Here is a 121,896-nt window from a genome sequence, read left to right as displayed (position 1 = left end):
GCGTTATTTTCAAGAACCATGTTCATGATCTCTCTTTCCTGTTCAGGAGACAGAAGACGGCCCCGTCCACCTCTTGTTGGTAATCTTTCAGTTCTGCAATACAAAGAGTGCAATACTGTAAATACTGTGTAGGACTACATTTCCCAAATACTCGAAACACAATGTCCTACAGAACAGTCCACAGGTAATACTGTACTACTGTACTCATTGAGTACTGTATTGATATGCAGTACTGCAGTTTTGTAGTGAGAGTAGACATGGTCAACCAAAGTGGCTCGGATCTCATCAGAAATGATTGTCCTTGGCCTTCCTCGTCCTCGTCCTCCCCATCATCCTCCTCTTACTCTCACTCCTCTGGCTCTGGCTCTGCCTCTGTTTACAACATTGGCCTCCATTGCTCCAAAACAGAAGAGCTCACCTGTTGCCCTTTTATGCTAAAGCTCTGATTGCTGATTGGAAACATGTGTGTTAGGTGTTTGCCCATGTGAGGAGTCAGTGTGCATAGTAGGGAAATTAACTTTAGAGTTTTGAATAACAGTGTGTTCCTTGTGAAAACAAAAGATTTTCTTTATGACAATTGTGTGTAGAGTTTTGGAAAAAGTGTGTTTTAGAACTGCAATTTGAGTGTAAAGCAGGAATTGTGCTTGTAGTTTAGCAGAATTGGTTCAGGGGGTTGGTGCATGAGTTACATTTTGTGGTCATTGTGTTTCAAGTACCAATATTTGTGTGTAAACAATCAAGAAAAACTGTAATATGGGAAAAAAGTCAGAATTTTGACTTTAATCTCAGAATTTTGGATCTTAATGTAGATGGGCACCATGAAGGAAGAAATGTGGGAGCACTCAGCTTCACTGACAAAAAATTCTTGGGAGGAACAGTAACTCACTGGTGGAAAATGGCGCAATTAGGCAACTTTTTACATGCCAGTAGGTTCCCAGGTGATGCTATTTCATTAATAGAAGAGCTGAAGGTGATTAAAACAAGAGAGCTAATCTCTAAAACAGACATGGCTATGGCTTGATGCTAACAGGCTTGTTAGCTGTCAGAAAAAAGTCAGAATTCTGAGATTAAAGTCAGAATTGTGAGAAAAATTAAGAATTCTCTGGTTAAAGTCGGAATTCTGAGATTAAAGTCAGAATTGTGAGAAAAAAGTCAGAATTGTGAAAAAAATAGTAAGAGTTATGCGATTAAAGGCAAAAAAGTGAGAAAAAAGTCAGCATTCGGAGAAAAAAATGTCAGAATTGTGAGATTAAAGTCAGAATTGTGAGAAAACAGTAAGAATTATGTGATTAGAATCAAAAAAGTGAGAAAAAAGTCAGCATTCGGAGAAAAAAATGTCAGAATTGTGAGATTAAAGTCAGAATTGTGAGAAAACAGTAAGAATTATGTGATTAGAGTCAAAAACGTGAGAAAAAAGTCAGCATTCTGAGAAAAAAAAATGTCAGAATTGAGATTAAACTCAGAATTAGAGATTAAACTCAGAATTCTGACTTTTTTGTTATTATACTCAAATGAAATTTAAAAATCAATAAACTTTTTTATTTTTTCAGTGGCCCCAATCCTATTCCGTAAGTTTCGCTTTGAGTTGTGTTTTCTAGTAACTCTTCTCGCTTATATTGAGGACTATAAACAAGGGGGAGGAGCTTTCTTCCAATATAGGAGCGGATCTGGTGACGTCACTCGGAGGCCAGCGCCCCTGCGTACCACACAAGTTGCAACACGCGCTCCTTAAGCCATCAGAGGAGGAGGGGGAAGCTACGACCGTTATGGCGCAGATGCGTTGAGCTGTCACTGGTTTACCGAGCAAAACCAAAACATTACCGGGGAGACTGCGAGCCTACGCGCCGTTTAAAAAACAACAACTAGTGAAGCGTATCTCTACACATTATGCTGAATTTTATCCATTTCTGCCACTTCTGAGAGCCGGAGTTCGCCGAAGGGGAGTGTCGGTATAGCGGAGTTGACAGTTAACGGCTGGGGCTCAGCTGACATTTTTTATTATTTCGTATTACTGCCGTTTGAGCACCGAATGACTGGAAACATCTGAAGCTAGCAGAGGCAGCCCGGTGGGAGCTACGCATCGATCCCTCCGCTATTTTTGGTGAACTGTCCGAGCAGACGGAGCTATTAATCAGTCGATAAGAGCTCAGCATGGATTCATGAACGGTATCTGCTTCTGAATTTCACATGCCCCGTTGGTTTGGTTGTTTGTAGTCGGATATATTCAACAAAAATAATGTCAGACAACCAAAGTTGGAACTCCTCCGGCTCTGAGGAGGATTTAGAGCCCAGAGAGGAGTATGGACACCCTGCTGGTGTTGTAGAGTTCAGTGGAGTACTCAGTAAGGTAAGCCATGTTTTAACCTAAACTTAAGCTAATCAGCCATGGATGGTTTAATTTTAACGGTTCAGGATGGAGTAGGTTCACATCAGTCATGAAGAGGTTTGACAAACCCTTTTTTTTTTATTGCAAAAACAAAAAAATAGCATACATGAATTACAATTACAAACCTATACAACAACAAAGGGCTTTACAGAACAGAACTGTTATGTTAAAATGTCAAAATCTAATCTATGCTCGATGGTTATAATTCTTTAAGGGCAGTTATAATTTGCATGGCTTTTAACTAAATTTTAAGGATTCTATATAGATATTAATAGAAGATAATACAATCTGGAAATTAGGTTTTTGTTGTAAATATTTGGAGGTGTGAACATATTTACCATAAATAATAATAAAAAAAAAATTATATCATATGAAAATCCTGTTTTGACAAGTTTACATTTCTATATCCCAAACAAAACACCCTTATCTGTTAAAGTAATGTTAAGATTTTTTTTGGATGAATAAAAATGGACATATCTCTCCAGAATATTTTGGTATAATTACAATAAATAAGTTTTTTTCATTATTCTATTACAAAAAAAGGTTTGACAAATGCTAGCATGCCTGTTTCTGGGCTGGGTTATCTCAGATGCAGGCTGGTAATCCCCATCTGATCCCAAAGCAGAACCCTAAAAGAAACACATGAGCTGTCTGTGTAATCCATACTTTACTGCTCTGCGTCTTCAGAAGAACACATCCAGCATCTTTTTTTTTTTTTTTTTTTTTTTTACCTTAAACCTGTTTCTCCGGGCTTTTAAGATCGATTTGGAAACATTTTATGGGACATGCTAAAAAAACAGAGTAAGAAATAAAGAAGTATGTGTGGATAATGGACAAATGGATGGGTGATGGTTATTACATGGATGGTTAGTCTTAATAAACATGAATGATGGACAGATGAATGTGTGGATGGTTGAGAAGGATAATGGATGAAGGAGGGATTTCTGATGGACAAACTGGATGAGTGTAAAGAAGAGAAAATCAGATGGATGTTGGATAGTATTAAATATTATGGAATAATAAACTGATGATGGATAGTTATAATGTTTAGAGTTAAGCTATGCTTTTCCAATCCTTTACAAAGTTTTTTAGCAGTTCAATATAAAAACTGCAGTGTCACAGATAGCAAACTGTTTGGACACAACAGATCTTAATTTAACTAAACTTGAGTATCATGTTTCCCTAGTCAAATTTATTCATACTTTGATGTAAAAACAAATTGTAACAACAAAAACCCACGCAGAAAAGACTAATTCTATATATGAATAGAGGGAGTGTCCAAACCTATGACTCAATCTTTTATATTTGCCAATCATGTGGTTTCTGTGCTGATTAACGGCTTATTTTGATATCTGTTGCACAACTGTGTCTCATGTCAGCTGTACATACATCTGAAATCAGTAAATGGCCTCATTGGTCACAAATAGATAGTTTGAAATGTTGCTTCTGCTCTGTTTTTTTGCACCATGCATTGTGGTAACCTCTTTTGCTGTTCCCTCCCTTGTTTTAGGCTACATTTTCTGCAGGGTAACCACAGTGTTTAGGTGATAAGCTGTTAGGAAGCTAATGTGGTATCCTTCTAAGTGCACACAGATGATCTCTAAACAGATTGCATGCTGACCCGCTAACCAAGCAAATTGTAAGATTAAACAAATCCACATTTAGTAAGGCTCACCTGTTTGCATTATACACGTCATGACTACAGAAAGGATTGATGATTGTGCACTGGCGTGACTTTTCTGCCCTGCCATGACTTTCTGAGAAACGGAGCCAACTCTCGTTCAAAAGCTTCAGTTGTTCTCGTCGCAAATGTAAAACATTACAAATCTGTTAAACTTTTTCTCATTTGGTCACAATAAATCAATATCATAAAGATTTCTTACTAGGCTTTTATGTTTTAAACCAATGAAATGGTGAAAAACCTTGAAGTGCAAGGAAATGGGTAGTTTGATTTCTTAAAAAAAAAAAACAGCAAACAAATCTGGTAAAGTCTGGGTTTTGGTTTACTTTAACAATCCCTTTTTTAATTAAGTTACTACTGCCAAATCTTTTTCGGTGTTTATGTGTATTTTTTGTACCCATCCTTGCACTTTTTCCTGATTAACGCTTTTTTAAAGCTGCTGAAGAAAGTAGGGAAGTCATATTTAAATGTCAAATCATTCTGGCTTAAACATGTATATAAATGTACTCTTTATAGGATTATATTTTCCCTAAATTTAGAAAATTTCTGTTTAAAAAAATCCTGTCTTAAAATCGTTTTTTTTTTTTTTTTTCATTAACTGATTCAGGCCAGTTAGTTATACATCAGCCTGTACACCTAAATTAGGCCGATCATATATCAATTTCCCATTGGGAATCTACTCGCACAAAGTTCTTAACTGGTTAGCAAGATGCTTCAGAGAAACCGGCCACAACCAAACATGCTTGTGAACCTTCCGCCACAACAACCCCGCCCTCTTGATAAACAACCAATCAAATTCACTTTATTCACTCGTGTAAAGTCATGCACTACTCGGGAGAATTCAGAAATGCAAGGGTTGGCACAGCTGCTGCCCTACGACTTTAAGCTCAATACTCCCATCACCATTTTCATGTGATTAAATCATGTATTTAAAGTGGTGCAATAACATTTTTGGATATTGCTATTAAAACGTTAAACTATTTATCATTTTCCTTCACTACTTCTCCCACCACCACTACTACTTTGTGTTTACTTTAACAAAACTATCAAAAATGTAACATATTAACCTTTAAAAAATAGGTCAGCCCTACCACCAGCCTTGGTTAGCTTGGCTGTGAGAGGTTCAGACACCAACTCCTTTCCCCTGTCTGTATCCCCCAGAATTCCATGCGGCTCTGGGTTAGAGTTAACAAACTTATAACATTTCCATTTGACATCATTTCTCTTTATAGAATTGTGTATCTATTGCCATATACATTGATATTGTTTTGTTGCCCAGTCTTAGGTTAAACTATTTTTCTAGTATAAAGTTGAACACAAGGGGTGTAAAATGCTGTAAAGAGTGCAGCTTCCAAATATGCTACAACGTACCAGTCGTGTGCTCTTAAGCTGCGCTCAGTGAACTAAAGAGTTTATTTTATATGTTTTTCTGCCTCGTTTTGAAAATTCAGCTGTATTATCTGTCAATATTTTTTCTTTTTTTTTTCTCAGTGGACAAACTACATCCATGGCTGGCAGGATCGTTGGGTTGTGCTGAAGAACAACACCCTGAGCTACTACAAGTCTCAGGATGAGACAGAGTACGGCTGTAGGGGTTCCCTCTGCCTGAGCAAAGCTGTGATTACGGTGAGTACTGAAGGGTTATAAAGGAAGCAGTGTGCTGGTAAAGATTCTCAGTCAGCCATAGTCATTCTAAAAAGTAAAAAAATAATCCACTAGACTTTGTTTTCCAAGTTTAAAGACGTTTCGCTTCCCATCCAGGAAGCTTTTTCAATGCATAATGTCTAAATTAGTGTTGAGTTCCAAGCTTTATAGAGTAGCCCAACAAAGCCTTGTTTTGGCTTAAAAACATATAAAGGAAGCAGTATTTTTCCATACTGTGCCTTTAGAATGCCTTGTCAGAATAGTGTAGAAAGTTAGGATTTTGATCCTAAACACCATAATTAATTTGGTTTGAGCAGGAATTCTGCTTCGTTTTTTTGGCCAGTTATACATCTTTTGCATTCTTAAAATCCATTTATGTTTAGATGTTGACCAATGTTGAATCCATCATATACAGTATATCATCGTGGCGTCCCTGTAGCCTTTTATCTGCCTCCCAAAAGCATAACCCTGCATTTTAAAAACAGGCAGTATGGGTCTGTTGTCTTTGTCTCATATCCTTTCAAAAATACAATCTAATCATCCAGAGTTATCAGGCTTTGGAAGGTCAGAACAGAAGCTAGTTCTATGGAGGGAGTTTTGTTCCATTATTATTGAGAGTAAAGAATATGTTTTGTTAATTTTAGATAAAAAAGAAAATTTTGAATTCTTTATATTTTCTTATTTTATTTTTCAAATTGTATTGTTTCAAGGGAAATTTTTACAAAAAGATTTAATATTTAGTAAATTAATTTCAATTTGTGTTTTTCAGATTGAGTTTACTAGTTGAATTTTTTTCCTTTTGAGTTTCACAGATTTTCTCCTTGCCTCTAGCCCAATATTGACCAATAAGATGTTGTTGTTAATGTCCATGCAGGCCAATAGAAATGGGTCTTCACTCCTCCCTCCAGAGAAAATTCCTCCCCCAGAAGTGAAGGGAATGGCTGTGCCCAAACATCCACCCTAATCATTATATAGGGAACTATGAAGTGGTTACACCATTTTAGATGAGTGTCTGAGCGTCTGTTGGATGAAAAAATAGAGGACTCGAAATTTACCACAATGCACCTGGTAAAGTAGTGATCATCCATGGTCACTAGACAAGCAGATAAATCCCATCATGCTTTGCGAGAACTCTCCTCGCCAAGCACCATGGAATTTGTTGTGGCAGTGAAAAATAAGAAAGATGGCGCAAGCACTGTGTGGGCAGGCGGAGTTAAAATGACCAACGCGGCACAGAAAGTAATGATCATCTGTCCGAACGGTCAGTTAACTTAGTTCACTATAAAGCTCACTAGGGATGCACGATATTGGGATTTTGGCCGATATCCGATATGCCGATATTTTAAAACTCATGTAGCCGATAATCGATATCGATACCGATGTTAAAGCTGGACAAAAATAAGTAGTCATTGAAAATAACAGTTTTGTTCTCCATTTCTGACACTTTAAAAAATAATATACTCAAATATATTTTCATATGCTGATATCGAATTGATTTTTAAAAACGCGGTATCGATCTATTTTACTTTCAAAATCTCGTGAAATTTCATCGTTCTGTTACAAACTCTCGTGATATTTTGCAAATTCTTGTAAGATTTTGTTAGTAAAATGGATTGATACCGCGTCAATATATCAACATATAAAAATATGGCAAAATTTCGTGAATTTTCGGGGAATTTCGTAGCATAACGATGACATATAGCAATATTTCATTAGTAAAAGAGATTGATATGGTGTTCTTAAATGGCAATATATCAGCATATGAAGATATTGTGATATTTTAATGTATCAATATTTTTTCCCTTGTCTTTAGAAGTTTTTAAGTCTGTAAAAAAAATACGTTTTTGAGGAAGAAGTAGTATTTATTTTTTTTTTTTTAGACTTTAGAAACTCAGAAGCTGATCAAATATCGGGTTAAATATCGGTGGGGTGGCCGATGTCCGATATTCAATTTTAAGGCCGATACAGGCCGATACCGATAGGGGGCCGAATTATATCGTGAATCCCTTAAGCTCACTATATCTTTTCCGCTCTAAATTTAGGGATTTAGGACGGACATTTGGACACAGCCAGTTGAAAAAAGTGAAAATACAAGATAAAAAAAAATACTTTGAAAGACAAATTTGAAACAAGAAATCTATGAAAACAGCCAATTTAGTCTCACATCAAAGTTCAATTTCCGGATTGCTTTTTTTAATTTTTTTATTCAAATTTCAATTGACCAACTGTGTTATTTCTATTTTATTTGATTACAACAATAATGGAAAAAATTCACCCCATAGTTTTCTGCTCTTGTGTTTTAATTCGATTTTCAAAATGCCATTAGTTTCAGTGACTACATACCAAGTCCTCCTGTTTTTTTATTTTTTGTGTTGCAGCTAAAGCTGACAGTCAGTTCAAATTTAAAAGCTGTATTGATTTTTATGTTTTGTTGTATTAGAATCACAAACTTCAAAGCGCTCTGATGGGATTTTACAGGCAGGACAACAATGCAGTGCAATAGATGGGGTCGGCCTTCTTTACTTGGATAAACTTCTACCAGTGCAGCCAGTTTCCCTTATTTGTTTCCAGTCTAATAAATCCACTAGCATGTGATTCTTCTCAGGACTAATCCTGTTTTTGTATGAAGGCCTCAGAGGTTTGTTAGAGATCATTAAGAATCGACTAATGAACTCGGCACACAGGTCAAAGAGAGATGTTGGGTTGGGTTATATATATATAGGGCTTTTTGTACATACAGGACCACCATTATATGTATTACACAAATCTAACCTGTATAGAGGAGTGTCATGAAAAAGAGTTCAAAAATCCATACTTAGCCATAATGTGTCAGTGTCGGTTTATAGCTTCAAATGCCAACAAAGTCTGTTTAAGTATGTAGTTGTAGATTTCTGGCCACTGTAGCCATCTTTGATTTTAAATGCAGTTATTTGAGGCTATGATGCCAACAGAGCTGCAGGATATATTTAATCAGTCATAATCTGTATTATGTATTTGTAATATTAATTTGCAGTATCATAAATGCAAAGGACTGCATCAACCCTACATGTTGCATATTAATATCAGTTATCTGGCCTCTAAATTTCTATACCTGAGGATCATTTTTACTAGTATATATCCTGGACAGTGTTAGGAATATTCTATACAGGTAAAGGACAGGGAATAATAATAAAGGATGTTTATTCCCAATCCGTTTCCCGTGTCATGCAGTCTTATGTTGTCATGGGGATTAAAAACTCCACTTGTTTGGATTTACAGAATTGGCTATTGATAAACCAGCCAAATTATGCACTGCAATAATCTGCTTTGTTGAATATTTTTTTCTTTCTGCTTTTCTAATGGCCTTCAGAATTTTTAAAAAGTGGCACCCGGCTTTTCTTCTGTTGCGGGGACGCTGCTCTTTCTGACTTTCATGGTAAAAAAAAAAAGTCTTGAATCTCAGATGAGAATTCTCTCAAATGGCAGATTATGACCTGCGTTTCTTCTACCAAGGAATCTTGCTGGTGTCAAAGAGTTCTGCTTGATGAGAGAGGCAGTGACTGTTTTAGCAACTAAACAGTTACTCATGTGGTAACATTTTGTTTGGAAACTGCACCCCCACCCCCATTTGTTGTGATACGGCATGAGATAAAGCTTGAATTATAGCAGCAGACTGTTAGATTGACGTAGCGATTGAGGCTAAGCCACACAAGCTTATCCTGTCATGGATTCTGTCCTACATTTCCAAGCATCCAGAAATGTACCTAAAACTAGTCATCAGTTTACTTCTGGCTGTTCCCTGACAGAAGCCCAGGATGTGTCTTTTTCCAAACAGTAATAAGTCACTTTTCCCAGGCATTGGAAAGCAGCCGGTGTTATTGGCTCTGTTTGTTCAGCTTTATCCATTCCCAGCATATGTAAATATTAACCCCCATGTGATGCTCTGCGGCCCTGACTTCTCCCTCCACTTGTTGTCGTTTAAAGATGTTTTTTTAATGTAAAAAGTGTTACGTTTTTTTTTGTGGTTTTAGCAAAGGAGGTTTAAAGCTTTTATGTGTGACTTTCCCATGTCAAGACCTCTTGCTTTGCAGAAATAGTAGAAATAGATTTTTAAATGAGGTCAGTACATTTCCAAACAAGACAGGGGTTCATGGGAGTTATTTAGGTCAGAGGTTAGTCACTTTGAGATTTAAGTTGGAACTCTAGAGCTGTGGAAAAAAAACAAAACAAAAACGGCTTAGTTGTTTCTTGTGCTTATTTGCAAGGCATTTTTTTTTAAAATTAAGAATAACTGCTTAATGATAACTAAGAATTCAAATGAACTGACTAGAAGCATCACAACCTGTTGGTAGGAAGGGCCTCCTTCCTGTGTAGGATTTCAGAGGTTGGTTTGTCCTTTTTCATTTTTTTCTTTGGTGTGATTGTGAGTTTTCCTACCAGCGCAAAAAAAAAAGCCCCAAAAAAGTGGGTTTCTAACTGCCACCTACAAAGCCTGACAACCACCGCTGCCATTTTTAGCTCCACAGCCAGTTAATAGGAGTACACTGGCCTACTTGTAACCCCCCCCCCCCCCTTTTCTGGAATTGGTGAGTAACACAGGCTGGATCCATCTTTAGCTGATTCGGCCTGGATTGTTTGGACTTTTCTGAGGCAGGATGTAAAAATCAGCCTTTTATCCTTGAACCATAAAACATGTCTGCATTGGTTAAATAGATCAAATGAGATCAAGCTGAAGTCAGATGGGGCATTTCAATGTTTTTCGGGACATTTGCAACATGTCTTCTGCCAGGAAATATGATTGTTCCTCATAGCACATGACTTCCCTCTCAACAGGGGTTATGAGGAGGGTCAAGATAAACAAACCTTAGTCTGAATGTTTGTGTATGTAGATTGCTCTGACATGGCCGTTCATCCTTACTGATGTAGCCTTCCCTTTACCCTTCTTTTTCTTTGACCTCTTGGTGACTCATTACTTCATTTCTGCACTGCTGTACTTATCCCGATTTTGTTTGCCCAAAGTCGGCAAAAATGCATTCCCGCTGCTCTGTCATTAGGAGAACTTTGAAAGATTAAGAATACAAAAATATACATACCATTCTCACTTACTCACATTTTCTCACATTACAGCCACAAACTCTGATATTCTAGGGGAAATTTCATATAATAAACCATCATTGAGTCAGAAAACTCGTACAGTCATAGGGAAATCATATTTAAAAAGTGTAAAGTTGCAACGTTTGGAAAAGCCATTTCCCTACGACTTTAAGAGGTTAACTATTTAGTAAATGAATTCTTCCTCTATGTTATTTAATCTCAGTATAAATGGACAGGACATGGACACTAACTCTAACAGCAGAGCCTTCAAAAAAGCAGGCTAATACAAGATTTCCAGATATAACATAAATTTGATCTAAAATCTGTGACAAAAACTCCACAAATGGTGCTCATTGATGCCCATCTAATCTAACTGGCGTAGAGATTTTATTATTTTCCAACAAACATGGGTAAACTCTCTATATTAAAGTATACTGTTACTGATACATCGGCCGGTAGGGTTGAACGATTTTGCCAAAAATTAAACTTACAATTGTTTTCAACCAATTTTATGTTTGCGATTTTATTGCAAATTTCCTTTGCACTAAGCACAGGCATGTAGACCATTGGTGCAGGACTCTACTTTAACCTTTGCACTAAAAAGTTCTTATTTCTATTATTGCATGGATCTGCTTTTCTCTCTTCAGTTCAGTGTGGCGGAAAACCCACTTTAAGGTCCATAATGCCCCCTTAAAGAGCTGGACTCAGAAATGTAGTGTCTTTTTTTTTTTTTCTTTAAATATAGCTGATATTTCGGGCCAATATTGGGGCTTTTGTTTCTTTTATCGGTATCTGCTGATAGGTGCATTAATTTGCCGATTCCTTAGCATGTTTCAGCAGCCAAGCCTTGAGGTAATACTCCTTCCATGTACTATCCATAGTTAAAGCTTACTTTTATATAGATGTTTCTTGTTTTTTGAACTACAACTTGTGTAACATTTATTATTGTGCAATTTTTTTTAATCTTGTAAATGGATAAAAAATGGCACTTGTATCGGTTAGGTTGATTGTAAAGTAATTAGTATCACTGTCGGCCTTAAAAATCCCTTATCAGTCGATCTCTAGTAGAGATATACCCTAAAAGATCTAATTTGACTATATAGTGTTTCAGACAATATTGAGTTAGAGGGCCTGGGTGCTTAATAACAGCACATTTCTTTGGATTGGTTTATGTCCCAAAAGTGTCAACCCCAAAATTACCCAAAACAGAAAACTGGTTTTCCATGAAATACAGTGAAATAAAGTATATGAAGGTTTGTCGTTTCAGTATGAGGAAAGAAATCATTGCTTTTAAGGCACTGCAATAGTTTTAATGGGTTCAACAGGAAAACAATTGGAAAGTTTAGCTTTGTTAATGAAACCATTTTATCCAGCCTTGCTTTTGTACATTTGTTTGTTCTCCAATGTATTTACTTTGGGATTTTGTGGCCGTAGACACGTAGTCTGCTTTGAGGCAGGTTGGAGGGGAGAAGACAGGAGGGGTTTCTTTTGAAGCCGAGAAGGAAGTTTATGTCTGAAGAAAACAGACTGCGTCAAGCTAACCCGCCTTCGTATTTCTGCATAATATCACGTCCTGCGCTGGAGACCCAAGTATCACTAATTCTAAGGGCTGCCAACTTATCTCCTAACCTTGCTCCCTCCTGTAAAATATCTAAGAGTTTGAAAACCTCTGATCCAGTGTTATGTTCTGTTAGCCCTATTAGATAGGGGCTGAAGCAGGGCAATGCAAACATTTAGTGACAGAAATAGTCTTCATTGAGGTTTTCTTCTCATGCAATGTCTTCTCCAATGTCCCAGTAAGGAAGAGTTTTTAATCTGTCTCACCCATGCTGGCACAATCCAAACTACCTTCCCTGTTGGTAGATATTTCTCTTTTTTCTTTTTCTTACAAAATTTGAGGACATACTGCATAATGATATTGTATAACAAGTCTGACATGGCGTTATAGCAGGTCACTTCCTGCTTCAGATCTGTTCCTCATTTCATTGTTTCCTTTTTAGTTAGGAACTTTTGTCAGTTCAGTCTGTCATATGCTTTTCTAAGCGTTAATAGAGTTTAATTTAACCTGTCATGTTTGACAGAGTTTATTTGGAGGTTCTCTTCTTAGCCTCTCATTTGGCCTTTTCAGCTCAAGACACAAGATTTGTTCTGGAATAGTTTCATTCGTGTGCAGGATTGTGGATCTGTCACCTCTTTCCTTCCTCGAATGTGCTTCCTGTTTTCTCTGTTAGGACTGGTGATCTGATGCTAGTTAATCAGACTCTTGCAGATGACATTCTTCTGTCACCACTGTTAAGTAGGATAGTATTAGTGTTTTCCTGATTATTTTACCCAGAGGTAAAGCTAACAATGATTAAACAGCCACTGCTCCTGTTCATTTTGAGCAGTAGTTGAGTTTCCATTAACCATCAACTACACAAGTTGTAATTACAAGAAAAAAAAGGCTAAATGGAAACATTGCAATTTAAACAAGTAAGAGAAAACTTGAAAGTTTCTAACACTTTGATTGAGTGGCTTTTCAGTCATTTCGAAATTCTTAGATTTTGCAAAACTGCAATTGAAACACTTAGAAATGAGTCACTTGATCTGCAGCTGGATCTTTACTGCCTTGCAGAAAAATGAAGAAGAAGTAGAAGTAGACTGGAAGTCCGGTAGTTGGAGGGTGATGGCGCAGCATGTTTGGATTCATGAGGAAACCATTTCTAACAGCTAGTTGGTGACGATGAGCACTAGAGCCGTGCCTGAAATATGGAAATATACTTATTGTGTCTGCCGTTGCCATGGTGTTTTCGAGAGTTATCGCATAAACAAATATATTCACAAGCAACTTTAGTTAAATTTATTATTTAATGGAAATACTGCAATTTTTTTTTTTTTCAAAATTAGCAGAATATCAACATTGTTTTTTGCACACATTTGTAATAGAAAGGCAGCTAGTGTTGCTGGTGAAGATTCCCAGTCGTCCAGGTCATAGTCATTCCAAAAGAGCTAAAAAACAAACCACTTCTAATCCAGAAAACTTTTTCAATTCAAAATGTCTGGATTACACTGCAAAAACAATCCAGAAATAAGTAAAAAATGGCTTAAATTAAGTATATTTAGCCCTAATTTGAGCAGGTAAATAAGATGATTTGCCAATGGAATGAGTATTTTCACTCTTAAAATAAGATAGTTAGATAATATTTACTTGAAATAAGACGATAAAATAGTTTTTTCTTATTTTAAAAGGAAATTGTCTTGTTCCATTGGCAAAGTGTCTGTTTTACCTCCTCAAATCAAGGAAAAACACACTTATTTTAAGAAAAAATAACTTATTGAGGTTTATATTTTTTGCAGTGTAGGGTTGAGTTCTATTCTACAGAATAGCTTAACAAAATGGCTTCAATACAGTGCAATTAGCAAGTTTTCTAAGCCATAACAAGGCATTTGTTAGACTACTCTATAAAACTTGGAACACAACGCTAATTCAGACATTTTGATATTAAAAAGCTTCCCGGATGGGAAGCGAAATGTCTTCAAGCTTGAAAAACAAGGTCCAGTGGTTTGTTTTCTTTAACTTTTTTAAAACTTTTTAGGAAGCAGCTAGTGTTCTGAGTGTCCTGGGCTTAACAATTAAATAAAACCTCACTTTATTAACCTTGATGCTGGTCTGATTTCAAATTTTGGCCCTATATGAAAGCCACCTTTTCTTTCTAAAATAATAAAAAAAGATGTTTCAACTCCTTTAGTTACAGGTTTCCGATTCTTTTAGTCCTAGCTTTCTAAAGCAGTGCTCTACGGAGGCTGCTTTAGTGAAAGTCTACAATGCTTTTTTAATGGCTGCGGATGAACAGAAGTGTTCAGTGCTGGTTTATACATGCATATCTTTAAACCTTGTTAATATGGCTTTGACTCCAGCTGTCTTTAACTAATTGTTCTGAAAATCCGGATGCTGTAAACGTTCAGTTTTCTGTTGGTAGGATGGGATTTTTGCCAGTGAATAGTTCACCTATTGCTGCAGTTCGTAGGCTGTTTGTGACGCATAGATTCCAGTTGTGTATAAAGGACTTTTTTTGTCTAGCTATATATATTTTTTCTCTCTTCATTTTGCTATAGTATTTATTTTTATTTTATTACTGTTTTTATCTCCTGTTTCTTTGTCCTTGTTTCACTCATATAGCAGCTTGTTCTGCTGCTTTCCTCTGACCTAGAGAGCTGTTTAACCTTGAGGCTATCTGTTAAAGTGTCCTTTCAAACATCCCTGGTTTTTATTTTTTCATTTTTTAAATGCTGAATGCATAAATGCTCTCCTATCCTCTCAAATACATCTGAGTTCTCAAACGGGTGCACAGAAAGAAAATGTGCTCTGCACTGTAAGATTCGCAGATAAGCTTTCCTAGGAATCTTTCCATTCCCGCCTCTGAGTGTTTGGATGATTTTTGTGCTTCCAGTTAAAGCCTTGTGAGAAACATTGATTGTTGCTCGATGCATTACAGATAATGTGGAGATTAGCAATTTTGCTTTGAAACCAGTCATTTTTTCTTGAAATAAGTATATTTTCCCTTGATTTAAGCAGGTAAGCAGGACAATTTGCCGACAATAAGATGTTTATGCTCAAAATAAGTAAAAACAAATCCATTATCTTATTTCAAGTGCATAATATCTACTTCTCCTATGTTAAAAGTCAAAAATACACTCTCTTTTTCCATATAATCTTATTGACCTGCTTCAATCAAGCGCAAAGTTTTACTTTTTTTAGATTAGTTTTAGCAGTGTGACCTTTAGGTAGCAGTTAGTATCAGTTCTCTGATCTCCTGAGTATGGAGGACAAAAAAGGAGTTGCTCCTGTAATTGCTCTGTAGCCTGAAAATGCATTTTGGGCCAATCGAAAACAAACATCACCGATTGAGTGGAATGCACAGAAGTGAAGCTCTTTACTCAATAAAATGCTAGAGCTGGCGAAAGGTAGCAGTGTGCTTTTTTGTGTTTTGGGGGGGAAGTTGATCTGCAGCAAACAGAAGGATGGGTGTGATGCATTTCAGCACAGTTTTATCATTCCTGTTTCTCTGAAAACATATAAAAAAACGGACAAGGCTCTTTGTTGTTTTTATCAGTCAGTAAATAAATCAGCAAGTCTTTATTTTTAGAGCACAAGGGTAACACAAAGTTCTTTACAAAAGGAGACAATGGGAACAAACGATAACATTTCAGGAAAATACCGAGTTAAATCGGGATAAGCATGGGAGGGAGAGAAAAGGCAAAACAAAGTGTACAAAAACATGAAGTTGGTTAGTTGGAAACAGATGACATAACAGTTGAGAAGATGATGATGATGATGATGATGATGATGATGATGATGACGAGACACTTAAGTATTTCTTAGTCCTAACTGTGTGCAGAAGTTAGGTTCTCAAAACCCATGAAAAAATATGTAAAATTAGTGAATAACAAAATTCAATATGGATCAAGTAAAAATGTAAAACACACTTGTAAACATCATATTTGCACTACATGGCTGATTTTTTTTTTCTTCATAATCCCTTTAAGTAGAACACAACTCAATGTTTCTACTGCATTTTTCACCACATGTATTTATTTGGACTGCACTGAACCTTTCCATATCAATGCCTTTTGCACCATGACTTTAAACTGTTTTTCCTTTTCTCCTACACTGTTTATATTCTGACCACTGCTGCACTTTATAAGTGGTACTGTTCATTTCACTGTTGTAAGCTGCTCATTTACTGTTGAAAAGTATGCATTGAAATTTGGTTTTGTATACACTATTGGTATACAAAATGACAATAAAGTTTGTCTAAGTCTAAGAAGAAACTAGAGGCATAATGATCTATATATAAGTTGGCCATAAGTCAAAATCAATGGTCTCTGCTGCCTTCTGCTCTTCAGCATGACTGATCCACAGATCAGGACTGAAGCATGACATAGAGTGACTCATCCCTGGGGGATGTGGATGGCTTATACCACTAAACCATCCTCACTAAGACCAGTTTAAAAACAGCTAGTCATGAAACATTACAGGTAGCTCATGCAGATACCTTAGAATATGAGTAATATGAACTAGAGCTGTTAAAAATAAAAATCCTTTCTCCTTAATTCCTGAAGATCAATTCATATAACCAAAGATGGATAAAAAAAAGCATTTTTCATTGTCCTTATATACGACGGAGTATTAGGGCCAGGCTTTTTCCTTCTATTTCAAGAATAAAGTCATAACATTACGAGAATAATGTTGTAATATTAAGAGAATGAAGTCATCATACAACAACCTGTTTCAGAAAGAAAGCTTCGAGCTCCGACCAGCATATGACGACCGACCAGCTCCACCAAACAGCAGCCTGAGTCCACTTTGACCTACTGCCCAATTTGATGCTGCTGCTAAAAGATTTCCTTATTTGTCAAACCAGAGCCAAAGTTTAACTTCACATAATGAATGACATTCCTCATTTTAGGGAAGAAAATGCTTCTTGTAAGAGTTGTCATAAAATACAATTTGTTTCATGTAATCTAAGGACTTTATTCTCGTAATTATATGACTATTCTCGTTGCGACTTTATTCTCGTAATTTTACGACTTTATTCTCATAATTTATGACTATTCTCGTTGCGACTTTATTCTCGTATTTTTACGACTTTATTCTCATAATTTTATGAGTATTCTCGTTGCGACTTTATTCTCGTAATTTTACGACTTTTTTCTCATAATTTTATGACTATTCTAGTTGCGACTTTATTCTCGTAATTTTACGACTTTATTCTCATAATTTTATGACTATTCTCGTTGCGACTTTATTCTCGTAATGTTACGACTTTATTCTCATAATTTTATGACTATTGTTGTTGCGACTTTATTCTCATAATTTTACGACTTTATTCTCATAATTTTATGACTATTCTCGTTGCGACTTTATTCTCATAATTTTACGAATTTATTCTCATAATTTTATGACTTTTCTCATTGCGACTTTATCTCATAAAATTATGAGAATAAAGTTGTAAAATTACGAGAATAAAGTTGCAACGAGAATAGTCATAAAATTACGAGAATAAAGTCGTAAAATTATGACTATTCTCGTTGCGACTTTATTCTCGTAATCTTACGACTTTACTCTCAAAATAGAAGAAAAATAAAATCTCTAGCCTGGCCCTAATACTCCGTTGCACTTATATCCTCCATTAGCTACCTTTTACCTTTTTAATGTGCTGTTGAATCTTACTATAATACTAGTATCAGTTGGCTGCATAGCCACAAACTCAAGTAATTTAGGTTACAGCTAAAAAAAAAAAAAGGATTTGAATATCAGTTATCTATTTGAGATTTGTCCAGATCAGATGGAAAATGATTGATTCTTGATATTTCAATCCATGTCCAGCCTTTATATGAGCAGTTCTTCTTGTTAGCATTTGTGCAGTTTGTATCAGTTTGACATACACCAAGCAGACATATTTCATATGTTTCACTTTCCTAGATTATTTATATACTACCAAAAACCTTCCTTTTAGAATTAGAGAGGCCAACGTTTCTGCAGAAAGACATGTCATTCATTAATAACATTTTAAGTAAGCATAACAGCTGGATAAAGTACTTCATGCTGTAATGACAAACATCCATGTAAATCGAACTAAATGACTCAGTAACTAAGTGCTTTTTGTTTTTTTGTTCTCTTTTTTGATTTGTGCCTCTTCTAGCCACATGAGTTTGATGAGTGCCGGCTGGATATCAGCGTAAACGACAGCGTGTGGTACCTGCGTGCCCAAGACCCAGAGCGCAGAAACAGATGGATCGAGTTCATCGAGCTGCACAGGGTGAGTCCCGCACAGCAGATGATGGTCTGAAAAGACACCAGAACCCAGTCACGTTCAGAGCTAATCAGTATCCTCTCAACCATGTTTGGATTCATAAATGTGGTGTTCATCGTGTGGTGTGTGTGTGTTTCTGTTAGAGTATCAGAGAAGGGAGGAGACAGAAGGGAGGAATCCAGGGAGCAGTAATCATCCCTCCATCACTGGTTTGTTTGTCGGGGGGTTCTCTAGGAGTCTTAAGCACCAAACACTTAGAGCATGTTTTCCTAATAACAAAGCAGCAAGTGCATATGCATGTGTTAGGATTGACCAGGTGAACCCTGCAGTTTGGACTGGAACAGACTGAAACCCACAATCAGCATGATTTTACACATTAATGCTCTGAAGGATCATTGTTAGTGTGAAAGATGAAAAGCTTGTAAAGAACAAAGGGAGGGAGGAGCCATTTCTGGTTCCTATTGTGGAAAAACTACTGTCAAAAACCCAAAAACAAACCTTTTTATAATAACTAAAATATTCTATCTTTATCTTTTCTGACACCTACCTAAGTATTCATTCAGTTGTGTGAAAGGAAAGCAAATGGTTTAAAGCAGTTTTTTGAAAATATGAAAAAAGAGTCATTACAACAGTTACAGAAGAAAGTCTTTCGGGGTTTGTCTCTACCAGCTTTGCACATCTTTGTGAAAAGATCCGAGCTCAGTCAGATCTGTCTGCAAGCATCAGTGGACATTAATGTTCAGTTCATGGATCCTCAAAGGGATTCTGGATTTTCTCCTTCTAATACATGGACATGTGTTCATCTGAACCGCTTTATCACAACTTTGACTGTAGAATATAAGACTTTTGCCTCCTCCAGTGTTTTCTCTATGGAGTGAATTTTGTTCCATTATTTTTGCCTGTAAAGATATTTTCTTCTTAATAAAAAAAGTTTTTAGAGTAACTTGCCGTTTTGCAAATTGTCCTTTATATGCACGTTTATATATTTTTTTTATGTTTTATATTTTCAATTCTTTTTCTTTTTAAGATCGAGTTATAGGTGTTCGAGGTATTCTTTTCACATAAGCATTTTCCAGATCACATTCTCTTCGCTTTTGGGGGCGGACTTTCCCCTGGAATCAGGAGTGAAGACGCATTTCTATTGGTCAAGAGCAAGCGTTGGTATCAGGGTTGAAGTGAAAAGAATGTGCTTCTGAAAACTCAATCAGAAAGAAAAAATAGAAAAAAAAATTGTGAAAATATAAAATAAAAACAATTACAATAAAAAAAAATCTTTGAAAAAATAAAAGCCAAGATAACATTGTAGTTACTCTAAATGCGTTTTTGGATTAAGAATTATTTCAAAATTAAGTTTCTGGATTGCATCTTTTTTTTTTCTATTTACAGAACATGTTCTTTGCTTGCAACAATAATGGTACAAAATACACCCCATAGATCTCCTGAATTCCCTGTTTTTAGCTCCATCTATCGTCCCATTAACACCAGCCAGCTTAGTTGATGAGCAGCGTTTAGTTTAATCTGACCTACATGTGTTTCCTAACACGTTTATTTTAACTTGGATGGTATCAGATTGAAGATGGGAGCTTTCTTGACTCTCTTTCAACAGTATTCTTATTTTCTCTCCTTTTCTAAGAGCTAAATTAGTGTCCTGAACTGACAGCTGTTCTCTTAAAATCTTTAATTGTCAAATCATTGTGGTTTAAACATGTATATAAATGTAATATTTATCAGATGATATTGTCCCAAAATTTAGAACATTTCTATTTAAAAAAAGAAATCCTATCTTAAAATCTTTGTTGTTTTTTTAATCTTATGCAGGCCAGTTAGTTATACATCAGCCTGACCACCTAAATTCGGCCAATCATATATCATCATATATCATCATATATCTTTCAATCAAATTTTTTCGGTCATATCATCGTGATTCATACGTTGCAGCTAATATACGCAACGATTGAAATAAGAATCATTTATTCTTTATTACTTTCCCATTGAGTTCCGTCCCAGTGTTCACGGGGATGGACGTCTGTGTCTTCAGCAGGCGTAGAGCTAACAGAACTGGCAGCGTTGCGAGGCAAGGGCTCAAACATGTACGGCTGGAAGCCTTCTACACCAAACCAAGCTTCTGCCGCCCTGGCGTCCTCTTCCACAACATCTTCATCCCCGTTTTCCTCCACTAAATAAAACGGAGGAGACTCATCCAGAACCTCCGACACAGAACTCTCCTCCTCTTGCATGTTTCCTCTGTCTGTAGCGTTCCTTGACAGTGTCGTTTCTAAGTCACCAATTTCCCTACTACTTTGACAAATTCTCCCAGCTGATTCTTAGATCTCTGCCGCTCTCTCTCAGACCTGCCATTGGCCTTTTGCTGTTAGTTTCCCTAACGACTTTTTTGTTCAGGCTTTGGGGATCGTGTGATCAGTGTGACGTGAAGTTTTAGTTACTAAAACTTCTCAACAGAGCACATTTTCCCCCATTTATTTTGTCCCCTGCTCTTCCAGGATTCGTTTTCTTTTCACTAACTCTTCCATAAAGGTGACATGTTTCTAAAGCATCAGTGGTTGTGTTGGCATCTTCTTCCACCTGAGCTCTGGAACCCTGCAGCTGCTCCTCCGTTATAAAGACCTCTAGGCTGTTTATCTTGGCATGTATTCACACTGCTGTTCCTGGAACAGTTAGGTCTTCCATCCTATTAATGCTCTCCTTGCTTGGTTTGTCGTTCGACATGGATGGATGGGTATTTAGTCCATTTTCTTTCCCCATTTGGATGAGAGATTCATAAACAGCGTGATTTGTAGATCTTTATTTGTTGAAAATCAATTATTATAACACAATTAAACTGCTCGAAAGGAATGTCTTTCAGGCACTGCTCATTATTTCGTACCAACAATCCAAACATTAGTGGAAATCATGCAGCTCAGATACGGTCCTTGGTTTGGGGAAATCCCTTTCTAGCAGCAGTGACTCATCAGTGGCAGAGAATCCTCTGCACATTCATTTCAGCCATCATGAGTCACCACTGAAAACTCTTCTCTCCAGCGAGACCCTTTTCACTTTTCAGCCACCATTACTCACAGGAGCCAGGGTCGCCAGGGAGACACAAAACACTTGATCTGTCACAACAAAACATCAGAAAGACCTGCTACATCTAAACAGGAAATAATACTTGTTCCCTAGAGACAAGAATAATCAGATCAGCATTTAATTATAGATCTGTTATGAAATACCTGAAAATTATATTTTGCAGAAAATTCATTCCTTTATATTTCCTTTTTTATGATAATCATGTTTTTGATTAGTTATAAAGAGCATATTTCTATATTCCTTATATAGGCCTGATTTAAAAAAAATATATCATTATCTTATCTTTTAAAGGTTATCATTATCTAAAATGTGATTGTTCTTTTAAAACGTTCATAATTTGTGTTAAAAATGCGTCTAATGCATGTTTGCATGTGTTACTGCAGTTTGATGCGCATGTGATGAATGTTATTTTTAGTCATGCATTGTTTATTTTCTATTTTTCATGTTAAATAGTTGAGGGATTCTCCATGCATGCAGTTAATCAGCTTCTGGGTAGTGGCAGATTAGGCCGAGCGGCTCTGACTGACATCCATGTGAGCACAGGCAGTGTTACGTTTGGTCATTGACCGATAGTTACCTCTGTCTGCTTTCAATCCCAGTCTGGCGTGTTTTCATATTATGCCCCCTGGTGGCAGAAGTTGTAAAGGTCTCTCTAAGAGGCTGTGTGTAGCTGAGCCTTTCCTCTCTGTCAGAGGGCTGCTGATGTGAAAGCCTGGCTCTTATATAACAGGGAGGCTAATTGCAGGGCTTTACAGGGAAGCTGGAGCAGTTGTTCACCTGTGATCAGGGATTATTTTATGCGATATCTTTGATTAGCCTTGTCTCTTTTTTTGGTAACAATTTAATAGTTAATTCTATATTTTTGTTTTCTAAAAGGAAATTAATTTAGAAATGTGGTTTAAATCTGTTACCTGAACAATGGTCTCTTAAAATACTGGAGACGTAAACGTCTTTACTTAAATTTGAGCTATAAAAATGTGAATTTAAATGATATAATCTGAATTTCTTTGTTTCCATGTTCATCATTTCCATGTTTGACGCCCGTCTGCCTTTCCTCAGGCTGATTCCGGATACGGCTCAGAGTCCAGTTTGCCGAGACATGGCTCCATGCTTTCTCTCACTTCAGCTGCTAGTGGCTACTCTGCCACCTCCACGTCTTCCTTCAAGGTGAGTAACTCTGTTCTGAGGCCAGTAACAGGCCTCCAGCTTGTTACATGCTCTACCAGAGCTTATTTCCTTTCTATCACAGCTGAGGTCATTTTCTTCTAGCAGCCCTGTCTTGGGGCTTCTTGCTGCTTGTTCTATAGCTGCTTTGTGATTGGTCAGGATTTGGAATGGATGTTGTTGGAGAGAAAGAGCTGAGATGACCCCCCTTCCATTTCAGTTGCAGAGCTCTTTACAGTGAATTAATCTGTGCCCAACTAATGAAAAACTCAAAATCAAACGTCTTCCCAGTAATTGCATGAATCATTGTGACCCTAACTAGTTTACTATCAGAATAGATGACACAGCGTGAAGTTTGGAAAGGGGTCATTCTGTGTGCATCCCCACTATTTGCAGACTCTTTAGAAAAACTGAGCTAGTTTATTCCTCCACTCAAACTGAAAAGCCTGTATAGAGCTACAAAAAGAATGAACAAATAACCTCTGGCTTTTCTCCCTTTTAACCTTTCAGAAGGGTCACAGTCTACGGGAGAAGCTGGCGGAGATGGAGACGTTCCGAGACATCTTGTGCAGACAGGTGGACACGCTTCAGAAGTACTTTGATAGCTGTGCTGATGTTTCCAAGGATGAGCTGCAGAGAGACAAAAGTAAGTAGAAAGAGTATTCTTCTCCTAGCATTTAAATGTTCATAGCAGAATTCAGTGGCGCTCAGTCAGTAAGGTAGACTCCTGCACTAAACCTACACTTTTACACTTTTTTTTTTTTATAAAAGGTTGGAAAGTATTAGTCTACATTTCTTTTGTAATTTTTTTTTCCTAAACCTTTACTCTTTTATTTTCAAAAATATCTATGTTCAAATGCTATTATGTTTTTTTTTCTTCAGTTAAATCAAGTTTAACTTGAGATTCCAAATTATTTTAAATCTGCTAAAAAAAATGTTTGATTTTAAAACAACAATGATAAAGATAAACCGATGCATTGGTTTATGTTCTTAAAAAAAACCTTTTCAAATTGTTTTCAACGTTTTTTTGCAGATTTTTTTTTTTTTTTTTCCTTTTACAGATTGAGTTTTATGAATTACATTCTTTTCAAATTGTGTTCTTTATGAATTCACTTCTGGAGGCGGGCCTGAAGATGAATCTCTATTGGCCTGCTGGATGTTAGCAACATTTTTATTGGTCAACAGCGAGCGTTCGTATCGGGCTTGAAGTGAAGAGAATATAATCTGTGAAAACTCCATCTGAAAAACAGACATTTGAAGGAACAAAAATGTAAATATAAAATCATTAAAAAATGGAAAACTACAGAATAAATGTGAAATATAAAATCTCTAAGGATATGTTTTAAAAAAATGAAATAAAAAAAATAAATATGAAAAATATATTGGAAACAGACAATTATTCCAAATAAGAAAATCTCAAAAAACAAAGTTAAATTAAGATGTTTTTTTAGAATTTCTAGATTGCTTTTTCTTTTTATTATCAAATTTCAATTAAAAAAAAAAAAAAAAAATGTTTCATTTTTGTTTATAAAATAGGTTCATTGCTTGCATCAATAATCCATTGTTAATGTTTTAATTGACTTGTAATTAAATGTTCCTTTTTATATGAATATAGGCTTCTGTTTAGATATTTGTTATTAAAATTGTGATGGTTTTATTTTTATTATGTAAATGGAGGAAAAGTAAGCAACATAAACCTATAGAATACGCTCTTAAAAATATTGGCAGCACATATCGGGAATCGGTTAGACCGATGTCCAAACATTCGTTATCAGTGTCAGCTTTCAAACATCTGCATCGGACTATCTAATAATAATAGAAGTATTGATAACAGCAAATATTTTAACAGAATCTTTCTCCATTATCTATTAACTGTTTGTTGACTGTTAGATGAAAACTAGACGATAATCTAAGAGTTTGTTGGCTAAACTTTTAATTGAACATGTTTTCTCAAGTTTCTTCTAATAAAGTCCAGAAGTCAAGGTGAAGAGTTGTTGTTCCTTAGCTTTAGAACCTGTGAAGGTTCATTATTTACAGGAAGCAAACATGCGATAAATCTTGTAAAGACTGTTGTGTGACTCAGACAGCAGTGATACCAGAAACCTCCTTTCTGCATCTTGGCTGGCTTTGCACTTGGAGCAACACAATGAATGAAACCCTGCTTTTGTTCTGCTGACCTCCCTCCCTGTCTTCCTTCTCCAACTCGCTGCACTCTGAGGATGAAACCAGACCATTGTCATGTTGGGATCTGTTGATCTTCTGTGCTCCTCAGTCTCTAGGCGGGACCCTGTCTAGAGACGCTGACCTTAAGGAAGCTTTTAAAAGAAAGACTTCAATGTAGTAATTACACCTTTTGGTGGTTTTTACCTCCACGCTGAACCCTTCGTTCTTTTTTTTCAGTTGTAGAAGACGATGAAGACGACTTTCCCAACACCCGCACAGACGGAGAGTTTCTACACAACAACAACGGAAGCAAAGAGAAATGTGAGTAAATCCTCTGCATCACTGTTTTATTCAGTTGTTCTGTTTTAATGACAGATTAAACATAAAAGCACAGTTAGAAGGCTGTTATTTTACTGTTTTAGTTTGACCAAAGGTGGACGTGTGGAGCTACCTATAGCTTAGCCTCTTCAGAGTCTTGGAGTTGAGTTAAACCGCTCAGTGTGGGTGAAATAAATCCAGTTTTCATGGAGTAAATTGATCCAAGCCTCAGATTTAAGCAGATTCTGTCTGAATTAATGTTTTTACTCTGTTTCAAACAGCTGTTTACTTTGCCTCTAACTTCTGTGGTTGCTGGTCAGTATGCTCCTGTGAGTCTGCAGGTTTATTCCCAAACAATTGAATCATCAGGACAGCTGCTTTTTACAGGACTAACTTGGCAGCTAGCCAAACAGTCAAAGAGAGACTTTCACTCTGAGTCGACATCTTAAAGGGACAGTGTGTCAGATTTACCTCCATCTAGTGGTCTCTGATATGAATTACAAACAATGGACTGGTGCTTCCCTCTTTAAAAGTGAGAGACAGACTTGGGAGGCCTTGGAGTGACATTTGACATTTCTTCCAAATCACTCAAGATTAAGGGTAAAAATGAAACATTTCTATGAAAACAGGACTGAAGGAATCCAAGGCTCCTTATATGACGTGTGAAAATAACAGCAGCAGATGACCGCTGCATTAGAGCTCATCCAGCGTAGGCTAACAAACGAACTTGCTGTCTGTGCCGGGCCTGCTGGGTTTCACTGCCCTGCTTCTAACATAACACCAACATAAATTAATGTACCCTACCCTTCAGCAGAAAGACTGAACTCTGTGCCTGGTAAAAGCCACGCCCATTTAGACTCGTTTTCTCTTGGTTATTACTTCTAGATGTTTTGGTTTCTTTCTTATGCCTCAGAGTGTACAGATGGTTCCCTGTTGCAACAGAGAGTAGAAGAAAGAATAGTCCGTGCTTGTTTTTCTTGTTTTAAACTCCTTTGCCAACAACAACCGATTTAAAATACAAGTTTGTTCCATTCAAGTGATGTGATGGAAGTGGAGATGCAACATGGCGTCTGCCACTGGCTGCACCGCCCCCTATGTATGTTTTTATAAACTGAGTCTAATTTTTGGGTGGGAGGTTTCCGAAAAAAGTCATGTGATCTTTAGTTGTCATTTAGTATAGTAGCAGTTCATTTGGCTATGATTTCTTAACCTTTAATCATCATTATGTCCAATATGGCAGCTATTTACACTGAACTTTTTGGTTTCTCTTTAGCTTTGGATGCTTGATTATAATTATTCTGACCACAAATCTGGTCTTTGTTATCCATAGCATTTATTGTCTTCTTTTCTATTCTTTTTCTTCAGTATTCCAGTCCTTGAATACAAAGGGAATCAATGGAATAGACTTTAAGGGAGAGGCCATCACATTCAAGGCCACCACAGCTGGGATCTTAGCCACCCTGTCCCACTGCATCGATCTGATGGTGAAGAGAGAGGACAGCTGGCAGAAGAGACTGGACAAGGTCTGGGAGATCTGGACTGCTGTTTAGCTCTAAATTAACCATCTTTCCAAGCTTGTTTACTGAAACTGTGGTTTCATTTCCATGTAGGAAATGGAAAAGAGACGAAGGATAGAGGAAAGCTATAAATCAGCCCTCAATGACTTGAAGAAGAAGTCTCACTTTGGGGGTCCCGATTATGAGGTAAATTCCTCCGTTATGCATAGAAACCATCATGATGATGAACGAGTTAATGCTTGTCTCTTTTATAGGAAGGTCCAAACAGTCTGATCAACGAGGACGAGTTCTTCGATGCGGTGGAAGCTGCTCTGGACAGACAGGATAAAATTGAAGAGCAGGTGATGCTGACGCTTTTCCTATCAGCTCAGGCTGCACTTCCTGTTCCCGCAATGATTCCAACTCCACGTCCCAATGCTGTTTTTTTTTATTTAGTCTCAGGCTGAGAAGACGAGGATAGAGCGATCCAGCCCTCCTCCCCCCGGAGACGTCTACTCCACCTCCGGTTCCCACAGATTCTCCGATAAGGTTGGAGTTCCGCCATCTTTCTGTCTCCCATTTCTCTCCTTGTTGATCTTTCCATCATAGTCGATAGATTCCAATTGTTGCATCATCTGCCGTTTGTCGAAACCTGTCCTGTTTTGAAACACAGAATCACTTTCTGAATCTCAGTCCAACTAAATGCAATGTTTTTATTGTGCATGTAATACTTATATGGTAATTACGGAAGAGGATTAGGGCCAGTGGGAAAAAAAAAAGAGTCCCTGATTTTTACATTTTATTTCAGTTTAACATGGGAAAAAGTCAGAATTCTGACTTTTTTCTCAGAATTCTGACTTTTTTCTCAGAATTCTGACTTTTTTTATTGTCAGGATTCTGAGAAAAATGTCAGAATTCTGACTTTTTCTCATGTTAAACTGAAATAAAATTTAAAAATCAGTAACAGTGGCCCTAATCCTCTTCCGTAGGTAATTGGAAAGAAAAATGTTACAAAACGTTTCATGACCCCAAAAACGATTCGCTTTTTTGTTCAGTATTTACTATTTTAGTATTCATCTGTCATCTACTTTAGTTTATAAGATACAGCTTTGCAAATCTCTACATATCTTTAGTAATAATTTAGTTAAACAATGTCAAACTGATTTTAACAGAACCAGAAAAGAAATCAAGTAAAAGTTTTGTTTATAGAATGAAAATGGAGAAGTTATGAAACATCAATATCTAACTGCAAAAAAAAAAAAAAAAAAAATGAAAAAGATTTTGCTTTTAAAGGATATGACATTATAAAAAGTACGTTTGTTGATGCAATCAACAAATTTTGTTGAGCAAAATGTTTAATAACATGATCTTTTGATGAGGTTATATTACTTTAGATGTAAAAAAAAATGGATTTATTGTTGTTTGGCTTTTTAGATAAGCCTGTTTTGGTTTCTACTGCACACTTTCACATCGGCTTATTTTCTTACAACGTAATCTTTTGTTTTAATTGTAACTAACAGCTTTAAAGTGTAACAAGTAATTTATTTTGTTACCCATAAATAAAAGCAGTCTGTAACTCCTTTGATCTGAAAAGTAAACACTAGCCTGGTGTTGTAGGTGGAGGAGATGGTGCAGAACCACATGACGTACTCGCTGCAGGATGTCGGTGGAGATGCTAATTGGCAGCTGGTGGTAGAAGAGGGAGAAATGAAGGTAAGAGCTGAGATAAAGAAAATATTTGCTTTTTTTATGGATAGCTTCTACATTTCCATGTAGTCAAATCAAAGTTTGGTCGAAGGGTTAAAACGGTTTCCAATTCCACAGGTTTACCGGAGAGAGGTGGAGGAAAACGGGATCGTATTGGATCCATTAAAGGCCACCCACTCAGTGAAGGGGGTCACAGGCCATGAAGTCTGCCACTACTTTTGGGACACAACGTACCGCAACGACTGGGAAAGTAGGTGTTTGAATGAAGCCCATGATCAGGCAGCCGCTTCCTGGATCCCAATAACGATCGTTTTCTTCTTCTTCTGCAGCTACTATTGAAAACTTTAATGTTGTGGAGAGACTTTCAGACAACGCAGCAATCATCTACCAAGCACACAAGGTAAGAGCCGGAGGTGACTCCTGTAGGGACCTGCAGCTGGTAGACAAACGGCATCCTGAATGGATCTGTGTTTCAGCGGGTGTGGCCTGCGTCTCAGAGGGATGTGCTCTACCTTTCTGCCATGAGGAAGATTTTGGCCAACAACGAGAACGATCCCGACACCTGGCTGGTGTGTAACTTCTCTGTGGATCACGATGAAGCGCAGGTGAGAACTCAGATCCTCTGTTTTTAAAAAAAATCTACCTGTTTGTTCTTCCTGTAACCCTATTGTTTGTTTTTTTACTCAGACAAGCAGCAGATGCGTGCGCGCCAAAATCAACATCGCCATGATCTGTCAGACCCTGGTCAGTCCACCAGAGGGAGACAAAGAGATCAGCAGGGACAACATCCTGTGTAAAATCACCTATGTTGCCAACGGTGTGTGCTCATAGTTTGTTTGCTTTCTCTATAAACAGCTATATTTTTAAATGTGCAAAATAGAACAATAAAATAAGGGGGAAAAAACACAATTTATTAAATACATTTTAAGTTAAATATGTAACTAATATTTCTTTAGCTTAAAAAAAGTTATTGATTTATTTAGTGCCTGTACTGGTTGGGAATTAATTTCATTTGTCTCACCCATCAAAGTCATCAAGCTTAATGAATGCTGTTCTAACCGAGATAATTAGTGCAAAGTAGATGTTGGAGCGTTAGTTAGGCCTGCTAACAGCAGAAAGCTGACATAGGAAATAAAAAAATGCCAATTCAATTCCCTTTATTTATCTATCCCCAATGGGCTCTATGCACAGCTCCACTACTTCCTGAATTTAAAGCAGCTCCTTTGTTTCCTGTCTTTCATTACTGGACGAACTGATTAATCCAGGTGTGTCTGGCCAGTTACTTAGGTCATACACACCTGGATTAATCAGTGCATCCAATCATGAAAGACAGGAAACAAAGGGGCTGCTTTAAATTCAGGAAGTAGTGGAGCTGTGCATAGAGCCTATTCACAACACATGTCATCTCACGGCACTTTACAGTTCGCCATATCATACTCAAAGTTTTCTATCTAAGGAAAAGCAGTTGGTGGCATCGACTCATTGACTCGAAGGCAATCCCTCACACTAAGCATGCTTGTAGCGACAGTGGAGAGGAAAAACTCCCTTTTAACTGGTAGAAACCTCCAGCAGAACCAGGCTCAGTGTGAGCGGCCATCTGCTGAGGCCGACTGGGGTTCAAGGAGACAGAAGCAGAGACACAAAAAGCAGCTGTAAAAGGCAGAAACACACAGCCAGGCAGACGAGCTCCGAGCCAACTCCCACATCAGCGGACGAAGAGAGCACCTCCAGTTAATCACAGTCAGAGAAACAGGGCTACACTGGAAAACAGGCCGATCTCCAACATTTATAAACAAATGTGTTGATGGTTGATGAAGAAATCATAAATAAATGCAACATTGAGCCTTTCCTTATTTAATGTCATTCATTTTAATTTCTAAGCTTTAATATGTTTCTTCTGTACCTCATACTTTTCATTCATTATTATATTTAATGCTCAATATAATGAGGTAAACAAATTTAACAGTAATAAATCAGTAGGTGACACCAGAATGTAAACAGACCCTCCATACTGTAAGCTTCTAGGACGTAATCAAATGTTTAGAAAAGATAGTTGTTTAGCTAAGCTAACAAATACATACTTTAAAAATAAAACAAAATGTGTAAACAGCAAACCTATGGAAGATGGATGATAAATCAGCCCGTAATTAGAAAATAGACCGATTTGTTCCTAAATCTGTTTGTTTGGTCTTTGTTTTCAGACATAGTTTAGATGTTAATGTTTGTCGTGTGTTTGCAGTGAATCCAGGGGGCTGGGCTCCTGCCTCCGTGCTCAGGGCCGTAGCTAAGAGGGAGTACCCCAAGTTCCTCAAGCGCTTCACCACCTACGTGCAAGAAAAAACTACTGGCAAGCCCATTTTATTCTGAGACCCACAGGTAGGGAGAGTTTCCCTCTGTCAGAAAATGTTTGGTCAAATACGCACTGAAGAATAAATCAATCAATCAGTGCTCTGTTTGTTTTTAAGGGAAGACTTCTAAGGCCTGATCTGCATCAGAAGGTGGGAAGGACGCTCAATCTGCAAAACAACAATCCCTCTGATTAAAGATTCAAACCCCTGTTTGAGGCTAAAATGTAGTGTGTGTTTGTGTGTGTGTGTGCATGTAAAACCAAATGACAAATGGTTAGACGTTTAAATGAGCAGTAAATCCCCCAGATATGGTCATGTATGTTCCTCCACATCAGGAAGCTAACTGAACCGAAGTGGAGGGGAAATTTGGCCTCAAAAGACGAACGGCACTAATTCCAGGGTGGATGTTCATAAGAATGATTTAAACATAAAATTATAAAAAAGAAAACCAGAGAATTTTAAGAGATTTGAGGATTACATGTTAAAAAAAATGTTTGCAGAGAAGACTCCTCCCCCATCAGGGGGGGAATGGTCTTCCTGCCTTTTTCTTTAGGGCAGATATATTTAAATGTATAGAAAGTCTGTAAGAAGTTTGTAAAAAAAAAAGAAAAATTAAAATCTTAGCTTTTAGATCGAAGTAACTATTTTTGTGCGGATAAATTCATATTTTTAGGTTGCGCGCTCTATATGAAGAAACGAAAGGAGACGGTTTTCATGTGGTCTCCAGAGGGCCGTCCGTTCCACACGCAGCCCTGTGGCAAAAGCTTTAGTTTCTCTGGTGAAACCACCGACACACTGGTGCTTGAAGGAGGAACGACATATTAGCTGGCTGCAGAATTAGCGAGAGCGTCATCCACCATGCTTCTATCTTAAATGTCGCGTTAATTGTAAATAGTTTTTTCCTGAAGATTTGAGCTGACGGTTTGCAAAGCTTTGACCTGAGCCCAGATGCCTTAGCGTTACAGAGAAATGTAGCTTCAGACGGGGGTAAACGTTGCTCTTAGAGAAGTGCCTCTTGGCTGCATTCGACCCACATTTCATCTTTCAGTATTTTGAATAAACGAACCCATTGAGGAGTGTTTTCTTTTTTCAAAGCTCTATAAATGATGCGTCAGAGTCACTTTAGTTGATCCACTGCCTGCTCCTGTTAGTATTCCGGTTTTTTTTCACACAAAGGTCTGCACCGACATCTGCTGGACCAAAAGTATTTGAATAGGTTCTTTCTAGAAGTGTTGAAGGTTGTTCTAGAGTTGGTTTTTCTTCAGTAGCATTTTTTTCTTTGGAAGAATGTAAAGATAACAGATTTCTGTTTACATTACTGATTTTTAACCATCACCTTCATGTATTTTGTAAAGCCTCTCTTCTATCACATCCTCAGCTGTTCCGCTACCTTTTAAATGTTTTTAGGGCTTCGTCGGCCGTTTATTCTTCAGCTTTTGAGTTCAGACGTTCCTGCTGAACGAAGCGATTGAGAAGTTCGGCCTTGCTGCTTTTAGGCTTAAGATCTGTTTTTCTTAAAAGCAAATCTTTTTTGCATAAGCTAAGTTTTTTTTTGTGTTTTGTTCAAACTGAATGTACTTGGACTTTTTGTAAAGTTGTTCATACTAACGCTTTGAGATCTACCTGTAAATGTACTGTGATGTGGCATCTCTTCAGCCCTGTTTTGAAAGTGAAATAAATAAGTTTATCCCCTATTTTCTTTCCAAATTTTGACTCATTTATTTACAGTTCTGCATAAAAATAAAGAGTTACCCAAAACCATTAATCATGTTTATTTCCAAATCATTTCATAGTAGGTCTAGTAGATTAACAGCAAACCAACAGTCTTGCTTGATCTATGTAACTTAATAATTTTAAAGCTGTGTGTTCGAAAATAACTGCAGCGGAAAGTCAAATCAGCGAGGTTATCCATCCTGTCATCAAACAGGAAATGAACTGTAGGAAATGTAAGCAGAAGGCACAAAGATAAAAACTGATAATTCCCTTTTATACTGGTTTAAAATCCTTCAGAAACAGAAACATAGTGTCAGAGGTTTTATTTATCCCAGTAGGCCTGTTTAAAGCAGTATATATTTTCTTGGAACTCAAATACAGTTTATGGTGAAGCAGGCTAGGTTACTTTACATTAGTTTCTGAGGCAGACACCCTGGACACTTTCAATGCAGGTTTAAAACTAACATATTTGATTAAGCTCATGGTTAGAGAGGCTTAAATTATCCTGCACTATAGTTATGCTGCTATAGGCTTAGACTGCTGGAGGACATGCGGTTCACTTTACTTTTTCTGCAGGGTTAGTTCAGAGACTAACTTTATGTTCTCTCTGCTTTTTCTCTGGTTGTGTTTAGCTGTGATCGTAGAGGGAATTATCAGCTGGGCTGTTGTCATTAACACCTACAGTTATAGAATAGGGCCTGTTTATTTGTGTTTAGTCCTGTTTCTCTCCTAGACAAGCTCTGAGTTCAGCTTGTACTCTTAATAACTATGTGCTCTTTCATCCCTTTGACATGAAAACTGACTCAGAGCCCATCTGCTTCTTTTCTAGACGGACTTTACCTGTAGAGCTATTAGCTATTACCTTTTCTAACAAAGCTTTTATGGATCAGTGCTTCTCTCTCCTTGAACCTCACTGGGCCTCGGCAGTAAACCGCTCACAGAGCCTGGTTCTGCTGGAGGTTTCTTCCTGTCGCTACACACATGCTCAGTGTAAGGAGTTGCTGAGACAAAATAGAAGCGAATAAACTCGACTGGTTTTCCTTAGAAAACTTTGGAACACATCTGACTGTATGATCTGATATTGACATGTGAATTGGCGCTATATAAATAAACTGAATTCTATTACTAATTACTGAGAAAATGATCTTCAAATGGGTGTGTCAACAACAAAATAATAAAAAAAAACTGAACAGCATCTACTGAGCTGGAGCTACAAATCAAACCTCAAACAGGTAACCAAAAAAAGGTGAGAGGGACAACCCTCTCAGGGACACTCACCAAGAACTGCAGAGGAAGAAGGAAAACCGGTCCAATCATTACAGCTAACAAGCATCAGCTTTAAAACTTAATACTGGCTCAATGGTTCCAACTTTTTAAACCATTCAGTTTAAACATGTTTACCTCCTAAAGAATGTAGGAAATATTCTAAACATCCTAATCCTTTAATTCTCTCTAGATTAAATAATTCTGACTAATTTCCATGTTTAGATGTGTACAACATGCAGACATTAAATCTAAACTGATAAAGATGAGCTTTAGTCACTAAAACATAAAAACAATGAAAAGATGAGCACACAAAGTAGAAAGGTAGTGTTTATTTTGATGACTAGATTACACGTGTAAGAGATTTCTCTGAATTGGATATTCTACCTAAAGCACGGTCAAGTTCCACTTGTAATACATAAGGCAACTTCTGAGGATGACGATAGAACCGGATCTATTAATCACTGAGACACTACAGCCATTCTGTAACATTCACCGCCCCAAGAAATCTAATACTCAGAAAACACTAAAAAATAAATATAGTTTGCCTCCAAACAGACCCACCAGTAACAGCTAGTTAGTGGATCAGGGTGAGAACCAAACATGGCTGCTACTCGGTATACACAGTATACAGCAGCGCTTTAATCAGGCAGAGAAACACTGACGGTAAAACAGACATTCAGGGTTTTAAATAGACACAAATCACCTCACATCAGCAGGGATGTTTCCAAAAAGCTTTTTTTTGGGAGATAAACTCAGACTGATTTGACGTTTACAAACCGTGCTGATAATTACCCAGAAGTCATTGTTTGGCCTTTATCAAGAGGCACCAGAATCATTTTCATCAGTTCAAACATTTCAGAGATTCAGTCTGTTGATTGATTGATCCGGCTAAATATGGCAGATGTAGATAAATGGCACATTAGTAACGGTAACAGAAATTTGCAGTCAGGTGGGCGGAGCTCGAAGCAGGACGATGACGGCCGTGTTTTCAGCGGCTTAATGACCTCCAATCAAAAGCTTCAGCGTTTGGGGACCGTCGTTTCAGGCTTTGGAAAAGCCATCTCTGATAGGTTGGTTTTAGATCTAATGGGGAGAAACATGACGTCAGAAAGGAGTGGAAAAAGGAATTAACTTGCAACAAAAAGTAAATAAACCGACCTGTTGTGAGTCATGTGACTTTTGACGAGATGTCCGGCGGCCAGAGCGGCCATCAGAGAGAGCTCCCCCGCCAGGACGGTGGCGCAGACGACACGCGCCAGCTGGCAGGCGTTCTCACCCGGCTGCTTGGGGCTCGTAACGCCGAGCATCTGCAGAGATTTTTAGGTGATGTCACAGCAGGAGGGAAAACAAAGCTTTGATGTTGGAAGATTACAGCTTCCTCTGGTTTTCAGCGAGTAAAGGCAGACATACCTGCAGACAGGCCTGCTGCGGCGGCAGGATGGTGCCTCCTCCCACGGTGCCCAGCTCTATGGAGGGCATGGTGCAGCTGATGTACAGGTCCTCGCCACTCGGACCGGCGGCCTCCATCTGAGTGATACAGCTGGAGCTTCCCACAGTCTGAGCTGGATCCTGGAGCACAGCAGCGGGTAACCATGGTGATTTACAAACCAAAGTAGGGTGGAATGATTCTACAGAATATATATATTATCTAAAATATTATGATTCCCGTAGACATTTCACTCCAGGTGACATTTAAACAGGGATGTGCATTTAACGTTTATCGTGATACAGATCTCGCCATAGGAATGTATATTTATCATCCAAATTAAAAAATAAATAAATAAAGGTTTATAACAATTGGTGATTATATTTTCGTTTAATTTTTTTCCATTGGGTCATTAATAAATTCAAAGAATATGATTAAATGTGGTCGGTGTGGGATGTTTAGAGATATAAAAACACTCTTCTTTATTAAACCAGTGAAGAGACCATTTCACGTGTGTCGTTTTTTAGCACCACTATTAGTGGAGCTACGGTTTATCTGGCATGCAGTCGCAGGAATACTGTTACCTGAGAAAGGTTGTTAAAAAGAAATAAGGTTTTCATCCTCGTTTTTAATCGTCATCATGACGGAACCACAAAATATGGCGGTTTCAGACTTTAAGTCACTGTCGCCCAGTACTGCACTAAGAGCTTGCTCCTCCAGAATCCACCTGCATGGATCCGTCTTCTACCTGCAGGTCTCAATCATTCTATTAACAGTTTCCTGTTTAAACCCGGGAACAATGAGCTTTTAGTAGCCGTGGGAACGGCTCACTGACACGGGTCAAACGACTCAGTAAACGACCTGTGGTAAAAATCCACTCGAATCTGATCGGTATGCTGTGGAAACACCAGACCCAGGTTGATCCGTTAAATAACGTGATGCCATTGAACGCAACATACAGACGTACCGAACCACGCAGGTCGCTTCTGACTTAACAAGCTGAAACAGAGTTTATACAGGAATGAGTAACTCTAATTTAAGGCTTTCTAATGCTCTTAGAAATATAGAATATATATATATATATATATATGGTGCAAAATCCTTGGTCATCTTTACCGTCGACAGGCTGCAGCCATGTTCCTCGTTTTTCATCCATGTTCGTTGAAATTAGCATTTTCCCAATTCTCTAGCTTTTTCTCCGCCTCTAGCTTCTTTTCCGAACATACGGCTTTACGATCAACCAGAAGCGGTTCCACACAATTATATTGCCATATTTTTGACAAAAGTGTTTTAGTAAACTTTTTTTTTTTTTTTTTAATAAAGCATTTCAAATGCCACTATAATCGCATTTGATGAATTTTAATGGCAATTAACTTAATTTAAAAGTAATAATAATTTAGTGACATCGAATGATTTAAATTGACCTGCGGAAAACCTATAAAACAATAAAACATGAAGCAGCTCTGGTGACATCATCAATGCTAACCCAGCGCGGTGCCGTCATTGCGGGGGGACAGACGCCACACAGGGGTTAGATCCAGCTTTCTTTTCCAGTGGGAATGGAGGCAAATGCTGAGTGTTAAAAGGTCGACCCATGTTTGAAAAACATGCATAAACCAAGTATTTTCTGTGGGAAAGAGGCAGCTAGCCAACTTGAAATGCATTACCGCTACCTAAAGGGCTTTTGTTAAAGGTAATGTGACCAAAACTGGGTTAGAGATTACATTAAAAATATAACGAACTGTTCAGAGCGGAACCAACTTTGTGTGGTTACAAGTTTCATGCTCTGAAACGAGCATAAAGGCTAAAGAAAACAGCTGGTGTTTAAAAGTCAGCAGCTGTTTGGTATGGAAAAAGGAGAGATTAAGAGAAAGGAATGATGAAGAGGAAGATATAAAGAGAATAAAGGAAAGACCTGGAAAAATGTATTTTGTTTTTTCCAACCAAGTTCCCCTGATACATTTTAGCTTCTTGCAGAAATAACATTCTGCCTTGACCTTTATCTTTAGTGTCTTATCATGTTATGTTGCAAAACCTCCAGCAGAAGGATCAATCTTATCAGGGCAGCCTGCAGGCGGAGCTTTACCTGTCCACAGGCGATGTAGATGGCAGCTACGATGTTTGCAGCGTGAGCGTTGAAGCCTCCAATGCTCCCGGCCATGGCTGAGCCCACCAGGTTCTTACTGATGTTCAGATCCACCAGAGCCGCCGTGCTGCTCTTCAACACCTAACAAAACATTTAAAGCAGCTATTAGGACAACATCTGGACAGAGCATTGGCTGAAATGAGCTTTGCTTCCTGTTTGATCTGATCCATAGGTGGACTCTTTACCTCCTTGACTACTTTGGCAGGGATGGTGGCTTCACACACTGCAGACTTCCCCCGGCCTAAGATCCAGTTAATAGCAGCAGACTTCTTGTCGGTGCAATAGTTACCGCTGACGGACAGAACCTCAATGTCTGGAAAGTGCTGCTTTAATCGAGACAGAGCCTGCTCCGTCCCCTGATGAAAACAGAGCAAACAGACACGTCTTCATTTAGGAACCACAGCATACAAAAACAATCCCGGTTCAATACCTTTGGTTGTCTATACACTACACATCAATCTGAACACACACTGCTGCAAAGACTGGGAGAATGAGGTGGAGGTTTGGAGTAAGGCTGGTTTATGCTCTAAGGAACCAGGTCGTCTGAATGTGTGTCGCAGTTAAAGCAGAAAGGCCCCGCCCCTTCTGCAGACACTCTGCTGCACCTCAAAAAATTGACTGCATACAGTCGGCTTGTTTTGTTTGTATGACCGCCATTGTGGAAAACGACTTGCTAGAAGAGCGAGGTGTGCGAGAAGGCTGGGACCCTTTTTTCCGCCTGGATCCCCGCTCTTCCCCGCCCTCATGTCCCTCTGTTGTCGCACAAACTCGCCCCACTTCCTCACCGCCTCGGCCGTATCTAGACCAACAGCTAGTTCCTGGTTGTCCCTCTTGCGTTGTAGCGTGGATTAACATAGCGCAGACAATTCTTCAATATTGGGCATAAATCAGAAATATCTGGGACAAGCTCACTGCGACACACTGCTGCGGGGAGGATAACCAGCCCTGTAGGCCGCCATTCGGCTGGCGTTTGACTGGGAAGGGCGACTTTTAATGGCTGCTGCTGTATCGCTAACAGAGCTACAAGTAGAACCAGCAATGTTTGCATGGTTTTTCTTTCCATTAAAGTTGACTGGATTCTTTCCACCTTAACAGAAAAATACTTCAGACAACCTTAAGATGTTGTGTGATTTGTTTGGCTCATTTGTTTTGCATTATTAAACAAGCATTGTGTGATTCTGTTGAGAAGCATGTTGAGACGGATAAAAATAGCTTTTATGTCTTAAATGTTCATGTTTTTATCCCAATAGTCTTGGAAAGGGTTTCAAGTTTGAAATGCTAGCATCAATCATCCCTCTGCAACTGAGACGATCTTCTCTTCTTAGTTTCCATGTTTGCAGGGTGTTGAAAATCCCAAATGTTGTGTTTTGGTAAACCTAGGATCTGTGTTACGATTGGCTGAGAAATCGGGATGCAACAGTTCCCGACCGTACCTCTAGGTGCAGAAGGAGAAAAGCTTGACTGCGGCACTGAAAAATGATTTTAGACCATTTTACAGTAAATCTCTCACTTTTTTTCTCCTTTTAAGTAAAAAAAAACCATATTCACATATGAATAAAAAACCTTAAAAGTGCTGTTGAAAAGTTCAGAGGGGGTGAACACTTAAATAATGGACTGTTGTGAGGTAGTGATGCTAAAGCAGAGGCTCAGCCATGCTGAGTGTTTGGGTTTACCTTAGACAGCATGTTCATGCCCATGGCGTCCCCCGTCTGAGACTGGAAGCGAACATAAAGGTTTCTTCCAGCCACAGACACCAACAGTTTCTCCAGACGAGCAAACCTGCAAAGAGCAAACATTTATTTTCAGATGAAAGAAACTCAATTCCTCCATTTTTTTTTTCTTGGTCCTGCTGCTTCCATCTCTCTTTCTCACCTGCTGGTCTCATCGAAGGCTTCTTTGACCATGCTGAATCCATCCGAGGTCTCCAGCCAGATTTTGACCTCTGCAGCCCGGCATGCAGAGGGCAGCCTCACCACAGGACCCCTGGTCATGCTGTCGGCCAGGATCCTGCTGTTGCAGCCTCCGCTCAGCTGCACAGGAAGGACGCTACTGTCAGCACACGCCTCACACTCACAACCAGGGTTTGTTTCACCAGGGAGGGGTCCTGCTTACCCAGATCGCCCTGCAGCCTCTGTTTGTGCTGGCCACCAGGCAGCCCTCGGTGGTCGCCATGGGGACGTGGAACTGCTGCTTGTCCAAAAGCAGAGGGCCAGCCACTCCCACTGGCACCGGCATGTAGCCGATGACATTCTCACAGCAGGCGCCCATCACCTACAGAACAAGGACGCACAATGATACACGGAGCGGCAGCTGAGGAAACATTTTATATGCCGAGATAGAAACACAGGAGGTAGATTAGATCCGATACTGAAGAGGAAAGTTACTTTGAGTACGAGGTCATCCAAAAATACCTTTGAATAGTCGTAGTCTTTGTAGGGGAGATAAGCCAGAGCAGAGCTGACGGGCAGTTTAGTCGACAACATTTCCCGCCTAATGGCCACGCCCCTTTCTGGAGTCTCCAGGACTCCTTCCAGTTTGTAGTTCTGGATCTTAGACAAGCTCACCAGGTTCATCACCTCGGCATCCGTCAGCATTTTAGGACCTCTCTGGAAAATTCATCATACAAAAAAATTTTCTGTCATCAAACAGATTCATTAGAAAAACAGGATTAAAGTCATTAAAGTCGTCGTTCCAACCGTTGCAGTCCCGAATTCTCCTGAGTGGTGCACAACTTTTAACGAGTGACTAAAGTGAATGTGATTGGTCGTTTATCCAGAGGGCGGGATTGTTGTGGTGGAAGGTTCACAAGCAAGTTTGATTGTGGCCGGTTTCTTGGAAACATCTTGATAACTAGTTAGCAGCTTAGTGCTAGTAGGTTCCCAATGGGAAATTCCATTGGGACCAAGTAGCACTGAATTGGTGACTTAGAAACGACACTGTCAAGGAACGCTATGGACAGCGGAAACATGCAAGAGGAAGAGAATTTAGTGTTGGAGGTCGTAGATGAGTCTCCTCTGTCATACATTTTTTATTTAGAGGAGGAAAGCGGGCACAAAGTTGTTGTGGAAGAGGACGCCAGGGCGGCAGAAGCTTGGTTTGGTGTAGAAGGCTTACAGCCGTACATGTTTGAGCCCTTGCCTGCAACGCTGCCAGTTCTGTTAGCTCTACGCCTGCTGAAGACACAGACGTCCATCCCCGTGAACACTGGGACGGAACTCAATGGGAAAGTAAATGATTCTTATTTGAATGGTTTCGTATATTAGCTGCAACATATGAATCGAGATGCTATGACCCAAAAAATGTGATTGACAGATGACTGTTGATATAATTGGCTGAATTAGGTGAACAAGCTGACGTATAACTAACTGGCCTGCATAAGATAATAAAAAAAAACAAAATAAAACACACATTTTAAGACAGGATTTTTTTTTTTTACATACATTTTCTAACTTTTGGGACAATAACATCTGATAAAAAGTACATTTATAAACATGTTTAAGCGAGAATGATTTGAAATTTAAATATGACTTCCCTATGACTTTAAAGTACGATGTGGTAAATCACCTGAGGATCTGAGAGGATGGCCAAACATTCCTCCACTGAGCGCAGTTCTGGTCCACAGCTTGGAGGAGCACTGCCTGCCTGATCAGAGCTCTCCTCCAAAAAGTCGCAGTGTTTCTCTTCCATTGATTTTGTTACGTCTGCAGAAGAGAAACCAGTTAGATGAAGGTTGATTTTAATCAGACATCAACTGGGATCAAAGGGAGTTACAGTATTCGTACAAATGGATGCACTGGTTGCAAAATGTTTCACATGTCAACAGGAATTGGAAACAAATGAACTTTGGCCAAAAAACTATAGATTTGGATAATAAAAACACTACAGCGCCTGGAGTCTGAATCACTCTGCGATTAACACCCATAAAGGACATTCTGATGATCATGTTTCATTTGTTGTTTTAATGAGGTCTGATGAGGATCAGGTAGAAAACTCAGAAAAAAAGAAAAGAAAACTTTGATCATTTCCACACGGCTGAAGCTTCATATTAAGCTGATGTGGTTTATTTCAGAAATAAAGGTCCCATGTTATTTTGACACAAATAGACGGCTGTAAATCAGCAAATCTATCTAAATGATCAAATATCATGATTACAATTATATCAACTCACAGAAAGTTATTTATTTCTATGCTGTTTAAAATCAACAGCTTTGTAATTGTGGAAAAATAATAATTGATCACCTGTTCTATGGTCTTCTGCCCTGTGAATTTCAAAATAAAATCGATGGATGGCTGCATTACACCAAGTAGTTTCTACTCTGTACTGGGGCTGGATAATATGGACTACAAGTAACATCTCAACATTTTTAAACTGATATAAATAATACATATCTTTAATATATTGGTTTATAAAGAGTCGCCTCTGGATTAGCCTATCTAGGAACTCTGGACAGGCTTAATGGTGTCCCGTCTAAATGGACATTTATTATGTCCTAGAAGGGCTGTTTATATATATCAAAAATAAAAACAGTCTTTTCTTTCTTTAAAAGGAGGTTTTTATATCACATCTGTCGTTATCCGATTGGTTCTAACCAGGGCTGCAACTACCGATAATTTTGCAAATTAATTAATCTGTCGATATTTGATTTTTAATGACATTAAACAGGTGAAGCTAAACTTTTCCTCTTGAGATCTGGATAGAGCATACTGACAGATGAAAAATAATTTTTTTACCCAAATGCAATATTATTCTATATTTTTTTTTACTGTTTTCATATAATTACTGCTCTAAGTGGTTTGCTCTGTCAGCTAAGTGCATGTTTTAGAGTTTCTATACTCCAGTTAGCGATTAATCGATTGCAAAATTAGCCGACGATTATTTTAATCATCAATTAATCACGATTATTCCAATTGTTTCAGCTCTAGTTCTAACCAACTTCCTCTGACTCTAAGTGAATCAGGCTTTACCGGCTCCTTTCCAGACCAACAAGGTGTAAATTAGTCTGACCAGTCAGGCTACCTATAAATCTAAATATGTTCTATCAAACAGCTGTAAATAAACATGATTCTGTCTAAAAGGGCTGAAAAAGAACCTACTGGCATTCATAAAGGTAGAGTTATATCACAACAAAAGCCATCTTTATATAAACCGTCAATTTATCGTCCATTTCTTTTGTAATCTTTTTTTTTTTTTTTTTTTACAAATATATATATATATATATATATATATATATATATATATATATATATATATATATATATGTATATATATATAGCCCAGCCGTACTAGGTACGCCTCACCCGTCTCATCCTAAAGCTACAAATCCTACAACTTACATCTAGAGCAGATTTTAAACAAAAATATCTTTAACCTTCATATCTCCCAAGTTTTCTACAGATGCACTGATTCTATGTGTACATAGTTATTAATAAGCACTTTAATTTAGGTATAAAACAAAATATTATTCCAATTCAAAAACCTTAAATTCCTCATTCAAGTATTTTAGTATTTTATATGTTATGATTTAATACCAAACAGCAGCCTGCTGCAATGTTTCATTCCGAGAGTCGCCTCAGGTGTTGGAAGTGAATAAAAACAAACGAAAATCAGAAAAAATTAAAATCACAGAAATTCTAAAAGTAGGTTTGGGTGTTAAGCACTACAACAAAGTAACAACAGAAAAAAAAAACCCCACCTGAGGAACAAGCACTGGTTGCTAAGACGTCGGTTGAGCTTCTCTGGGGTTTGGGAGCCGACTGGTCCCTCCTGCAGCAGTCCTCTGCAGCGCGGGGCTTCTGGATCTGGGAGGCGGCGTTGATTGGACCCCTGAGAGACAGGGAGGACTCTGTGTCCGCTTGCTCAAAGAAGACGTATTTAACAGCCAGAAGAAGCGCCAGACTGAGGGTTATCACGTGCTCCAGTTCCACGCTGGTAGGAGGAGACAAAGCGGACATCACAGCATATGTCAGACATGAATAAATACCTCATAAATCAACATTCGGTTCGTTTTTTTGTTTTGTTGTTTTTTTACCTCGTGACTTTCTGAGGCCACACGGTACCGGCTGATTCCAGCCTCTCCATCGGCCCCTCTACTGTACGATTGTGAGCTGCGTGCTCGGCTGTTAAGCGAGTGAGGCCGTGGACCAAGGCCAAACCAAGAGACTGAAAGATGCAACGTAAAATGGACACGATAAGACTGCAAAGTTTGTAGAGAAAGTAACAAAACCTAATTTTAGGCAGAGCTGGATGTAGAGAAATGACACAGAAATGACACAGTCACAGTCTGAAATAGTTTTTCCTTTGGTACCAGGACTGAAAGCAGTGGATCGCTTTTAGACAACAGGTGACCGATACAGCGCTTTTTCTAACTGACTGACGGGATACAATGTGTTTATAAAATTATCTTAAAGCAAGGTCCATCTGCTAAAAATTTTTTTTTAAAAATCTCTGATCTTTGCGCTTCATCGTCAAAATGATGAAAAATTACGGAGCAGACTCAAGGTTTCAGCCGTTTGGGATCATTTTGATTTTATATTTGTTTTAAATGTCCTCATTGCGTCATCCTGTTCCTCTCAGTTATCTCTCAAATCATCTGAACTTAAGTTATTTCAAATTGTCTCTTAGTTTATCGTTTTCTGTAGTTATTATTTTAAATATATATTTTTAATCCTAGTCAACAACCATCCTCATTCACAGGTTCACATTAATTATTGGCTGCATCTAATAACATCAGAGATATTTTCAGTTTAAACGTAGATATGAAATACTACAACAACTTTAATTATATTACTGTTCTAGGTCATCAGATCAATTTAGTTTAGTCTGTAAAACAGGCTGCCTGTAGTGTCGTTAAAAGTCCAGCAGGTGTCAGTATTCTGCAACACAGCTTAGCAATGTGTCAAAAAGCTTCACGAGGCCTCATCACCCCATCACTAGTTCTCACCATAATGATTTTAACCCTTTGGGTGACAGGATTGGGCTTGTTATCTTCTTCCTCAGCCAGAACATGAGCCAGGTGGCTCATCTGCCAGATGGGCCGGCCTTCACGACTCTCCCTTGATAGCTTTAAAGCAGAAGGAGGAACAGTTAGACGATTTCTCTCATTCTCATTGTTAGATGAACATTTATTTCTGAAGGAACCTTTAGGCAGACGCTCACCTCCAGCACTAGAGAGACACACGCTGGGAAGAAGGTCATAAAGACAAAGTAGTTGGCCAGAACAGACATGCAGCCGAAACAGCACATGATCTCCAACTGAGGAACGCCTGGAAAAAAATAAAATAAAATAAGAAAAGAAGGGTTTAATAGTTCAAAAAGGAAACAGCTTTTTAGGTAAAAAAAAAAAAAAAAGAATAAATAAAAAAACAAACAAATCTTACCTGACATGGTACCAACTCCTATAACCAGACATTCAACAAGTGCATCCAGGGTGAATGTGGGGCCTAGGATAGCCATGCCTTTAGATATGTTCTCCCTCACCTCCTCCTATGCAGAAAAAAAACAAACAAAAACATATAAGACCGGATTTTTATAGCTGAATTAACGTTAGCTGTAATAAATGAAGTTAGCATTCAGAAACAGCAACAGATTTAAAGCACTACCTGAGAGTTGGAGCTGAGGGCAAATTTAGCCAATGTGCATGCTTTGGAAAGGTCGATGAGCAGGAGAAAGAAGGGCAGAGCTTCACTGCAGGGAAAGAAGGAGCAAAGCTCAGTCCAGGATGAATAGAACAGGCTGAAGTTTGCTTTTAAAATCTGTTAAGTTCTTCAACAATTACAATGAAATACACTCGAATCTCTGATGAATTGTATTCCAATACGTCTCATTTCCTAATGCTACGATCACACCAGACACGCTTTGAGCAGCAAAAAAGCGCCTGCTGCTTTGTTTTTGATGCTTGTATATATTAAGATCAGACGTGCCTCAAGAGCATCTTTGCTGCTCCTGAAGCCTCATCCAGTAAATTGTGTCCAGATGCATTTGATGATCATCTGTTCAATGACAGAGAGCGGCTTTGCTATATTTGCTGTTATAAGCTGGTAAAATGTAGTTTAATGTATTTTTATGTGAGAAAGTCCAAATCAAGACATTGTCTGTGCAGTCAGTTCATCAAGATTACAATCATGTATTAAAGTATTAATTTGCAGTTCATGCAGCTCAGACCCCCACATAGCGGTGGTGCACTGTCACTGGGAATCCCCAGCAGCAGCTGCCTCAGGCCAGGTTTCATCAGGAAGTAGATGTTAGCCTTTTTTCATGTATGTGGTAAAAAATGCTCACACCAGAATAATAAAAGTGAATACATTTTGCCAGCAGGTTTCGACATTTTAAGTTAATTTAGGCCTTAATAAACTGTTTCAGGAAAGTTGGCGTTATTTCTGGTTGACGGGCATCAAGGTGCAGCAAAGGGCCTCGCAGCACGTTTAAAGCAGCAGGAGCAGTGCGTCATGAGCTTCTGACACACTGCAAATGGAGCAGCTGCTGGAGTTGGAAAAATTGGGCTTCTGCTGCTCAACGCACCACATCAACCAATCAGACAAGCTGATCTGGGAGCTGACAGGGACACAGACACATTGCTGATGATACAGATCACTACAATCACTCCTCTGAAACAGTTTATTAATGCTTAAATTAACTTGCAATCTGCTGGCAAAACATCTTCACTTTTGTTATCCTGGTGCCTGCAGTTTGGATTACGTACATGAAAACCGCTTTCCAGCTGCCGCGGCAAATCGCGAATAGGCGACCAGGCCAGAGGCTGCTGTTGAATGGGATTCCTACTGACAGCACACAGCTGGTATGTGTGGATCTGAGCGGCTCCGACGGAAACAATATTTGAAGGGAGGATGGTAATCTGGATGAACTGACAACACTGACCATGTTTTCAGGCGGACTTTCTCACCTCAAAATAGATTCAAACGACTTTTTACCCACCAATCACAGCGAATATAGCTGCCATTGTTACAGGCAAAGAAAGTATAGAGTAGCTCCGCCCAACATGCATCATACCCACTTTCCACAGCGCAGCTGGAGCAGCAAAGATGCTTCAGCCATGCGTCAGAACTAAACTTGTAAAAGCATCAAAAATGAAGCAGCACGTGCATTTTTGCTGCTCTTGCTGCTTGCGATCTGAACGTAGCATAAGGCCTCCATATATGGGTCGTGTGCACCCACCACTGTGCCACCGAAGCACGCCCAAAATATGAGCATTTTAAAGCCATTTTGTCATTTACAATTTTTTTTTCTGCTTTTGTTGATCTACCAGATAACATTCCTCTAATGCAGACTTATATTTTTGCCTACCATATGCCTAAGTTTATAACCATTCAAAGGTAATAACACTTTTCTAACTCACTGAACATGTAATTAAAAGGTACACTTACTTCAGACCTGTCAGCTCTTTCCCAAAGAAGTGGATAACCACTGTACTAAAAACAAAGCTAGAAAATACTGTAAACAATCCGGCAATACCTGCAAATACAAGAGGAAAAAAATATATATATCACTTTAATGTTAACCAAAACAGTGTGTGATTGATTTAAACAGGAGTTAGGTTATGCAACCGGCAGCAGTCGGTTATTTTGACAACCTGTCATCATACTGACCCAGAATATATTTGGATCCCAGCTGTAAGAGGTTCTTAAACTGGAAGTAGATATAAATAATGGCCATGCAGCGAGTGATGGTCAAACTGATGATATCACTACTGGGGACTTCCTGAAAGAAAAACACACAAGCTTTGATGTTAGAGTTATGGAAACAAGGTATGATCTTCCAAACATTACAATCACACCTGTCTCACCTCTTTCACCTTGGGGCAGTTATCCCAGCTGCACATCTGACTGCTGGTGGAGAAGCTGTTCATGTTCATGAGGCAGATGGTGACGGCCAGGGTCCCCACGATCACCTCCCACGGGTGGGAGGCCACCAGCAGGCCGTGGAGCCGAAAAAGACGGGCCAGCATGATGCTCTTAAGGGTGTCTGCTTGTTAAAGCTCACTGCTTCATCTGTGACGTTAAAATATCACTTCAAAACAAACTGACGGGGTCTAGATAAATGTTAAAAAAAAGTTCTATGCCAAAATATAGCAGCTGACGCAGCTAACATAAATGTACATAGAAAACCAACTGAATTTACACTTTAAATCAGACACAGAGCTACTGTTAGCATTAGCAATATTAGCTGTCACACCCGGGACGTCTAAAAAACCTCTTACAAGGTTAAAGCTTATTTAACACCCTTCAATCGTCATGCTCGGCGCCATTATGACTTCTACATAACTCAACGGGGATTTCTTACCGTGGTCAGAGGGTTCTTCTCATAATAGTGACAGCTCTGTCACTGGACTGATGTAACGGCACACCAAACCAACATGGCGACCCGGAAGTGCTGATCGCATATCTGTGTCGTCATTGCTGGGACGTGACGGGGCGGGGCTAAAAGCAAAATAAATTACGCATTTTTTTTTATTTCTAAGCAATTTTCTCTGTAAAATTATAAAGGAAATACATATCGAAATTCATTTTTTATTTACTTTCTTTTTTTTTAGGAAAAGCCAATTTCCACGCCACCTGCGCCTCGGCATTACTACCGTACGTAGTAAAATTTCTACTGCCGTCTATAAAAATCATCATTGTATGTTTGTTTTAATTAAAAATTTCATGTTACACTGCTTACAAATCTATGAGTGTTCTGTATTATGACTGTAGGACGCAATATTACTTAAACTGTAGCGTGTTATTTTCACTTAAAAATAAAGAAAAAGATAAAAATCTATTAAAATCTGTGACTAATTTGATAAAATGATAATAGCTAAAAAATTTAATTTTTGAACTTTCAGAATCAAAAGTTTTAAGAATTAATATACGATTAAAGCCAAATAAAAAACTGTTTTTCCAAGGTTTGGAACAGTAAAAGAGGGGGGGAAAATTATTTAACTTTAATGTATGAAACTGGCCTTTGGAAAATGAATATTCAGGAACTTCTATTTAAAAAAAATGAGGGGGAAAGCTTCTAAAGAATCAAAAAAAAAAAAAAAAGAAAAGAAAAAAAAAAAAAAAAAAGAATCGGTAGCAACTGAGCCCAACTGGGACCCCAGAAAAGGTTGCTTCAATAGCTGTACATCATTACAGGTGGTTTAACCTCACAGTAAATGCAAAACTAGACTTTTCAGACTATATTCACACATTCTGTTTGTAACTGTATGCTAATAATACGCATAAATAAAGTAAATAAAATGTGTACTTGCAAAAAAAACTTAGGTGCATTTTTATGAACTGCTTTGTTTAAGTTTCACAAATTCTTAAATACTATTGAAATGTATTCTGAAAGAAAGAAAACTCTATTTCAGCAAGGTGTATCAGGTTATTTATTGGTAAGTGCTGCTGAAGAAAGGTAGAGCAAGACATTCCCTAAATCTAAAAGGACTCAAATATCAAATTGCATACAAAAGAAAATAAGAGAAATGCCTGTTTTTATATGTTTCTTACATTTTTGTAATCATGAATGTATCTTAGCATTTAATGACATGTAGTATTTTGGCCACTAGAGGGTTCAAAGTTCCTCTGCTGCTCACTTTCAAGCTCTTCACAATCAGTAGATGGGATCTTAAAAAAGAAACAATAATAATGTTGTGTGCTGTAAACAGGACTAAGACACCTGTATTGAAATCTAACTCCTTTGTCCAGTTCCTAATCTTAAACTCTTATTTTATTTATACTGCATGGAAAAGAATTCAACCTTCCAATTTTCCCACAGTCAGCCCTCCTGCAGTGAAACCTGATGGTGGCAGCATCACACTGTGCGTAGTGGTCAGAGGTTATAGGAAGATTTTAGCAATTGTTAGAAGCTGGAGATTTTCACCATTGGCTAAAGTTTCACATTGTTAGGATTATTTTTATTCATATGTGTGCCTCTGTTAAACCCTAATATTGCCTGCCTGTGTACAGTTATTATGTTCATTATGTACATAACATAATGTTGAAAACCCCAAAGACAGAGGGGCAAAATAACTGTCATATACTAAAAAGTTTTGGTTTGACTCTACATGACAGCCAACACACATACATGGAAATATTATAGACCTGCTCATTATCAAAGATGAAAATATTTCTAATATTTCTGTAAGTAACTCACGTTGTACTATAAGACGATTTTTCTCTTTACTTTGAAACCATTGTCCCACGGATCCAATTACCAAAAGAAATGTTATAGGAAACCCAGTTATCATGGACAGTGCAATTAATAACGTCACCCAGGCTTACCCTTCTGCTTCTACTGTACACTGTAACTCAGCAGATGAGTTGCTTGATAGTTTCCATTCTAAAGTTGCAGACATCATTGGTTCTATTGCTCCAGTTAAGGTTAAAGGGAGCGCCGAAAAGCCGAACAAAGGTTGCGAAAGAATGGATTCCAAGTTCACTATGAAATCTTTAATAAGAAACTTCACAGACATAATTCACAGATAAAAGATGCAAGAGAATCTTAGTTCTCTGATGTTATCAACGAAAACATTAAACAATGCTTGCGGCACAGTTGACAAATTAACAACCCCTCCTATCTCTGCTGCTGATGAACTGCACACTTAAAAGGCCTGCAATGACTTTGCAAATTCTTTACTGAGAAAATACAGGGTATTAGAAAAGCAGCTGCGCATCAACACCAACTCCAGTACCAATACTGTCTCAAGTTAAAATAAACTCTGTTAAAATGCCCCGATTCTTCCCACTGAATTGCAAAAGTTTAGAAGATGTTATTAAAGGAATAGTACACCCAAAACATGATTAGCCTTCATTTTCTACTCACCCCCATGCTGAACAACACTCTGGAGTACATGCGCGCTCCCGACGCTACGGAAGCCGGCAGACCAAACCAGCGCATTCAGCTCGGCAAAGAACTCATGCTCTTCCTCAACACTGAAGTCCTCAGACATTTTTCTTTCGTTGTTTCTTTCTTTGCACAGGTAAACAGCACATTTCTTCTTCTACGCTTGCATTATCGGCAGAGCAGACGCTGAATGCGCACTTTCTTCCGGTTTGGTCTGCCGGCTTCCGTAGAATCGTGAGCGCGCATGGGGGCGCTATTAGGAAATCCTATACACTACTGTTTATGCTCTAAAAACATTCTAAATGACTTTGTTTCGAGTAAATTCTGGATGCTACCAACTCAGGACACTTGGATTACATTGGACGAGCAGTATGGAGGAATATTGACACGTTTTTGTGGACCTTTCTGTCTCGGGCACCATAGACCTCCATTATTTGAATGTCAGCAGACAGCAAGAAGCCTCCCAGATCTCCAGATGCATTTGAGATATCAAAAAAGTACTCCAGAGTTTTGTTCAGCATGGGGGTGAGTAGAAAATGAAGGCTAATCATGTTTTGGGTGTACTATTCCTTTAAAAAGGTTTCACCTGTTTTAGAGTCTGATTTGATTCAAATGATAAGCACGTTCCTTATGTTGGACTTATTATACTTGCTGAAAAAGGCACTTTAAAATAAACATTAGATAATGATCTTAATGTTTTCTAGCAATTAGTCTAATATGAGTTGTTTTAAACAAAAAAGTACTGCAGTGTAGCAAGTAACAAGGTAACAGGGTTGGATTAACGATAACAGTTAAATGATTTTGAATTTTCTTTAAATCTTTAAACAAATAAGATGGAAGGAAACACAAAAATACTAGATATGTCATATTTAGGAATTGTGTCCAAATAACGTCACAGATTAAAACGGATCTGTTTGATGAATTTAAATCTCATGGGTTTGAATCAGCGCTGGACTTGGACAAGCTTTTGGCCTTTTGAGCAGAGGCAGGCTTACCAGGTTTGGATAAAAACACAGTAAAACCTACAAATGGAAACAAAACTTTCTTGTGAGGAGTACATGAACATGTCATGACGGTTTTAAGAGATCTGACCCACATGCAGAAAACCACTCAGAGAAACCAGAGAAAAGTTTAACAGGTTTATTGAGGAGTTCAAAGGGTTGGATTCCGGGGAACCCAGAGAGCTGGTAAACCGGAAAAGGAAGTGAGAAGGGAAGTTCACTGAGGTTGGTTCAGGGTCCGTGGGAACAATGAACAACGTCTTGCAAAAACAGAGATAAACGGGACTCACGATTGCAGAGAAAGGTTTCTTCCCTGAATCCAGTTGCTGCGGGTTTTTCCTGAGACAGGGGCTCGTTGGAGGGCGGACAGGTTTTTGGTTCTGTTGGTTCATGAGGAGCAATGGAGCGGACTGCCACTTAGATTTCCTGGAGAACTTGAACGGGACGTGTGGAGATGGATCCCCTGCTCAGTGTGAAGCTCAAACAATCCTTCCACGGGGAGAAGGCCAAACATCTAGTATGCAGGATGACTTCCTACCGAAAGGTAAAGACAAAAATCATGTTGGACTCAGAAACAAAGACTCAGTTAGACTCAGCTAAACTCAGCTAAACTCAGCTTGGCTAGAGTACCCAAAACTGGCAAACACTCTGGCGTCAAAGTAGTGGCAGTCCACTGCTTAAGAAGTACCCAGTAATGAGCCAACCAGCCACAGGTGTAAGGGAGGACCAACGAGAACAGGGCGCCCCCTGGTGGTGGAGGGGGAAAAACACAAAAACACAACCCACACAGACTGGATTCCTAACAGATCAATGTTTTTTTTTTGAGTTTTGGTTTAAAAGTTAGACCCCCCCAGTCCTGTTATCTTATGAAAGCTGCTTGTTCTGGCTTACTAAGAAATAAAATATATTTATTTATGACTGTTCCGTTAAAGGAAAGCTCTGTGTTTAAACCTTGAAGCTTTCTTTCTCCGGTTCTGTTTCCAGAAAAGAGATCATTCTGGACAAACTCTTTAAATAACTTTTCATAATGTATATGCATTAAATAACCATGAGATCAGGAGAAGTTGCTTTGGGTTACACAAGGCAGCTGCTTACCATTCAGTCTCACTTCTCATTGAAGTGACCCCAATAAACAGTTAGAGAAGCATTTTATACAATTCCAGTCTGCCACATCATCACATCATTACATCATGCACGTTAGCAGATGAGGAGACATCCATGGCTCCAGCCTTATCCAAATATTACACTTGGTTCTTAGCTGAAGGACACCGCTCTCATTCCATTCCCAAATATTTGCCACATACTAAATGAAGATTATAACTGTATATTTGGACAGAGGAATTGTCTCAATTAGATAAACTACTGGGAAAAACATCAGTTCTGACACACAACATGCAGCTAATATTAGGGTGTATTAAGCTCCCACATCATCAATGATAATTATCAGTTCAATGGTTTAATATCAAATGATATTACGATGATATGGCATTAATAATTGAGGTAAAAGGGCTGCCAGACAACATGGTGACAAACAATACTAATTTACAGAATGGTCATATTACAATTATGTAAGAAAAAAACAACCTAGGTAAATGAGAAACGAGTGTAATATAGGTTGTTAGCATAAAATTATTAACCATTATTATTAAATGGTTCAATTAAATGGTAACATGTTCACTTTAAACATTTTAATGGACAAAAATAGTTGACGTTGTACACAACTGGGGGACGTCATTAAAATAGTGTTTTTCTAATTAATGTATTTTTCTCTATATCTTTATTAATAGATCAAAATATACTGGTGGGTGTTTAGATTAGCAGACGTAACTTGAGGTTACTGGTTTTTATTACTTTAGTCAGTAAGAGCATCATTAATTGGCTAGAAAACAAAGTTTTAAAGACTAATTTAAGATATACATATTTGTTTTTCATATTACGTGAATATATGGATATCAATTTGTGTTTTTTTTAAATGCTTTTTGATTTTTACTTTATGGGTACTCTGAGGTGAGCCTGTTTGGCCTGGGGGGCGGCGGGTTCGGCGGGGACCATGAAGCATTTTTGCGCTGTTGTTGGTTCTGAAGTGAGCTGAGGTTGCACATTTAAAGACAGACAAATTGCTTGGAGTGGATTTTCACAAATGTGTGGATTAAATGATGATTAGAGATGAGTGCACTAATTTTTTCACCATGGCTGAAAGTCTGGAGTTCTGTCAGAACAGTATATGCTGTCCATATCCATAGTTTTATGTAAATTGAATGAATTCTGAGTCACAATATAAAACACAGCTAATGTTTTTAATGATTTTAAACATGAAAAGAAAATGTTTTCAAATTTAAAATCCCACTCACATGTTTATTTTACCACTAAAGGAACTTGTTTTAAATTAATATTGACTACGGTAATATGGTTTTCTCAACATCCAGGAAACTTCAGTCATTTCTGGCCGTTTCTACATCCATGAAATAACAGTATAATCAAAGCTGATTTTATTTTATTTTTTTTTAAGTTAAAATAGATATGTTTTTGCTGGTCTGTACAGCTGATCAGATTGAACTGGTATTCTGTCAGAACTGACTAAATATAGTCTTTTTTTGTTAAATAATACAAAAAGCATTTGGTCCTCTGCATATGCATATATTTGATATCTGTTGACATCCTTCTTTAATATTTGGGGCAAAAGAAAATTTTTAGTAAACTTTCTCTTAACATTTCCCTCGAGGACTGTAACAAATCAACATTTCCAAATCTTATCCACCTGCAGCCCTGGAAGTGAGCGGCTCATCCAAACCACACAGCTTGACTCCAAAGGAGAGGTCTCACTTTAACATAAATTGTACGTGTGCGTGTCTCTATGGTGCATTTTGTCCGAAAAATTGCTTTTTATACAATGAAGTTACTCTAGTAGGGTAGAGTAGCAATACAATTTGTTTAAAAAAGTTAAAAGCAACTGAGTAAATGTGACTGGTTACCACCCATCTGTAGTATTTACACAATTTAGTTTGAGCTCCGAAACAGAGCATGTTTGCATTCTGAAGGCCATGACTTTTGCTCTCTTTTGATCTGTTCAGTACACACCTAAATGAACACACAAATACCTTTAAAGGGTTTTTTTTTAGTGCTTGCAGTGTTTGCATGTGCAGAAACTGGCCTGCTACATGTATTTACAGGTGACCAATTAGATTGCGGTGCAGGCCTAAGTTCACCCTATTGTACAGGTTGTGAAGATAAAAATTTATTACATTCTGATTATGAGGTCCTTTCTGCTGCATTGTACAACTTTTTATATGAATGAATTAATCTTTGGCTTTAGAGAACTTTAGAATGACACCAGCTTCTTTTCTTTGAAGGTGAACCCCCCCCCCCCGAAATGAACTGGATAAAAGCAAAACTTAACAGTTCAATAAATCATATTTAGTTTTATGTTGTGATGGAGTAGTATTTCAATGATTTTTTTTATTTTATGTATTTACTGATACTAATAACTAAATAAGAAACACAGAACATTTCTCAGGACAAAGCAGGCCTTCAAAGATCATTTCAAAGGACACGTTTGGTTAGTCTTTACATACATGGGACATTCCCTCCCTTATAAACCACTTCCTTGTATAATTCTTTCACTTTAACCACACTGTTTTTTGGGGTTTTTTTTAAACACGAACAGCCTGTGAAAGGTTATATATTAGTATTTCAGTCTAGTCTTATCTCTACCCTCATTTTCTAATTTTTAGCCTGTTACAGGTGGACTTATTGGAGCACTTTAGATTATTTTCTTTCTTCTGCTTTATTAAGTAAAGATTTATTTTGAGTTTGCACCTAAAATATAAATGTACCATATCAGAGAAAATAAGGAAAACCAAAGTATTTTAAATCTTTAACATTATTATAATGAGTTGTTATCAGAGATGTACTCACTTTCCGTACTTGAGTAAAAGTACAGATACTTGTGTTAAAAAATACTCTGGTAAAAGTGGAAGTACTGATTAAACTTCTTTACTCAAGTAAAAGTAACAAAGTACAGGCTTGTAAATTTACTTAAAGTATAAAAGTAAAAGTAGAAACCACTTTTTTCATGCCATTGCCTACATTTTAAATGGATGTCTACCAATAGGGCTAGATCTCCGTTGTGTTCATTTTCAATCATCTCGTCGTCCATACTACTATGCTAACGCCACCGCCACCAAGCTGCAATGATTTGCCGCGAATGAATACCGCCGAATCTGTCGATTCATCTTGTAGTGGTGCAACAAATGCAACGTAGATTCCCATCCAATTAGATTGAATTTGGTATTGATGACGTGAAAAATAATAACGGTAACTCCATTGAAATGATTCAAAACTAAAGTAACGAGCCAATATTTTTAAAATGTAAGGAGTAGAAAGTACAGATATTTGTGTAAAAATGTAAGGAGTAGAAGTAAAAAGTCGCCATAAAAATAAGTAGTAAAGTAAAGTAAAAACATCAGAAAAATCTACTTGAGTACAGTAACGAAGTATTTGTACTTCGTTACTTCCCATCTCTGGTTGTTATTAATCTAAGCTGAGGGTCATGTAATGGATGAAAGTTGTGGAAAGTTTTGTAATTTTGTTGTGAAATGTGGGAAAACCAATCTTTGGAGTTGAGTTTTGAGTTAGAGGCTGTTCTTGTAATGTTTAATTTAAGTAATTAACATTTTGTTGTATTTTCTATATGACAGAATAAAGTTTCTTGTTACTTATTGAAGTTACCATGACTCATAGTTTATGTATGATGCTAGTCAGGATTTAATTAGATTGTGGCCAAGTGAATAGAAAGCAGGAGATTTGTGCCCAAAAGAGGCTGAAATGGTTGCTAGTTTAAAACTCAGAGTATCACTCTGTACTGCTGCCTCTTGGCCAGGTCTCCCTCGAAAAAGAGATTTTATCTCAAGGGACTTTCTGGTAAAAAAAAAAGGTTAGATAAAAAATAAATAAAAATAAACTCTGGGTCCCTGAACAAGACCATTAACCCCAGATTCCTCTTTGTGCATTACTCATGCTCTCTGGGTAAAAAAACAAAACAAAAACATATGGGTTATAAATGCATAGGGCACATTTTTCCCCTAAAGAAAGAATGAAACAAAAAAATATAGAAAAAAGAATTTTAAAGTAAGAAATTTCAGATATCTAGTTGGTACAACATTAGCTACTTTCATCTGAACTGGAAAAAGAATTAATAAAGTCTAAATTTCAAAGTTTAAGAGACACGTAATGGTCACGGTGTTAACAGTGAGTTTAAAAATGAATTGCTTGTGTCTAATTTAGCTATTATAGATTTGATTTAATACTGGCTTTGTTCTTTTTAATTTATAATTAAACTAGATCTGTATAAAATATTGCCCTGCTATATACAGTATTTGTATATTTAGGGAAATATCTGCCCTTTCCACTTTTCCAATAAAGCACAAGGTGACAAGATTTGTGACGTTAAATATAAGGACATTTTTATCTTGAAGATAAAAAATAAGGAAGTGCTTTAACTAAGAAATAAAAAAAACAGTGATGATTTTTTTGTCAAATTTACATTTAAGCATTAAAATGACGTGTAACAGCAGGGATGGGTGTCTTTCGACTGAATATAGATATTCTACTTTGGAAAACTTAAAAGCAAGACTTAAAAAGGTTTAAAACTCTGCAAACATTTCTATTTCTACAGTAGAGGTGCACATTCTCCTCCAGGATTTCCTAATAAAGAGCAGACATGGTTTATTATGGTGAGTAATCCTGCTCATAAAGCAACAAAACAATTCTAACCATGTCTGGCAACACAAAGTCTTTCTACTGAGATGTCACATCAAATAACTGCTTTGTCAAATAATATGTTAATCTTTGTTCTGATATTAAACACATTTTGATAATTGAGACAAAGTAGTGTGACAAAAGCATCTTAGCACGACACTTTGGAACTATTGGAAAAATAAACATGGTGTCAAAACAGGAGTTAGCAACATTCAGTAAACTCAGCGTTGCAGTTTCACACAACACCATAACCATTGCATATCTCTAAATAAGGGGAGTCTGGCACACAGAAGAAGCCTTTTGTTTTATTAAAACTGAGTTCTGAATTTGGTCAGAGCCCCTAACATGTGGAGCTGTTTAGCCATCGCTTTTAACTGTTGTTTTGACGTCAATAGCTGATTGTTTAACTGGACCCAAATGTTTCTGTTGTGCAGCTGAATGTAACCTGCAGCTCATCCTGCATTCAGTGTTTTAGTTGATGTTAATGCTTCACCGTGGAGTCTAGGATAATAAATAGGTTCCATGTCGAGGGAAATATATATTTTCTCTCTGCGTGAAAAGAATGATACAAAAAGTAAGCAACTGACAGATTTTTTAGATCGTTTAAAAAATCCACCGAAGAACAAGTTCACCGGCTGTGAAAACGAATGCAGAAAATCATCTGTTCAGAGGTTATAACTGGGTTTTTATAAAGGTAAGCCGCATTAAGGAACAAAGAAATGAAAGAACAGCTGTGAGGCTAGAGGTGAAATCTCCACGTTCTCCCTCTGTGTACATATACACTATATTGCCAAAAGTATTTGCTCACCCATCCAAATTATTGGAATCAGGTGTTCCAATCACTTCCATGGCCACAGGTGTATAAATTCAAGCACCTAGGCATGCAGACTGTTTTTACAAACATTTGTGAAAGAATGGGTCGCTCTCAGGAGCTCAGTGAATTCCAGCGTGGAACTGTGATAGGATGCCACCTGTGCAACAAATCCAGTCGTGAAATTTCCTCGCTCCTAAATATTCCACAGTCAACTGTCAGCTGTATTATAAGAAAATGGAAGTGTTTGGGAACGACAGCAACTCAGCCACGAAGTGGTAGGCCACGTAAACTGACGGAGCGGGGTCAGCGGATGCTGACGCGCATAGTGCGAAGAGGTCGCCAACTTTCTGCAGAGTCAATCACTACAGACCTCCAAACTTCATGTGGCCTTCAGATTAGCTCAAGAACAGTGCGCAGAGAGCTTCATGGAATGGGTTTCCATGGTCGAGCAGCTGCATCCAAGCCATACATCACCAAGTGCAATGCAAAGCGTCGGATGCGGTGGTGTAAAGCACGCCGCCACTGGACTCTAGAGCAGTGGAGACGCGTTCTCTGGAGTGACGAATCGCGCTTCTCCATCTGGCAATCTGATGGACGGGTCTGGGTTTGGCGGTTGCCAGGAGAACGGTACTTGTCTGACTGCATTGTGCCAAGTGTAAAGTTTGGTGGAGGGGGGATTATGGTGTGAGGTTGTTTTTCAGGAGCTGGGCTTGGCCCCTTAGTTCCAGTGAAAGGAACTCTGAATGCTTCAGCATACCAAGACATTTTGGACAATTCCATGCTCCCAACTTTGTGGGAACAGTTTGGAGCTGGCCCCTTCCTCTTCCAACATGACTGTGCACCAGTGCACAAAGCAAGGTCCATAAAGACATGGATGACAGAGTCTGGTGTGGATGAACTTGACTGGCCTGCACAGAGTCCTGACCTCAACCCGATAGAACACCTTTGGAATGAATTAGAGCGGAGACTGAGAGCCAGGCCTTCTCGTCCAACATCAGTGTGCGACCTCACAAATGCGCTTCTGGAAGAATGGTCAAAAATTCCCATAAACACACTCCTAAACCTTGTGGACAGCCTTCCCAGAAGAGTTGAAGGTGTTCTAGCTGCAAAGGGTGGACCGACGTCATATTGAACCCTATGGATTAGGAACGGGATGTCACTTAAGCTCATATGTGAGTCAAGGCAGGTGAGCAAATACTTTTGGCAATATAGTGTATGTTCTCCTTTTTCTGTTTTACTGTTTCATTTACAGCATAAGTGCTGTCTATTAATAGTTAACTGGTTGTAAATAAATGATAATAAGCTTGCTTTGGGGACTTTCTGATCTATTAGGAATTCGCATTGCCGGTTGCTTTTAATGTTTTTTTTTCATTTGTGAGTTTCTCTAAACACCTGATTTTTCTTAATTATGGAATTTTTTTTCTTTTTCTTTTTTGTTTTACAAAGGTTTAAACTGTGTTCTGTAGCTCCTTTTAGTTCATGTCTAAAAGGTTGATCAAGTTACACCTGGGTTAAGAATGTTTTACTTTATAGTAATAAAAAATGATTTATTCATTGTGAAGCTTTAACACAGATAACATGTTAATGAATGGATGTTGTTGCAACCGGAGTGCAGTTTAGTTTTTTTGTTTTCAAGAGAGAACCCAAACAAAAGTTTGATTAAACAGTTTATTTTGGACATGTTACAGTATAACAAATGGGATATTGGACTCTGGGCTGCATGGAAAGCCCTGAATTCAGAGTCAGAATCATAACTTCTGGAAACATTATTGTTGCATTCCATGTGGGAACTTGTCAAAATTCAACCCTTGAAGGAGAAAGACAGCTTTAGCATCAATGTCAGTGAAGTATGGTTTGTGTGGGTAAGAAGTAGAGGTGGGCAGAGAACTCAAATTAGAAATAGTTATTTGTATTTTAACTAAAGTAAAAGTAAAAAGTGACCATCCATGAAATTAATCAAAAAAAGCAGACTAATTTTGTTAACTTGCTATTCAAGTATTGATCTACTTTCTACTAATTATTTAAACATCCTTCCATCCATCTTCTGCCATTCATCTCACACACTTACACTTCAGGCCAAGTTAGAAAGATTAATTAAACTAACGGTCATGTTTTCAGACAATGTGAAGCAGCTTGAGTACCTGGAGAGAACTCATGCATGCGCGGGGAAATGATGCAAACTCTATGCAAAAACACCCTAGGCTGGGAATAGAACTGAGGACCTTTATGCTGCAAAACAACCACGCATCATAACATCAATTATGAATTATGTAAAGTTAAATAACATAAAAAAAAACTTTAAATCATATTTAAGTGTTATGTTTACATTTGAATTCTTGAGAGCTGTTCTTAACGAAATTTAATTTTGTATACACTGTGCGTACAAAATGACAATAAAGATAGTCTAAGTCTAAATACCTATGTCCAAATTTAGGTGTTTGAATGAATGGGATACAAAGATACTAAATATATAACACCGTAATTACGCAATAAAACTTTCAGGTCTATTTTGAATCTTTTTAATTAAACTTACAGCTTACATTGGGTTATGTAAGCTACAAGAAACAAGATACAGTAAACTGTTTTTATTTGTCTTTTACATGACCCAGCAGGATAAGCAGACAGAAACTAACATTAAAACAGTGAAGCTTTGGAAGAAAACTCTAACTGCAATAAACTGTAGGTTAAAGTCTATCTGATGCATTTAAAACATGCTTGTTCTTTACTGTGCAAAGTTACTTATGATCGGTACCGTAGCCGGAATCTTTATTCCAGTAGGAGTATTGATACTTCTAATCATTTCATTACTAAAATAGAATTAGATCTTCAATTCAGTTGAATTCTGTTTATTTATATAGAGCCAAAACACAAGTCATCTCAAAACACTTCTGCCTTTTTGTCATTGGTTCTTCTGCAATCCCTCACACCAAGCATGCATGCAGTGACGGTGGAGAGGAAAAACTCCCTTTTTAAAGGAAAAAACCTCCAGCAGAACCAGTGTTAGCGACAGAAGCAGAAAGACAAAAGGAAAAAAGAAGCACTAAAGCGTAAAAAAATTCTGTTAGAAAAGGTATTAGGTATTAGAGTATTAGGGCCAGGCTAAAGATTTGTTTTATTTTATGAATAAAGTCTTAACATTACGAGAATAAAGCTGTAATACTACTAGAATGAAGTCATCATACAACCCGTTTCAGAAAGAAAGCTTGGAGCTCCGACCAGCTCCACCAAACAGCAGCCTGACTCAACTTTGACCTACTGCCCGATTTGATGCTGGTGCTAAAAGATTTCCTTATTTGTCAAACCAGAGCCAAAGTTTAACTTCACATAATGCTCGCATCCCTCATTTTAGTGAAGAAGGTGCTTCTTGTAAGAGTTGCCATAAAATAAAACTTGTTTCTAGTAATTTTAGGACTTTATTCTCTTAATATTATGACTATATTCTTCAAATTTTTACAACTTTACTCTTATAATTTAGGACTTTATTCTCATATTTCACGGCTTTATTCTCGTAACGCTACAAATTTATTCTTGTAATTTTATGACTTTATTCTCCCAATTTTATGACTATTCTTGTTGCGACTTTATTCTTGTTATTTTATGACTTTATTCTCTGAATTTTACGACTTTATTCTCATATTTCACGGTTTTATTCTCGTAATGTTACAAATTCATTCTTGTAATTTTACAACTTTATTTTATCACAATTTTATGAATATTCCCGGGACTTTTTTCTTGTAATATTATGGCTTTATTCTAACAATTTTTCTGACTTTATTCTCATAATTTTACAACATTATTCTCGAAATAGAAGAAAAAAAAAATCTCTATCCTGGCCCTAATACTCTGCCGTATAAACTATATCCACATGTGGTTCTGTCAATGAAAGAAACTATCAGATCAGCTCTGAATCGGTTTTCATGCCAGGGGAATAAAATAAAGCACATACCTGTTAAAGATAGGCTCTGTGTGTCTACACCTTGGAGCTTTCTCTCTCCATTTCTTTTCCCAGAAAAGAGATAACTCGGGACAAACTCTTTAAGTAACACTTCATAACTTATATGTATTCAATAACCAGGAGACATGACAACAGATTCTGATAGCAATTTTAATTTTACTCCGATCAGAGAAGTTGCTTAGATTTACAGAAGGCAGCTGTAGAAATTGGCCCAGATAAACAGTTAAAGACATATTTTATACATCTCCAGTCTGCCACATTATCACTTTGTTACATTAAACACGTTAGCAGATGAGGAGACATCCATGGCTCCAGTCTTATCAAAATATTACACTTTATCTTAGCTGAAGGACGCCGCTCTCATTCCATTCCCAAATCTTTGCCACATACAAAATGAAGATTATAACTGTGTTTTAGGCCAGAGAAACTGTCTTAATCAGATAAACTATTGTGGAAAACATCAGTTCTAACACGCAGCAGGCAGCTAATATTAAGGTGTAATAAACTCACACATCATCAATGAAAATTTTCCTAACATACTGTTAGTCACATTGAAAGCTGAGCCCATGGCTATGCGTAGGAGAGAAACAGGACCAAGCACAGAAAAATAGGCCAATACAGAAGTGCACTGCAGCAAAACTTAAAAAAATAATTAAATAACTGGGTAAATATATTCAGTTACCTCCCACCTCTGGATTAGAAGCTTACAAATTCAATGTATCCCTTAAAAAAATTTTTATGTAAGACTTTCTCACAGATACGACAGATGGTTTGTGAAGAGTGAATCTAACCCCAAACTTTCTATTTTATCAATATGCATGAAGAGGTATTATGTTCTGAAGGGGCGACTCTCCACCACAGTGAAAACTGATCCTGACTCTCCAATCCAATCAGCTCCCCGAATGTCTCCTTCAATATTAGCTTCCTTTGAGATCTGCTCTGAGGGTAACCTGTTAGTGTCACATCGTGTGAAAAATGCTACGATTGATATATTCTATTCAATTTCCATTGAAAAACAATTTATTAAACTATAAACTAAAATAATTGCACAATGTTGCTTTGTTATTGTTTTATCTTATTTCCATCAGGTTGTTATCACAGTATTTCTGCTGCTCTAGTTTTGTTATTTTAATCAGGCGAATTAACACCTGCATTTAGGCATACTATGTATAAGTGTTTAGTTCAGCAAAGCCACTTAGGTTACTGATGTATGGGTTTCAGTTCTTTGCCAGTACTTTATATTTAAGTCAGATGATGTAGTTTAATTTCCTTTGCAACAAGTTTGAACTAATTTCCCCCTCTAAAGCAGCTCCTATTAGATTTGACTGAATCCTGTGACTGTTATTTTCAAGCACAAAGATCTGAACTGTTTGCTTGCAAACAGAGCGTGCATTAGCTAAGCAGTATGTCTCTTCATTATAAGATTAAATTGTAAGCATGTCTTGGGGAGACATGACTTGGATACTTTATTTTTACTTTATTACCCCCAAGATTAAACAATAATCAATGTTTTACAAAAAGTTTGTCTGATGAAGTTGTGCCCTTCACCTCACTTCCATTTCTGTTTTCTGTGTTTCTTCCTTGTTTCAAGTTAATTTACGGTAGTATCTCAAGTAGATTGAGGTTTTGGCTTATTCGGTCATTAGGGAATTTAAGTATGGAGTGAGATTTGTTTCATAATTGTTGCAAGCAAGAAAAAAAAAATACATTTTGTAAATGAAAATTAAAAAAATTAACCCAGAAATGAAACTTTGAAAAATGTTTTAATAAAAAGAGGTTTTGATCATAACTTTGCTGTTTTCTTCGTTTTTTTCTTCAAACTTGATTTTTTTAAATTTCTTTTTAACATATATATATATATATTAGTGCTGTCAAAATTATCGCGTTAATGCAAGGCCATTTTAACGGCGATAATTTTTTTAACGTGAGATTAACGCTATGTGGTTTTATGGTACAATTTTCCAAGTACATCCCGCTGCAGCCTGCGGGAAGGCGGGGCTATTTTCCCCCAGTCTATGCATTTCTCATAGGCTTCGAGAGCGGAGCTCCTCAAGGAAAAAAGACGCTCATACACTGGGTGGCGCTAGTGCCTTTTCTTTAAGCCCCACCACCAACAAACAAGTTGAGTGTCTGGTGGCTAGTAGCAACCTGAAATACGCTGAGAAAACAGATTACTGAGGTGAAATGGAATCTGCTACGGCACTCTTGCTGTCTGTGTACGCCACAGGTCGGTATCGTGTGTGTGTGTGTGTGTGTGTGTGGGTGGGTGGGTGTGTCTGTGTGTGGGTGGGTGGGTGGGTGTGTCTGTGTGTGGGTGGGTGGGTGGGTGTGTCTGTGTGTGGGTGAGTGGGTGTGTGTGTGTTCTCATTTTTGTTAAGAGGCTGAAAAGTAACTTTCTAGAGCATAGACTACCTCCATCTAGCGATGTCGGTCTATTGATTTTGATGTATTGATTGAAAATTGTTCATTATTACCTTGGTTAATTAACATCTAATGTTAACTGTACTACATTTTATAGCAGTAGGGTAAAATGCTTGTCTTTGTTCAAAAGACTGTATTAACTGTAAAGACTGTCTTTTACATCAGCCTGTTTTCAGGGCCTTTTTTTGCCTACATATTTGTTATTTTTTGCTACATGCCTCCCCATCTTCTTGCCATATGTTTCTATGGCATAAATCAGTATCTGTGACCTGTTTTCATTTTAAAAAAAGAACATTGGCACAAACCTAGCCTGTATGTATTTTTTGTATGTCATCGAGAGTATTTCAATGATTTTCAATCATAAAAAAAATTTGCGATTAAAATGCGATTTTTAAAAGATAATTATACAAATTTTATACTTCTGAAATTCTTTATTTCCAAATTTTTGCACTTCAGATTGCATTTTGCATCATTTTAAAACTTATTTCATAGATCACATGCTTTCCACTTTAAGCCTGATACAAATATTTGCTTTTGACATGCATATTGTACACTACACTTTAGCTGGAACATCCATGCAAACTGAGAGAAATACACCTTTGCTTCTGACTCCAAAAGAAAGGTGGTCCTTAAGCTCCCTGTCACAATTTTTTTTTGTTCTTATTTTTTGTTATTAGTTGTTTATTTTTGTTTGTTGTCATGTGTACGACTCAAACAAATTGCCCCCAGCGGGATTATTGAAAGGGTCTAAGTCTAAGCCCCCAGAAGTGAAGAAAATGTGATCCTGGTGTGACACTTTACTTAAAAAGAATGCAATTTGAAAAACAGATATAAAAATCTGCCTTTTACAAAATCAAAATTTCAAAACTAAAGTTTGAAAATACTATATATATATATATATATATATATATATATATATATATATATATATATATATATATATATATATATATATATATATATATATATATATATATATGAGTTACTCTCATAATTTTCTTTTGATCAAAAGACATATTTCAAAGTTTAATTTCTGGAAATCATTTTTTATTATTTACCTTTATTTAAAAATGTGTTTGTTTTTTCAAATTATCTTTATAAAAATTTTTTTTCCCTGCAACAATAATGAAACAAAGTTCACTCCATATATAAGCCTTTATATGTGAACTCTGTAAAGGTGAACTGGTAAGTCCCTCCTGTAGCTAAACATCCCCATACCAGGACACTTCCAGCTTAATAATTCACAACTATGATGTTATTTCTCTGTAATGCTGTTTTAATCCTGATATCAATAAATAAATAGAAAAAAGAAATAAAAAAAAGGCTTCTGTTCAATAAAATCGACTCCCCAGAGGTTCTGTTTTCTTTAGAAAATGGTCTGACATATGTTTGGTCCAAACAGTAGTTTCAATGTAGAGCGTTTAGTTTTGTGATTGAACCAGGAAACAGCACTCGTTCATTCCACTCTGCGTGGAATGAGTGGGTGTTTACTTTATGAGTTGAATTGCTGCATAAACTACTTTTATAGAATGTTATAATCTACTAAGGTGCGTCTGTAAGATCATGTGTAAGATAATACTGCCAATAATTAAATACCTTTCTGTATGTCCTTAAGTTTCCAGCCCCCCCCCCCTCAGACAAAGACCCATAAAGGATGCGCTTATTTTAAGCAGAAACAATGAAAACATTGGAAGCGGACGTTTCCCTTCATTTGTTGATCCTGTTTCCTTTGCCTACACCGATCAATGGATTTATCAGCGCTTTTTCTCTCACTATATCAGCCCCTTTATGCTTCCCACCATGGCCCCTCCCACCCCTGCTGAAAAACTTATTCCTGCATCTCAGAAGATCTGGATGCTTTTGATGACTTCTGGAGGTGGGATCTCTTTCACCTCCATATAATCATCCCAAACTCCGCTTAAACCTGCTCTTCGGCTCATTTATTCATCCTTTTAGACTCATAAAAGTCGGATTTGTTCATACAGTCGATGTGGGCAAAGGAAACGCATCTTCTCTGAAACGCGCTTTTATGGATCATCTAACCCCTCCCTCTTTCCGGGTTACAGTAACACATTTCTTCTCATCTCATGGCAAACACGCCGTCATTTCTTATAAATAGTCCCCTTCAATCCTTCCTTCGTTATCCTTTAAAGTAAAACTGATGAGAAGTAAGCGCAGAGATGACGCCGCGGTTTAACTTTAGTGCGCGTAAAAAAGAAGGGGCGCAGGGAGCGAAGATGTCCACTTTTGGTGTTTTCTTCTCGCCGTTGCTGAATTTGAGACCTTGGATCTGATTTTTGGGTGTTTGGCCACCAGGCAGCAAACAACTGGAGCTGATCTGGTTTAAAACTTAAAGGATGACTTGATGAGACGGTTTGCAAAGAGCCAAATATACCAAAGCAAGGTGAGTGTTTGATTTACTGAAAAAAAAATAAAAAAAAATTCACAAGAGTTCTAGGTAAATAGATATAAAAGTTCAACAGTTATTTTTCGTTTGTTAAAAAGCAAAAAATATATTTTTTATTGATCCAATGAAAAAGTGCCATCATTTTGACACTTTTTCAAAATGATGGCAAGGTCAATATGATGGCATTGTATTGTACTGACCTTTTTATTTATAATGTCACTGACTTGATTGATAAGTTTGATGTGCCAGGAAATAGGTAAAAACACACCTATTTATAAGAATAATCTGTATGAAACCATCCTAAGAGACTGAATCATCCATTGGGACTGTGTTAATCTCATGAGTACACTGAACAAACAGTTCAGTGTACTAATGAGTTCAATGTACCAATGAGATAAGCAACAGGCGTCTTATAAAGACTAGCCATACTATTAATTTTTCCCCTTATGTTTTAGCCAAAAACCTAGAAGATCATTCATAAAGTAGAATGAAACGAATGCATGATGTAAATAAAAATCTCAAACATGTGCCCTCCATTTACGTTCAGCCCACTTCTTAGTGTATGCCTGAACACTAGAAATTGAAATGTTGCCTTTTCTTTGTAAAATAATTAAAAGTTCTGTCTGTTAGATGGAGTTTATGAAGAGCAGTTTTTATGTCTGAGTTTCAGTTCAATCTCACTCTGGACTTAAAGTCTTGTAAATAAATTACCATATTTGATCTAACCAAGGTAATAATGGCTCTGATTAGTACAGTAGGGCCAAATTTGTCTCTATATCACAAATAACTATTTAAAATATATAAATGTATAAACAAGATTGAAAAACAATACACTATTTCAAAGAGGAGAGACTTGACTTAGAACAGTGGTTCCCCATCCGCCTCCTCTAGTACCAGTATACCACTGGCCCGCATGTTTTATGTGTCCCTGCTTGCTCACATCTGACCAGTGGCGGCTGGTGGAGTTCTCTCCTGGGGGGTGCTATAAATTCAAAATAGACGTACAACAAAAACCAATCAAACGTATACCAAGTTATCACAACAGTATATTTATATGAATGCCAACAACAAAAAACGTTGTAAAAACACGCTATATAACAAAACATTTCACGTACAAGTTTATTTTTGGTACATAAATGTTGCCCTTCTGAGGTTTTATGAAAGCAAATCTGTGTTTTACATGGGCGAATATTGTGTCACAAAAAATAATGTAACAGTTTAATAATGGAGAAGCCAGAGGAAGGGAAAGCAGAATAGAGCATTAGCCTCACTGCATGCAGTTAGCCAAGCCCTCTTGCTAAATCAGGTCCTGGAAAAGGACTTTCTTGCACCATTCTCTCTTTCTCTCTCCAATGGGTCTTCATCTCCTGCGACTCGACCTGTCAATCACCCGCAAAATGTCTGCACTGTGGCGGGAGGTGGTGAGCAATACACTTCCTGTCACCTCAGGTCGCTGCTTACTGTAGCTGCGCCCTGAGCTCTCCTATATCTTTGTATTGTAGAGGAGCTACTATGCATGTACAACTTTTAACAACAGTCAATGAGCAAACATTTTTGCACCCTCAGAGTCAATGGGTAGTTGGGGTGGCGCCCTAGCTCCCTCTATTGACCAGCTGCCACTGCACCTGACACGAATATATGAGTGATTGACAGGCTGCAGCAGCACTAGGCAGCAGAAGAGGTGATCATTTCAATCAATTGTGCTGAAACAGATGTGAAAAAATGAAGGTGATTGTGGAATAGGGTTTGGAGTCACTGGCTTGGACAGTTTTTATTTCACTTTAGTGAACTTGATTACTCTCTTACTCCTTCTCTAAAGGATCATCCTCCTTTATACCATGTCTTTGAAGCATACTTTTGATTAAAAAGTATAAAGGCTGGGTCACACCGCCTTCATCCATTGGACTCTGCAAGCTCCAAAGCATTTTGTTTTCTTGTCACACTGGCTGCAGCCCATATACTGTAGAGTTTCCTACTAAGCAAACAGGGAGCAGATGTCCCGATCAGTGAAATAGAACTGATAAATGATTTTAATAAATACAAAATATAATGTTTGAAGGAAAAAAATGCATGAGGCCAGGTGATTGTCAGGGAGCTTTTTGTGAAGTTTGCTGCTAAGTTTTTTTTTATATTGATAAAGAGGGGTTAAACCACTATTGGACCTCACAGGCATCCTTGTTGTTCCACTTTTGTTTTTGTTTTTTTAAGCTCAAAGAAGGTCGCTATTTGACTTGATCTTTTTTGTGTTTTCCTGATCTCCTACCATAGCTAAGAAAAAAAAAAAAAGTTTATTATAACGCTTTGTTGACTTTGTATGAAGTAAGAATTCTTCCAAAAGTGCACACATGTAATAGATACTCATAAGAGCATTTTTATGTAAAACTTATGCACATAAACTACTCTACACAGATTTTGAACAGTTATTTGTGCAAATCTAATACAATGAGACCCCCAATAGATCAACAGCATAGGTATATTCTCTCCTACTCCCCTGTGGAGCTGTTTCCGTGCATTCATGTCAACTTATGTCATATGTAGGGTGGAACCAACTTAGAAAACTGTCAATGATTGGCTACTTTTCAGGAAACCCAGCCCAAGAGACATTACTGTTTTCTTCCTAGTGAAGGCTAGTAATGTAATAACCCTTATTTATAGACATAAAAAAGACATGAGTCAAATAGATGTAATCATGGGCTATCATAAAACCTGCATTTACTACATCTATGAGATACAATCTTTTTTTTTCTCCAATTTTCTCTGAGAGATACATTTAAAAAAAGTTCCCCTGCACCTGGTGGCTGCAATTGAAGACAGCTGGGAAGAGCATGGCATTGATTAGCCTAATGAGTACCCCAGCTTACATTGCTGGCCAGCTATAAGTAAAACCCTAAGTTTAAAAAGTTAGATTATTTAACATCTATTTTTTTTGCCAACCTACAGTACATCTGGTCAGAGTTGCTTTATAATGACAAAATCAATTTAAATTAACAACTAAAATTGGTTATATACACTTGATGAGGTTAATCTCATACCTAAAGCACAAATGGGAATTATCTTAAATGTCATATATCAAAGTTAGTCCCCATTTTCCAGGACATTATATTTAACTTTATAAATAAAAGGATATATATAAAGTAAAAGCTGGAGACAGTGGAATTATGATGTAAGGACTTCAAAACAGATCTGCAGAAGCTGACAGACAGCATTAAGCTCTTTATCTCTCCTCTTCTATCCCTGTTTGCATAGAGCCATAAAAAAATGATATACATATAAAGGGGTTAATATTCTCTAAATTAGGTCTTCATGAAAAGTCAGCCTAAGATTACATATGTTTCTTGTTTGTACAAGAATCATACATTCTACAGCAAAAGTAAACTTGCTCCATTAGATCATCTCCATTGAAATTATTTCATTAAACAGTGGCAAAACATTTTTAATTTTATACCTACATTACCTAAAATGTCAAATCTTTCCAGCTGAACAAATTAAATTTTATTTGTTAAGCATGTGGTTTTCACCACATTCCTCTTGAATAATTCATATTACCTGTTATTTGCTACAAAAGGACACAAGGCACCAGGAAATCCCCAAGCCTGACCATCTTTGACAGGTCATTGTTGGGATTCCTATTGCTCCGGTTAGCTTGGCAACCCAGCAGCCAGACTGGCCTGTCAGTGACCCTAAGAACAATGTTCAAAAGTATGATTGTAGTCTTGATGAACCAACTACATAGACCACAATAGGAACATAATTTTCACATTTTGAACCAAGAAGACAGGTGGTTTGAAAGGGGTTTGAAGTAAGCCATTTATGTTCAGTAAAAAAAACAACCTTAAAGAGAGGGGGTGGACTCAGGTTTCAGCTCTCAAAAACCTACACTACTATGGGATAATTATCCTGCCATAATGCAAGAGCACATAATTTCAAATATTTTCTCTTCTCTCTCAAATCTTTCTTTCTTCTCTCAGATTTAATGCTTCTTGCACAGATATTTTCTCCTCTCGCTTGCCTCCTTCTCTTCGCGCACAAACCGCGCTCTGCTCGAGTCTCAGTTACAGTTTTTTTTTGCTCTCTCTCAGATTGGATCGGATCGTCGCCTAGCAACCTTTCCAGCCAATAGAACGACAGCCTCGGAAAGGGTGCGCTTGTCTAACTCTACTGAGTGTGCCTGTGATAAACCTTACGGACAATAAATTGTGAAATAATAAAGGGCGATTCAAGAATCACCAATGAAAAGTCACTTAATTTCTGCTCGAGGCAGAATTAGCATCTGCCCCGACTAGCAAACTTTTTCTTTTTCTTTTTTTGACGAGCAACTCTGAGGCAGGAGTTTTCTGTTCACATCACATCACGTCTGAAAATGGATAGCTTTTAAATTAAAAAGCCATTTTATTGTTGGTAAGGTTTATCACAGGCACACTCAGTAGAGTTAGACAAGCGCACCCTTTCCGAGGCTGTCGTTCTATTGGCTGGAAAGGTTGCTAGGCGACGATCCGATCCAATCTGAGAAAGAGCAAAAAAAATCTGCAAGCAGAGCCTACAGGTTTGCGAGTGGAACTGAGACCTGAGCAGAGTGCGGTTTGTGCGCGAAGAGAAGGAGGCAAACGAGAGGAGAAAATATCTGTGCAAGAAGCATTAAATCTGAGAGAAGAAAGAAAGATTTGAGAGAGAAGAGAAAATATTTGAGAGAGAGCGCATGTTTTCAGTGTGAGCATTATAAGTTTTGAGTGCAAGAAGATGAAATTCTTTTCTCAAATTGAAATTATGTGCTCTTGCATTATGGCAGGATCATTCTCCCATACACTACCGTTCAAAAGTTTGGGGTAACATTGAAATGTCCTTATTGTTTATGGAAAAGCACTGTACTTTTCAATGAAGATAGCTTTAAACTAGTCTTAACTTTAAAGAAATACACTCTATACATTGCTAATGTGGTAAATTACTATTCTAGCTGCAAATGTCTGGTTTTTGGTGCAATATCTACATAGGTGTATAGAGGCCTATTTCCAGCAAATATCACTCCAGTATTCTAACTCTAACTCTAATTGATGATTAGAAACCTTGTGCAATCAAGTTCACACATCTAAAAAACAGTTTAGCTCGTTACAGAAGCTACAAAACTGACCTTCCTTTTGAGCAGATTGAGTTTCTGGAGCATCACATTTGTGGGGTCAATTAAATGCTCAAAATGGCCAGAAAAAGAGAACTTTCATCTGAAACTCGACAGTCTGTTCTAGTTATTAGAAATGAAGGCTATTCCATGCGAGCACAAAATAAAGTTGTCCAACCCCAGATCTACAATAGTAGTAATTCAAGATTTCCCCACTTTCTTTGATGGTCCCTTGCCTGGTACCCCACAATTTCTTTTTAAACATCAATCTTTGTACTAAAATATTCTTTCTGTCATGATTTGTGGACATTAAAATCTAAAGAGAAGCGTCATTTCCTGGTCAGACCTTTTAATTCAGTGAAAGGTTGGAGTCTGAGTAAAATAAAATGCTAGAGGGGGTCACTCAAGTGGCTGTAAGTTGGAGGGGATTTTGCTAGGAGTTGGAAGGAAGAAGGCTTCTATTCGGCTGGCATTCGGCTGGGAAGGGACATTTTAAATGGCTGCTACTGCATGTCTGCATTTGCCTTCAAATCCCAGACTCAAAGGCACACTTCTCAGTTGGGGTTGCAGATCTCTGCATCTCCTCCTTTGTTTCCGTGGGCCTCTTGGTTGTGTCCCTTATAAATATTCTTCTGGTTTAGCAAGTTAGATTGAACTAACAACTTCGTCTTGGTAGGTTTGTGTTTTTTGATAATCTTGTCACTGACTGAACCATGCTTTGTCAGGGCATGAAGCTTAGGGTATTGTTAAGTAACTATTAAGGACTTGTTAAGTCCTGTTTGAAGCTGCACCGCAAACATTATCTCTCACTTATCTTCTGTTTTCTGTTGTCTTCGTGATGTTTATTCTTAAAAAAATCTTAAGAGGTTTGTTTGAAGTAAACCTGCTGTGATAAACAGTACATCAGTTATTGCATGATGGATTAAATGAGCTTTATAGTCTCTGTTTGCATGCTTGACTATTTCCTTGTGTGTCCTCCTCTTTCTAACCAAGAAACTGGATGAGCCAAGGTTTCATTGTGGTGAAATAGTCTCCTCTCACCCCTCCCGTTTTTGTTTCCTTAAGTAAACAGGAGTGAATTCTTATGTCAGGGACTTGCCAGGGGCATAGTCTTGTTATGTTCCTCAGAATGTAATGCACAAGCTCAGAAGAGCATCAAAGAGAAGCAACCCAGGGATTTGGAAAAACAGAAATGGAATTGGTTGCCAAGCTGAATGGGACAGATGCAGTGGGAGCACTTTGGATTCAAACCAAATAACCTTGGCGAAGCACCCAACCTGTGTGAGATGCTTTGTCAGACTTATCGATTCAGCCGTCTCCCTCTTCCCAACAGTCTATGATCAATGGAGTGTTTAATCCACAAAGATAATACAAAAAGGGCAGAGCAAAATTATTCAACTTATGGAGCAGAGTAGTTTGATTATTCTTTGAAGCAAAGGTAGTTCCAGACGAGGGGATGCCAGTTTTTTTAGTTATTTATTTTTTTTATCAAACATAAAAACTACCAACCATTCCGTAGCTGCAGGATATAGACACCTGCAATAGCAGATGATAACTAAAATTATCTCTCAATATGGCTGAAGCTAAAAGTGTAACTTTTACATTTTGAAACCACTGTTAAGGTAAAACTATAAAGGTGAGGAATAAAATTGGACAAAGGATCCATGTGGTTACAGATTCGTTGCCAGCGCATATCTTCATAAGGTATTGATTCTGTAATATGTCTTTAATAACGGGGTTTTAAGGGATCGTCATCAGCTTAACGGGGACCCTAGCCCCTCTCAGCCCCCCTCTAGAACAACCCATGTTTTGAAAAGATGTTTTAAAGATGTCTTTAATCTAGTTGAAAAAGACTTTTAAGAAAACTGTCCATTTTGTCTGTTTTCCCTAATAATGATTAATATTCTTTTAAGGGTTTACAGAGACTTTATAAACAATTTTATTTATTGTTTTGGTAGTGATTGGTTTTTATTTAATTTTCTGTATTCGTTTGTTTTTTGTTGAAATAAACTTTTCTGGTGCCGAGACATCTTATCTATTTGGGAAATGTCAACAAATGTCCTCCAGTTCGAGTGTTATTTAGTTTCTTTATTATGATGCCATACAAAAATTTGTATTGGTGAAAAAGCCAAGTTAAAAAATGCCTTATTCTGTTTTATAAGCTATAAATTTGATTTTACCACAGTTGTTTTCTATTCTATCATATGATGTTGAGGTTTTACATACACACACAAACATAACACATACACACATATAATATATATGTCTCTGTGTATATAATGAGATATATATAAGGAGAAAGTATTAAAGTAATATTAACCTTGACTTGACGGCCTGAGACACCTAAGTGTAACAGAAGGCATTTCAACCAGGAGAGACTCACACAGAGAAAAGTAGCAATTAGAAAATATTTAATTTATTTGTAAAAGTAACACAATCATATTCTTCAAGATATTACTATCTAAGGAAAACCAGCTAATTGTGAGGACTCATTGAGTCTCTGCGATGCCTCGCACTGAGTATGCATGTGGCGACAGTGGAGAGGAAAATTCCCTTTTAACAGGAAGAAGCTCCAGCTGAACCGCACTCAGAGTGAGCGGCCATCTGCCGAGGCCGACTTGGGTTTAAGGAGACAGAAGCAGATGAAGACATAAATTAAATAAGTTCTTTGGCACTCGGGCCCTTGCATAAGACTTTGATGCTGTGAATAAACATACACTTGGATGAGAAACCCAGAAAAGGATTAGAGTAGCCTTCCCCTGGGGCCCAGATACTGGTGGTGGAATAAAGCAGAGGTTCAGTGGGTTCAGTGAGAATGAGGGAGGAGGTTGGGTGGAGGGGGTTGAAAGTTTGTTTTTGCGTGGGAGAGAGAAGCTGGGCCAAGTGCAGGGCTGTACACAGGGCCCAAGAAATACTGACGTCAAGAGTCAGAACTTCAGGTTCAGCTGCGTGATCCCCAAGAGATGTTTTTAATTCCATTATTCAAATCTGGCAGTTTTCAGAGTATGAAGGAGGAAAAACATCATTGTGACTTTTGAAAAGGCTCGGTTGTGAATTTCTCCTCTCCTGTCTCCAATGACAGACGTTTCAGACATTATAAACCTGATTTTTATGTCATCTTTCTTTTGAAGCTTCTGTCTACAACTGGTTAAAAATGTGTTACAATAGACATTCCAGTTTAATAGAAATAAGTTGGTTGATGATGATGGTTGCTAATATATCCATCCATCTATTTCCTGTCACGCTTATCCCGCGTGGGGTGCTGGTTCCCATCTCCAGCTTTCTACAGGTGATAGGCGGGGTACACCCTGAACATGTCGGGAGTCCATCGCAGGGTACTGATATAACATATTTCTATTATAATCTTACAAAATACTTCAGTAATCATTAATTAAACAACCCAACTTTAAAAAAGTTCAGGCTCACTATCTTCCTTTTCTACTCCCTGCTCTCTCTTTATCTCTCTCCTCACTGCTCCTCTTTCTTTTTGGCCCAAAAAGGAGCTCGGTTTGACTCGGCCTTTTTCTCCCTATCCTGTTTTCCCTGATAGAAATTAAACAATATGCATTTCAACATCATGTTTCAATAAGTTTTATTTGTCATTTAAACATGTTAACATGAAATGAAACTAACCCCTGTCACACCTGGACGATTTAGACCAGCGTAAGCCTGATGTTGAAAAACCTGGCTAAAACGCTGGCATACGTTGGATAAGTGATGTGTACGTTTTGTTTCAGTACTGAACACGCCGAGGCAATCTGAAACACGCCGACATACGGCGAGTACGTCACATATGCCAGCCTATGTGGCTGCTACTCATGTGATCGTTGACATGAGTAACTTGTGCACAACTAATGCATAACTTATCAATTACTTATCTTCAACGCATATCAATATCATCATTTCATGTGCATTACGCTGCCTATCGTGATGCATAAGTTAGGCTGTCATTGGTCATAGGTTCTGGACTCGTTATGAATACGCTATGTATAGGCCCAAAATTAAAAATTTACATAAAAAGTACATTTTTATGTACATTTTTCTGAGACGTCGGCCATACGCTTGCTAAATCGACAAAGTGTGACAGGGCCCTAAAACCTGGTTTCAGAGTGGCCCAGTTGAAAGAATTACATAGTGAAACTAAACATACTAGATAAATATGATGATTTAATCGCATATGTAAGATAAATATAAGTCTACAACATTGCAGCAGTTGTAGATACAAATGGGGCATTCTAAGAGTTTTTGAAGAGCCATGGGGACTCTTGAAATAAGGGCCAGTTACCACAGAAAATTATTTATTATTCTGAAAATTAACCGGATGTTATATTTTGTTTTTGTGCACGACTTCCTGTCCCACATGATCTGTTCCATGCCCTATTGCTGACTACGTTGAGTTCCGCCAGAAATAGGAAACAATACCAACATCTATCACTGGGAAACCAGCGGTGAATAAAGGTTTCATTTTCAGCCGAAGACATTGCTAACACATCAATCGCTTAATGGATGTTGTTTCAGTTGGTGGAAATAGGCTGACGACCCGGGACCGACGGAGTTAAATCAGCTTTGGTCTGATGTTCCCTTGCTGTCTGAGCAGCTCGTTAAGCTGAAATCTTTCCTTATTAAAAATAATTTTTTTTCTCACTGTCATCAACATCTTAAACTGCTCTCCACCTGCATTAGTAGCTGGATGTGTTCTTCTTCCAGGGACTGACAGACTCACGAGGCAATAGCTTGTGTGTGGCAGTTACCATACTGACAATACGTGTTTACTTGCTACTTATTTATGAGATAGTTGAGCTATTTTTCGCTCTTCAAATATAAAACACTTCAGTTTATTGTGAGACCAACATTATTGTCCTACAGTCAGTTTCACTGAAATGTTTTTTAGTTTATATCACAATTCAGTCAATGGATTAAATAATAAAATACAGAGAACATGACCTTGTGTCCTCAATGGTAGTTACGGCCCTGGCCAAGAGCTAAATAAAGGGAATCTTGCAAGATGATTTGCTTCGGAAAAGGTTCAGCCCCCAAGTTGATTGACTGGAGCTGAACAAGGGATATTGCAGTTAGTTTAAGTGATAAGAATTTTCTAGATTGAATTTACGCTTAAACTTCATTAACTTTTTTATACTAACTGTATTTTTACTACATTTCCCATTTTCATTTTAAACCCATTTTGAGTACTGCAATGACATCAGTATAATTTACTGATATACTGAATAACTGCACAGGGAGAGCTTAAATATAAAAAAATGGAAAATAAACCAAAGCTCAGCAAAACAGAATCACTTAGATACTGAAAACTAAAAGCTCAAAGTCCCTAAAGGGAAGAATCATAACAGCATTGTGTTTGAAATTTTAATGTCTTTACCACCTGTAACCCAGCCATCTGTTTGTCTCTCATTTGCAGATTACATTTGTCAAGAGATTGCCATAGTATTGTGCAGTGGTGTAAACGAGTGGGATCAGTTAGGCCATGCACATCTGAACACAGCTACCAAGTGTCATTGTGTTTCTTTTATTAGTCCAGGCGCACTGAGTCCAGGTGGTTAGTGGGTTAGTGTAGACAAATGCATAAAAAACAATTGAATTCGCTCCCAGGAAGTGTTGTGAAAGGGTTTCACCCTGTTTTTAACTCGGGTGTGTCATTCAATCTTTTTAGAAGTGCCTTCTGCTTAAATTTCTTTCACCCTTTCATCTCAGTAATCTTTAATTTAATCTCCTCAAAAGCTGGAACTGTAAGACATACTGCTGGATAGTTCTGACACATTTATGAGCAGATGACCTCAGGTAGTTGTAGTGAGACGGAACTATGCTCGGGACCATAATGAATGAGGATGAACTGCTCTGAATGCTAAATTATGTTATTTACTTACTTATTTATTTACTTACTAATTACAATTGTCAGGAACACCTAAGAGTAACCCATTTCCTCATTTTTCTTTACCAAAACAGCAGAGATGTTTAGGCCTAGAAATAACCAAACTATTTACTCCCTGCATACACCCATGCTACTGGGAATGGAGAAAAAGAAAATAAAACTGGCTTGGTTTTAGAGGAAGTTAGCTTAGACCACAGAACTGAAATATGAAGGGTGTCATTTGCACCATAGGCCTGGTATTACACAACACTTCAGAGAAAGGACAATGCATTGCAATGGGTGCACAGAAAAAAACTGATTTTAATTTGTGTTTTTTTATACAGTTGTAGTTGAAAATGTATATAGGCTTCCATTAAACACAGCTGGCAGTAAAATAAATAAAAATTGACAGAAGTAGTAATTAGTGTTGCACTGATACCGATACCAGTAACGGCGGGGCCTCGATACAACACTAAAATGTTGGTTTCGGTATCGGCGAGTACCATTTTGAGAGCCAAAAGTTTATTCAACTATTGTTACTGATTCCGGGTAGGCAATAAAAAGTTCCTCTGGATTCACTTTGTATTAGTCTGCTCCACAAGGTAAGAAGCAGCTTGACAAATCCATGATGGCAATTATTTTACATCCAAGTAGTATGCAGTTTTTCATATATACACACACATCAATTTCAAACAGATGGTATCAGACGGTATAAAAAAAAAAATGTTTCCTCACCCCTCGTGGGGTGGTATGTGTCATCCTTAAGCTCGGGTCCTCTACCAGAGGCCTGGGAGTTTGAGGGTTCTGCGCAGTATCTTAGCTGTTCCTAGGACTGCGCTCTTCTGGACAGAGACCTCTGATGTTTTACCTGGAATCTGCTGTAGCCACTCTCCCAGTTTGGGGGTCACAGCCCCTAGTGCCCCAATTACCACTGGCACCACTGCTGCTCTTACTTTCCACATCTTTTCTAGCTCCTCCTTCAGTCCTTGGTATTTCTCAAGCTTCTCATGTTCTTTCTTCTTGATGTTGCTGTCGCTTGGGATTGCCACATCTATCACTACTGCCTTCTTCTGCTGTTTGTCGATCAACACGATGTCTGGTTGGTTAGCCATCACCTGTTTGTCAGTCTGGATCTTGAAGTCCCATAGGATCTTAGCTCGGTCATTCTCAACTACCTTAGGAGGTGTCTTCCATTTTGACCTTGGGACTTCCAGCCCATACTCATGGCAGATGTTCCTGTACACTATGACAGCTACCTGGTTGTGGCGTTCCATGTATGCACTTCCTGCCTGCATTTTACACCCCGCTGTTATGTGCTGTATTGTTTCAGGGGCATCTTTGCACAGTCTGCATCGGGGGTCCTGCCTGGAGTGGTAGACCCTGGCCTCTATTGATCTTGTACTGAGTGCCTGTTCTTGTGCTGCCATGATTAGTGCCTCTGTGCTGTCCTTCAGTCCAGCCTTTTCCAGCCACTGGTAGGATTTTTTGATGTCAGCCACTTCTTCTATTTGTCTGTGGTATACGCCGTGCAGCGGCTTGTCCCTCCATGATGGTTCTCCTTCCTCTTTCTTGTCCTCACTTTCGGTTTTCTCCTGCCTGAGGTACTCACCAAGCCATTTGTCTTTGGGGGCCATCTTTCTGATGTACTCCTGGATCTTAGTTGTTTCATCCTGGACAGTGGTCTTGACACTCACTAGCCCTCGGCCTCCCTCGCTACGCTTGGTGTACAGTCTCAGAGTGCTGGATTTGGGGTGGAACCCTCCATGCATTGTGAGGAGCTTTCTCGTCTTGATGTCAGTAGCCTCTATCTTCTCCTTTGGCCAGTTTATTATGCCAGCGGGGTATCTGATGACTGGTAGGGCATATGTGTTGATGGCTTGGATCTTGTTTTTCCCATTCAGCTGACTTTTCAGGACCTGCCTTACTCTTTGTAGGTATTTAGCTGAGGCAGTCTTTCTTGCCATCTCCTCGTGGTTTCCGTTAGCCTGTGGCACCCCAAGGTATTTGTAGCTGTCCTGAACATCTGTTATGTGGCCTTCTGGTAGTTCAACCCCCTCGGTTCTGATCATCTTCCCTCTCTTTGAGACCATGCGACCGCACTTGTCCAGTCCGAATGACATCCCAATGTCGTTGCTGTAGATCCTGGTAGTGTGGATCAGTGAGTCGATGTCTCGCTCACTCCTGGCATACAGCTTGATGTCATCCATGTAGAGGAGGTGACTGATGATTGTTCCGCTTCGGAATTGGTATCCGTAGCCAGTCTTTGTGATGATCTGGCCTATGCAGAACAGCAGCGGGGATAGTGCATCGCCTTGGTATATGCCGCACTTGATGGTGACTTATGCTATTGGCTTTGCATTGGCTTCCAGACTTGTTTTCCACAGCTTCATTGAGTTCTTGATGAAGGCTATTAGAGTCCTGTTGATCTTGTACATTTCCAGGCATTCCAGTATCCATGTATGTGGCATTGAGTCATAGGCTTTCTTATAGTCAATCCAGGCAGTGCACAGATTTGTCTGCCTGGTCTTACAGTCTCGGGTGACTGCTCTATCCACTAGTAGCTGGTGCTTGGCTCCTCTGGTGTTGCTTCCTATTCCCTTCTGGGCAGGGTGCATGTATTGAGCCATGTGCCTATTCATCTTAGCCGCTATGATGCCTGACAGGAGCTTCCATGTTGTACATAGGCAAGTTATTGGCCGGTAGTTGGATGGGGTTGTTCCCTTCTGCGGATCCTTCATGATCAGGATTGTCCGTCCTTGGGTTAGCCATTCTGGGTGGGTCCCATCCATCAGCAGTTGGTTCATTTGTGCTGCGAGGCGTGCATGAAGTGCGGTTAGTTTTTTCAGCCAGTAGGTGTGGATCATGTCGGGGCCTGGTGCTGTCCAGCTTTTCATACCTGCCGCTCTTTCTTGGACATCTGCCGTTGTAATGGTTACTGGTTCTTGTTCTGGGAGATTGCTGTGATCTGTTCTTAGATCTTCAAGCCACTGAGCATTGGTGTTGTGGGATGCCTCCTTCTCCCATATGTTTCTCCAGTACTGTTCAGTCTCAGCCCTGGGTGGATCTGATCTTGAATTACCCTGCCACTGTGAGTACAAGTGTATATATATATATATATATATAATATTATGGGGTTCCACATGGGTCCGTTTTGGGTCCTCTGTTGTTTACTTTTTATATTCTTCCTTTAGTGTATGTTATTAAATCTTTTAATTATATTCGATATCGTTTTACAGATCTCATATAACTGTATACGTCATTTGAGTCTCACCAGCTGTCAAGCTGTTCACCCTTGTCCACTGTTTATCCAAGATCTGTAATTGGCTTTCCATTATAGTGCCTCCTGCTCTATGATCAAAAATCAGTCAGGCTCTTGCTTTAATTGATCAAACTCCAAAGCCCTGTATATTAAATCTAGGTGTAATTTATTAGTTCTTCTTTGGGCCTTGTCTAACGTTCTGTTTTTATGTATAAATAACATCTAAACTCCCACACATGGTCTCCCCAGCTGTATTAAAAAAATAGATTATCAATGCATTTTATTCATTGAGCTTAGATTATTGTAACACTCTATTTCAGAGGTCTACAACCCAAACTGCTCAAAAAGCCACACTGGACCAAAAAAACAAAAAACAAATCTGTCTGGAGCCACAAAAATGTAAAAGTCTTACATAAGCCTTGTATGGCAACACAGGCTTTAAGTGTATTAGCCCACTATAGAAAAGGACCATGTGGGCTTAAATATATATAATAAGCTTTCTTGATTAAAGCTTTATCCTGGAGCAATTGTCACATAGCAGCATAAGGTGAGGGAGGAGCAGTGAACGCTCTCACCACGTGGAATTCATCATCCTTCAACGCACGGCTTAGGTTTTGTTACATTGATGAAATTATAGAAACACGATTAAGGAATCTTTTCACGTGTTTCTGTTGGGAGGAATTGATTGAGTCATGAGGAACCAAGCATGAACTGACATCCATCAGGTCAGAGCTCTCTAACCCCCGAAATCTCACATCCTCCATCACCAGCGTTCCTTGGTGATATTTATATTTTGAGGATTTGGGAAAAAATTTATGAAAACTCACATATCTGCATAAGAGAACTAGCTGTTAGATCTGTGGGCGGTTTTCCATGCTTGCATCAAAACTAGCAGCAGTAGTGGAGTTTTGAGATGCAGTCCATGTCCTAAATCTATCTTTGCTCTCCACTAATTTATCCAGAAGTTCTGCAACAACATTATTTCTCTCATTCCCTTCTTCATTGGTTGGCTGCATATTTAGCCTGCCATCCCTGGAAATGCCTTTCCGACTTACTCTTTTAAATTATTACAAAGCAAAAATGCAGGTAATCCTTCCACATTGATAATGAAAGCAAATGAATCGGTCCATTCTTCTTTGAATCCTCTTTCCTCATCAGCTATCTTACTTTATTTCCCTTTAGGATCCATGGTCCGACACACACTGCGCCGTGCTGAAACGTGTTGCAGGCTTTGAGTGCTCTCTGAGGCTATGATGCAAATTTTCGTTGAAAGAAATGTTTACAGTTATTGTTTAAATTTACTTATTATACAAATATTTCCAACATTGGAAAACATAATGAATGTTTTTCTTGACCTCCTGCACGCCATATTAACATAAAAAAAAAAACAAAATTTATCCACCTGGATTTTTCCACTTCCTCACTGCCCTGGCCGTATCTAGATCTAGACACAGCTAGTTCCTGATTGTCCCTCTTCCGTTGTGGAATAACATAGCGCACACCACGCTTCAAAATTGGGCATAAATCAAAAATATCTGCAACAAGCTCATTGCGACACACTGTTGCGGGGAGTACAACCAGCTCTTAAAGGAATAGTACACCCAAAACATGATTAGCCTTCATTTTCTACTCACCCCCATGCTGAACAACACTCTGGAGTACTTTTTTGATATCTCAAATGCATCTGGAGATCTGGGAGGCTTCTTGCTGTCTGCTGACATTCAAATAATGGAGGTCTATGGCGCCCGAGGCAGAAAGGTCCATAAAAGTCCACAAAAAACGTGTCAATATTCCTCCATACTGCTCGTCCAATGTATTCCAAGTGTCCTGAGTGGGTAGCATCCAGAATTTACTCGAAACGAAGTCATTTAGAATGTTTTTAGAGCATAAACAGTAGTGTATAGGATTTCCTGAAAGCGTGCACATGCACGTTCACGACGCTACGGAAGCCGGCAGACCAAACCAGATGAAAGTGCGCATTCAGCGTCTGTTCTGCCAATAACGCAAGCGTAGAAGAAGAAATGTGCTGTTTACCTGTGCAAAGAAAGAAACAACGAAAGAAAAATGTCTGAGGACTTCAGTGTTGAGGAAGAGCATGAGTTCTTTGCCGAGCTGAATGCGCTGGTTTGGTCTGCCGGCTTCCGTAACGTCGTGAACGCGCATGTGCGCGCTTTCAGGAAATCCTATACACTACTGTTTATGCTCTAAAAACATTCTAAATGACTTCGTTTCGAGTAAATTCTGGATGCTACCCACTCAGGACACTTGGAATACATTGGACGAGCAGTATGGAGGAATATTGACACGTTTTTTGTGGACTTTTATGGACCTTTCTGCCTCGGGCACCATAGACCTCCATTATTTGAATGTCAGCAGACAGCAAGAAGCCTCCCAGATCTCCAGATGCATTTGAGATATCAAAAAAGTACTCCAGGGTGTTGTTCAGCATGGGGGTGAGTAGAAAATGAAGGCTAATCATGTTTTGGGTGTACTATTCCTTTAAGTCTCCACTCTCATGCATCCACTCTGTACAAAATCCTGCAGCCAGACTCTTGACCTGAAGCCAAATCACATAACTCCCATTTTAAATTCCTTACACTGTCCACTAATATAATTCAGGATCCTCTTTAAAAACCTCACATTAACATATCGAGCAATAAACAACCAGGCCACATATTATTTATGTAATCTTCTTTCAGTCCATGACACCAATGCTGAGGAACAGTCTACCTCTGCAGCTAGGTTTAGTTGACTATGTGGACTTTTTTACTTTTTATGATGGCCATATTTGTAACTATTAGCTATTTTTGCAAAACTCCAGCCACAAATAAGAAAGCCTTCCAGCAAATCAGCAAAACATTGTAGCTCTCTTCCAAAAGCTAATAAACCTTGCCTAACTCTTCAAATCTTCATACAAATTGTATTTTTGTTCAAAATGTGAAGACAAGCCATCATATTATTAGGCACTCAATGTAGGAACTACACCCTAATGGTATAAATAGAAAACACATCTGGCTTCCTTCTGCTTTCTCTGTGCAGAAGGAAGCCTGTGTCAGACTTTTGTCATGGTTCTGTAAACATAAAGGGATCCAAACTTCACATATTGGTGTTTATCTACACACATCAAAACAAACACAAGTGATTTTTTTCCAAGTCAAAACACAAAATCACTGAGAGTGGCATTGTGTTGGCATTGTGTTGTATGGGAGGAGGTTGATTGCAGTGAAGTGATCTGTAAAGCAGTTGCTGATCAAAGCAGCCCTATGGAAGGCAAGGCAATTTTATTTGTGTAAGACAAATTAGTATATGCCGGGGCAACAGTGGCGTTGGATGTAGGAGTTTGCCCAGAAATCGAAGGATTGACGGTTCAAGTCCCGGCTCCGACTTTCAGTGTCATTGTGTCCTTGGGCAAGACACTTCACCTGCATTGTCTACTGATGGTGGTCAAAGGGCCCGGTGGGGCCAGTGTGCGGCAGCACCGCTTCTGTCAATGAACCCCAGGGCAGCTGTGGCTACAATGTAGCTTGCCACCATCAATGTGTGAGTGAATGGGTGAATGACTAAATGTAGTGTAAAATGCTTTGGTCAAGTCTCCTGACTTGAAAAAGCTCTATATAAGTACAGGCCATTTACCATATGGACAATTCCAGGATTTACATGAATTAGATAATGAAACAAATACAAAAAAGCAAAATAAAAGTAAGTAAAAATAACATTGCCCCATATGATGAATTATCTGGTCTCCTCTTTCTTCATGTTCTCTTCCTCGGTCTCCAGTAATTCTTATTCTCCTTGCTCCCTCTGTTTTACTCCTTGCCGACAGCTCACCTGTGGTTTATTTATAGTGCTTAGGCTGATTGCAAAGTGAACTAATCTTCTAAAACAGTTTTAACATCTTACAGTGTGCCAGACAGTTGGCATAACAGTGTAAATAATAGCCATGAATGTGTATAGTTTTGCTAGGAGTGTGTTGATCATTTGCAAATTGAGTGTAAAGCAATGATTTGTGTTTATAGTTCTGCAAAGAGTGCTAATCAGTGGATTGTACCAACGTTGAAAGTGTGTGTTACTGAGTGCAAAGCAGTGTGTGTGCTTTACCTTTTGCAAACCCAGTGAGTGGATTTGTTATAAGTATTTATAGTTTAAGAAAATGTGCTATAAAAAAACGACGGTTAGGCTTTATATATTCAGAAAAAATATAAGACGCAATTTAACATTGTTTTCATTTGAATTTTGTGTTGTGATTTTATTGCCATTTTATCTTTTTGTTTTTATTTTAGGTGGTATTTTCTTGGTTTTCTGTTTAGAGCTTCATGATTGTTTTACCTGTGAAAGGCTCTCGATAAATATACTTTACTTACTTTCTTGTTTTAGTAGAGGAATTTTATTTTGTCCCAGTGTTTTCAGCCAGGGCGTCTTTATTTGCTCACTGTGTCAACACAAATAATTTGTTCCTTTTTTGTTTAAAAATAAGACTCATGGTTGTTGAACAATCTTCCTTCTCTAGGCTACACTTCCTTTCTTTAACAGACATGCTGACAGAAGCCAGATAGTGGATCACAAGACTGCACTTTTGTAATAATTATAGGGGCATTAAAATTTATACTTGTCTATGCAACAGACAGTCTGTGTTAAACAACTTAACTACAAGACAAATGGCATCAGATGCATTAACACGTCATACGGATAATTACAATTTTATCCCTTTGAAAAATTAAATGTTTAATTTCAATATTGAACAAACCAGCCAGCTGTAATCTACTGTTAATTCTAACTACAGACATTAAACATGTGCAACCTAAAATGCTCGCCCTGAAGTCTTTTGAGGAAATGACTCTCCCTATCTTAGCTATGCAGAAATAAAATTATTTCCCGCCTGATTGAGACACAACGAAATTAAATGTGGTTCAAAGTATGCCTCTGTCAGTGCCACAATAATGATGAGGGAACAGAAACAGAATTCAACAATTTTTTTAACAAATCCAAAGGTTCAAAATGGACATGCAAAAAAAAAAAAAGAAAAAAACCTATAATTGTCTGGTTTTAGATCCTTGTTCTGCTCTCAGTCACACTAGAAGGGTTTTAAGTTTGTGTTTCAGGTCCTCAAATGTTTCTTTTTGTTTCCTCACAGAATGACTTCAAGACGTTTCCTGCTGAAGCTTGGAAAAACGTTTCTCACCTCTTTCCTCTCCGCTCTGGCATTAGCTTTCCTGCTGGTCAGCATCAAGTATATCTACATTCCCGCATCTCCTTCACAAGACCCGATCATAGAGCCATTTGTCAAGCACAACATCAGCTGTGAGGGTATTTACAACATGGACCCGGTTGAAGTTGGGAAATCCCTCATCATCAGAAGGAAAACGATAGAGGAAGGTAGTGATGAAAGTCTGATCAAAACCACGGAAGACTGTCCCTTCTTCATGAAGCACAGAGGTTACGGGAATATGTGCATTTCTGAGGAGGAGAAAGATTTTCCTATTGCATACTCTTTGGTTGTACATAAAAATGCTTGGATGGTAGAGAAACTCCTCAGGGCAGTGTACTCTCCCAGTAATATCTACTGTATCCACTATGATCAGAAGTCATCGGCTCAGTTCATGGCTGCCATGGAGGGTTTGGCCCGTTGTCTGCCTAACGTTTTCATCTCCAGCAAACGCGAGGCCGTCTACTATGCAAGTATCAGCCGGTTGAAGGCCGACCTCAACTGCCTGTCTGATCTTCTGGTATCAGAGGTCAAGTGGAAGTATGTCATCAACCTTTGTGGCCAAGATTTCCCGCTAAAATCCAACATGGAGCTGGTGTCAGAGCTCAAGTTATTAAAGGGCTCCAATATGTTGGAGACGAGCAAACCCAGCGACCTCAAGAAGGAGAGGTTCCTTTACCATCATGAGCTGCAGGAGGCCAGTTTTGAGTATAAAAAACTTCCAGTAAAAACACAACAGGAAAAGACACAACCGCCACATGGCATAAAGATGTTTATTGGGAACGCCTACTTTGTGTTGTCACGTGAATTTGTTGAGTTCACAAATTCATCGGCTGTGGTGAAGGATTTCCTGGCCTGGTCAGAGGACACTTACTCTCCGGATGAACACTTCTGGGCCACACTTGTACGACTTCCAGGTGTTCCAGGGGGGTTGCCCAGATCCCATCCTGATGTCACAGACCTGATGAGCAAAACGAGGCTTGTAAAATGGCATTACTTGGAAGAGAACCTTTATCCGCCGTGTTCTGGGACACACGTGCGCAGTGTTTGTATTTTCGGTGCAGCCGAACTGTATTGGTTGCTGAACTATGGCCACTGGTTTGCCAACAAGTTTGATCCCAAAGTGGATCCTGTTCTGATTCAGTGCCTAGAAGAGAAACTGATTGAGAAACAGAAATTATTACAAAAACAGACTACTTTGATTTGTCCAAAAGGTTAGCTAAGGAGCTAAAAATCAATCTTTTAACTTTGTTAATAAACCAAAACATTTATGCAGATGTGTGATTGTATAATTTAAATGTCTTCCCATTTATATATTTGACTGGTTTAGTTCCACTTTCTTTGTTTTGGAAAGACTTTGTGCCTTCTCTAAATGATATTTTCTTTCTGTAATTGGTCAGAAATCGGAATCTCAGGTAATATCCCAGGTATTATATACTGGTTAATAAAGACAAGAAAGACTGTGACTACAAGTAAGGATATTCAGACACTTCAAGTAACAGCTTTGCCAGCTTGTCACCTAATTGTGGATTTTTTAACTTTTGATATAAGATGATTCTAAACAGTGATTAAAAAACCTTAACAATAGATTTTCTGATTAAACCCTTTTGGAAATGTTGAACTATCCATGACCTTGAATACAGAATAAGGAATCTGAAAATAAAGTCTCTTACCATAAGTTATATCTGCAGTGTTTCTGTCATTGTTTGATGTTTGAAGGAATATTACAATTAGATCATCCAAATTTAGTATTTAAACCAAAATATATACTTATATGACCCCATAGAGACACACAACTACTTAACATAATGTCTAAAAGGAAAGAGCAAGGTAAACTGTGTGAACAAATGCTGTGGTTGACTGTGGTTGGAAGAAGGGCCTTAGAGCAGGATAAGGCACGCTAGTTCTTGGAATCACATGAAACCAGTGAGACTTTATTGGACATTAGAACCCTATAGCTCTAAAAATAAAAAATAAAATCTGCAACATCTCTCATCTTTAGTTTACAGTGGTTACAGGACTGATGAGAGGACACCAACAAAGGACACACCTGTTAGAGTTATAATTATGAAATTATTGTGTGGGCATATGAAACATTGAATAAATAAGATGCTACATTTCTGTCCTGTGATTCAATCAGGAGGGTCATAAACTTTTATGACCTGCATCCAGTAGGTCATGAGGCAGAGTCACGCTGTTGTGTGACTTCCATCCAGCCAGATGGTCATTTTACAATGTCTTATGATCTGCATCCTGCCAGATAATCATTACAGGGTTTTCTGTTTAAGACCCACCCATTTGTTTCTGCTCTGTGAATAAAAGACTCTGCTGTTCTGTTGGGGGTCAGATTGTTGCTGGGATGTGAGCAGCAGCCTTTCTCATTCCTGCAGGAAAAGCTCTATTTCAAAAATCCTTTGTGTGCTTCAGATTCATTTTTGTCATATATGAAATATGAACTCACAATATTTTGAATCTAACACCTACTGAGCCAAGCTCGAATTTTCTGAACTTTGGAGATGCCTCAACTTCCTAATGGAGATCAACAGAGATTACACATCTGGCAAAGAAGGGAAAGAGTTTCCAGCTAAACAATTAGTCTAAAAATAAGCTCATAAAGACCTAAGTGGTAGTTCATTAAAAGCTGACATGTTTTAATTTATGATGATTGGGATTTTTCTCTTGCCAAATGAGTTCATGCATTTGTATTCAGTATCTAAATTTATTCTTTTATTATGTGTATCTACTTTTGGGCCTTAATCCAATAAAGATTTGCTTGTATAGGAACCTGCAAGTTTGATTGCATGCAAAACTGTTTTAAAAGCAAATGATGATTATCAGAACATGCAAAATACTGGGAGGATATGAAAATGTGCAAACTTAAGACCCAAGTCTAAAAGATATTCCAGGTCTGGGTTGTGGATCAGTACTTACCAAATTTGAAAGTCGGTTGCAAACTTGTGAGCAACATTTCGGTGGTTGTTGTGGTGAGAAGGAGGCTTAATCTTTTACAAATGTATCAACATATTTGAACTGTCAAAAAAATAGAGACATATTTTCTATCAAACAGTTGTATTTTGGGCAAAGGCTCCCTGCAACTCTGCACTTTTTGGTGTCTGGATGCATTTTCTAGCATTTTATTGTCCCTCCCAGAGTAGTATTTTAGGTATGCTATCCAGTGCATGAGTCCTTGTAGAGGTTGTGGGGCCAAAGGTGTTGCATCATCTTGCACTTGTCTGTTCATACTTTTAATCAAAATCATCATATCAAGTAAAAAAAAAGTGGCTTTCAGTAAGCCTGTATTTTGATAAAGCAAATAATTTATATAAGAAATTGCAGCACTGATGAATATGTAGGTACTCTTATTCCACTGAGGGGCATTTCTCTGTGTTAATCTGTGGTAAAATTAATTAATAATTAGATTATATTATGAGGAAATTTGCTTGTCTGTGTATTCCACTGTTTTCTCTGTGCTTTTTAAACAGCTGTGGTGCTGAAGACTAACAATCTGAACCAGCCTTTCTCATCTATATCACCTTTGATTAGATGTTATTTTTTTTCAAATGGTTTTATGTGTCTGTTGTATCTGGAACGGGGATGTGACAGATGTTTTTAAGTTAAATTGCTTTCAGGTTCAGAAACAGAGTGCTTGACTGGTTGTGACAGGTTGAGTGAACCAGATGATAGCTGCTCTGCTTCAAAGTATTTTTTTTATCTGTGATCAGTCCTGATAATTCATTTTTAATTTCACATAAACAGAAAAGGTACATTCTCTGCTCCTCTGTAAGCATTTTCTTCACACAGTGACTACAGCTGCCATCTGTGAGCAGCACTGTTGCAAGTTCTTGCTGCTTTATGGTCAAGCAAATTAAATCCACTAATTTCTTGCTAACAGCAACACAAAACCCTTTCTTAAATAGGGAAGATCACAGGGTTGTGGCCTCTTAAATTAGGGAACTGTGCTCCATTTGGCAGGTAAATATTATATCCTCTATTGAACAAATTTGTTCTGCATTTTCATAAATGCACAGACATTTATTCTAAAGCTGAGAATAAAGGAATACAATTGAGGAAGTACCAAAGGCCATTCAAATTGTTGTGGTGGCATTAGAGCAGGACCTCTGTCACATATGTGCTGCTGTCATAGTTGCCTAGGGAACAACACGCCAGAGCTCAATTCGAGTACTTCAATTAATATTGACACTTGGCCATGGCAGAAGGGCATCCCTGATCGACATGGTCGCTATCCGAATAGTGATCCAGCAAGTGTTACAGCGTTTGCCATCAGAGACTCTACCTGACCATATCCAAAGACAAACTTTACACCCAATGATTTAAGGGCTGAGTATACTCCCTAAGCAGTGTGAAGCATGTCGCAGGTATGACGCAGATATTTTTGATTTATGCCCAATATTGAAGGGGGTCTGCGCTATGTTATTACACGCCACAACTCAAGAGGGACAATCACAAACTAGCTAGGATTGTGGGTATCAGTAGAGCTTTGTTTTGGCTTTGGGTGCAAACCAACAGACCCTGCACAGAGATACAAACTAGCGTCTACTACAGCCAGACTTTCTGCCATTAGGTACCAAACAGGAAATACACATAGTGAATAGCGGATGTAGAATTGACCAATCAGAGGCCTCCTTTCTCTCCTCCCTGAGAAGCTATCTGCGGCACTGTCGCAGTTAACGCAGATAACTGTGACACACCTGAAGATGACCTGGTTTCTGAGCATAAACCTGACTTAATGCTCCTAAGGGAAGGAGGTCGTCTTTCATTGAAAGATGCACTGCAAAAACGATCTAAAAATTTGTAAAAAATGTCTTAAATTAAGTGTATTTACCCTTAATTTGAGCAGGTAAATAAGATAGTTTGCCAACGGAATGACCAATTTTACTCTTAAAATCAGATATTTAGATAATATGCACTTGAAATAAGACAATTGTGTTTTAAGTGTAAATTGTCTTGTTCCATTGGCAAAATGACTCCTTTACCTCCTCAATCCAAGAACAAATGCACTTATTCTAAGAAAAAATTACTTATCTAGATTTGGATTTTTTCCAGTGTGGCATCCTGTGTTAGGATGCCAAAGGATGCAAGACCAAAAGACTAGGGATAATTTTCAACATATCCTACCAGCTGTGTATACACAACAAGTGTGGCAAGTCTGCCATGAAAAGGCAGGCTATACATTATAGAAAAGACTCTTGAATTGGTGACAAACCGTTTTTACTGGCCTAAGCAGGCAGAAGCAGTCAAGGCCTTATGCTCCTCTTTTCCAAGGTGCCTCTTACATCAACCCCTCTAGACCTCTGGCTATGGATTTTCTAATGCTACTTCTGTCGACAAATGGACACCAATATGTGCTGTTGTTGATGGATCAATTTACCAAGTATGCCTGGGCTATTCCTACCTGCGATCATCTGCTAAAACCACAGTTAAGGCCCTGTGGAAGCATGCTATTCGTCTGGTAGGTAGCCTTCAGAGGCTTCTTTCGGACCAAGAAGCTACTTTTAAATCAGCCATCTTGACAGAGTTAACCTGGGCAGACACTGTATGATTTTTTTCAATCATTGCATGCAGCTACAGCTCACATTGTAAAAGGAAGTTGCAGGGTTTCTTTGTACAATGTGAGTTCACAGCTCACGATGTACGTTCTCACACTGTGCAGGCCGATGCTCTGATGCAATCTACCTCACACTGTACGTATAAAAACCATGTCGGACTCAGCTCCGCAGTGAGATGGCGTTACTCTGACTCGTCTATCCGGAACCCAAACGAGTAGAAGAATGGGAATATGAAGCCCACTAGACTGAAACACGCTACTTTGGCAATTTGTCTAATTTTTTTGTGCTGAAAGCCCTAAGAAGAACAGGCGATGATGTATTTGGACAAGGATATGGCTGAGCAAACGTGGCTACTATGGTCTGTCAATTTTACGGAAAGAACTTCATTACATTAGCACCGCCGCTATGCTCTGCATTTTCGTCTGAGAGGAAGAAGAATCCCTGTTTTAATGCGAGCTTTGCGATTTGCCCACGTCCACCTTACGACGGCCGACTGAATTTCAGACATGTTTGATTCCTTTTGGGAGGTGGTCATGAGACGCTAACGACCCTCGTTACCCGCTGTACACGACACACGATCAGGCTGAAAGTCAGTCTGATCGAACAATTATCGCATCACTGGAGAATCGGCCAGAGAAGGACAAAAAATCGTACAGTGTATGCCCAGCTTTAAGTGGTTTGTACGAAAGACAACCAAAAAAACAACCAGGCCCTATCAACATGAGGGCAAGGGAACCTATGAACGCTTTAAGTGCACTTTGCGCTCTCTCCTAGGAACCCTGAAGAATAATGTGAAGTAAAAAATTGTGTGTGCAACTTATATCTTTCTTTTTAAGTAAGAATTGTATTTGTTCAGGTTCACAAGGGTGTAAGATCACCCTGCAGAGAGTTAGCATATTTTTACAACAGGATAAACATCTGTGGAGAAGTTAGGAACTGTCAGCTTGAAATAGACGTTGCTTATCAATAGAAAAGAAGTGGTCAGTTCTGTGGAAACCAATGTTTTGTGCAACAAACTTTTTTTTAAATCTTTTGTAACCGCTTGTGCAGGCAAATAGCATCTACCGGTACTCTATATATCTAGGGGGATGAGGAACCCCAATTAGAGCTCACTGATAAATTCTGTGTAACTGTGATGCTCTCCACTTGCAAGTGTTTGAATTAAAAGCTCGCTTTGTTCCCTTCAGTCTGCTGTGTCTCAGTCTGCAATTTCTTACAGACTTCACAATAACCAGAACCCAGAAGTGAACACTAGGAAACTTGGTATTTATGTATAACAACACAGTTCATTGTTCCTAAGGACAAACTTCATTCTTCTGTTCGGTTGGTATCCACGTTTCCCCTGGATGTAACGCTTGGCACCCAGACGGAGTCAACAAGGCCACAAACTGACTGAGTTAAATGGCACAATCAGAAAGTCAAGCTGGCACATCAGCAGGCAGCAGAGAATCTGAAAATTGCTCACCAACAACAAAAGAAAATCTATGAATGGTACTCAACAAGTATGCCACTGCTTTCTGGGAAGAGGGTCCTGCTGTGGCAAAGAAGCCCAAGGAGGGGCGGTAAGCTTTCAGGAAAGTGAGCCCTACATTATTGTGAGGTAACCAAATCCTGATCTACCAGTGTTTCTTACGGTGTTTTTTTTTTTTTTTTGTCCACAATAACGATGATGAAATTATTTAGTTGACGCTCCTTGTTTTCATGATGATGACGATAACGATCACTCACACGTTAAACATGGATCTTTGATTACAAAAACATGACAAGTCATGCTTGTGAGTTTTTGATGACTAAACTAAATAAAAATGGGCAATTGTGCTCCACATTGATTGTTCACTCTCAGCACTGTGGCTCCTCCTGCCCTGGCTGCTTAATATACCGTATGTGGCTGATCATCCTCTGCCAAGTATTAAAAAGCATTTTGTCTAACTATCAAGATTTTATTTTTTCCAGATTAAAAAGAGATGATGCAAAACCTTCATTTTCTACCAAATAGAGCAAAGCGCAACTACATTAAGAACAACAAAACTACATAAAGCAAAGTGCAACTACATTAAGAAAAACGAAACTACATAAAGCAAAGCGCAACTACATTAAGAAAAACAAAACTACATAAAGCAAAGCGCAACTACATTAAGGAAAACACAATTATATTAACCTACCGGAAAAGGTAGGTACCAGTGGGAAACATGAGACATCGCTGATTGGACGCTTGTTGGTCGCTGTTTGACCCTTGAACCGGAAGTTGCATCGTCTGAACAGTCCAGCTTCTTTTAAGTGTGTCTTCAGTGTACGCAAACTAACTGAAATTTCGTGATTAGTCTTGAGCATATCCAGTATCACCTCGTACGTATGTCCTGATTCAAAATATTCCTGGATAACGGCAGCTATGTTTGGGGTGCCGACAATATCCATGTTTTCAAAAGCCGCAGCAGGCAGAATGACTTCCGGTTCAAGGGTCAAACGGCGCCGTCGTCCAATCAGCGATGTCTCATGTTTCCCACTGGTACCTACCTTTTCCGGTATGTTAATGTAATTGTGTTGTAGTTGCACTTTGTTTTATGTAGTTTTGTTTTTCTTAATGCAGTTGCGCTTTGCTTTATGCAGTTTTGTTTTTCTTAATGTAGTTGCGCTTTGCTTTATGTACGGTAGTTTTGTTTTTCTTAATGTAGTTGCGCTTTGCTTTATGTAGTTTTGTTTTTCTTAATCTAGTTGCGCTTTGCTTTATGTAGTTTTGTTTTTCTTAATGTAGTTGCGCTTTGCTTTATGTAGTTGCGATTTCCTTAATGTAGTTGCGCTTTTAGATTTATAGTTGCAGTTTGCACTTCAGGGCCACCGTAGTTTCCTTGTATTGTCATAAAAACATTTTCTCTGTTTCCTTTGAGTATTTCACATTTTATTGAAATTAAGGTCTGGATTGGCAATAATGCAATAAGGCAATAATGTAGGTTCTGTACATAATGTTTTATATCAGACCCCTATGAATTTAAAGCTACTTTGACCATTGAGCAGCAGTAATCAAATGGGTAAATTCTTACTGTACAAATAAAGCTAAAATTGTTGTAATGTGTGTAATGCCTAATTCATTGTAGATCAGGAATTATTTGCTTTGGGGTGGAAACCTTGTATGTCTAAAACCATTCCGTTATTAATGTACATTTCGTTAGCTTGTATGTCTGCTGTTTTAATCAATATGATGTAGACCTGCTAATTTCTCAACTTGTGTGAGACATTTTTTTTTTTATAAAGTAGGGCATGAATTCATAAAAAAAGCTTATTTGTATTCTACAAATCAAAGTTTTCTCCTCAATAGCAATGATGCACTGCACGTTGGCATTCTATACCCAGCAATTGTAGTATCTAGGAAAGAGCTTTCAGTCTGGTAAAGAGTCTGGTTGGATTTGAAACTGTAAAGGTTAGCTGCTTTAAGAATTGCAACATAAAAGTGACTAAGACTACTGTAGACTAAAACCTTTTTCAGTTTTAGTCGACTTAAACCAACTAAAAGTATCACATATATTAATTACTAAAATGTCACTAAAACATCCATTATCTGACACGCTTGTCCCAAGTGGGGTTGCGAGGGGTGCTGGTGCCTATTAGAGACTGACACAGGAGTGGATTTTCTCTCCTGTCCCATCCCACTCCCACAGAAAAAAATTGTGTCCCGATCCCGGGCCAGAGTAGAAATCTAAATCCTGTCCCGTCCCACTCCTGGTGAAATTACATCCCACTCCCATCCCGCTCACATTCAGAATGACTCCTGCTCCTGCACCGCTCCCATTCTTGTTTTTTTTTTTTTAGCGCGGCTGAAAAACTCAAAGCGGAAGCATTGTTGGTTTTTGGGTCGTGTACTTTTTTTGACTCTCATTATAGTGTAGGCTTCAAGGAAAAAAACTACAAAATAGCGGCGCCACGCCAGTACTGGATTTTTTTTCTTTCTATTTTATTTTATCTTTTGGCATCGATCCTAGATTTTTTTTAGTTATTATTGGTTTGCTCCCGCTCCCGTCTGCTCCCGTTAATGTTTAATCCTGTACCGTCCCAATCACGTGATCGTTACTAATACTGACTCCCATCCCACAGGAATCCCGAAAAAATGTCAGTCTCTAGTGCGTATCTCCAGGAGTCATTGGGTGAGAGGCAGGGTACACCCTGGACAGGTCGCCAGTCCATTGCAGGGCAAGACACAGAGACAAACCACCATTCACACACACTCACTCCTAAGGTGGTGTTTAGAGAAGCCAATTAACCCAACAGTCATATTTTTGGACTGTGGGAGGAAGCCGGAGTACCCAGAGAGAACCCACGCATGCTCAGGGAGAACATCCAAACTCCATGCAGGAAGACCCTGGGCCAGGAATCGAACCCAGAATATTCTTGCTGCAAGGCAGCAGTGCTACCCACTGCTCCACTGAGCAGCCCGTCACTAAAACAAATAATTGTTTTCATCTTTAAGACATAAACTAAGACTTAATCTAAGATGGCTTAACCCTGCTTGTACAACCAGAGATGGGTGAAGGTTCAGAGAAGGTTTTGCATCAAAACTTGTTCAGTCAGCTACACTGTGAATGGTCCACCAAGCTCTGTGGCATTAAGACTAATGAGTAAGGTTTGGTTTAGGGTTTTCTTCCTTTTACAGATATAGTCCAGCCTGGACTGCCCTGGGATGAATTCATAAAGAAATAGAAAATATCCACAAACTCCTGAATTTAATTGAGAATCAGATGACACTGTTTCTTTTATTCTAGCTCTCATAAAGCAGATACTTCACAGCATTTAATGCAGAGAATATTTAACAATTCGGTTTTTTAGTAAAAGTTATTGATCGCACACTCCCTACAAACATTTCATCTTTTGGTGCTGTTGCTAATACCATGCATCAATTTTTTTCACACAGCGTCCTTTAGTTTTCTCAGTGTTTGGTAAATAGCGATCCAATTAATGTTTATGTAGCCTAAGTTAACATTACTTTATGATCAGGAATATTTCAGAATTATGTGTTTTTTTGCTTAAGAAGGATTTTAAGCTTTAATTGTGACTATTTGCCTCCTGTATTGACCCTTTGCAAAAAACAAAACTGTCATTAAGCAAGATGTAATACTGCTGTAGTGGCTGAATACGAGTGGCTGATACGGGTGGAAGTGGTCAAAGTATAAAGAAGTTGTGGTCGGTGTCACTGATGCTCATTTCTGAAAGTAGCAACCCTAGCAGTGCACAACAATTTTGCACATCTTACAATCTGCACACGCAAACTAAGGCACTCAAAACAGCCCTCGTTGCAGTGTTTCTTATTTGGTCGATCAGGCCCTTGTCGTTTCGGTTAATGTTTCGGTTTAATCCTTGTATAAGTAGTAAACTTAGAGAACACTGAGCGCTGCACACAATGAGTCAAGAGGGCTCATTATGTTTGAATAAATAATTTACCTTCTTGAAGTAAAAAGGATGGGTGAGTAAAATGACCTGGCCTGAGAATCCTACACCTGCATCTGATAGGCCTGTCGCTGGGTATCAGTTTTCCTGGGACACGTGTTTATCTATATTTAAATTGTTTATTTAATGAAAGGGAAGCACCTTTATTCAAAGAATGTTAAAAAAATGTAGTGTGTATATTGTAAAGCAAATAACTGTACTGGTGATGACAAATGGCACACCTATCAAAGAAAAATTAAAATAAAAAATACCAGGTTAGCGAGCACCATCTTTCAGTTTCATCTTGGGCTTATGTCTGATAAGATCCAAACTGTTAACCCACCGGTATATGATGAACATGTATGACCCTGGCAATGTCATGGGAAAAATTACATTTCAATCTAGATTACAATAAAGCAGATCTCCAGACTATCTAGCACCCAGTAGCAATGAGTTTAATATAAGTAAGCAGATAAAGAAATTAGATAACTGAAGTTTCAAAGGTTGGGAGCTGAGTGATAGCTGCATGTATCTTACTTTCAAAGAAATGAGACGAAAAAACTTAAGACAAGGACTTTCCAAAGGGAAAGTCATTTTGACAGTTTTAACCTACATTTGTTATCTACAAAAAAAAAGTTTATCTGTAGTGTGGCAGGATGATACTGCACTCTCAACTCTGAAAAACTCTGCTCTTTCTGCTGAGCTTGTGCACAAATGAGTCTTTGTGCGTGCGTAGCTCAGAGTCTTCGCTTGCGGTCCTCACTGATGGTTTGCTCTCAGCGGTATCGCTCTTCCTGCCCTCGCTGCCTAATAAACCATATATGGCTGATCATCCTCTGCCAAGCGTAAATATGCATTTTGTCTAAAGCCGGGCTTGCACTGTACGATTTGTTTGGCCTTTTCGGGATGATTTTCCAGTTGTGCGAGAATTTTTTAATCGGGCCGACTTTCAGCCTGATCGTGCATCGTGTAGCACACAGGGTAACAAGGGACAATCAGCCTCTCACGACCACCTCCGAATCAGAAAGAGAGACGAGGCCGAGTAGCGCCGTCTCACTGCGGAGCTGAGTCCGACGTGGTTTTAGATGTACAGTGTGAGCAGGTAGATCGCATTGAATAATCGGGTTGCACATGGCGAGAACATACATCGTGAGCTGTGAACTTTTAAACCCTGTGGTTTCATGGTATAGTGTGAGCTGCGTGCAATGATTGAAAAAAATCGTACAGTGTATGCCCGGGTTAACTACCAAAATTTTATTTCTCTCAGCTTAAAAGACATGATGTAAAACCTTCATTTTCTACCAAAAGGAATCCCTAAATTAAATCCAAAGAAAATATGTGATTGCACGCTGTTTATTTTTGGATAAAAAAAGTACGAAAAGGTACATAGAACATTTCTTTTAAGACTTTTAAAATTTCTCCCTCATTGTTCTTGTTTAAATCAATTCAAATATGATTTCAATGTTTCCTTTTATTGTTTGTAATGAATTCCATTGAATTATGAATTCCAATTGATCTAAATCATTTCTAAAGCTAATTAGAATTTTGGTTCTTAAAAACAAAATCCGAAACCAAATCTTAACTGTTATATCATATTATTTGATTATGATGTGTACATAGTAGCTTGGCCTGTCACAATAACAAATTTTGCTGGGCCATTATGTGTCTCAGAAATTATTAAGATGAATGCTTATCTTGTTTGGAGGTCATTTTATACTAATTTAACAATGATTACATTACAATGCAAGTACATCCTCTTTTATTAAACAAAACTTTGATTTCAAAAGAACACTTAACCTCTGAACTCAAAATAAACAAAGCAACCAAGACCAAAAATAAAAATGACAAAGAATGCCCTTGAATGATGGCATAACACAACAAAAAAACCAAACTCAAAATAGAATACATATTTCAACCAAATCATTTGGCTTGTTAAGTATGTAAGGTAATGTTCCCTAGAATGAGAACACAATAAACATTGACAGCTCTATAAATAAAACTTGCAAACTGACAAAAGCACACTCCATTTAAATAAGAGCAGATGCCTCAGCAGCCCATAAGCAGAACTGTAGCTACTTTAGTCCGGCAGATGATGAGTAAGAAATACCAGCATGCATAAATGTCACTTAGCCTATTAATCTTTGTGGTTTCTGCGAAACTAGATGTATTTTCATTTCCTCCAGCAGCTTTCCTGCAGCTCTCACCACTTCCACCTTCACTTTCTGCTGGCCCTTTTAAGTCCAGTAACTTTTGCACAAGCTGACTTTTGACATCGGCCCATGGTTCCTCCATGCTGCCACGGTACCTGGATTCCAAGATGGTCACTCTTTCTCAGGGGGACTTGGATTGCAGGTGAGCTGTATTTTTCAGTCAGTATTTTTGGGCCATAAATCACTATATTAATTTGGTCATCTTGAGCAATGCTGATGCTGATATTAACATGATTATTGCGGTAAGAGAACGCTTTTTTGTTCTACATTTGGCTCAGCATCATCAATCTCCAATTGCTGCAAACCCCCCCCCAACAGTGCTTGAGGACAAACGACCAACTCACAGGAAGGCAGAGGTTTGAGTTCTGGTAAAATTTAGGGAAAGAGTTTCTAGTTAAATAATTTGTCCTTCTGAAGATTTTGATAATTTTCTACTTTTATTGTTGTGTAAAACCAGCGAACAGTTTGAGTGGTACTGTATGGAAAATATAACCATACCAATTGTCCTTAGGCGTGAGTTTGTGAGTGCATGGTTGTACATCATTGTGTGTCTCTGTTTTGCCCTGCGACAGACTGGCAACCTGTCCAGGTCATACCCTGCCTCTCCCCCATAAAAGGTTGGATATAGACACTGGCCCAACTACCACCCGGATGGAATAAAGACTGCTTTATGCTCTGAAACCTGGTCGTCTGGGTGTGTGTCGCAGTGAACACTATTTGCCGCCCCCCTGCCGCAGACACTCTGCTGTACCTCCCCAAAATTGTAGGTACCTCCGCTCTACACTATGCGTATTTCCTGTTTGGTACCTTCCTGACTTGTTTTGTTTGTATGACCGCCATTGTGGAAAACGTCTCGTGAAGATAGACCAGCTAGAAGAGCGAGGTGCACGAGAACGCTGGGAACCTTTTTCTACCTGGATCCCCGCTCTTTTTCGCCCTCATGTCCCTTCGTTGTTGCACAAACTTGCCTCTTGCATTTTTCCTCGACGCCTCGCCTTGTCAGACCACCCTGAATAGATGGAATCTGTGTTTGTATGTAAAAGTATTGCATTCCACATGAAGACAACAATCTTTATTAGATTTCTGAGATAATTATGAACATCTACTATAAATAAACATAACTCTTGAAATATTTATAGTTGCAAATGCTTGAAGGAATGACATATATCATTCACCAGACTGAAGTTATGCTGGGGGAGATCAGCCTCACTCTTTCCTCTGGCTTTTTTTCTTAAGAAAGCTCAGGTTGAATGTGGTGACCAAACCTTTACAGTCCAATGGCACATGATGTCCAATTTTCTCCACTGTCCAGAACATGGAAAAGAGCAAGATGGAGCTTGTGGCCAAAGCATTTTAGCTATAGCCAGCTGAAATTCCTTATTGCTGCCACAATGTTAGCACCGTTGTCTATTGTGATGCAGACTGGTCTTTGCTCATCCAGTCCCCAGTCTGCTAAAGCAGATTTAAGGTTTTCTCCAAGGGTGCGACAGTATGGTTATCTGGAACATATCTAGTCTCTAATTTAGAATGCAGGCATGGCTGTAACTAGCACTGAGGACACCAAATTGATGTCCTCTATATTCTTTGAATCTATATTTTGCTTAAATTGTGATATAAACTAAAATTAAATTACACTGAAACTAAATGTAGGGCGAAGATCTAGGCCTCCCACAAAACTGTGAGGTGTTTTATATTTAAAGAGCTAAGATTAGCATGAATATCATTTAAAAAAGTAGCTGGGGAGTTTGGGCATACGTGCTGTGCTTCCACGTCATCATGCACTGTCGCTATAGTAACTGCCTGCCACACAGGCTACAGATGCTGTTGGTGAGTCCGTCCGTCACGGCAGTCACTGGAAGAGGAGCATATCAAGCTAGAAATGCAGGTGGACAGCAGTTTAAGTTGAAGGTAACTGAGAAAAACATGCATTTTCATGGGGAAATATTTCAGCCCAGTAAGCTACGCAGATAGCAAAGGAAACATCGAACCAAAGTTTATTTAACTCCTTCTGTACTGGTATCACATTTATGATGCGACTGATATGTTGGTGATGTTTTATGTCATGTTCCTGGTGCTGGTGGCTGGATTGATCACTCGTTCCACTCACCTGTTTAACTCTGCCCGGTTACTCATTACCACTTAATCTGATCCACCTGTTTCCAGCTCCTATATACGCTGCTTGTTGTCAGCCACTAGTGCCAGATTATTCGAGCTTTATGAAAATAACTCTAGCCATCAAGTTTTCTACTTTGGATATTGGAGTTTTTTGCTTTGTCCTTGCCTGCTCTGTCTGCTGTGGTTTTTGCACTGTTTTCCTGGATCCTGCTGGTTACCGAACCTGGACTGTTTCTCTGACCTCGGCTTGGATTCTCCTTACAGACACTGTTGCTCCCTCAGCATCAGCTGTCGTCAGCTCATCCTCACACGGGGTGTTGGAAGCGGCAACGGCTGCAAACGGGGGACAATCTCCCTTTCGTCTGGGATCGGACTGGACTTGCACCAGGTCAGTTTGCTCCTAGTCATGATTAGCCCAACATTCCAGTCACTAACCTGTGTTTTCTACCTCTGCAGTGAATCCAGTTTTCCGCCCCGCTGAGTTATTTGTTCAAAATAAAGCTTGTTGAAAACCGTCTTGTACTGTCTGTCTGAATATTGAGTCCAAGTTTCTAAGGTTGTTACATCTTAAACTGAAAATGAAACATTTATTCAGCGTTAATTTCTCAGTGGATGTTTAAGTTTTATATTTCTGCCAGAAGTTGAACAACACAGCAGGACAGCATGGAGCAAATTGTACGGTACAGAACGTTGTGTGTAGAAACAAAATAAAACATTCAGTTAATTTTTTAAATCATTTTCCAAGGTAACCTGCACTAACTTCAAAGTTGCCATAATGGTCCATCATAAAGCCTCAGAATGCTACATTTTTATTTACAACTGTTATAATTTCTGTTTCTGATATCTAACTCCTATATTAATTGCTTAAATGTTCATATTTTGTCTTTTTAATATTTGTACTTAAACTTATAGCCGTTTTTACTATTTCATACTTTGACACTGGGCTGCTCTGGAACCTGCAAAACTAATTTCATTGTATTTCATGTAAACGTGTTGAAATAACATTTTCATTTCTAACTCGTATTTGACTGTTATTTTTCATTGAAGTGAAAATTTGGTCGGGATCAAAAGGCTAAGACAAAGCAAGCTTTAGGGAAAGCAGCAAGAAGAGCATTGAGGGGAGAGAGATAGAGAAGGTACTAGAAAAGGTATATAATGTGTTAATGACCTCTGTTTTAAAAGTCAAATGTTTATTGCATGTCACTTGAAGTATTGTACCATAACAAGCGTAAACAGATTGGGCATGATTATCAACATTATGTAATGGGACTTAGGTGTCTATTCTAAATACAGAGGTACAGTAATTTCAATTGTATTGGAATGTGTTTTGTGACACATTTATAACCGCATAGAAGCTTCAAAAGAAAGAAAGATCAAGTTCATAATGCCTGAAATGTGTGGCATATTTAAATAATGGAATTAAAAATATTTTCTCGGAGCACGCCGCGGAACCTACCTAAAAGTCACTGACTCTTGACCACAGTCATAGGCGGATCTACTGGGGTGGCATAGGGTGGCAAATGCCACCCTAAATGACAGCCTTGCCACCCCTGCTGCCACCCCAGTTGGCGGTAGGGGTGGCGAGGCTTATAAATTATGGATAATTTGAGAATTGCGACCACTAATTTCCAATGTCGGACTGCAGTGAATGCAGCACGAGATGACGCGAGAGCGACTGAAACTGATTTGTTTTGAAAACCGAGTGGAGCAAAGTGAGGGAGCCAGGGGTCATGGGGAGAGGAGACACAGGATGAAACAGGTAAAAACTGATTAACTATCTATCGGGAAATTAAATCATAATGAAAGCACAATGTTGCTAGCATAGCTGCAATGCTGATTTTGAGATGATAAAAATCAGGTTGCAGAACGTTATTTCTCCAACTATGATGTTAGTTAGGCCTGACGTTTCAGGCTCCTAAAGACATATTTTCGGTCAGCTATGACAGAAAAGAGACTATCAGTTTGGTTGTACTCAAATCAAAATGCACAAAGGCTTTGGATCTAAATACATTTGTGAAGCGTTTTGCTGAGCAACATGGAAATCGCCACATTCAGCTGTTATAGTCATGTCAACTTTATGTTATGCTCTCTGGTGAGCCTTTACAGAGCTGTTACATTTTGTTTTGGCACCTGAGAAAATCTGATATTTCCTTTAATAAAACCAAAAGTGTTAAAAGTAAAGTTAAAAATGTGATACTGGTGTGAATCCTGCTTAATATGAAGCAGTGTTGTTGTTTCTTTTTTTGTATATATTGTGTGAAACTATCCAGAAGTGACCTGTATGAACCTACTCACAAAAGGTTTTGTACTTTTTCAGACTGGAAGCAAAATGTATTTTTATGTTGTTTTTTTCAGATTTGTGGAGATTTTGATGTAACATATAGTACCTGCCTTTTTGTTGATTTGTTGATACAGCAGCTCTATCTACAGCATATTTATTAGCATGAAATGTCCCTTTCATGTTGCCTTAACTGCTGTATGTCAAGTTACTGAGGAACAAATGGGGTAAATGTGTGTTCAGAGTAACCAATACATAGATGTCTGGTACCTTGTTTGGTGCCTTGACCCGTTTATTTCTACTGTGTAGTAATGCTGACTTTAGTCCAGCTCAGTCCATAGATCTCTGATGGGAAACTTTTTCTTTCTATAGTTTCTTCTTGTGCAAATGCTGCAAAGCTGCCTCTCTGACAGTCAGTCTCACACATCTGCGACTCGGCACCTGTGTCTTACCTTAATACCTGTGATAATGCACCTCTAGAAGTAGTGTTATCATTCTTCTATCTCCTATTAGGTGAGATCTCATTGTACGATGTATTATTAATATGAACTGTTTCACATGAAACACTTACTCTACATACTAATCTCACCAAACTGTGATAACTGTGATTAAATTCAGTGTAAACAAATGCCATATGTTGCCACCCCTCATAAATTCCTGCCCCCCTCTCGCCACCCCACAAATATTTTTCTAGATCCGCCCCCTGACCACAGTATTTTTTTGCTCTCTAAGCACGGTCTAGTTAGCAGCTCTGTAGTGTATGGTCAACCTCTTATATAAGGTCATATTTGAAGTTGACCACATATTCAAAGTGGAAGAGTTAAATGGAATATGTTTGATCTTGTCAAGATTTGTATGAAGGTTGGTTGAGGACCCAAATGCTTAGACCAGGAGGCAGAGGTCATTCAAGGAACCAGCACTAAGTAACTGCAGAGGTGGTGTATATAAGGGGAACAGAACAAAGGATGGACTAATGAGCTGAATAAGGAGCAGGTGTGAGTGGAGCTAACTAGAAGGGAGCCAAGGAGAAATGAAACAAGCACAAGGGGGCAACAGAGAGTAACTAAGACTGCTTGAATATAATAGAAAATGAACCAAAAATCAACAAAACAGAAAAACTAATAACTGAAAACTAAAAACTCAGAGTCCCAAAAGGGGAGAACCATGACAGATCTTTTTAATGGGAGCAGTGTTCCTACCGTCACCGAGCCTCCTGCTCTCAGAAGCAGCTGAAAACATACTGGAATGGAACAGTATGGGGAGAACACCTTAGTAATATAAGTATACATTGATGAGAGGTTGGATATAAATGTGTTTCTAGACCTCTCTCACAGAGAAGGGCTCCATTTCTAAGGGGTATGCAAGTCACCAAAAATGTTATTTGCCCTACCGTATAAAGGATTAAGAAAAACATATCTGCCTGTTAAATATCATTTTTTTAAAGAGCTGACTGTGTTCTAATTTACAACATTTATTAGAACAGATTTTGTTCAATTGCTAGTATGAATTTTAGGATTAATTTCACTACTGATACTGAAACTCTTTCACCAGCTCCACTCAGCACCTTCACAAAGTCGTTTGCTTTTGTTCTATGGCTGAATCAAACATTTTGCACCAAAACATTTATCTCTGGAACACAGAAACCATCGACACACCTTAATGACTTGATATCTTTACTGTGGTAAAGCTTCCATAAAAAGATATTGTGGAGGATTTTCGCGAATTTATTTGAAAAAAAATGCACATGCACATCCCTGTACCCGCTCCCAAGAGGAAACACCTATTAAACACGTCTGAGAGCGTGCATGAGCCTATCTCTCCTCTGTTTAAAAGTTGCTTTTTGCTAGGAGCTTACTTTCCAAAAGAAGATTAGCAATTGTTCCACTATTTCAGACTCACCAATGGTAAGTGAAAATGGGGAAGAGCACATAGGATGGCCTTATGTAAACATATGACCAGAATGATTGACAATTAGGAGGACCACTTATTTTGATGATCCACCTGGAAAAAAAAACATCCTCCACTAAATAGGGTGACCACCTGCTAATAAGCCCAAGGGGGGACCAGGGGTATGTTTCTGGGGGACAAAGTGGGACACTGCTTGGTGCAATGGTGCCCCCACCTAACGGGCAGACTCACTGATAGAGGTTTACACATTTCTAGCACATATCACCTTACATGGTATATTAATAATGTCCTATTCCCATAAACATGTGTAATTGCTGATGTATGCTCATGAATAGGCCAACCAATGTGTATTTCTTTCTAAATAAAGATTCATAATACTTTGAACATTCAATGAACAGATGCACTTCCGATTTCGATTTAATTTAGCTATTCAATTTTATTTATTTTTTATTACAATTTATTCACTTTAAATAAATTATAATTTGAAATTAAAGGATTAACAGGAATTGTAGTTGCTCTACACCACAGGAACTGTAAAAAAAAAAAGGCTTAACTCACGACTCCAGAGGTTCACGGAACGAGAAGGGGGAGGAAGGATGGTGAACTTGCATGTTGTTTAAAGCAGGAACAGGAAAAAAAAAAACTGTTCAGTGTTCTGGGGACACCTTTACCATTGCTGGTGGAGATGCCTCACACTCAGTCTCTTTCTCCATCTTCTAATTGGAAAGCGCGCCTCTAAAAGTTTCTTCCCAGTTAACGGCAGTTCCAACTGATATTTTACATGAGCGCGCTTTTTTTTACGTCACCGCGCGTTCTGGCTGCATTCTTGGAAAATGTTTAGACCGGCCACTGATGATTCAAATCACAAAAAAGTGGTAGACAGACGTTTAAAAATTGACTTCAAACATTTTATCTCATGAATTTGGGCTTTCACTGCCATCTACGACCATAAGCTTTTTCATATTTCATATTGATTATGCGTGACACGGTCTCAATTTGCGGGACGAATGAATTGGGCTTCAAACGCTGTGCGCGCACGCGCTACGCGGGACGGGTGGTCACCCTACCACTAAACCTTTAAATTGTTTGAAAGTGTAACATTGGTACCTTCAGGGATCTTGAAATTGTCACCATGGATGAACCAAATTTGTACACGAGAAAATATTGACTTATTTTATTGGATATTTCCATTATAACACACAAGAAAGCTAAGTGGTTGAATTTTTGCCATAAAGAACATTCACAGGATTAATCTCCTTTGTGTTAAAGGGTACTTTCTTTATATTTTATTTCCTGTTACTGCTTACTGCATAGGTCTGCTCATGTGTTTTATGTGAAAGCTTACAGGTCTGTTCAGTGAAACTCCATCCACCGTTTTCTATTATCCTCTTTGGGTGAAACTGTTAGACTCTGGGAGATTACAGTCCTAAAAGGCGTAGCTGTGAGATATATAGATGAGAAGACCTAAGATCAGGGCCACTATTCATCAGAGCAGTGGTCAGGCTTGCATTAGTAAAACATCCCTCCTTCCGATTCAGACTGGGTAATCAAAATGATGATCAAAGTGTTGTTCATCAACAGAAGCAACCAAAGCCTAATTGTTCAAATCTGTATTTAATGTCTGTATTACATTATAAAACTGTAGAAATTAAAGCTACAGTGTGTAATAATTACAGGGATATACAGTCAGAAATGTAATATATTATACATAACTATGTTATTTATCATCATCTACGAGCTCAGCCTCTTAACCTTAATATTTGCGTTGCCTTAGAATTCGTTATTTATAATTACATAGGAGCGGGTCTCGCAGCCATGGAGGCTGACATCTTTGCGCTACGGCAGCGCAGAGCCAACAAACTAGCGATTGCGAGATCGCCCATTACGCTCGAAAGTAACTACGGCAAGTTGAGAGAGATGAACTACCCTACACAGACTAATGAAATACTATCTGTCAAATTATCTATGTAAACAAACCTCATCACTTGAGAAGGTAGGTGATGCGGACGTCGTGGAAGACATTTTGTCCCGTAACGCTCGCCGTACTGTTGCGGGGGAGAAGCGGTGGGGGGGAGATGTTCATGTTGCTGCGGTCTGCAGTCTGGACGTTAGATGTCGCTGAAAATTACACACTGTAACTTTAACACACATAAAAAATGTCTTTAAAAAAAAAAAAACACTATTTATTCACCAATTTAGATAGTTTAGATTCCAGACATAATTTTGGTTATTTAAACTTTGCTAATATATTCCTATTTTTTCCCACCTTGATTAAATGTCAGGCAACTAAAATACTGCTTAGTCTTTATATAGTGTATGTCAATATGTAGCTTAAACTGAATGTTGGTTTTAGTCAAGAGAGCATCAGAAATGTAATATTTTAAATCATTCATTATGGATGGAGTCTGTACAAGAGGTCGAAGGCTGGAGGAGCCTTTACTCCACATTCACATGTTACTGTGTTAGCTCATAAATCATGACCACACCTTAAATGTATTATAAAAGCAGGGGAAAGGTTCGGATAAAGCTCGACTGCATCGGGAAGAGAAAAGTAGGAAAAGGTTATGTTTTAAAGAGCTCTTGTAAAGACAAATAAAAACTTTCAAATTTAATAAGTCAATAATTTCTCACAGCTCATACCTTCTACAATCCTCTTTGTTGGTAATTTTGTGCTTTGTCTTTTATTACATGTTTTGCTAGATGGCAGTGGCCGAATTATGTGGAATGCTACGTTCACACCGCAAGCAGCAGAGGCAGCAGAAGCAGCTAGTTACCATGCAAAGTCAATGGTTGAGGCGCATCTAGGCGCAGCAAAAGGTCCTGCAATTTACCTTTTGCGTCTCGACGAGCCACACCAACCAATCAGAGAAGCTGATCTGGGAGCTGGCAGGGAGACAGACACATCGCTGCTCATGCAGATGGCTATGATATGTCCTCTGAAACAGTTTATTAATGCCTAAATTAGCTTAGAATCTCAAATCCGCCGTAAAATGTGTTCGATTTTATTATTCTGGTGCCTGCAGTTTGGATTACGTATGTGAAAAATGCTAACACCTACTTCCAGCCGCCATCAACAGTAGTGGAAAACTGCAAAGGCGATACGGCCAGAGGCTGCTATTGAACAGGATTCCTCCAAACTGATTGCTGGGCATCATATGGCGAAAGGTGATTTTGTGTCTGGTGAATAATGTTTTGTGTTTATGCCATTATAAAAAAATTTTAAATAACAATGTGATTATATTTTTTATTTCTAATAATCATCCTGCAGAAAAATCGGTAAGCAGTTTTTGTTTTATAAACTCAAGTCAACTTGAAGGCAAAGTCTAAAGACTCAGAAAAGAAGGACTCAGTAATCAGGCAAAACAGGTAGTGGGATACCTTAAAAAGAATTTATTTGAGCAACAGGCTGCGGATATGCGGTAGCAGCAGCTAGGGCATCTAATGAACCTCTAAAGGAGAGAAACACTGGTTAGTGACCACAATAATCTGAGGATGATTATGAATGCGTGAGTCACTAACCTGATGTTAAAGTTCAGTCCATGCACAGAGAACGAGGATGATTCCAGCCAGTCAGCTGACAAGACGCTGACAGAGAGTTTCAGACGCTGAAGCCAAGAAGACTGCAGAACTGGCAGGAGATCAGATCCAAGCAGACGAAGGAAGGCAGGATAAACCACAGGGCGAAGCCAAGAGGCAGATCCAGGTTCAGTCCACAGTAGAATCCAGCACACGTCCGAAGACAGGTCAGGCAAACAGATCAGGACAGGGACAGGCAAGCTCAGAGGTCCAAAAGCTAAATAGGTCAGGATCAGACAATCAGAACACAATAAGGTATGCTAGAAAAATTCTCACCAAAAAACTTGAGAATAATCTGGCAATGACGAGTGGAAGTAAGCAGCTTTAATAGAGGCAGGAGTAGGTGGATCAGATGAGCAGTAATGAGAAACCAGGCAGAGTTAGACAGGTGAATGAAATGAGATATTAAGCCAGTCATCATTGCCAAGATCATGACAAAGTCAAACTTTAAAATCACTTTACTCATGTTCAGGGGCAGATCTAGAAGGGGGTTGGGGGGTACAGGACCCCAAGAAATCTGATTGCCGCATCCAAACGTTTGACATCACAGCAACAGGGTAATCTTGAACAGTAGTTGATGCTTTGCAAAGGTGAAAGGATGGCAAGGCACATTTAAAATGTATTTGTATAGCACAATTCAGTACAAAGACAATGTAAAAAGCTTTACATAATTAAAATATAGGAAAATAAAACAGAATCAAAGAAAGTAGGACAAAATAAACAGAAACAAAAAAGAACATTAAAAACAGTTGGACTAAACAAAATTAAAAAGTTGAACAGTCGAAGGCAATCCTAAAAAAATGTGTTTTTAGTCTTGATTTAAAGGAACTCAGGCTTTCTGCACTTTTACAATTTTTTTGAAGTTTGTTCCAGATAAGTGCAGCATAGGAACTAAATGCTGCAAAAGGAAGGCAAAATTAAATTGAATCCAGTAAAAGAAGCTCTAACAATTTAACTTAAATAAAAGTACAGGTATCTGTGTAAAATACAACTCAACTTAAACTAACTGTAATTTGGTTATATGTTATAGGCAAAATTAAAACGTGTCATTAAAACATTATCATAGTGCCAATGGAAGGAAAACAGGAGATATTGACCTTAAACTTATAGTCAAATGCGCAGAAGAAAACAACAAAAAAACAAATTAATTTTGCACCAGAAATGGTTTATATAGTAAAATGGTAAATTTCCTGTAGTTTAACAGCATTTTTTTCTTCTCTACTTGATCTTGACACGCTGACATCTGCCAAGTTGTCTTTTAGATTTTTACTTTATTACATTATTCACAAACGGCACATTAAAAACACACATTTTCTCCTTTGTGCTTAAGATGTACTTATATACATTTAGAACCTCAAATTGTCATAGCCTGGGGATCTCCGGTCCCCCCAACAAAATAAAGTCTAACTTTGCCACTGGTTCTTAAATCCCTTTCTTACATCTATGAAGCTTCTATGCTGCTTCCACGCCCTCAGAACCTGGTAATTCTAATCTCATATCTAAAGATATTAGATTGCAGGCTCCAAACTAAGAGCCTGATCCCCTGTTGTTTGTTTTTTTCGGTTGTTTGAAATAGAATAATTTAGATTTATGTATAGCCTACCACTTAAAACTGCCATAATTTACTTTTTTCTGTGAATATATTGTTAAGCATGTTTTATGGTCTCAGTTTGAAGCATAAACCAGATACTGCCCACCTACTGACTCCTACATTTAGTTATCATATGTGCATATCATATTGATGGTATTTTTAGCTTTAGATTATGAGTTGTAAAATGTTAAGGGAAGCATTAGCTTAGCATCCTCATTACTCAAAGAGAGTTTCCATAATTTCTCATTGCACTCTAAAACCTTTTCTGTACTTCCCTCCACTTTCTTGTGCAGGTTTCATGCAAAGTTTTTTAATTCAGTCTCAATCTTTCTGCAAAGTAGTTTACATTACAAAATAGCCAGGGGAACAGACTAACTAAGTAGAGGAAATGTTTTAGCTAGAAATCTATAAAGAAGCTGCTTAATGTTCCTCCATGATGGGATCTGATTACTAATCCATCTGATGCATCACTGCCACTGCCTCCTTTTTTTCTTTTAGTTTTAATTTTCACTCAGTGTCAGATGTGTTTCAAATGTAACTGAGTAAATACTTTAATTAAAACCTACTCAAGTGAAAGTAAAAGTTGAGCTTCTAATCTAGTTAAAAAGTAAGAGGGACAACCTGGGTGCTATGAAGCTCAAAGGGTTTAAATACATCCAGCTAAAATAATACATTTGCAGAACATATTGTATGCAGTAGCATTAGAAAAGAAAAAAGAATTGCATTATACAGGCAGCAGGAGAAGTTATAAATGGAATAAGGAGCAGAAAGGAGAAAATATTAATCATACTAAAAAGAAAGACTAAGATTTGAAAGTAAAGGACTTGAGTCTACCCTTTTTAAAAATACAAAAGCAGTGAATCCTGTCATAGAGAGAATGAAAAAATGAAACGGATCGCTGAGGCAGCGGTCTAAGCAAAGATTCCCAGACTTCCTGATCCACACACACTTCCTCCAGCTGCTCTGGGGGGACCCCGAGGTGACATCAGGCCAGCTCAGAGACATAGTCCCTCCAGCGTGTCCTGGGCCTTCCATGAGGCCTCCTCCCAATGGGACATGTCTGGGGCGACAGTGGCGTTGGATGTAGGAGTTTGCCCTGAAATCGAAGGATTGACGGTTCAAGCCCTGGCTCTTTCAGTGTAGTTGTGTCCTTGGGCAAGACACTTCACCTGCATTGTCTACTGATGGTGGTCAGAGGGCCCAGTGGCGCCAGTGTACGGCAGCCCCGCTTCTGTCAGTAAGCCCCAGGGCAGCTGTGGCTTCAATGTAGCTTGCCACCATCAGTGTGTGAGTGTGTGCGTGAATGGATGTAGTGTTTTAAGAGCTTTGGTCAAGTCTCCTGACTTGAATAAAGGCGCTATATAAGTACATGCCATTTACCATTAACCTCCCGAGGGAGGCAACCAGGAGGCATCTGAAACAAATGCCAGACCCACCTCAGCTGGCTCCTTTGGATTCTACTCTGAGCTCCTCACCCAATCTCGAAGGGTGCGCCCAGCCACCCAGCAACGGAAACTAATTTCGGCTGCTTGTATTTTTGATCTTGTCCTTTGGGTCTGTAGTGACGCTATAGCAATCCTTGTCGCGTGAGAGGTAGAGATAGGGTCCTGTATGTGTATGACACGTTGCCGTCTTGATCAGAAATGCACACAGAATCCAGGAATACGCTTCTGGTGTTTTAATACTGTCCAGTGGATTATATAGTCACTCACAACAGATTTTATCGTACATAGTGTGACATACTGATTAAGATGATAAAGCAAACGGTCAACAAAAAAATATGGCTACCCCACTCCCCTCTCTCCTCTGGAGTGCAGGTAAACACAACCCATTTAAGCCATCAGCTGTTACTACGTGTGTCGCCACAACAACTACGCCCACGTGATACAGATACAGGCACACCTATCATTCACGGTCATTACCCGGATTTCATGAGCATAGGCGAGGTTGGGAACATAGATTGATCGGTAAATCGAGAGCTTTGGCCCCCAGCTCAGCTACCTCTTCACCACAACAATCCGATACAGTGACCGCATCACTGCTGACACTGCATTGATCTGGCTATTGATCTCAAGCTCCATCCGTCCCTCACTCGTGAAGAAGACCTTGAGAAACTTGAACTCCTCGATTTGAGACAAGGACTCTCCACCGACCTGAACATGTTTTAGTTTTTGTAATGAAGCTTAAACAAAAACCCAGTCTGGAAAACTCGTTAACAGTCCTTTTCATCCTCATTCCACCACCAGTGTGGAATAATTTCCTCATCCTAACTTACTAATGTGAGCACAGGTCATCTCACAGCATCAAAGTCTTTTGCCAGGGTCTGAGCGCCAAATAACTTATTTCATTCATGTCAATAAATTATTTCTAATTGCATCTTTTCTCTGTGTGAGTCTCTCCAGATGGAATAATTTTGTTTTATCTTTTTACAATTGGAGCGGCACTGCACAGTTTGTAGCACCACTGAAGGTTCTGGGTTCAATTCCCGACCCAGGGTCTTTTTGCATGAATTTCAATGCAGTTGGGGGGGCCCAGAGGAGAGCCAATGAGAGCCTGTCTCAATGGTATTTAAAAACAATCATCTTTATTCCGAATTCAATTTATCAGCTATGGAATAAATAATAGCTAATACTTATTCAATAAAAATGTCTTTTTTTTAGTGTGTAGTGTTGTAGTGTAGTTTAATATATACCCACTTATTCTGACTACATTAACCCAGTTGTGTAGCAATCACACAAGAAAAGACAGAGGGCCACTCAGGATATTGTGGGTGATCTAAACTCAGGGAAACGGGCTTCAGCTTGAACTGCGGTTTTCCTCCTGTCCAAGTGCTTGAGGAATATCTATGTAGTGTTGCGTAACATTGTTTTTGGACAGCAAAAAGTGCAGGGGACGATAACGGACGTTTGAAAAATGGAGCTTGTCTGCCTGGCTGTGTGTTTCCTGGATGGGTCAGCCTTTTACAGTTGCCTTTTGTTTCTCTGCTTCTGTCTACTTGAAACCCAGTCGGCCTCGGCAGATGGCTGCTCACACTGAGCCTGGTTCTGCTGGAGGTTTCTTCCTGTTAAAAGGAATTTTTTGAGGGATTGCATTTGAGTCAAAAATTTGATGCAGTCAACTAGTTTTCCTTAGATAGAAAACTTTGAATCAATTTGACTGTATGATCTGGTGAACTGTAAAATGCCTTGAGATGACATCTGTTGTGAATTGGCGCTATAGAAATAAACTGAATTGAATTAAATTGAAAAAGTACAAGGAACAAAACAAAAGTTTGAAAAAGTGCAGGAGATATGTCCCCCCCCAAATTTCAAATTGGAATTAATTTTTCCTTCCTTGAGTTTAAAATCCCTCTCTTGCACACATTTATTTTTTAAAAGAGGATGTTAATATTTGCATTCTCTGGGGAATTTACACAGCGAACATAAGTTCTTTGTGCAGCTACAAAACAAATATCAAGAACCATGGGTGGTTTGTTTTGGCGTCGTAAGAAATCAGGATCTAAGTGCAAACTAATCTTAGCTCCATAGTTGATGGTTTACATTGTCCCTTGGACCGGACACTCTTAACACTTTCTCCGAGGATTATTTCTGCCACAGCTTTTCCAAGCCTTAACTTACTCACCCTCCATGACTGACACTGATGGCAAAAGATGTTTGATACATTGATCCCTGATGTAATCTGGGATTAGAGTCTTACTAAGAGTAAATGATAACTTTAGTATACTTCAAATAATGGGAATTGTTTCCAGACATCTATCCCAGTTGCATTAATGGGATGACTCAGAAATAGTTCACAGCATTTACTCTAAACGGACTAAATATTCAAACTTATTTATTATTGTCTGGATAATCCGAAATACACTCTTGAGGAAAGACATGTAGCATTTGTTTCTCTATTATTGCCCTTAACTATGAAAATAATTTAATCTTCACAAGAAAGGTCCCGATTAGATGCTGATATTGAATATTATTCCAATATCAGCCAGAAAACCATCAGATTATATGGGCCTGCATCTAAACTCAATATTGGCGCGCGGATATGAATGCTGTTTCTCTTTAATGTTAATGTAGCTCATTGCCAGTTCTTCTTATACCTACTATCAATTGTTAATGTCGCTTATAAAGCCTTTACTTTCGTTTCACGATCCAAAACAAATCATAAAAGTATGAATAATTGCTGCTGATGTCATATTCGATCAATATGGATATTGGTGAATGCTTCAGTCTGTAATATCGGTATTTTATTGGAAATGAAAAAGCTTCATCTCTTATTTTCACTGAGTATCCTCTGCTTGGGGAAAAGTAACAACTTTGCTCTCAGAAAACAGACCCCAAAATGTATTTTATCTGGAATTCCTTTATAAAACTTGGTTAGTATCTTTGTTTATTTGCATCTGTACCTTTTAATAATTTCCCCCAAACACCAGACGACATTTAGACGTTGGTTTTTAGGCTAAATCTGGTCGATCTGTTATAGTCTTGATTTAACCAAAATAGTTGTTGAAAATTCAAACATGTTTGGTCGTTCTGATTTTGTCCCACTTTTTTCCAATAAAAGACATTGAAAAAATGTTGCAAAACCAGTTTTCAATGTCTTTTCAACGGTCTGAAATTATAGCTTTACTACCAAATGTAGACATCGTTTGGACGTAAATCCTGTCTTCTTTTAAGTGTCCCAAAAATGTTAAAAAGAAAAATGGTTTCCAAGTTTGAAGATGTTACGCTTCCCATCCAGGAAGCTTTTTCAATTCAAAATGTCAGAAATAGTGTTAAGTTTGAGGGTTTATAGAGTGGACCAAAAACAAAGCCTTGTTTTGGATTTGAAAAAATGCAAATTGAACCGGACAAATGGGTCTGCCCTCTTAGGAAGGTTACTTGGGTTCTTTGTTAGCCTGCAATACCCAATACCTCCCTATGTCTGAATAGTTGGCCTGGCTGAACAGGTAAGGTTTTCTGTTCCCCTGTAACGGGGCGGGGGTTGCGATAATAGCTGGAAGCAATCAACTCAATCACTGCATTTTAGTTTTTTTAAACTGTCTTTTTAACCAGTTTTTGCTCGGTGGGATTGTCAGACTTTATGAAATACATTTAATATGAAATGTATTCTGCTCCTAAAATTGGCTTCTTCAAGAAGGCAAACACGGCTGAGCAAATGTGCTTACCTGTGTGTGTCTGAGCCCCTAATCATGATAGCATGCAAATCATGCGGCTCAATATGTTTCTCTCTCTATTTTAAATGGTAATACGCAAATCCAAGAGATCATGAAGTTGATTATACAGCATATTTCTCTGCATCACCTAGATCAGACCACAGGAAGTTTGATCATCAGTTAAGGGGAGCTCTATCAATAAGGAATCAGTGGAGGTTGTTTGGGTATCTGTTGAAGATTGTTCTGGAGGCATTATTTAAAGGAACCAGAAAGTCCAGAACTCCCATACCATACGTCCGAACGTTTTATGATTACCTAGAATAAGCTGGAGAATATAAAAGGGAAAAATGTTATTTGTTATTTTTCTCCTAAATATTTTTCCTTCCTTATCAGATCTTATATAATCAATATAACACATCTTTTTCTAAACCCATTGTTTTGGTTTTTATTTTCCATCTCTTTAAAAACTGATTCAGCCAAAAAGCTTTTTTGAACAGATTTTGTGTGTCTCCTAGAAAGAAAAGTTTGGGAAAAAGGTGTTTGACACAAAGTAAAGCTAGCACAATTCAGGCCATTGAGCTTTCTGCTCAAGCAGGCAACAGGAGCAGGAAAAAGCCGAAGCCTTAAATAGTTCTTTGTGGCGACTCACTAAGCACATGTCTCAGAGGTATTGGGTTTCTACCCAGCCCGCATTGCTTGGCCCTGAACACGCTGAGTGATTGTGCTTTTTGGAGGCAAACAGACCCAGTATGACAGATAAAACCTGCTGAGATACTGTAGGTGTTGATTTGAAACTCCACCTCATTCTTTTAACGTTTTTCTTATCTGCATTGGTTTGCTCTCAGAATAAAGTCACACGTAGTCTACCTAGAAACACTTCCGTGAATTGGTTTAAGCTGACAAACAGTTTTTTTTCTTCTTGGTGGTTTCAGAAAACAAAAGGCTGCTTTAGATGTTGATGATCAAACCTACTTTTCCCTGTGCTTTTTTATTGTTGTACATGTCCGAACACGCCTGCCACAGACACCGCACATTGCTAACTACGGGCTGTCCCCTGCAAGTGCAACAAGATTCTCTCTGCTCTCTGAAGCAGAGAGAATCTCACCAGCTCACGTTTTTTTTTTTTCTGCACTCCTTCTACAGTAAAAGACTCTTGCAGATTAAAACAGGAAAAAAATGGCAGCATCTAATGACAAATCATGAATGATATCAGCAATTTACAGCTTGGTTGCGGGGGAGAGAAAGGCATGAATGCAGCAACATTCTCCATCTGAACAGAACATGCAAGTTCTCATTAATTATAAATCTAGGCTGGAATATTTCACTCTGCAGCACAGTCAATCATGTGTTATTTTTGATCTACAGCTCACCTTTTAATGCCATATCATGCATATTTCTAAAATGTGATTTTTGCACCATCAAAATATTGCTGAAATTTGGATTTTACTCTCCCTCTGTGATACCCAGAAGCTCATCCATGCCTTTGTTTCCTCCAAACTTGCACTTCTCACTGGGATTCCTGGCAGAAACACACAGAGATTCCATTCTGTTCAGAACTGTGCTTCCAGGATCCTGATGAAAGTGTGTAAACACCACCCTATCACCTTTGTCCTCCATTCTTTACACTGGCGCCCAGTATCCTCCTGAATCACCTATTGCTCGGCTCTATTATCCTTCCCTCTCTGATAAAGCACCAACTTATTTAAAAGAACTGCTGACTTCTTCATATCTACCCCACCCTCTCTATTCCTCCAAACAATTTTCCCTTCATATTCCAAGGACAGAGCCTTTTCCTCTGCTGCTGCTCAGCTGCGGAAAACTTTGCCTCCAGCAGTGTTAGCATGCTTTAAAGCTGGCCTCAATACTGTTTTGCATAATGATTTTAATGATAACATTTAAATGTCTCTCTCTGTTTTTTTTTTTCTTGTAACAATGTTTTGTGCAAGAAATAAAGACAGATGTGGAATGCTAACTGACCACTAAAAGGTGGTTGTTGGCATGATAAATCGGATGATCTTAGAAACTTACTGAAAAAAGTATAGGGTAAAGAAAAATTAGAGTCTTTAGGGGACAACCTCAAAAGAAAAACTAAATATTGAATACGAAAATTTTTTTTTTTACATTTTGCATAAAAATAGAGTAGATAAATATCCCTTGAAGAAGAAGAATATGTTCAAATGAAGCTGTTGTCATGATCTGTGGGGTCAGTTGAACCAAAATACGAGCGGATCTCCGTCAACAAAGACTTGAGTGAAATGAACTCTAATAAAAAAATGAAACTTGACAACTGCAGCTTTAGGCCAACAGATGGTTTCTAGAAAAAGATAAAAGCACAAAAAAATTGTTTAACTGCTTGGATTATTAAGATAGAGACAATAAGGAGAGAAAGGAGCATTGTTGAGCAGAAAGGAAGAAGGCTGAGCCAAGGTGGGGATCAGGAAATACTTCTAACACGACGTAAACATAACATTTTCAACTAACACCCAAATACATGACTAAAGGTCACAGAAAAGAAGCTTGATGGCAGGATGATAATAAAAAAACTAGACGATACTTGACAATAGCAAAGAAATGAACTGATAAAGATGCCTCAAATAGTATATATAACAAAAAACAGCAAGAACTAAATGACTAAAATAAAATGGATAAAACACTGAACCCGGGAATACAAAAGAAAAAACCAGAACCAGAGTCTGCAGGATCTGTGCACATGTAGTAGTTGCATAAAAGGCAGCTTGTCTGCAGCCGTCTATGAATTAAGCTTCTGCTTTATGGTCATCAGTGGGGGAGTTTATGTGTGTGTCAAAGGAGAGGTGTGTTAATGTGATGGTGTCTCACTAAAGAGGAGCTTTTACTTTCATCGCATGAGTAAAATAACTGCTCTTTAAGTCTATTTGTTCTGGATTTAATGCTCCTTGTCATTTTTACTGATGGAAATGGGATAAACTATGCATTTCCTTGGTGGATGGATTCTGTACCGATTCATGTGCTCCTTTTCTTGACTTGTGCAGCATAAGCAGAGCCCTGATCCGTCATGTACAGCTAAATCACACAAACTGTCATAATATGACCAACTGCAGATTTCTTTCACACCGCTGCACAAGTTGCATACCAGCAGCTTTACAACAGAACAAACATGAACGTTCCATTGATCTTATACTGATCAATTATTGAATTATTATATATCTATTTTGTGTTGCTTTTTTAATTTTATTTTTTACAGCATTGCCTCATTCAGATCTAAAATCTTTGATAAATTACAAAGAAAAAAAAAATCCTTCCGGATACAAAGTTAACTCCCTTTTGCTCTTTTTCTCTTGATAGTGTGAATAAACAAAATCCGAACTTGTTTAAAAGAGCTGTAACCAACCAGCAGATACAAATAATACCTTTGAATCTGCTTTTTTCAATATTACATTTGATCTTGTGTGTTTTTATTCACGTGCATAGAGTATTAGTAATCATTTTTTACCTTCCATATACCTTAAACCAAAGTTCTCCTCTTACCTATGGGCCACATTATGTTCTAAGATACTAAAGGAGATTTGTGGGAAACTGGCTGAACTGGTTTTGCCTCATTATAAATATTCAGACTCCTGTCTGGATCTTTCTAGTTTCTCTTGATGCCACCAGACGGCCCAGACTTGTCTGAGTTCTAATGACGTTCTGAAAAATCTGCAAGTGACTCGTGTGCTGATTGTGAGCCCAACCGCTGCAAGCGATGGCCCTCAGCCATCTGGGATACTTCGGAAAATTATGACTGAGTTTAAAAAGAACAAAGAGGAAATACATTTGTTCTCATCCAGTTCAACAGGCTGGTCTTTTTTTGAAACTTTGCTCTCTAGATTGCACTGTTTTTGTGTTTGCAGTGTGTGTGTGGGGGGGGGAGGGGATGTGGGCCGGTAGCTGGTTTAATATGAAACATTCAGTTAACGCCAGATTTATTGCCTTACAGTGAATGAATCCTTTATTGCAGCAATATGATGTTAACTGTTTAACTGTTTGTTTTGTGCTTCTGGTTGAAGCAACGCTATTAACGCATCTAAGTTTCTGTAAAATGATTTATTTTTTTCAGATATAAAAATAAATTGAAATACTTTATTAGTGCTATGACACCTAAACAGCTCAGAGTTAAATGCATTTCCTGTTGCTATGGCGATAGGGTGACCCCCCAAGCTGCCACTTTTTGCTGCATTTAGACTAATTTTACCAGCCAGCGATACAGGATGTAGTCTAACCATCCTGTATCGCACTATTAAAGGGTTTCCTCTTATGTAGAAGCCAAACATTCAACGTTTTAGGGGTTATGCTCCAACAAACACTCAAGCTTGTCCTCATAAAAGTGCAGCAACTTTGGACAATTTACAAAACAATTGCCTTTATAAATTATGAGAGAAAGGATGGTAAAATACAAAACGCAGTTCATTGTCTATATCAAAAGGCATAATCAACATGTCTGCTTCACCTCTGAAACAGTTTGATTTCATTTTGTTTTTGTTAAAGATGCCAATAACTGCTTTAGCGCTCATTTGTCCAAAATAATTTCTTTTTTGGATAATGTTGCATGAAGCTGTTGCTGAATTGGAAAGCTCCTATAGTGACAGACTGCTGCACCCTAAATGCACCAGGGAGCGTTATCACAGATCCTTCCTCCCAGCAACTGGAAGTAGTTATAACCATCATTGCTCCCAACAACCTCAATAAGTTTTTACATTCATGCTGATTTTAGCACAGTTTCTGTCTTAGTCACTTAAATAACATAATGCTGTCTTTTTTTTTTTTGCACATATCTGGTCTTGCTTCTATTGGTTATTTATTCTCCAGTTACACAGTATCTATATTGTAAAAATACTGTACAGTACAGTATTTTATTTGACTATTTTTTTTAGCTCTGTCACTTATTCTGTTATTTTTGTACACTTCTTTAAAGGAATAGTACACCCAAAACATGATTAGCCTTCATTTTCTACTCACCCCCATGCTGAACAACACTCTGGAGTACTTTTTTGATATCTCAAATGCATCTGGAGATCTGGGAGGCTTCTTGCTGTCTGCTGAGCTTCAAATAATGGAGGTCTATGGCGCCCGAGACAGAAAGGTCCATAAAAGTCCACAAAAAACGTGTCAATATTCCTCCATACTGCTGGTCCAATGTATTCCAAGTGTCCTGAGTGGGTAGCATCCAGAATTTACTCGAAACGAAGTCATTTAGAATGTTTTTAGAGCATAAACAGTAGTGTATAGGATTTCCTGAAAGCTACCCACTCAGGACACTTGGAATACATTGGACGAGCAGTATGGAGGAATATTGACACGTTTTTTGTGGACTTTTATGGACCTTTCTGTCTCAGGCACCATAGACCTCCATTATTTGAATGTCAGCAGACAGCAAGAAGCCTCCCAGATCTCCAGATGCATTTGAGATATCAAAAAAGTACTCCAGGGTGTTGTTCAGCATGGGGGTGAGTAGAAAATGAAGGCTAATCATGTTTTGGGTGTACTATTCCTTTAAGGTCTACATTGGGGGACCACTTTTGCTATAACCTTTTGCTGCTGTAACACCAACATTTCCCCATTGTTGGACAATAGAGGGATTTTCTATTCTCTTCTTGTCTATAAACGATCACATATTAAAGTGGAATTTCATTAAGCCACTGAATAAATAGTATTACATTCTGATTTTGGATTTTCTAGAATTATCTCTGTAAAAATTATACTCCAGCAATTGAAAAAATAGATTTAAAATCTCTGTTTGATCACATCTTTGCCATTTTTTTGTCCATCTCTGCACTGTATCCTGGGTGAAAACATACAACCATGCACAACCCTTCTATGTTCCAGGATTTAAAGAAAAATACTCGAAACAGTTGGCCTAGTTACTGCTGGGTTTATGGAGTGAAAAGAAACTCAAACAGAAAGTAAGGCCTGAACCACTCAGTGACTCACATTTCCCACTAGCTGGTGGCTATGATCCACATTCATTTAGCTACTGCTAATACAACACTCTCCTGCAAGTTTGTTACCTCATCCTGTCTCATAGAACTTGCTAAATGCCTTTTTTTT

The 121,896-nt window shown here is 38.4% G+C and overlaps 3 protein-coding genes across 5 annotated transcripts; 2 read left to right on the top strand and 1 right to left on the bottom strand.

Annotated features, from left to right (window-relative positions):
• The first annotated feature begins 1,710 nt into the window (after nt 1-1,710).
• On the top strand, nt 1,711-32,554 carry LOC119788291 (ceramide transfer protein-like). 2 transcript variants are annotated; one of them, XM_038292538.1, is made up of 18 exons: nt 1,711-2,347; nt 5,559-5,693; nt 18,470-18,586; nt 18,724-18,789; nt 22,724-22,831; nt 23,339-23,474; nt 25,229-25,312; nt 26,675-26,832; nt 26,920-27,012; nt 27,081-27,167; nt 27,262-27,354; nt 28,423-28,518; nt 28,630-28,762; nt 28,842-28,912; nt 28,989-29,117; nt 29,200-29,329; nt 30,752-30,888; nt 30,978-32,554. In XM_038292538.1, exons 1-17 carry the CDS (start codon nt 2,237-2,239, stop codon nt 30,877-30,879), a joined length of 1,875 nt encoding a protein of 624 aa, XP_038148466.1. In that variant the 5' UTR covers nt 1,711-2,236; the 3' UTR covers nt 30,880-30,888; nt 30,978-32,554. The 2 variants fall into 2 exon arrangements, with proteins under 2 accessions (XP_038148466.1, XP_038148467.1); XM_038292539.1 differs by lacking the exon at nt 18,724-18,789.
• A 1,599-nt stretch (nt 32,555-34,153) lies between these two features.
• Nucleotides 34,154-47,812, bottom strand: LOC119788290 (3-hydroxy-3-methylglutaryl-coenzyme A reductase-like). The gene is made up of 20 exons (XM_038292537.1): nt 47,709-47,812; nt 47,212-47,416; nt 47,015-47,126; nt 46,793-46,880; nt 45,011-45,095; nt 44,789-44,894; nt 44,568-44,674; nt 44,353-44,472; nt 43,441-43,571; nt 43,105-43,337; nt 40,976-41,112; nt 39,823-40,017; nt 39,524-39,682; nt 39,284-39,441; nt 39,085-39,190; nt 37,597-37,767; nt 37,352-37,492; nt 35,250-35,408; nt 34,998-35,146; nt 34,154-34,922 (listed from the first exon to the last, which is right to left on the bottom strand). Exons 2-20 carry the CDS (start codon nt 47,371-47,373, stop codon nt 34,859-34,861), a joined length of 2,583 nt encoding a protein of 860 aa, XP_038148465.1. The 5' UTR covers nt 47,374-47,416; nt 47,709-47,812; the 3' UTR covers nt 34,154-34,858.
• Nucleotides 47,813-66,009: 18,197 nt separating this feature from the next.
• LOC119788300 (beta-1,3-galactosyl-O-glycosyl-glycoprotein beta-1,6-N-acetylglucosaminyltransferase 4-like) lies at nt 66,010-87,709 on the top strand. 2 transcript variants are annotated; one of them, XM_038292556.1, is made up of 3 exons: nt 66,010-66,586; nt 85,956-87,262; nt 87,293-87,709. In XM_038292556.1, exon 2 carries the CDS (start codon nt 85,957-85,959, stop codon nt 87,244-87,246), a length of 1,290 nt encoding a protein of 429 aa, XP_038148484.1. In that variant the 5' UTR covers nt 66,010-66,586; nt 85,956; the 3' UTR covers nt 87,247-87,262; nt 87,293-87,709. The 2 variants fall into 2 exon arrangements, with proteins under 2 accessions (XP_038148484.1, XP_038148483.1); XM_038292555.1 differs by having other exon boundaries at nt 66,011-66,586; nt 85,956-87,709.
• Nucleotides 87,710-121,896: the final 34,187 nt, after the last annotated feature.

This window comes from Cyprinodon tularosa, unplaced genomic scaffold, assembly GCF_016077235.1.
Source record: "Cyprinodon tularosa strain WSP-4 unplaced genomic scaffold, ASM1607723v1 ctg313, whole genome shotgun sequence".
NCBI lineage: Eukaryota > Metazoa > Chordata > Actinopteri > Cyprinodontiformes > Cyprinodontidae > Cyprinodon > Cyprinodon tularosa.
The sequence above is the reverse complement of the archived record's forward strand: the minus strand, read 5'-3'. Positions and strand labels throughout refer to the sequence as shown.

Excerpts from the sequence above, each read along its gene's own strand:
- LOC119788291 (XM_038292538.1), top strand. The coding sequence starts at position 2,237 with ATGTCAGACAACCAAAGTTGGAACTCCTCCGGCTCTGAGGAGGATTTA. Across the intron at positions 18,587-18,723 it reads AGTTCATCGAGCTGCACAGG|AGTATCAGAGAAGGGAGGAG; the intron begins GTGAGTCCCGCA and ends TGTTTCTGTTAG. Across the intron at positions 29,118-29,199 it reads TGGATCACGATGAAGCGCAG|ACAAGCAGCAGATGCGTGCG; the intron begins GTGAGAACTCAG and ends TTTTTTACTCAG.
- LOC119788300 (XM_038292556.1), top strand. The coding sequence starts at position 85,957 with ATGACTTCAAGACGTTTCCTGCTGAAGCTTGGAAAAACGTTTCTCACC.
- LOC119788290 (XM_038292537.1), bottom strand. The coding sequence starts at position 47,373 with ATGCTGGCCCGTCTTTTTCGGCTCCACGGCCTGCTGGTGGCCTCCCAC. Across the intron at positions 46,881-47,014 it reads GGGATCCAAATATATTCTGG|GTATTGCCGGATTGTTTACA; the intron begins GTCAGTATGATG and ends TTGTATTTGCAG. Across the intron at positions 43,572-44,352 it reads AAAGGGTTAAAATCATTATG|TCTCTTGGTTTGGCCTTGGT; the intron begins GTGAGAACTAGT and ends TGCATCTTTCAG.